Genomic DNA, 141,840 nt, shown 5'->3' on the forward strand with positions numbered 1-141,840 from the left:
TCTCAAAAAGAAAGCGGAGTGCTGCAACAGGATTTCAATACTGAGCTCGAGTCCCTCCTAGTGGTAGCTTATGTAACTGCAGGATTAGTTCTTGTAAGTCAGCTGCGTTCACGTCCCCTGGCATACACATCACAGCTGTCAGTCAGTCAGGTACCATGATAAGGTAGCCAGGAGCTAGATCTACATCACGGAGACAGTAGCAGGAGCAGGGCTGCATTAAGTTCACAGGGATATAAACGAACTAGAGTGCAAACCATGCCTTCTAGAAATTTATTTTTTTGAAAGAAAATGTTGAAAATGTCTATGTTATATAATATACTGTATCGATATTGCATGTTTGTAATAATAATCAATAGCGCCGGCGTCAGTGAGAGAATGTGATTTGGCTTGCTGTCAAGCAGCCTAATAAAATGGGGACTGTTATGAAACTGCATGCTTTTAATCGCCATGTTGGCTCTAGTTTGGGGCTGTGTGGTCCAGTGGTTAAAGAAAAGGGCTTATAACCAGGAGGTCCCCGGTTCAAATCCCACCTCAGCCACTGACTCATTGTGTGACCCTGAGCAAGTCACTTAACCTCCTTGTGCTCCGTCTTTCGGGTGAGACGTAATTGTAAGTGACTCTGCAGCTGATGCATAGTTCACACACCCTAGTCTCTGTAAGTCGCCTTGGATAAAGGCGTCTGCTAAACAAACACATAATAATAATAATAATAATAATAATAATAATAATAATAATAATAATAGTTGCGCTATAGTTTAACAATAGAGGCTCACTCTACACGAGAGCCACAATGGTGTCGGTTTCCTAGTCTTCTATTTTAATGACCTTGGCTTCAGCTGCAGTGCCGGTGAGCGGCCAGCAGGTGTCGCCGCGGCTGCTCCCTGCAAGCTGTCCAGCAGTAAACATGGCGGTGCGGAAGAAGGACGGCGGCCCAAACGTTAAATATTTCGAAGCCTCCGACACGACCGCGCAGTTCGACAATGTCCGTATCTGGCTGGGCAAGAATTACAAAAAGGTACAGGTCGTTTTGAACCCTTGGCAGCTGTTTGATTTGCACGGGTGTGTGAGTGTGAGCAGCGCGGAGAGGAGGGGGCGCACCTCCGCGCACAGACCCCGACACAATGAAGACGCAGCTCGAAGCAAAGACACAAAAAATACAAACAAATCAAATCCACGACCTCCCCAAATAACAACGGCAACGGAGCAGCTCCGGCTGGCCGTTATCTTTTCTTGCATGCTTGAATAAAATAGCAGCGTTTGTGGCAATTTAGTGCAGTTAAAACGGTTTAGTTGGTCACTTTCCTTTCTCAAGAGGAGTATGGTGATCCAGCTGACACTGTGTGTGTGTTGTGACAGTTATACAGTATTAAGGTCTTCACAAAACGTTTAAAATGTGCGTGTAAGGTATGCACACAGAATAAACACACCAATGACTGTCGTTTCCACGTTATTTTATCCATTTGAGGTTTTTTTTTTTTTTAATGCTGTCATCTACGATTGCAGCAGTTTTTCAGTACGAATGTGAGCGTTATTCAATATTGCAATTTTTATTATAACGTGATATAAGCGGTACTAATCGAGTTTTTGACGAAGTTGTCTACACGGGCTTTGCATGAGAAAGCATGGTGTTCAAAGACCGTTATTCACCCTAAGCATAGTGAACAGAAGTGATTTCCCCTCTGCCGTGTAGTTTTAATTGCGGCTTCAGTGCATGTGTATGTGTGTGTATAATGTATTTACTACAATGGACACTTCCTAATAAAAATATCTTGTTGCTCTTAGTCCAGTTTGTTCAATCACCATCCTTATTGTTGCTGCCTGAGCTGTAGCAGAATAACGCAGTGGCAGGCAAACAGGGTTTCAGGAGGTTTGGGAATTATGTAGAATAGATTCCAAAATGTGTTTTAAAAAGTCATGCATTACGAAGTATAAAAAGCTCATTTAACAGGATCTCTTTCAGTCTTGTATACATCTGTTTGAATGTTTGGTGAATTTTCAGCGCACACGTTTTTGTAAGTGAACCCAAGTGACAGGAATGGTGCCCCTGACTGTGATAGATAAAAGCTGCATCTCCCTGTTGCAAATCAGTTAACATCACGACGCGCCACACGTGACGCATTCTGAGCGACTGTGATAGAGGGGTGATACTTCGCCTCCCCAAATTGGTGATACTCGTTCTAGATTGTTCTTTTTGTATGTTCTAGATCAGAGTTTGTCAACGGGGGCGTTCTGAAGCCAAAGGGGACGTTGTGCTTCCTCCTTATAAGGAAACTTGTATTTCAAAAACTTGATGACTAAGCTCAGCTGATCCTTAGGGGGTGTTGTTATGAAAATGTTGAGAAAGACTGCTGTAGACGGTTCTTTCTCTCCCTCCCCAGTGTATCCAGGCCAAGCCTTTCATGAGTAAGTGCACATCTAGTGGTGCAGCTTGTTCAGTTCTCTGTTCTACTGTTCTGCACTCACTGTGTATTCTAGACTCTCCCAGTATAATAAGCCCCTCTCATTTGTTGTGATGCAGCGTTTTCAGTTCACAGTTCTAGACCATTCTACACTATAATTGAGTGTTCTAGACCACATTGGCAGACACCCTGTAGTTATTTATTTTTATGAAGTGTAGTAATATAATTGGTGATTTTGTTCTCCTTACAGTTGCCCCCTGTTGTACTGTTAGCGCAGGGATGAGCTGACCTCAGTGTTACATGCAGAATAACTCCAAGCCCCTCACAGCAGCGTTCGTGCAAATGGATTGATCTCCCGGTGTGGGGAGCATCGCTTTGTCAGGGTCATTTGGGAGAGAACAGTTTTTGCATGTGCTGCAGCCCACTGAAACCATCTTGTGTCCCTCAGTTTGGGAACCCCTGTTCTAGACTGATCTTAATGCGTTTTCTAGACTTATCTCCTGTATAACCAGGCCAAATTGCCCACTAATAAGTTTCCATCCAGTCTAATGGTGCAGCTTCTTAAGATATTTGTTCTAGAGCATTATTGGCGTTCTAGACTGTTCTCGAGTGTTCTAGACCATTCTCGTGTGTCCTCTCCTTTTCTTCAGTATATCCAGGCGGAGCCGCCCACTAACAAGTCTCTCTCCAGTCTGGTGGTGCAGCTGCTGCAGTTCCAGGAGGAGGTGTTTGGGAAGCACGTCAGCAACGCGCCACTCACCAAACTACCGGTGAGGCCCTGAGAGAGAGAGAGCACCACACAGGGGCGCCATTACAATTACATTTACAATTACAATGCTGAAATTGCAATTACAATTCAGTTACAGTTACAGTTATACTGCAGTAATTACAATTACACTTAAAAGTAACATCAGCCACTACACACATTAACACTATGCTAAATAAGCAAGCAATAATTACAGGTTCAAATACAGAAACATGTAACTCTTCTTTTTTTCAAACCAATGGGGTCACCACAAGTGATTGAAAATATCATCGATCAATGATAAGGTATAATTACAATTCCAATTACTCAGGTGTGCCACAGTTCAACTATAACTGCAGTTGCAATGACATTGTAATACACATTGTGTTGATCTGTATGGATATGGTAACGCTTTGAGATGCTGACTTCATACTCTGAGCCCATGTGGTCTCTGGGAGGGTGCAGCGGCTCTGAGCCCATGTGGTCTCGGGGAGGGTGCAGCGGCTCTGAGCCCATGTGGTCTCGGGGAGGGTGCAGCGGCTCTGAGCCCATGTGGTCTCGGGGAGGGTGCAATGACTCTGAGCCCATGTGGTCTCGGGGAGGGTCCAGCGACTCTGAGCCCATGTGGTCTCGGGGAGGGTGCAGCGACTCTGAGTCCATGTGGTCTCGGGGAGGGTGCAGCGACTCTGAGCCCATGTGGTCTCGGGGAGGGTGCAGCGACTCTGAGCCCATGTGGTCTCGGGGAGGGTGCAGCGACTCTGAGCCCATGTGGTCTCGGGGAGGGTGCAGTGACTCTGAGCCCATGTGGTCTCGGGGAGGGTGCAGCGACTCTGAGTCCATGTGGTCTCGGGGAGGGTGCAGCGACTCTGAGCCCATGTGGTCTCGGGGAGGGTGCAGCGACTCTGAGCCCATGTGGTCTCGGGGAGGGTGCAGCGACTCTGAGTCCATGTGGTCTCGGGGAGGGTGCAGCGACTCTGAGTCCATGTGGTCTCGGGGAGGGTGCAGCGACTCTGAGCCCATGTGGTCTCGGGGAGGGTGCAGCGACTCTGAGCCCATGTGGTCTCGGGGAGGGTGCAGCGACTCTGAGCCCATGTGGTCTCGGGGAGGGTGCAGTGACTCTGAGCCCATGTGGTCTCTGGGAGGGTGCAGCGACTCTGAGCCCATGTGGTCTAGGGGAGGGTGCAGTGACTCTGAGCCCATGTGGTCTCGGGGAGGGTGCAGCGACTCTGAGCCCATGTGGTCTCGGGGAGGGTCCAGCGACTCTGAGCCCATGTGGTCTCGGGGAGGGTCCAGCGACACTGAGCCCATGTGGTCTTGGGGAGGGTGCAGCGACTCTGAGCCCATGTGGTCTCGGGGAGGGTGCAGCGACTCTGAGTCCATGTGGTCTCGGGGAGGGTGCAGCGACTCTGAGCCCATGTGGTCTCGGGGAGGGTCCAGCGACACTGAGCCCATGTGGTCTTGGGGAGGGTGCAGCGACTCTGAGTCCATGTGGTCTCGGGGAGGGTGCAGCGACTCTGAGCCCATGTGGTCTCGGGGAGGGTGCAGCGACTCTGAGCCCATGTGGTCTCGGGGAGGGTCCAGCGACACTGAGCCCATGTGGTCTTGGGGAGGGCGCAGCGACTCTGAGCCCATGTGGTCTCGGGGAGGGTGCAGCGACTCTGAGTCCATGTGGTCTCGGGGAGGGTGCAGCGACTGAGCCCATGTGGTCTCGGGGAGGGTCCAGCGGCTCTGAGCCCATGTGGTCTCAGGGAGGGTGCAGCGACTCTGAGACCATGTGGTCTCGGGGAGGGTGCAGCGGCTCTGAGACCATGTGGTCTCGGGGAGGGTCCAGCGACTCTGAGCCCATGTGGTCTCAGGGAGGGTGTAGCGACTCTGAGACCATGTGGTCTCGGGGAGGGTCCAGCGGCTCTGAGCCCATGTGGTCTCGGGGAGGGTGCAGCGGCTCTGAGCCCATGTGGTCTCGGGGAGGGTGCAGCGACTCTGAGCCCATGTGGTCTCGGGGAGGACGCAGCGTTTAGTGACGGTACAGTGACTGCTTGTCTCTTCTCTCCACAGATAAAGTGTTTCCTGGATTTCAAGGCCGGTGGGTCGCTGTGTCATATCCTGGCAGCAGCATACAAGTTCAAGAGTGACCAGGGCTGGTGAGGGTCATACAGACCAGCGAAGGAGGGTGGGGTGTGGGAGGGGCTAGTGTAATACAGACCAGGGAGAGAGGGTGGGGTGTGGGAGGAGCTAGTATAATACAGACCAGGGAGAGAGGGTGGGGTGTGGGAGGAGCTAGTGTAATACAGATTTTAATATAGACATAACTCATTTCTGAGCAGTTCAGGGCTTGAAACTCACACTAGCCCTGCACCCAATCCAGGGTTTCAGAACTGCGTTCAGTTAAGTATCATTTAATGATCAGGAGCCTGTGATGTTCAATAATACCTCGTTTCCATGGGCACATACTGCCACCCATCCCGCTTTGGCCCGCTTTGGGAAAGGGTAAAAATCCGGGGCAGCTGGGATTGGCAGCCAGTGCGGGTCGGGCAAATGAACATGGAACGGAGGTGTCAGGGGCAGCAGGGTTTGAACCCGGGCTGAGTGCTGCATGGAAACGAGGTGTCAGGGGCAGCAGGGTTTGAACCCGGGCTGAGTGCTGCATGGAAACGAGGTGTCAGGGGCAGCAGGGTTTGAACCAGGGCTGAGTGCTGCATGGAAACGAGGTGTCAGGGGCAGCAGGGTTTGAACCCGGGCTGAGTGCTGCATGGAAACGAGGTGTCAGGGGCAGCAGGGTTTGAACCCGGGCTGAGTGCTGCATGGAAACGAGGTGTGAATTGTTCCTACTTTATAGCTGCATGAACAGCTCGTATTAGTAACCCGACAGACTCCCAGGTGAGACGTATTCATTAGAATAATACACCTGAACAAGGGGAGCTGGCAGCAGGGCTATTGTGAGCTTCAAGTATTGTTAGTTTTGCATTACCTTTTTAAAAAGTGGATAATTACATGCTTGTGTCTCTGCCTGTCTGCTACTCCAGAGTAAACGTTGATCAAAAGTAATTCCCTAGTTGCTATACCTGTGATGTGTGAATAAAAATCCCAAAGCAATCGGGACTATGTTGAAAGGAAATGCTGCGCTCTGGACAACGCGGGAAACAGCAAAGGTAGAGTAATGTGTTTCCTGTAAACACTGCAGGGGGTTCTGGGACACTTTCATCTCCCTCTCTCTGTCTCTGTCAGGAGGAGGTTTGATTTCCAGAACCCGTCTCGAATGGACCGCAATGTGGAAATGTTCATGACTATCGAGAAGTCACTGGTGCAGGTCTGTCTGCCTGCCTGTCCGTGTGTGTCTGTCTGTCTGTCTGTCTGTCTGTTTGTCTGTGTGTGGGCCTTCCTGCCTTCCTCCCTAGAGCTTGTATTTCAGTGCTGCTATATCAGTGCTGTTTCTAATTGAGGAGTGGAAGTGGAGGGTAAAGTTATGCCTGTGTGTTTCTGTCTCCTGCTTGGTTAATCCCATTGAAAGTATTCTTTTTATCTCCCTTTCTCTCCAGAACAACTGCCTGGCCCGGCCCAATATCTACCTGAGCTCAGACATCGAGCCCAAACTGCTGAGCAAGATGAAAGACATTATCAAGAGACACCAGGTAACTGTCTGCGTGTCAGTCTGTGTGTCTGTCTGAGAGTCTGTGTGTCTGTCAGTCTGCGTGTCTGTCTGTGTGTCTGGCTGCGTGTCTGTCTGTGTGTCTGGCTGCGTGTCCGTGTGTCTGTCTGCGAGTCTGTGTGTCTGTCTGCGAGTCTGTGTGTCTGTCTGTGCATCTGTCTTTGTGTGTGTCTGCATGTCTCTGTGTGTCTGTCTGTGAGTCTGTGTGTGTCTGTCTGAGAGTCTGCGTGTCTGTCTGCGTGTCAGTCTGTGACAGCACTGACGATGGGCTTCCTGGCTGCGTTGCAGGGCTCAGTGACAGACGACAAGAATAACAGCACCCACACTGTGGTGCCTGTGCCAGGGAGTCTGGAGGAAGGTGAGAGCGGGCAGGGAGCCAGCGGGGGGGGAGGGGAGGGAAGGGGAGGAGAGGGTTAGGATTAGGATTAAGGACTCATTGAGATCTATTCAAGTGAAAAATAAACAAAAGTTCCTGATTGAAAATGAATCGTACTGTGGGGTGTAGTGGAAGCTGAGGGATGTGAGCTTGATTACTGTGTGTGTTTGTGTCTCTGCAGAGGAATGGGTTCGTCCAGTCATGAGCAGAGACAAGCAGGTCCTGCTGCACTGGGGATACTACCCTGACAGGTACAGTACCGCTGCACTGAGGATACTACCCTGACAGGTGCAGTACCGCTGCACTGAGGATACTACCCTGACAGGTGCAGTACCGCTGCACTGAGGATACTACCCTGACAGGTACAGTACCGCTGCACTGAGGATACTACCCTGACAGGTACAGTACCGCTGCACTGAGGATACTACCCTGACAGGTACAGTACCGCTGCACTGAGGATACTACCCAGACAGGTGCAGCACCGCTGCACTGAGGATACTACCCTGACAGGTGCAGTACCACTGCACTGAGGATACTACCCTGACAGGTGCAGTACCGCTGCACTGAGGATACTACCCTGACAGGTGCAGTACTGCTGCACTGAGGATACTACCCTGACAGGTGCAGTACCGCTGCACTGAGGATACTACCCTGACAGGTGCAGTACCGCTGCACTGAGGATACTACCCTCATACTGTGTACAGATGTGATCCTATCATTAGGGCTCTTTGGTTTTGGTTTTTATTTTTGATCTAAAGATGTCCCTTTTTTTGAGCCGACTCTGATCAATTAATCTCTTGGTAAAGTGTTGATTGTGAAGAGCAGGTTCTTCACTTGATTGAGACTGTGATTCTGCTACATTATCAATGACACAGAATCCTGGTCTCCTTCCAGTTGTGTTTATAGTAGTTTCTTAGTCCAGTCTTCCATCTTATGATTTATAAGGAGTTAATCTGTCGTGTGGAGGGTGCCTCTTATTACAACAGAAATCATTTTGCACAGGTGAAGCAGTCCAAACTGCATGAGATGACACCTCTACAGCAATAAGAGGCACCTTGCCCCTGATGTATTAGCTTAGGTTCTTACAGTTTCAGCTCATTCGCAGTCCTGCATCGTGACTCCTCGCTGTGTTTCAGTTACGACACGTGGATCCCTGCCAGCGAGGTGGAGGCTGCTGTAGAGGAACCGCCCAGCGTGGAGAAACCCAGGAAGGTACCGAGTCCACCCCACACCCCAATAACACCCCATCAGCACCCCGTCAGCACCCCGTCAGCACCCCATCAGCACCCCTACATGAAATGCAATGTGCTGGGAGTTTTCTAAACAATTATTCTTATGATCATTGTTTAGTTTTGATGCATGTGAATTTATTGTGCATGAAAGGTGAGGGACAATGGAGCTACAATCAGGCAGCATGAGAGCTTCCCTTCACGGCTCTGAGAGAGAGAGAGGGAGGGAGAGGGAGGCCTGCGGTCAATTGCCATTACAAGAACAGCAGAACTGTTTGCTGAAAATTCAATTACAATTAAAATTACAATTACAATTACAATGCTATTGTGTTCAATTACAATCCATCCATCCATCCGTCCGTCATCGATCTGCTTCTCCTGGTGAGGGTTGTGGCTCAATTACAATTACGCTAAAAAGTAAAATAAACAACTAGACACATTAACATGCTTACTGGATTTATTATAAATGACCAGGCAGTACTCAGAGGTACAAATACAGAATCGGCAATTATTTAACAATCGGCAATTATTTTTTATTATTTTCTCCCAATTTAGAATATCCAATTATTATTTTTAGGCTCAGCTCACCGCTACCACCCCTGCGCTGACTCTGGAGCGGCAAAGACGAACACACGCTGTCTTCTTAAGCGTGTGCCTTCAGCCGCCCGCTTCTTTACACACTGCAGACTCACCATGCAGCCACCTTAGAGCTACAGAGTCGGAGGACAACGCAGCTCTCGGGAAGCTTACAGGCAAGCCCGCAGGCGCCCGGCCAGTCTACAGGGGTCGCTGGTGCGCGGTGAGCCGAGAACACCCTGGCTGACCTGAGCCCTCCCCCCCCGGGCGGCGCTTGGCCAATTGTGCGCCGCCCCCTGGGAGCTCCCGTCCACGGCCGGCAGTGTGGAATAGCCTGGACCCGAACCGGCGACCTCCAAGCTATAGTGCGCATCCTGCACTTCACGCGGAGCGCCTTTACTGGATGCGCCACTCGGGATCCCCCTTTTAATTGCAATTCATTGTGAATGGCACACTTACTGTTGAGCGCAGGCCTGCAGAGCGTGCCTCAATCCTGGCCGGAGATCTTAAGCAGAGACTGTTACAGACTCTAACTGATCTCAGCACATCTGTCCCAATGCTGCGTTCCTCTCAAGCACTAATGGGCTAATGTCAGACTACAAAACTGAGCAGCCAGATACAGACCCAGGGGTCCCGAGGTGAGAGTGTTCCGGCCCCCCTGGGTGTGCTGACGGTGCCCCCCTACCCCTCTCTCCCAGGTGCACACCAAGTGGATCCTGGATCTCGATGTCTTCAATGAGTGGATGACGGAGGAGGATTACGAGGTGAGCGAGGCCCCCCGGCGCAAGCGCATCTCTGCCAAGACCCTGACGGACGAGGTGAGCACCCCCGACCTGGAGCGCCGAGACAAGAGGCCCCCCGGAAACTCCAAGAAGAGGAAGCGCTCGCCCTCGCCCTCCCCCACCCCCACCCCCGAGAGCAAGAAGAAGAACACCAAGAAAGGGTGAGAGAGGCCTCTGGAGCCAGCACCCCACAAAGCTGAGCTATGGGAAATGCTTGAAATCAGCTGTCCTGTAGGAACATGTGCACTGCATAGCAAAACCCTTCTCAATGCAGTTTTAAGGTATACTAAGAACTGTTTTGTAAAGAATGTGGATTTCAAATTAAAAAGAAGAGAATTCATTTTAAAGAAGCCTTGGTTGTCACTGTTGACTGGCAGGGTTCAGTGTTTAATCTGTGTGCGTGTGTGTGTGTGTGTGTGTGTGTGCGTGTGCGTGTGTCCCTGCAGTCCCTCCACTCCTTACACCAAGTCGAAGCGCGGACATCGAGAGGAGGAGCAGGAGGATCTGACCAAGGACATGGACGAGCCCTCGCCGGTGCCCAACGTGGAGGAGGTGACCCTGCCCAAGACAGGTACGCACACAGACAGCCTGCTCTGCAGTGCTGTGCGTCTCATGAGGGTGTGACCGTTCACACCTGTAAAGAGACCACAGTGGAACATAAAAACGAGAGGATGCCATTCGGCCCATCCGTGCTCGTCCGGTTCCTAGTAGATTGATCTCAGAACTGTGTCAAGTCGGGTCTTAAAGGATCCCAGTGATTCAGCCTCAACAACATGACCAGGTACCCATTCCATCCCCTCACCACTCTCTGTGAAGAAGTGTCCTTCCCTCTGTCCTAACTCTGTCTCCACTTGATTTCCCACTGTGTCCTCTGGTCTTGATTTCTGTACGGTGCTTAAAGTATTGGCTCGGGTTAACTTTGTCAGAATGTCCAAACAGCCGTATAAGGATCAGTTGAAAACTGTCCATGGTCCTGATCTCACTCTGAGGTCTCTTATACAGGTATTGGATTCCCTCAGAGCCCTGTCTGTGTTTCCTGCAGCACTGCAGAAAGAGCACTCGCTGCAATATTGTGCAGTTTGAATCCCGCTCATCAAATATTACATTCGATTAGGTTGAAAACCAATCAGGATCATTTTTAATACACTAAATCAGCTGCAAACTGTATTTATGGTTTTAAATGCCCCACTGATATGACCCGGGTTTCATCCCTTCCTGCTGTCTATCAAAGCTACCGAGCCATGGAGCTCCGCCCGCTGCCCTCACCCTGACCAGCAGGGGTCGCTGTGGCTCTGTAAAATGAACCAACCCCAGCATTTCAGTTCACAGTGTGGGGGTGGGGTCCTAACTCTGTCACTCTCTCAACAGTGAACATGAAAAAGGATTCAGAGTCGGCTCCAGTGAAGGGAGGCACCATGACAGACCTGGGTGAGTGCTGAGCCACCATTCTGAGAGGAACAAATCCAGGGCATTGCACGGAACCAGCCAAGAAACACTTCAGTTGCTGTTTTTGAACAGTTAAAATTGTTTTATTCCTCTCAGAAAACGTGCAGCAGTCAGTAATAGCTTTAAATGTCATTTTCATGTGCGGATTCTGGAGGGAGCGTCACATTGGCTGTGGCGCTCCCGTGGGTTAGCAAGACCACAGGGACTGTTTCTCCGCACCGCGTTGCAGCATACCCTACCTGCCAGGCACCTAGTGAGCTCAGAGCGGACACCTGCAGGGCTGGCCTTTGTCCACCAGAGGGCGGTAGCTCGCTGACATCCGCTCTCGAGTTCCTGGGTGTAGAAGAGGAAGCTGGCTCAGTCGTGGGATCGGAGGACGCCCGCTGAACCTTCAGTTCTGCTGAGCTGTGTGGGGAATCGCTGCGGTGAGGGGAAAACTTAATTGGACATTCAAAATTGGGGAGAAAATCGGGTGTAAAATAATTGGATGCTTTTCATTCCCCTTCCTGTTTTATGGTGTTTCCAGACAATCTAAGTAGCCTAACTGCTAGAATCCTAACTGCCAGGCTCTGAACAGCCACCCTCATTCCATTGCAATCATGTGTCTTTCAGCCCCGCCTCCTCTCAGTATATAGAAATGTAGTCTTAGCCGAGATAAACACACTATGAACACAAACCTGGGGGTCCCAGTCATAGTTTCACTGATGCCGTCCTCAGTGTTATGCTTGTGCATGGAAAATCATTCAACCACCCTCTTTCCTGTTATTAACTAACCAGCTGCTCCTCCTAATGACTGACATGCTTTGACCCCGAAGAGGTGACCTAGGATCTAGAACAGACTTCCTGAAAGTAAGGCATGCAAATAGAGAGCTTTCTTTAACTCACTGTGGTATCAGATAGGATAGTACATGTTGGCTAGAATGTGTTCTTTCAAAACTGCACCAGTGACTGGAAATGTACTGCAAGTGACACCCTGTAAGAGCAGACATGAAACCCTTAGTCCCATCGCCCTTAAAGGATATGGCGCTAACGGAAAAGCTCCAGTAAATCTTACCTTGTTTTGCCATCACTTAGTAGGGCTCACATGTTCCTATTTGAATGCACAGAGAAATCCATTCCTATAATCCTCCTGTCAAGTGGCCATCTGAAATATGTACAAAGGCGCTGTGGCAATTTTTAAAAACTGAAGGAAAGTTACAAACAAGAGGAAGCCATTTGGCCTATCAGTGCTCATCCCTTTCCTAGCAGCTGGCTAATCTCAAAGCTTTGTCAGGTCTTGTGATTCAGCATCAACCACACGGCTAGGTAACCAATTCCATACCCTCGCTAATCTGTGTGTCCTCTGGGCCTGGTCTCTGCGCTTTAAGTATTGGTTAGAGTTTGTCAACTCATTTCAACATTTCAGAGACTTCAGTCCAGTCCCCTCTAATTCTGCTTTGTTTTTTACCATAACATGTGTGTCTTTCATGTAGGAAAACGCAGGCCCTGCTGTGCGTGGTGACATGTTAAGTGCCTGGAGTTCTTTTTTAAAAGCCTGCTTGGCTGACTTCCTCTCTCTGTTTGTTGTTCCCAGACGAGCAGGAGGATGACGCGACGGAGACTGCAGGCAAGGTGAGTCCGGCAGCCTTTGTGAGTGTGATTCCGTAACCCCCCCTTGCTCCTCTCTGTGATTCCCTAACCCCCCCTGGCTCCTCTCTCTGATTCCCTGCCCCCCCTTTGCTCCTCTCTGTGATTCCCTGACCCACCCCCTGGCTCCTCTCTCTGATTCCCTGCCCGCTCTCTGGCTCCTGACTGTGTTTTATCGTCCCAGGACGAGGAGGAGAGTTCTGCAGGTAATAAAGGAGAGCAGACCAAGAACCCCGACCTGCACGAAGACAACGTGACGGAGCAGACTCACCACATCATCATCCCCAGCTACGCAGCCTGGTTCGATTACAGCAGGTACAGCAGAGCCCAGCCACACACCCACTAACACACACCCTCTGTACAGCAGAGCCCAGCCACACACCCACTAACACACACCCTCTGTACAGCAGAGCCCAGCCACACACCCACTAACACACAGCCTCTGTACAGCAGAGCCCAGCCACACACCCACTAACACACAGCCTCTGTACAGCAGAGCCCAGCCACACACCCACTAACACACACCCTCTGTACAGCAGAGCCCAGCCACACACCCACTAACACACACCCTCTGTACAGCAGAGCCCAGCCACACACCCACTAACACACAGTCTCTGTACAGCAGAGCCCAGCCACACACCCACTAACACACACCCTCTGTACAGCAGAGCCCAGCCACACACCCACTAACACACACCCTCTGTACAGCAGAGCCCAGCCACACACCCACTAACACACAGTCTCTGTACAGCAGAGCCCAGCCACACACCCACTAACACACACCCTCTGTACAGCAGAGCCCAGCCACACACCCACTAACACACAGTCTCTGTACAGCAGAGCCCAGCCACACACCCACTAACACACACCCTCTGTACAGCAGAGCCCAGCCACACACCCACTAACACACACCCTCTGTACAGCAGAGCCCAGCCACACACCCACTAACACACAGTCTCTTCCTGTTTGTATTCCTGAGCACTCAGTGATGTTGAGTCTCTGTTTGTATTCCTGAGTGCTCAGTGATGTTGAGTCTCTGTTTGTATTCCTGAGTGCTCAGTGATGTTGAGTCTGTTTGTATTCCTGAGTGCTCAGTGATGTTGAGTCTCTGTTTGTATTCCTGAGTGCTCAGTGATGTTGAGTCTCTGTTTGTATTCCTGAGTGCTCAGTGATGTTGAGTCTCTGTTTGTATTCCTGAGTGCTCAGTGATGTTGAGTCTCTGTTTGTATTCCTGAGTGCTCAGTGATGTGGAGTCTCTGTTTGTATTCCTGAGTGCTCAGTGATGTTGAGTCTCTGTTTGTATTCCTGAGCGCTCAGTGATGTTGAGTCTCTGTTTGTATTCCTGAGCGCTCAGTGATGTTGAGTCTATGTTTGTATTCCTGAGTGCTCAGTGATGTTGAGTCTCTGTTTGTATTCCTGAGTGCTCAGTGATGTTGAGTCTCTGTTTGTATTCCTGAGTGCTCAGTGATGTTGAGTCTCTGTTTGTATTCCTGAGTGCTCAGTGATGTTGAGTCTCTGTTTGTATTCCTGAGTGCTCAGTGATGTTGAGTCTCTGTTTGTATTCCTGAGTGCTCAGTGATGTTGAGTCTCTTCCTGTTTGTATTCCTGAGTGCTCAGTGATGTTGAGTCTCTGTTTGTATTCCTGAGTGCTCAGTGATGTTGAGTCTGTTTGTATTCCTGAGCGCTCAGTGATGTTGAGTCTATGTTTGTATTCCTGAGTGCTCAGTGATGTTGAGTCTCTGTTTGTATTCCTGAGTGCTCAGTGATGTTGAGTCTCTGTTTGTATTCCTGAGTGCTCAGTGATGTTGAGTCTCTGTTTGTATTCCTGAGTGCTCAGTGATGTTGAGTCTCTGTTTGTATTCCTGAGTGCTCAGTGATGTTGAGTCTCTGTTTGTATTCCTGAGTGCTCAGTGATGTTGAGTCTCTTCCTGTTTGTATTCCTGAGTGCTCAGTGATGTTGAGTCTCTGTTTGTATTCATGAGTGCTCAGTGATGTTGAGTCTCTGTTTGTATTCCTGGGTGCTCAGTGATGTTGAGTCTCTGTTTGTATTCCTGAGTGCTCAGTGATGTTGAGTCTATGTTTGTATTCCTGAGTGCTCAGTGATGTTGAGTCTCTGTTTGTATTCCTGAGTGCTCAGTGATGTTGAGTCTCTGTTTGTATTCCTGAGTGCTCAGTGATGTTGAGTCTCTGTTTGTATTCCTGAGTGCTCAGTGATGTTGAGTCTCTGTTTGTATTCCTGAGTGCTCAGTGATGTTGAGTCTCTGTTTGTATTCATGAGTGCTCAGTGATGTTGAGTCTCTTCCTGTTTGTATTCCTGAGTGCTCAGTGATGTTGAGTCTCTGTTTGTATTCCTGAGTGCTCAGTGATGTTGAGTCTGTTTGTATTCCTGAGTGCTCAGTGATGTTGAGTCTCTGTTTGTATTCCTGAGTGCTCAGTGATGTTGAGTCTCTGTTTGTATTCCTGAGTGCTCAGTGATGTTGAGTCTCTGTTTGTATTCCTGAGTGCTCAGTGATGTTGAGTCTCTGTTTGTATTCCTGAGTGCTCAGTGATGTTGAGTCTCTCTTTGTATTCCTGAGTGCTCAGTGATGTTGAGTCTCTCTTTGTATTCCTGAGTGCTCAGTGATGTTGAGTCTCTCTTTGTATTCCTGAGTGCTCAGTGATGTTGAGTCTCTCTTTGTATTCCTGAGTGCTCAGTGATGTTGAGTCTCTGTTTGTATTCCTGAGTGCTCAGTGATGTTGAGTCCCTGTTTGTATTCCTGAGTGCTCAGTGATGTTGAGTCTCTGTTTGTATTCCTGAGTGCTCAGTGATGTTGAGTCTCTGTTTGTATTCCTGAGTGCTCAGTGATGTTGAGTCTCTGTTTGTATTCCTGAGTGCTCAGTGATGTTGAGTCTCTGTTTGTATTCCTGAGTGCTCAGTGATGTTGAGTCTCTGTTTGTATTCCTGAGTGCTCAGTGATGTTGAGTCTCTGTTTGTATTCCTGAGTGCTCAGTGATGTTGAGTCTCTGTTTGTATTCCTGAGTGCTCAGTGATGTTGAGTCTCTGTTTGTATTCCTGAGTGCTCAGTGATGTTGAGTCTCTGTTTGTATTCCTGAGTGCTCAGTGATGTTGAGTCTCTGTTTGTATTCCTGAGTGCTCAGTGATGTTGAGTCTCTGTTTGTATTCCTGAGTGCTCAGTGATGTTGAGTCTCTGTTTGTATTCCTGAGTGCTCAGTGATGTTGAGTCTCTGTTTGTATTCCTGAGTGCTCAGTGATGTTGAGTCTCTGTTTGTATTCCTGAGTGCTCAGTGATGTTGAGTCTCTTCCTGTTTGTATTCCTGAGTGCTCAGTGATGTTGAGTCTCTGTTTGTATTCCTGAGTGCTCAGTGATGTTGAGTCTCTTCCTGTTTGTATTCCTGAGTGCTCAGTGATGTTGAGTCTCTGTTTGTATTCCTGAGTGCTCAGTGATGTTGAGTCTCTGTTTGTATTCCTGAGTGCTCAGTGATGTTGAGTCTCTGTTTGTATTCCTGGGTGCTCAGTGATGTCGAGTCTCTGTTTGTATTCCTGAGTGCTCAGTGATGTTGAGTCTCTTCCTGTTTGTATTCCTGAGTGCTCAGTGATGTTGAGTCTCTGTTTGTATTCCTGAGTGCTCAGTGATGTGGAGTCTCTGTTTGTATTCCTGAGTGCTCAGTGATGTTGAGTCTCTGTTTGTATTCCTGAGTGCTCAGTGATGTTGAGTCTCTGTTTGTATTCCTGAGTGCTCAGTGATGTTGAGTCTCTGTTTGTATTCCTGAGTGCTCAGTGATGTTGAGTCTCTGTTTGTATTCCTGAGTGCTCAGTGATGTTGAGTCTCTGTTTGTATTCCTGAGTGCTCAGTGATGTTGAGTCTCTGTTTGTATTCCTGAGTGCTCAGTGATGTTGAGTCTGTTTGTTTGCCCGCAGTGTCCACGCCATCGAGCGCAGAGCCTTGCCGGAGTTCTTCAATGGCAAGAACAAGTCCAAGACTCCTGAGATGTAAGTGACGTTGTTTCTTGTCTGTAAATCACCTTGTAGTCACCAGCAGTATTGCATGCCTTGGCGAGAGTACTTCTATGTGTGTGTGCAGCTTGCAGACCGTCAAAGCGCTTTACTCTAAATCCTGAGTAGCGCAATGTGAGCGACAGCCACACACTGTGTGTGTTTCTGACCTGGTTATTTCCTGAGCTGTGTGTGTTTCTGCAGTGATTATTTCCTGAGCTGTGTGTGTTTCTGCCCTGGTTGTTTCCTGAGTTGTGTGTGTTTCTGCCCTGGTTATTTCCTGAGTTGTGTGTGTTTCTGCCCTGGTTGTTTCCTGAGCTGTGTGTGTTTCTGCCCTGGTTATTTCCTGAGCTGTGTGTGTTTCTGCCCTGGTTGTTTCCTGAGCTGTGTGTGTTTCTGCCCTGGTTATTTCCTGAGCTGTGTGTGTTTCTGCCCTGGTTGTTTCCTGAGCTGTGTGTGTTTCTGCAGTGATTATTTCCTGAGCTGTGTGTGTTTCTGCCCTGGTTATTTCCTGAGCTGTGTGTGTTTCTGCAGTGATTGTTTCCTGAGCTGTGTGTGTTTCTGCCCTGGTTGTTTCCTGAGCTGTGTGTGTTTCTGCAGTGATTGTTTCCTGAGCTGTGTGTGTTTCTGCCCTGGTTATTTCCTGAGCTGTGTGTGTTTCTGCCCTGGTTATTTCCTGAGCTGTGTGTGTTTCTGCCCTGGTTGTTTCCTGAGCTGTGTGTGTTTCTGCCCTGGTTATTTCCTGAGCTGTGTGTGTTTCTGCCCTGGTTGTTTCCTGAGCTGTGTGTGTTTCTGCAGTGATTATTTCCTGAGCTGTGTGTGTTTCTGCCCTGGTTGTTTCCTGAGCTGTGTGTGTTTCTGCCCTGGTTATTTCCTGAGCTGTGTGTGTTTCTGCAGTGATTATTTCCTGAGCTGTGTGTGTTTCTGCCCTGGTTGTTTCCTGAGCTGTGTGTGTTTCTGCCCTGGTTGTTTCCTGAGCTGTGTGTGTTTCTGCCCTGGTTGTTTCCTGAGCTGTGTGTGTTTCTGCCCTGGTTGTTTCCTGAGCTGTGTGTGTTTCTGCAGTGGTTATTTCCTGAGCTGTGTGTGTTTCTGCCCTGGTTGTTTCCTGAGCTGTGTGTGTTTCTGCCCTGGTTATTTCCTGAGCTGTGTGTGTTTCTGCCCTGGTTGTTTCCTGAGCTGTGTGTGTTTCTGCCCTGGTTGTTTCCTGAGCTGTGTGTGTTTCTGCCCTGGTTGTTTCCTGAGCTGTGTGTGTTTCTGCCCTGGTTATTTCCTGAGCTGTGTGTGTTTCTGCCCTGGTTATTTCCTGAGCTGTGTGTGTTTCTGCCCTGGTTATTTCCTGAGCTGTGTGTGTTTCTGCCCTGGTTGTTTCCTGAGCTGTGTGTGTTTCTGCCCTGGTTGTTTCCTGAGTTGTGTGTGTTTCTGCCCTGGTTGTTTCCTGAGCTGTGTGTGTTTCTGCCCTGGTTATTTCCTGAGCTGTGTGTGTTTCTGCAGTGATTGTTTCCTGAGCTGTGTGTGTTTCTGCCCTGGTTATTTCCTGAGCTGTGTGTGTTTCTGCCCTGGTTATTTCCTGAGCTGTGTGTGTTTCTGCCCTGGTTATTTCCTGAGCTGTGTGTGTTTCTGCCCTGGTTGTTTCCTGAGCTGTGTGTGTTTCTGCCCTGGTTATTTCCTGAGCTGTGTGTGTTTCTGCCCTGGTTATTTCCTGAGCTGTGTGTGTTTCTGCAGTGATTATTTCCTGAGCTGTGTGTGTTTCTGCCCTGGTTGTTTCCTGAGTTGTGTGTGTTTCTGCCCTGGTTATTTCCTGAGATGTGTGTGTTTCTGCCCTGGTTATTTCCTGAGCTGTGTGTGTTTCTGCCCTGGTTGTTTCCTGAGCTGTGTGTGTTTCTGCCCTGGTTATTTCCTGAGTTGTGTGTGTTTCTGCCCTGGTTGTTTCCTGAGCTGTGTGTGTTTCTGCCCTGGTTATTTCCTGAGCTGTGTGTGTTTCTGCCCTGGTTATTTCCTGAGCTGTGTGTGTTTCTGCCCTGGTTATTTCCTGAGCTGTGTGTGTTTCTGCCCTGGTTGTTTCCTGAGCTGTGTGTGTTTCTGCCCTGGTTATTTCCTGAGCTGTGTGTGTTTCTGCAGTGGTTATTTCCTGAGCTGTGTGTGTTTCTGCCCTGGTTATTTCCTGAGCTGTGTGTGTTTCTGCCCTGGTTATTTCCTGAGCTGTGTGTGTTTCTGCCCTGGTTGTTTCCTGAGCTGTGTGTGTTTCTGCCCTGGTTATTTCCTGAGCTGTGTGTGTTTCTGCCCTGGTTGTTTCCTGAGTTGTGTGTGTTTCTTTCGTTGCAGTTACCTGGCATATCGAAACTTCATGATCGACACGTACCGCCTCAACCCCCAGGAGTACCTCACCTCCACTGCCTGCCGACGCAACCTGGCCGGGGACGTGTGCGCCATCATGAGGTGAGAGCCGGCACTGCACCCACCTCTCATTTTTAACCAGGTAATTGTGATCATTTTTGGACAGTTAAACAATAACTGAAAATTGTGGTCCCACCCTGTTTCCCCTTGCAGGGTGCATGCGTTTCTGGAGCAGTGGGGTTTGATCAACTACCAGGTGGATGCTGAGAGCCGCCCCACCCCCATGGGCCCGCCCCCCACCTCGCACTTCCACGTGCTGGCAGACACCCCCTCCGGCCTGGTGCCCCTGCAGCCCAAAACACCACAGGTACCCGGGAGAGGAGCCTTGAAGGGCTAACCATGACCTCTTACCAGCCTTATTAACATTAGCACTGCCCTCACGTCACTAACATTAGCGCTGCCCTCACTTTACAAACACTTGTAAAAGATTAGCGCCGTTACCGTTTCAAATAGCTGTGTTTTACACTATTTCTTTTTCTGTTTTGGAGGAGCTAGCTATAAAAGTGCACTACTGCATAGTATTTATTTTATCCTAATCTATGACCGTTGTAGATTTTGCATTGTAGATCTTAATGAGAGTCAGTATAAAGTCCCCTTCGATCACACATTTTTAATCATATTTTTAGAAATTTTAAAACAGTTTATGTGAACTTCATGCAGTTCGAGAAGTTGCCCTGCCAAAACTTTGAAAAAACCATTCTGCATTGTAAAATAGATACATAGATAGGAAACTAACATGATAGAATTATACACACAGTGACTGAAGGGGATACTGGTAATCATGAGTGTGTGTGAACGAGATCTTGTCCTGCCTCACCCCTCTCCTCCTCTCCTCCTCTCCCCCTCTCCCCCTCTCCCTCCCCTCCCCCTTTCCCCCTCTTCTCTCTCTGCCTCTCCCTGTCTTCCTCACCCCTTCTCCCTCTCTCCCTCTCCATCTCCCCCTCCTCTCCTCCTCCCCCTCCTTTCACTCTCCCCTTTCTCCCCCTTCCCCACTCCCTCCACTCCCTCTCCCTCTCCCCCTCCCCTGCCCCCTCCTCCCTCTCCCTCTCCCTTCCTCTCCCCCCACCCCCTCCTCTCCCTCTCCCTCCCTCTCCCCCCCACCCCCTCCTCTCCCTCTCCCCCCACCCCCTCCTCTCCCTCTCCCTCCCTCTCCCCCTCCCCCACCCCCTCTTCTCCCTCTACCCTCCCTCCCCCACCCCCTCCTCTCCCTCTCCCTCCTTCTCCCCCTCCCACATTCCCTCTCTCTCTCCCCTGCCCCCTCCTCTCCCTCTCCCTCCATCTCCCCTTCCAACATTCCCTCTCCCTCTCTCTCCCCTGCCCCCTCCTCTCCCTCTCCCCCTCCCCCACCCCCTCCTCTCCCTCTTCCTCCCTCTCCCTCCCCCTCCCAGACCGCTGCCTCCCAGCAGGTGCTCAGCTTCCCTGACAAGGCCAAGGAGAAGCCGGTGGAGCTGCAGAACTTCGGCCTGCGCACCGACATGTACGCCAAGAAGAGTGTGCCCTCCAAGGTAGGGGAAACCAGGGCCAGGCTCTGAAGGTTCCCGTCGGGGAGGGGAATACCCAGCAACAGCCTGTGAAACAGAACTGGAGCAGAGAGAGAGCCTTGGGCCAGTCCATGCAAACCTAATAGCAGAGCTGGAGATCGAATGGCAGGCTTCTCATAAAGATTGAACCGTGTAGTGCAGGGCTGTCTGATCACGGACCTGGAGGGCTATTCCACTCCAGGTTTAACAGTTCAAAAGAGATCATGAAGGGTCTGGATGGAGGTTTAACAATTCAACAAGTTGAAACCGGGTTGGAACAAAGACCAGGAGTGGAAGGGCCAGCTTTGGACTGTTGTAATGTTTCTTGTCCCTTTTTCTAGTTCCTTTTATCTGTTAATAAAATCTTAATGATATTTGCTTACCCCAGTGTGATGAGACTTGCTTATGGTGTTCTGTAGCACCTATAGGACGAGGATCGGAATCTGGGGATATATGGAGGCACCATTCCATACATACACATGCATACATACAGTGCAGGTCAGGGTGGTGTCCTGTTCATGACAGTGACAGTATTTGACACACAGCCGTGGCAGAGGATATGCAGGTGCTAGTTCATGTCATGATGTGTTTTTGTTTCTCAGAGTAAAAGTGCGGCCAGCGCGACCCGGGATTGGACTGAGCAGGAAACTCTACTGCTGCTGGAGGTGAGAAGCGTCTCTGTCTGTGTGTCTGTCTGTGGGTCTGTCTGCAGCCAGGCTTGAATGCCTGCAGCATGGAGCACTTGTACAAATGGTGTAGGGTTAGGATGAGGTCATGAGACCGCCGCACTTATTACTGTGTTCAGTTCTGGTCACCACAAAACAAAAAGGATGTTGTGGCCTAGTAATAATACCTATGTCATATTATCAGTGCTAATCGTGATTCTGAGAGTCACTGCTACTTCCTCTTTTCTGCTGTAGAAAACTAAGAGGGGCTGCTAAATGCTATGCCATTAAAATGGGCATTAGATAAATACCTTCATTCAGTTCCACAGCTATTTTGGAAGAGAAGAGGGGAATATTATTTTTAAAAGCCAGTAAACAGACTGAGAAAACAGGAAAAGCATGTTGTAAGAGGAGAGAGCAGGGAGGACAATCAGTGAGGGGAGAGAGCAGGGAGGACACCTCAGTGAGAGCAGGGAGGGTGCCTCCGTGAGAGAAGAGAGCAGGGAGGGTGCCTCAGTGAGAGGAAAGAGCAGGGAGGATGCCTCAGTTAGAGGAACGAGCAGGGAGGACGCCTCAGTGAGAGGAGAGAGCAGGGAGGACGCATCAGTGATAGCAGGGAGGACGCCTCAGTGAGAGGAGAGAGCAGGGAGGACGCCTCAGTGAGAGGAGAGAGCAGGGAGGACGCCTCAGTGATAGCAGGGAGGACACCTCAGTGAGAGGAGAGAGCAGGGAGGACGCCTCAGTTAGAGGAGAGAGCAGGGAGGACACCTCAGTGAGAGGAGAGAGCAAGGAGGATGCCTCATTGAGAGTATGGAGGACGCCTCAGTGAGAGGAGAGGGCAGGGAGGACGCCTCAGAGGAGAGAGCAGGGAGGACACCTCAGTGAGAGGGGAGAGCAGGGAGGACGCCTCAGTGAGAGGAGAGGGCAGGGAGGACACCTCAGTGAGAGGAGAGAGCAGGGAGGACGCCTCAGTGAGAGGAGAGAGCAGGGAGGGTGCCTCAGTGAGAGGAAGCCTCCTGACTGCCCCCTTCCCCAGGCTCTGGAGATGTACAAGGACGACTGGAACAAGGTGTCGGAGCACGTGGGCAGCCGCACGCAGGACGAGTGCATCCTCAACTTCCTGCGGCTGCCCATCGAGGACCCCTACCTGGAGGACTCGGACGCCTCGCTGGGGCCCCTGGCCTTCCAGCCTGTCCCGTTCAGCCAGTCCGGGAACCCCGTCATGAGCACTGTGGCCTTCCTCGCCTCCGTCGTGGACCCCAGAGTGGCCTCCGCCGCGGCCAAGTCTGCACTGGGTAAGAAACAGGGACACCTGGGGGAGAGGAGGGAAACTGCACTGTGTCAGCACTAGAGATCAGCGACACCTAGGGGATAGGATGGGAACTGCACTGTGTCAGCACAAGAGATCAGTGACCCCTAGGGGGAGAGGAGGGGAACTGCACTGTGTCAGCACTAGAGATCAGTGACACCTAGGGGAGAGGTTGGGAACTGCAGTGTTCAGCACTGAGTTAATACTGGAGCTCAGGGCTGGGTACGAGCCGCAGAGGGGACCCCTAGTGGCCAGGCGTGTAACTGCAGCGTGTCTGTGTCTCAGAGGAGTTCTCTCGGATGAAGGAGGAGGTCCCGGCCGCACTGGTTGAGGCTCATGTGAAGAAGGTGGAGGACGCGGCGCGTGTCACTGGGAAACAAAACCCCCTCTTCGGACTGGAGAGCAGCGGCATCGCGGGGACCAGCCTGGACGAGCCTGAGAGGATGGGTGAGGAACCAGAAACCCCCCCTCCAAATCACACACTCCTACACACAACAACACCCCCCCAGAGTCAACCCCCACAAATCACACACTCCTACACACAGGAACACCCCCAGAATCAACCCCACCCCTCTCCTGAAATAGAAACTCACGCTCCACACCCCTCCTGAAATAGAAACTCACGCTCCACACCCCTCCTGAAATAGAAACTCACGCTCCACACCCCTCCTGAAATAGAAACTCACGCTCCACACCCCTCCTGAAATAGAAACTCACGCTCCACACCCCTCCTGAAATAGAAACTCACGCTCCACACCCCTCCTGAAATAGAAACTCACGCTCCACACCCCCCTGAAATAGAAACTCACACTCCACCCCCCTCCTGAAATAGAAACTCACGTTCCACACCCCTCCTGAAATAGAAACTCACGCTCCACACCCCTCCTGAAATAGAAACTCACGCTCCACACCCCTCCTGAAATAGAAACTCACGCTCCACACCCCTCCTGAAATAGAAACTCACGCTCCACACCCCTCCTGAAATCCAAACTCACACCCCACACCCCTCCTGAAATAGAAACTCACGCTCCACACCCCTCCTGAAATAGAAACTCACGCTCCACACCCCTCCTGAAATAGAAACTCACGTTCCACACCCCTCCTGAAATAGAAACTCATGCTCCACACTCCTCCTGAAATAGAAACTCACGCTCCACACCCCCTGAAATAGAAACTCACGCTCCACACCCCCCTGAAATAGAAACTCACACTCCACACCCCTCCTGAAATCCAAACTCACACCCCACCCCCCTCCTGAAATAGAAACTCATGCTCCACACCCCTCCTGAAATAGAAACTCACGCTCCACCCCCCTCCTGAAATAGAAACTCACACTCCACACCCCTCCTGAAATAGAAACTCACACTCCACACCCCTCCTGAAATAGAAACTCACGCTCCACACCCCTCCTGAAATAGAAACTCACGCTCCACACCCCTCCTGAAATCCAAACTCACACCCCACCCCCCTCCTGAAATAGAAACTCATGCTCCACACCCCTCCTGAAATAGAAACTCACGCTCCACACCCCTCCTGAAATCCAAACTCACACCCCACCCCCCTCCTGAAATAGAAACTCACGCTCCACACCCCTCCTGAAATCCAAACTCACACCCCACCCCCCTCCTGAAATAGAAACTCATGCTCCACACCCCTCCTGAAATAGAAACTCACGCTCCACACCCCTCCTGAAATAGAAACTCACACCCCACCCCCCTCCTGAAATAGAAACTCATGCTCCACACCCCTCCTGAAATCCAAACTCACGCTCCACACCCCTCCTGAAATCCAAACTCACGCTCCACACCCCTCCTGAAATCGTACACTGACGTCACACCCCCCTCAGCAATGCCGTCAGTTTGATTGTTAACCCTTTGTGTTCCAGACGAGACAACTGAGGAGGCTAAGAGTGAGATCCAGCCATCAGAGGAGAAGAGGGATCCCAAGGTAACTGGAGTGGTCTGCCTGTCTGTCTCTGTGTCTGTCTATATATTTAGGTAATAGACGGCTAGTTTCCTGGTCAGTTACTGGAACAGCGCAGAGCTGTTTCCCTGCTGTATGGAATCTGAAACTACCTACCCTTCTATGTACCTCATTGAATGTACTGTAATAATGCCTTCACCATTCAGAACGATGTGGTGGACTGCAAGTCGTTTGATTATTCTCCTCTCAGGAAAGTAAAGAGGGTGTGCCGGATGAAGAAGGGAAAGAGAAACCGGTGGAGGGCGATAAGAAGGATGAGGAGAGAGGGAAGGAGGGCGAGGCAGAGGAGGGAGAAAAAGCAGACTCGGAGATGGGTAAGAGAGAGAAGAGAGAGGTTTGCTTTTTAAAAACCCAGAAATACCAGTGTACTCATTTATACAGGGTGATTCATGATTCACACAACACTGCATCATGAAAAATAAGAAAAATGTCAACAGTGTGCCGATTATGAGTCACCCTGCATGTTACCCGTACGATTGGCTCTGCTTCGTTATTGTTTTTGGTTCCAGGTGATGGAGAGAAGGAGAAGGAGCAGAAGGAGGGTGTGGAGGAGGGGATGAGAGAGGGGGAGAGCGAGGGAGAGAAGAAGACCAAGACGGAGCGAGACGTGGGGGAGGGGAACCTCGCCACGGCCGCGGCCTCGGCACTGGCTTCTGCTGCAGTGAAGGCCAAGGTACCCAGACCCAGAGCACACTGCAGCACAGCCAGGGCAGTCTGACAGGACACCGCACAGCAGCACAGCCAGGGCAGTCTGACAGGGCACCGCACAGCAGCACAGCCAGGGCAGTCTGACAGGGCACCTCACAGCAGCACAGCCAGGGCAGTCTGACAGGGCACCGCACAGCAGCACAGCCAGGGCAGTCTGACAGGGCACCTCACAGCAGCACAGCCAGGGCAGTCTGACAGGGCACTGCACAGCAGCACAGCCAGGGCAGTCTGACAGGACATTGCACAGCAGCACAGCCAGGGCAGTCTGACAGGGCACTGCACAGCAGCACAGCCAGGGCAGTCTGACAGGACACCGCACAGCAGCACAGCCAGGGCAGTCTGACAGGGCACTGCACAGCAGCACTAGGGCATGCTCTTACTGAGGGGTGAGCAGTGCAGGATCTAGACACGGTTGTTGAAATCTGTGGTGTGTTTAGAGCCTGCACTGTTCACATCAATTGAACACCCTCAAGTATCTGTGACTGTCTGCAAGTCCCGGTGCTGTACCGGAGGTGGGCAGCAGAGGGCAGTAGTGGCCCGTCTTTCTTTCTATAAATCACATCGGAGAACTTGCTGTTGAACATCTGTCAAGATTCCAGTTCATCTTATCGGGTGTATAGCAGTCACCCCCTGCATAAAACATATAAACAAAATGTGTGTGGACGCTGTGTCAGTAGTATGCAGTGTGTGATGCTTGTCTCTGTGTTTGTATGGTACAGTGCTGTGTCAGTAGTATGCAGTGTATGATGCTTGTCTCTGTGTTTGTATGGTACAGTGCTGTGTCAGTAGTATGCAGTGTGTGATGCTTGTCTCTGTGTTTGTATGGTACAGCGCTGTGTCAGTAGTATGCAGTGTGTGATGCTTGTCTCTGTGTTTGTATGGTACAGTGCTGTGTCAGTAGTATGCAGTGTGTGATGCTTGTCTCTGTGTTTGTATGGTACAGCGCTGTGTCAGTAGTATGCAGTGTGTGATGCTTGTCTCTGTGTTTGTATGGTACAGTGCTGTGTCAGTAGTATGCAGTGTGTGATGCTTGTCTCTGTGTTTGTATGGTACAGCGCTGTGTCAGTAGTATGCAGTGTGTGATGCTTGTCTCTGTGTTTGTATGGTACAGTGCTGTGTCAGCAGTATGCAGTGTGTAATGGCTCATCTCCATGCCTGTCTCTGTATCCCAGCACCTGGCTGCAGTGGAGGAGAGGAAGATCAAGTCCCTGGTGGCTCTGCTGGTTGAGACTCAGATGAAGAAGCTGGAGATCAAGCTGAGGCACTTCGAGGAGCTGGAGACCATCATGGACCGCGAGCGTGAGGCGGTGAGGCTCTGATTCACTCACCTGCAGCCCACTGAGCTTAATCTAACATACAAGCAAACAACCAAGAGATCACTCACACAAAAACAGTGGCCATTCAGCCAGAGCTGATTGGAATGCAGATTTTTAAAGAAGCCATGGTTAGCACTCCTTTAAAGGGAAGGAAGTGGTAATATTGCAATTACTAAAAATTGATTTTAAAGTATTGATTAGCTCGGGGTAGTGATATAATATTTCTTGTACTAATAAGAGGAAAGTAAAATGGTTTTAAAGTCTTGGTGATTCCTGTTTTAAGGGGGCAGTGCTTCCTGTTCCAGTAAGAGTGCCTCGATAGCCTCTCTGTAACTGCTTGTCCTGTTAAGTAGTGTTTCTGAAGCCCGTCTCCTCTCCTCCTTCCTCCTCTCCTCTCCTCTCTTCTCCTCCTTTCTCTTCCTCTCTTCCTCTCCTCTCCTCCCCTCCCTTCTCCTCCTCTCTCCTCTCTTTTCCGCTCCTCCACTCTCCTCTCCTCTCCTCCTCTCCTCCTCCCCTCCCTTCTCCTCCTCTCTCCTCTCCTCTCCTCCTCTCTTCCTCTCTCCTCTCCGCTCCCAGCTCGAGTACCAGCGGCAGCAGCTGCTAGCAGACCGGCAGGCATTCCACATGGAGCAGCTGAAGTACGCAGAGATGAGAGCCCGGCAGCAGCACTTCCAACAGATCCAGCACCAGCAACAGAGCCAGCCTCCCAGCCAGCCCCCTCCCGCCAACCAGCCAGCCCCCCAGCCAGGGCCCCCGGCCCCCGGAGCACAGGGCCCCAGTGCGCCCCCGTCTGGCCCCCAGCCAGCCGAGCAGCAACCCACCACCCCTCCCCGGCGGACGCCCCCCCTGCCTCTCACCCCTGCAGGGGCACAGCCTTCCACACCCACCAGCCTGCCGCACGGTGAGTCTCTCAGATATAGACTGTGTCACTATGAGGAGTTCACACTCCAGACTGTAAAGCACAGTGAAAGTGTAGGCAAGCATTGTGAAGCACAGAGAGGTATGGTAATGTGTGTTAAAAAACAAACCATGGTAAACTAACCCTTATGAAAGTGTCCCATAGTAAAATCATAGCACAGTGTAGTAAAGCACAGTGAAAGCATGGGTAAGCACTGTAAAGAACAGCGAGGTAAGGTAAAGCATATTCAAGCCAAGGTAAGCGATGTAAATGCATCTCAGTGAAGTCATTGATAAAGACGTTTGTCGAAGTTTCTTGTTTCTTTTCTGCATTATCAGTTCTAGATGGTGGTTGTTGAACAGAAGCTTCAGTATCTCTTCGTTATCAGTCATTCTGAAGACAAATCTGATATCCATGTTTCTTAAAGCATGTTTTGAATTTGTAACAGGACAGTGAGAAAGCAGTCTTTTTTGGAAGGTTGTGGTATTGACCTGTAGCCCTCCACAGGTCTACCGCACCCTCAGTGTCTGTGTGTGTTGGTGATGTGGTTTGTGTTGGTGACAGTGGTTTGTGTTGACGTGGTTTGTGTTGGTGACGTGGTTTGTGTTGGTGACAGTGGTTTGTGTTGACGTGGTTTGTGTTGGTGACGTGGTTTGTGTTGGTGACGTGGTTTGTTTTGACGTGGTTTGTGTTGACGTGGTTTGTGTTGGTGACGTGGTTTGTGTTGGTGACGTGGTTTGTTTTGATGACGTGGTTTGTTTTGGTGACGTGGTTTGTGTTGGTGACGTGGTTTGTGTTGGTGACGTGGTTTGTTTTGACGTGGTTTGTTTTGATGATGTGGTTTGTTTTGGTGATGTGGTTTGTGTTGGTGACAGTGGTTTGTTTTGATGTGGTTTGTGTTGGTGACGTGGTTTGTGTTGGTGACAGTGGTTTGTTTTGGTGACGTGGTTTGTGTTGGTGACGTGGTTTGTGTTGGTGACAGTGGTTTGTTTTGACGTGGTTTGTTTTGGTGACGTGGTTTGTGTTGGTGATGTGGTTTGTTTTGACGTGGTTTGTTTTGGTGACGTGGTTTGTGTTGATGATGTGGTTTGTTTTGACGTGGTTTGTGTTGGTGACGTGGTTTGTGTTGACGTGGTTTGTGTTGGTGACGTGGTTTGTGTTGGTGACGTGGTTTGTTTTGATGACGTGGTTTGTTTTGGTGACGTGGTTTGTGTTGGTGACAGTGGTTTGTTTTGGTGACGTGGTTTGTGTTGGTGACAGTGGTTTGTTTTGACGTGGTTTGTGTTGGTGACGTGGTTTGTTTTGGTGACGTGGTTTGTGTTGGTGATGTGGTTTGTTTTGACGTTTGTTTTGATGATGTGGTTTGTTTTGATGTGGTTTGTGTTGGTGACGTGGTTTGTGTTGGTGACGTGGTTTGTGTTGGTGACGTGGTTTGTTTTGACGTGGTTTGTTTTGATGATGTGGTTTGTTTTGGTGATGTGGTTTGTGTTGGTGACAGTGGTTTGTTTTGATGTGGTTTGTGTTGGTGACGTGGTTTGTGTTGGTGACGTGGTTTGTGTTGGTGACAGTGGTTTGTTTTGACGTGGTTTGTTTTGGTGACGTGGTTTGTGTTGGTGATGTGGTTTGTTTTGACGTGGTTTGTTTTGGTGACGTGGTTTGTGTTGATGATGTGGTTTGTTTTGACGTGGTTTGTGTTGGTGACGTGGTTTGTGTTGACGTGGTTTGTGTTGGTGACGTGGTTTGTTTTGATGACGTGGTTTGTTTTGGTGATGTGGTTTGTGTTGGTGACAGTGGTTTGTTTTGGTGACGTGGTTTGTGTTGGTGACAGTGGTTTGTTTTGACGTGGTTTGTGTTGGTGACGTGGTTTGTTTTGGTGACGTGGTTTGTGTTGGTGATGTGGTTTGTTTTGGTGATGTGGTTTGTGTTGGTGACAGTGGTTTGTTTTGATGTGGTTTGTGTTGGTGACGTGGTTTGTGTTGGTGATGTGGTTTGTTTTGGTGATGTGGTTTGTGTTGGTGACAGTGGTTTGTTTTGATGTGGTTTGTGTTGGTGACGTGGTTTGTGTTGGTGACAGTGGTTTGTTTTGGTGACGTGGTTTGTGTTGGTGACGTGGTTTGTGTTGGTGACGTGGTTTGTTTTGGTGATGTGGTTTGTTTTGGTGACGTGGTTTGTTTTGGTGACGTGGTTTGTGTTGGTGACGTGGTTTGTGTTGGTGATGTGGTTTGTTTTGGTGACGTGGTTTGTGTTGGTGACGTGGTTTGTGTTGGTGATGTGGTTTGTTTTGGTGACGTGGTTTGTGTTGGTGACGTGGTTTGTGTTGGTGACGTGGTTTGTTTTGGTGACGTGGTTTGTGTTGGTGACGTGGTTTGTTTTGGTGACGTGGTTTGCTAACCTGCCTTGTTTCTTTCCCAGAGCCCAGTGTCTCCATGCCTCCAGACTCCCTGCCTCCAGCCCCAGCCTCGGCCACGCCTGTGCCTCCCCAGTGAGGCAGAGAGCGAGAGAGACTGAACCCCCTCTCCACTCCACACAGTGCGATCGCAGCTCCCACGATAACTAAATCCACCCCAATCATCGCTGACTCCAGAGTCACTTCAACCACACAGGATATACAGAACAAAAGTATGCAGCTTGGAGCAATGAGACGTGGCAGGTAGCACCAGCAGGGGGCGATGTCTCCAGAACAGAAAGCGACTGCATTCATCACGAAGTGCTTGCAGTGTCTGGGTTATAGATCCCTGGCTGGAAGGTCCTGTCGTTCTTAAAAAGGAAACAAAAAAACAAAATTAACAGTGTTACAAAACAATCAAGATGTATTGCTTTTTAAATATGAATATGTAGTTTTTTGTTTTAAGTACTTTCTTCAATTGTTGAGCTCCGGTAGACATGCTTTAGACAGTGACCTATACGCAAAACTAGGACAGATCAAGTCTCTTAATGTCTATTGAGCGCTTTCCTTTCAGAAACCAGGAGTAACTTAGACTGAAATTTCACCAGGTGAAGTATGAAGTTTCATTGCTTTACAGCACGTACCTTTACCCTGTATATCAGAGAAGTGCCTGAGTGAGTGAAAGAGACAGGCAGGCAGACAGACAGACAGACAGGCAGACAGACTCTTTCTGGGGAGGATTTTGGCAAATCTCCAGAAATCAGCCATAAAATGGTAGGATTGGGCATGCAGAAGAAATTGACAAAGAAAACCCTTTTTTATTATTATTATTATTATTATTATTATTATTATTATTATTATTATTATTATTATTATTGTTATAATTGTTATTAATGTTATTCTTCTAAATGTTTTTTCTATTATTATTTTAGCAGATAGGAAGGCCCTGTCTCTGTTTAAAAGAAAAAATCCTCAATGTTACAAATAAGAGGTATTGATTTTTCAATATGAATGCACGTGTGTTGCATGGCTGTCTTCCTGTGTTAAAAACACAAAAACAATTATGAAAAGAAAAAAAAAAACTTGAGCACTTGAATGCATCTTTTTTTATTTTACCCGTGCATTTTGCCAAAAAAGAAAAAAAAAAAAATTAACCCAGGCATTCTGTAATAAAGACCCTTCTGCTTTTGCAATATTGAGGGCGGCACTGGATTCTGGAGTTTTGATGAAGAACCGTTTTCACTCCTCCCTTCATCATGATGCAGTTGAATGTTTCATCCTGTAGATCTCAGTGTATTTGTGCAGAGACCATTGTGCTAACCAGGACTCTTCAGTGTGCTGTACAGCAGGACCTCAGAGTTACAAACACCTTGGGAACAGAGGCTTCATAAGTAACTCTGAAATGAGTCTTCAGCGGTTTTAATGAATGTGCCCACCTGCTCTCTACAGCCTCAATCTGGAGGATAATGCAAGGATACAGCACAGGAGTGCTGGGGAGGGGTGCTTAGTTTAAAACTGAAATGTTCCTTGCATCGTAGGCATGGCGGAGGGATTGCAGTTGAAAGTGAGGTGTTGGGTTGAGCGGTCACTTCATAAGTTTGGTGTTTGTAACTGTGAGGTTCTACTGTTTAGAGGGGATTCCCTGTATGTATATATATATCATGGAGAGGACAGCAAGACCAGGGGATGTACAGCTTGGGCCTAGAAATGACTAACATAATATCACATTCCCTTACTGTACCGCTGTGAGAGAAATCTGTTAAACTGAAAGCCAGGAGCAGTAGGAGGAATGTCATGTTTAAAGGTATTCAGAGCACTGTGTTGTGTGTCGTTTCCCTTTCTTTTCAGTGGGGCTGCGGCAGTGAAGCGTCGCACCCCCAGAATGTAACGGTCCCAAGGCTGGAGTGTTTCATTCTCGTGCAAACTCTCTAAATGAAGACAATAGAAAGTGAAAGAGATCGGCCCCTTCTCTCTCCTGTTACTGTAGTCATGTGTTCTGGGTCGTAGTTAAAGTAGAAATCGCTGTTTGCCATTTTCCTTCCTTCCTTTCCACTGCGGTCACAGACCGCTTCGTTAGCTGTTGCCTCTGTTGAGACCCCTCACTATTTCTAACAGTGTTTTTTAAAAGCTTACTTTGTCACCTTATGCTGAATGGGAAACGTCCGAGAATCGTTTCATGAATCTTACCTCTTGTGCACGTCCGTTTGTTATCTCACATGCTTTAGTAAGCATGATCCCTGGTACTACACTAGGTTAAAGAAATCTCTGTTTGCGAGCCTTGTTTTCAGATAGTGTTGCACTTCCCTTTGGTCACCTTCTTTCCTGTCATTAATCAGCCAACTTCCTCTATCAAGCTTTCAGCCAGGAAGGTGACCCTGAATACACTGCTGCGGTGACCTAGGAAGTGCAAGTCTAACAGATTTCCTGTGAGCAAGGCTTGCAAACTTTCTTCAGCCCGGTGTAGGGTCAGGTGTGTTGTAAGGAGAATCCATGTGTACTGGAACATGTGTTTCTTTCAAAACTGCACATTTGAGATCTGTGTAGCTCAGGGCAAAACTGGTAAGATTTATGGTACGGTTTGGTCAGCTATTTAAAATCTGGCTGAACTGCTGTTTGAGTGTTCTTTGTTTTTAACTAAGTTTATCTTTTATGTCTGCAATGACTTTAGCCCCAGTGGACATCAGTGTAATCCACATCAGAAAACAAAGTCCAGCACAGTTTTGGTTGCAGTTGGTGTAATTGCTCGTCTAAGTTCAGATACAGAGCCACGACTGAGCTGAATGCTCCTGTACTTCATGGAGTGTTGAGAACGGGGCATTTTGTTCATTTGAAGGCAAGCAGAGGGGTGGAAAGGGTGACTCCCTCCTCTTTAATATCTGTTACTAAATCAAAGAGATATAAATATATATATATATTAAAGTCGTGGTTTTTATTGTACATTTGCTTTTTTATATATTGCTTCTGTTTGTGTCGGAACTGCCCAGGTGAATCTGAACAGAGTGTACCATCACAGGCAAGATATAGGGGGTAGCTGAGGACACACAGATAAAGCTGTTAGTTTAATGATAAGTGTAGTGAAACGTCTTAGCATCCAGAAATAATTACAATCAACCCTCTCTTAACTTGTACAGCTCTCGGTAGAGTACTATACTGTAAAGATTTAGTGTACCATTAACAGGATGGGGTGACGTTACACACAGGAGGCCAGGGTTATTACAGGGTTAAAGAAGGGTTTTCATTCAACGGTGGACAGTCATTAAACTTAGACTGTGGTTAGCTACCAGGAGTCAGAAAACTAGCACAATGAGGTTTTGATTATAGAAAATTAAAAACCAAACCAGATTTCTGTACTTTGAGAAACAAGCAAACATTTGGGCTAGTGCCGCCTTCAGTGTACCAAGACACCTAGACACTGCAGACTTGGATGATTCGGTTTCTTACAGTTTCAGTTTTGAAGTTATGCAGGAGTCACAAAGGCATCAATATTAAAAGGACTGGCTTGCGTTGACAGAAACAAGCAAGTCTGTAGTAAGGGTTTCTTTCATCAGTTCTATCTGTGTGTCATACATCCTGAATAACGCTTCCCCTGTAATGTGTTGAGGTATCACAAAACAAACCTGTGGAACACACTGTGTTTGCAATCCAGTTCCATATGTAATGCGTTTCTCCAGCGTACAGTTCTGACAGTATAGAGACTCAAAGCCAAGCCCTGTTGTGAAGTCTGGTTAGTGTGGTTTGAGGCAGATTGTTGTATTGTATGTTTTAGAGAAAAAAAAAATGAAATAAAAAAAATAAGAAGAAACTGTTCGGTAGTGCATTCTCACGTAGTCCTGCATGGTCATGACTCCAACGAAACAAAAACAAAAAGATTAAAAAAAAAAAAAAAAACGCTTATTTAAAAAAAAAAATTCAAGGTGAAAAACATTTGCTGAATAAAATCTTTATAAAAGCTCCTCCTGCTGTGTGTGTTTCTGCAGTGTTGTGTTCATGGAAAGACGTTCCTGTGCTGCAGGGATCCTGTTCTTCTGTGTTCACAGCGTGTGTGTGTCACAGAGCTCAGTGTATTCACAGTGTGTGTGTGTGTCAGAGAGCTCAGTGTATTCACAGTGTGTGTGTGTGTGTGTGTCAGAGAGCTCAGTGTATTCACAGTGTGTGTGTGTCAGTGTCAGAGAGCTCAGTGTATTCACAGTGTGTGTGTGTGAAAGAGAGCTCAGTGTATTCACAGTGTGTGTGTGTGTGTGTGTCAGAGAGCTCAGTGTATTCACAGTGTGTGTGTGTGTGTGTGTCAGAGAGCTCAGTGTATTCACAGTGTGTGTGTGTCAGTGTCAGAGAGCTCAGTGTATTCACAGTGTGTGTGTCAGTGTCAGAGAGCTCAGTGTATTCAGTGTGTGTGTGTGTGTCGGAGAGCTCAGTGTATTCACAGTGTGTGTGTGTCAGTGTCGGAGAGCTCAGTGTATTCACAGTGTGTGTGTGTGTGTCAGTGTCAGAGAGCTCAGTGTATTCACAGTGTGTGTGTGTGTGTCAGTGTCAGAGAGCTCAGTGTATTCACAGTGTGTGTGTGTGTCAGAGAGCTCAGTGTATTCACAGTGTGTGTGTGTGTCAGAGAGCTCAGTGTATTCAGTGTGTGTGTGTGTCAGTGTCAGAGAGCTCAGTGTATTCACAGTGTGTGTGTCAGTGTCAGAGAGCTCAGTGTATTCAGTGTGTGTGTGTGTGTCGGAGAGCTCAGTGTATTCACAGTGTGTGTGTGTCAGTGTCGGAGAGCTCAGTGTATTCACAGTGTGTGTGTGTGTGTCAGTGTCAGAGAGCTCAGTGTATTCACAGTGTGTGTGTGTGTGTCAGTGTCAGAGAGCTCAGTGTATTCACAGTGTGTGTGTGTGTGTGTGTGTCAGAGAGCTCAGTGTATTCACAGTGTGTGTGTGTCAGTGTCAGAGAGCTCAGTGTATTCACAGTGTGTGTGTGTGTGTGTCAGAGAGCTCAGTGTATTCACAGTGTGTGTGTGTGTGTGTGAAAGAGCTCAGTGTATTCACAGTGTGTGTGTGTGTGTGTGTCAGAGAGCTCAGTGTATTCACAGTGTGTGTGTGTGTGTGTGTCAGAGAGCTCAGTGTATTCACAGTGTGTGTGTGTCAGTGTCAGAGAGCTCAGTGTATTCACAGTGTGTGTGTGTGTGTGTGTCAGAGAGCTCAGTGTATTCACAGTGTGTGTGTGTGTGTGTGTCAGAGAGCTCAGTGTATTCACAGTGTGTGTGTGTCAGTGTCAGAGAGCTCAGTGTATTCACAGTGTGTGTGTGTGTGTGTCAGAGAGCTCAGTGTATTCACAGTGTGTGTGTGTGTGTGTGAAAGAGCTCAGTGTATTCACAGTGTGTGTGTGTGTGTGTGTCAGAGAGCTCAGTGTATTCACAGTGTGTGTGTGTGTGTGTGTCAGAGAGCTCAGTGTATTCACAGTGTGTGTGTGTCAGTGTCAGAGAGCTCAGTGTATTCACAGTGTGTGTGTGTGTCAGAGAGCTCAGTGTATTCAGTGTGTGTGTGTGTCAGTGTCAGAGAGCTCAGTGTATTCACAGTGTGTGTGTCAGTGTCAGAGAGCTCAGTGTATTCAGTGTGTGTGTGTGTGTCGGAGAGCTCAGTGTATTCACAGTGTGTGTGTGTCAGTGTCGGAGAGCTCAGTGTATTCACAGTGTGTGTGTGTGTGTCAGTGTCAGAGAGCTCAGTGTATTCACAGTGTGTGTGTGTCAGTGTCAGAGAGCTCAGTGTATTCACAGTGTGTGTCAGAGAGCTCAGTGTATTCACAGTGTGTGTGTGTGTCAGAGAGCTCAGTGTATTCACAGTGTGTGTGTCAGTGTCAGAGAGCTCAGTGTATTCACAGTGTGTGTGTGTCAGTGTCAGAGAGCTCAGTGTATTCACAGTGTGTGTCAGAGAGCTCAGTGTATTCACAGTGTGTGTGTGTGTGTCAGAGAGCTCAGTGTATTCACAGTATGTGTGTGTGTGTGTCAGAGAGCTCAGTGTATTCACAGTGTGTGTGTGTCAGTGTCAGAGAGCTCAGTGTATTCACAGTGTGTGTGTGTCAGTGTCAGAGAGCTCAGTGTATTCACAGTGTGTGTCAGAGAGCTCAGTGTATTCACAGTGTGTGTGTGTCAGTGTCGGAGAGCTCAGTGTATTCACAGTGTGTGTGTGTGTGTCAGAGAGCTCAGTGTATTCATAGTGTGTGTGTGTCAGTGTCAGAGAGCTCAGTGTATTCACAGTGTGTGTGTCAGTGTCAGAGAGCTCAGTGTATTCACAGTGTGTGTGTGTGTGTCAGTGTCAGAGAGCTCAGTGTATTCACAGTGTGTGTGTCAGTGTCAGAGAGCTCAGTGTATTCACAGTGTGTGTGTCAGTGTCAGAGAGCTCAGTGTATTCACAGTGTGTGTGTGTGTGTGTGTCAGAGAGCTCAGTGTATTCACAGTGTGTGTGTGTGTGTGTGTCAGAGAGCTCAGTGTATTCACAGTGTGTGTGTGTGTCAGTGTCAGAGAGCTCAGTGTATTCACAGTGTGTGTGTGTCAGTGTCAGAGAGCTCAGTGTATTCACAGTGTGTGTGTGTGTCAGTGTCAGAGAGCTCAGTGTATTCACAGCGTGTGTGTGTGTCAGTGTCAGAGAGCTCAGTGTATTCACAGTGTGTGTGTCAGTGTCAGAGAGCTCAGTGTATTCACAGTGTGTATGTGTCAGTGTCAGAGAGCTCAGTGTATTCACAGTGTGTGTGTGTCAGTGTCAGAGAGCTCAGTGTATTCACAGTGTGTGTGTGTCAGTGTCAGAGAGCTCAGTGTATTCACAGTCTGTGTGTGTCAGTGTCAGATAGCTCAGTGTATTCACAGTGTGTGTGTGTGTGTCAGAGAGCTCAGTGTATTCACAGTGTGTGTGTGTGTGTGTCAGTGTCAGAGAGCTCAGTGTATTCACAGTGTGTGTGTCAGTGTCAGAGAGCTCAGTGTATTCACAGTGTGTGTGTGTCAGAGAGCTCAGTGTATTCACAGCGTGTGTGTGTGTCAGAGAGCTCAGTGTATTCACAGTGTGTGTGTGTGTCAGAGAGCTCAGTGTATTCACAGTCTGTGTGTGTGTGTGTGTCAGAGAGCTCAGTGTATTCACAGTGTGTGTGTCAATGCGACGAACACGGTGTATTTGCAGACTTGTCTGTTGCCACATTCTTATTGTTTCCATGTGTATTCAATCCTATGGAGGCTCACTTGTGTCATTTTTCTCATTTTAAGTTTCCTCTTTGAATCCCTCTTTTAATGTGAGTTGCATGCTTAAACAATCTCATCTTTTAACACTGATCACATGATGCTAAACACCTTACAGCAGAAGGGACTTAAAGACACACAGGAATGTGTCGATGGAGCAGTTCATTCCTGCTCCCCTCTCAGATCCATTACACCTGAAGCAAATTCCCATCTTACAGACCTGTGTGCTTTTAATTAAATCTCCTCTTAATGTCAGAAAAAATCATTCAGCTTTAATGTGCAGAGTGCTATATAGAACAATGTAGAGTAATTAACAGACACACATGAATTACATATCAGTATAAAATAATACTGTGATGTTTCCAGTGGAAAGCAAGGCTGGAACAGGGGGCAGTGCAGCCTGACGAAACTACTGGGAAGCTCATCCTAAAATGGATGAGAGGTTAAGGAATGCTGGTCTGCAGTACAGCGAGCTTTGATTAATCTCCCCCGTTTCCTTTCTCCTTATATGGAAGAGTCCTTCTCTGCATGTTAACTACTGCAGGGCTGGATTGGAATGTACCAAATAAAAAGTTCAGTACAGGGGGGGTTGGGGGGAATTCTGTGTTGCCTGAGGCTAACTCATTATTAGCTTGTGTAGTTAGATAATAGCTCTCTAAAACTGGATTGAGAAATATCTCACATCACAGTGTAACGCTACTGCCAATAAAATGACAAGACAGATATCTTTGTGCATTTATTGATGATGAATGAAGTAGATTGTATAAACGCTTGTTTCTCGGTGTGTTGATGCTGTGGAGCAGAGGAATGGGTTGGGGGGTGTGGGGTGAGGTGAGGGTCATTTTTTGGGACTGGGAGCCTCTGCTAATATGGTCCTGCTCGGCACCACTCATGGGCTGGAGAGACGCAGGAATCTGGAGCCAGGATTCAGGGAGCTGTCCTGCCTGTACGAGGAGAACCAGCTGGGGAATCCTTCAGTGGCATGGAAACACACCCTCAATGGAAACATTAACATGCAAGGTTCTAACATCAATGTTTTATTAGAGCCACATTGCCACTGCCCCCTCTCCTTTGAAAGTATTAACCAAGGCTTTCAGATCCATTCTCTTCTCTTTATTATTAGAGCAACATTATCACTGAAAGTCTGCATTATCAGAGGTTTTAAAATCAATCTTCATTATTATTTTAAACACATATGATCACTGCCCACTCCTTTCCAAGAGTTTAAAATCCATTCACTTTTCAATATTAGCAACATTATTAGACTGCTTACCATGGCTTTACAATCCATTCTCTTATATCTTTAAGAAATTACCAGGGCAGCAGTGTGGAGTAGTGGTTAGGGCTCTGGACTCTTGACCGGAGGGTCGTGGGTTCAATCCCAGGTGGGGGACACTGCTGTTGTACCCTTGAGCAAGGTACTTTACCTAGATTGCTCCAGTAAAAACCCAACTATAATGGGTAATCATGTGTGTTAAAAAAAAAAAAAATGGAATTGTATGTAAAAATAATGTAACAACTGTAAGTCACCCTGGATAAGGGTGTCTGCTAAAAAATAAAGGAGTGTTACCAAGCCCTTAATATTCATTTTCTTATCTTTTTATTATTAGCATTGCCTCCCTTCAGCAACAACACTAAACAGACAACTCTGACAACTAAGAGGTCATCAGCCCCCTGCACAGCTAACCAGACAGCAACGGAGTCACTGCAGGGAACGTCTTGTAAATGTCTATTTCTGTTAGGTGTACCAGCCAAGGCTTTATAACTGTGTGTCGTGTGGAGGGTGTAGAGGGGAGCGTGGGGTTCATCCTGCATGCAGATTCATGGAGATGATCCCCAGCATGATATTCTAAAGGGAAAGACATACTTTTATTATTATTTATTGAACAGACGCCTTTATCCAGCTTACCAGACTGAATGGTTTATAAATACGAAGTAAAATAAATTGATGCTACTGTCCTGAGAATCATATCAACAGTGCACCAATAGAAAAAAAAAGTGGTTTGTCACTGTCATTGATAGGGCCAAAGGTTAACAGTTGTTCCATGAAACTAAAAGACAGTCATCATGTCTATCTAGCACATGGGCTCATAGGAAATGAACTCCACTAAACTGAAAAGGGGGCGAGGTAAAGGTGAGGTCGTCCCGTCTCTCTGAACCACAGCCCAGGTTAATAACAGCCCAATGAAGAATGAAACCTGCTTCACTGAATAAACTGCATTCAATTCCTACTGCTTTCCACCCGGTACAAACTCCAAGGCTTTGCTGAACCTGTATGGTCACTCTCCGTGTGCGTGACTTCATCCAGCACCAACACCCTAATGATAATGAAAGCAGTACATGGAGACAGTTCACAGGATAAACAGCCGTGAACGAGGAAGCTGCAGATCTGCATCCGCTGAAGTGCTGCGGGACTCTCTAGGGATGAAACCCGCGCCTGTACAGAGCTGCACTCCACAGAGTTCTCCATGGATCTGGAAACCCGCTTATCCAGCCGTTATAAAACAGCATTTGTTATTTACCTGAAGTTACGGATATCTGATTCTGTAGATATGGGGGGCACCTGGCTGTCCGTACGTCACACTGACGTTTTTGTAAGTATCTGGGACCAGCAGTCAAATCTATAAGCACTAACATCACTCATAAGCCAAAGAGGTAACTGTGATCCAGACAGAGAACAGAACTGTGCGACTCTGCCAGTATTACTACACGATTCACAATGGCACTACGACCACAATAAAATGAAAGGAAAACGCAACTCTTGTGATTTTTGGAAATTTGAAGTTTTATTTTATGAATGCAATGGAATACAGAGTAATAATTTATTTCACTTCCATTTAGCAATGTGCGAGACGCCAAGACAAGGGTGGAAGGCGGGGCAGTCCCAGCGTAGCCAATCCCTTGTCAGGTCCGCTCTGTGAATCCACCAATCGCAGCTCGTCTCAGTGTACACCTTTCCCGCAAGACTCTAAATGGCCAGTTCTGGTTGTCTGAATGGCTTGTTCATGTGGGTCTCTTAATTGAGGGCCAGGGAGGTTTTCATTATCATACAGGAGAGGAGGGGAGAGGAGAGGAGAGGAGGGGACGGGAGGGAGGGGCAGGGTTATACACAGGCAGAAAAGGCACTTTATAAAATAAAAAGGAAAAAAAGTGGAAAAAAAAATATATATAATAAAAACATAAATCAGAACAGAAAAAACAAAACAAAACCCAGACAGTTCTTGAATTCTTTATCCGCTCATCACCATCCGGACGAGTTCTGTAGGGACAGTAAAGAGAAACACACACTTTAGTTCTTGGTCTTGTATCCAAAACGACAGAGCTGGGCTCCGATTACAGCTTTCCAAACCGGCCAAACTGAGAGGCTCTCTGTTCACGAGACCTCTCTCACGTGGGTATGAAAACACGATTTCCTTTTCAACAAAATCAAAACGCCGCAATGGCTGGATCTTAGCCTAGGATAGACAACTGCTTAGAGTATTCTCTCCTACTGGAATCCTTTCAAAAGTCAGTCAGACAAAGTTTCCAAGCATGACTAATATAATGCTAATCAATTTGAAGCCATTATCCAAATCAAAGGTTGGCCATGCATGAGTGATTATAAGAGTCAGGTGTTTGAGCTGTAATTGGAGCCCGTCTTGTCTGTCAGTCAGTCTGCAGAGCAGCAACAGCAGGGAGCTTGCAGTTCTCTACCCTACACAGCCAGAATGCTGGACAGAGTCTAGAGGAGTTTGCAGAAGACGCACTTGGCTTCTCTTCTCCTTACCAGAAGAGGGCGCTAGCTAGCTGGCTGGCTACAAACGGAGGCAGAGAGAGAGCGAGAGAGAGCGAGAGAGAGGGGGTAGAGGATGTCAGGCGACAGGGCTGAGCAGCACTGCACTGGGCCTGTCCTGCGACTAGCTGGATAAAGAACAAGTCTACACCACTGCAACTCTGTGTTAGGGTAGGAAGACTGTTCACAAGTTGGGCTTTCAATTCCATGCAAAAAGATTTCACCACAGCAACAAAAACACAAAAGTATAAAAACCGTTTCCTAATCAAGTTATAAACAAGAATATTGAAAACTGGTTTAGGGTCGAGAGGTTCAAACATCACTGCAAATCAATCTACACACATTCCACGTTCTTTCAAATTTTCTCCAGGAAAAAAAGCCTCATCTAGAGGGTTATAGAAATTCCCATTTCCAGGCACTGCAAGAATCAAGTCAAAACTGTGAGCCAGTTGAAGACATTTTCCAGGAGTGTTTGTAACAGACTTCACAAGTTTGTTCCAATGAGTGTGACGGTACTAAAGAGGACGCAGCACTGACAGAGGGGAGGTGGGACCCCAGGTTACGGGAGGTGGGACTGCCAGCCCCCGCGGTACGGGAGGTGGGACTGCCGGCCCCCGCGGTACGGGAGGTGGGACTGCCGGCCCAGGTTAGTTCAGCTCTAAGGAAACAATCTTCCTCATCTGCCGCTACAGGAACCCCTGCAGCGGAGCAGAGAAGGGCTGCCCTGGTCACGCAGCAGAGGGGTTAATCAGTAACAGCTACATGCAGACAGCATGCGAAGGAGAGGGGACTGGAGGAGGAAGCTGGGAAGAAAATCCATCAGGAAACGGAAACAAAGAAGAAAAATCAAGAACAAATAAAAACACACAGGATCTCGTACCCAATGACCCGTCACCCTGACATGATGTGTCGAACAAAAGCTGTTGAAAAGGAACACAAGTGATGAAAACCAAACGAAAATAAAACGCAGAGAAATTAAACCAAAAAAAAAAAAAAAAAAAAACACAAGTTAATAAAGCAGTCCCTTTTCTAAGAAGACCCAATTATTTAAATGGATTATGTCAATTTTCCTGTATAATGCCACTGTTGAGATTGTTAGCCATGCTCATCCTCATCCTCATCCTCAGGATATACCTATGTAAATTACATTGGACTTTCAGCAGCAATAGGATTCCTATAGAGAACACACTATATAGATCACTGTGATTGTTACTGTTAAATCAAGGTTGTAGCAGTATGTATATTAAATATAAACTAGAACCATAAAACTATGCTGTGCCTTTTTCTGGTCTAGTTTGTCCTTGTTTGTCAAATTGAAGTAAATGATTTCTGCTTCAGATGGACAGCGCAGTATTTGCCATTCGCTCCTGTACTAAATTAGAAAGCTCCTCTCTTCTGTAGGGTTTATGCACTTGTCCGTTTCTCTGGGAAGGCTTGCGTCCCATCTCTCCAGTCAGCCTCTTAGTGTGCATCGTTTGTTCACACAGGAAATGCTTAGGGTGAGTCCTGGGTGTAACCAACGAAATCCTTTACATAAATGTACAATAAAAAGCACTTTCTATTGTCAAGCACTCTTTAACCCAACAAATCAACCACTGGAAAAAAAAACTAAGACTAACAAACTTCCAGCCACCCGACACAGCCCTGGCTCACGCCTTAGGTAATGAGGCAGCGATCTCAACTCCAGGTCTCCATCTACACTGGTTTACCAGGCACCTCCCTGAATTTGACAGATTTGTTAAATAAACTGAACAGACTCCCACTCACTGTTTGATTTGAACCTTGGGTCCTGTTTTAATAATCTACACAGTGGCTGTTGAGATTGAACAGACCCCACAGTGACATCATCACTACACCCTGCAGCCCATTCGTGACTGTGACCCGGGAGCTCCTCCAGCACCAATGAACGCGCTCCATTGCTCTGTTGCTAGGCAGACCCCGTTTCTCTCCCGTACCTTCGTAGTTGATGCATCCGTTGGCGTCCTCGTGTCCTGCCAGGAGCGTCTCCACCTCCTCCTCTGTCATCTTCTCACCTGCAGAGCCCAGCACAAGACTGTCAGCATACACTGTGAAAACTGACACGGTTCAGACAGCTTACAACACACAGAGCGGACCTGTGAGGAGCCAAGGGGGTCTCCATCTGCAATTCATCCTCCCGACAGGTAGAGGGCGCCGAGCTAACTCAAGGATTATTTTACTAAGAGACTGTGGTATTGCTTTCCTTTAAAATGCAGATAAAGTGTCAAACAGAAAGAACCAGAAATAGGGAGAATGTTACAATTAAAATGGTGCGGTGCCTCTTGTATTTACCGAGCGTGGCCAGGACGTGGCGCAGCTCGGCGCCCATCACGGTGCCGTTGCCCTCCTTGTCGAAGACGCGCAGCCCCTCCACGAAGTCCTCGAAGCTGCCCTGGTCCTTGTTCTTGGCGATGGCCTGCAGCATGGGCAGGAACTGCTCAAAGTCCAGCGTCTTGTGGTTCATCTCTGCAGGGAGAGAGACAGTGACAGAGTCAGAGCACGGCATTACAAGCACTGCACAGGTACTCTATCACTGGCCCGGATACGCAGGAGGTTTGCTGGCTGTAAAGCGCTCCACCTTAAGACCGTTGTGCACTTCAGTCAATGATCTAAACTGTATCAACAATCATTTACTAAAAGTTTAAAACTGTAATTAAATTAGCCTCTTTAAACTGGAAGGTACTAATACTGTGCAAGGTGACACACTCCAAGCATTCAGTAAATTGAAAGCTGGTTTTAATGACGCCTCACTCTATCAGTTAGTGTCTAACACACAGCCAGGCCCAGCTCAGACCCAGGCTGGCAGGTGCTTGATAAGGGATCCATGTATAAATCACAGCAATTAGAGAGAAAAGCTTTTGAACTGGGCAAGCACAAACAGGAATTCCAGGCACTCTGTCATTACCAGGAAACTAGAGCTGCATATACACAGGTTTATTACCCCATTGATAAGCGCTGCCTGCTACAGGGGAATAAACCTTACATTTCAAATGAAGGGACTGAAACACGTCACAGCAATTGCTTTAGGCGCCACTTTATCAGTAAATCATTACAGTTGCACAGTATAGCTGATGCATGATTCATCATCGTGGTTTGTTTTTGCATTGACTTCCTGGATACTCGATTCCACTATGGAGGTTTAATTAACACTAGTAACCACCCAGGGAGAAGATCAGAGATCATGAGATGCTAAAGACTGTCCTGCTCCTCAAGAACTTCAAAACATGCCCAGTATAAAACACAAAGGTTATTGCTTGTATGAACAACAAAACACTAAAATGCCTCCCTTATTCCCAAAAAAGGGCATTCTGTTTTGCACAGGCTCTTCCGTTACCAATTCTCCAGCCGGGAAAGAACCCACCCCTTTTCTTTCATGCCTGCTACTCCCTGCAGTCACTTCATGTTGAACTCAGAACGCACAGAGTCTCAGGAGCTGGCAGAGTGACAACAGCACAACACAAGAGATCGGGTTTCAAAACAGCGTCACAAGGCTCTCATGCACAGCACTGCCTGCTGCTGAGTGTGGGACTCGGAGCATCATTTTCAGAAACCTTCAGAAATGAAAGCCCAAAGGAGCAGCACTCACATAACAGCTATAACTGGAGGATGCATTGAAATGTTGCTGCTATAAAAACCTCTGCGTCAGTCAACGTTTCTGATGCCATGCCTTCCACGGTTAAATAGCCAATTCTTTATAAACCATTTCCTTGCCTCAATCGCGTGTCATTGTCACTGATTCCTTATGCTGTAGCCTGTGCAGTTTAATCAGAAAAGCCACTGTACGATGCCCTCCATCACTATAAATGACTGCAGCCTTTAAACATTCAGCATTAAACTGGACGAGGAAGACAGTGAAGACATACCAGGCCTGAGCTCAATTATAATTACAGCAGAATGGTTTGAAATTGCAATTCAGCGTGGAAAGGTGTGTGATTGAACTGGAATTGATTAATACGATAATTACACTCGTGTGCCACAGTTCAACTACAATCAATTCCAGTTGCCCCGGTGTGAGACATACCCTCGCTCTTGGGGTTCCCCAGCACCTTCAGCACCTCAGCGTTGGTGGGGTTCTGCCCCAGCGCGCGCATCACGTCCCCACACTGGCTGTAGCTGATCTTGCCATCGCCGGTGCGATCGAACAGGAGGAAGGACTCCTTGAACTCTGAAAGAGAAAGAGACACACACATTAAAACCTCAGATCTGAATACTCAAAGCAGCATTGCATGAGGTGCATTCAAAACAGGCTCTGTGTTCTTGTGTTTCTATCGGGGTGAATGTGTAGAAGCATTGCATGGGGGGTATTGAAACAGGCTCTGTGTTCCTGTGTTTCTATCGGGGTGAATGTGTAGAAGCATTGCATGGGGGGTATTGAAACAGGCTCCGTGTTCTTGTTTCTATTGGGGTTAATGTCTAGAAGCATTGCACGGGGTGTATTGAAACAGGCTCTGTGTTCTTGTGTTTCTGTCGGAGTTAATGTGTAGAAGCATTGCATGGGGATGGGATGGGTCACCTAGACACCTGATGCTGAATCACTGGGATCCTTTAAAGCCCAACTTCGGGATCAACCAACTACTAGGAACCAGATGGGCACTGATGGGCCGAATGGCCTCCTATCGTGTGTACATTGTCTAATGTTAAACCAAGGTCTGGGGACATTAGAGGAACCACAGACTTCCTTCAAAGAGAGCAGGGGTTTTACTCATGGAAAAAAAAATTCTTCCAGACAGATTCTCAAAAACAAGGCTTCGATTCCATAGCTGTCATGTCTTACATTTCTTCTAATAAATAATTCAAAATTAATTTGTGGTCTTTCTTCACCGCCTGCCAGCCACGCCAGCTGCATCTGAAATAGTTTCACCCGGCCACGACCGCTCCAAACCACTGCGCCACACCTTACAAACAAACAGCTTCTAATCAGGCGAATGACACAGCCAGTGGTGTCCAGTTCCAGCTCTGCGTATTATACCCCCCCCCCAGTAACAATACAAGCTGTTCAGACAAAAGTTAATTTTGTGGGGTTCAGATGTAACGAGATACAGAGGTTATTCTTCTGCCCTTTTTCCATGTTAATAATTCATATTGTATCATGATTAATAAACTGGAGGCTCGGGACACACGTCAGAGAGGCTGTCAGTCAGAGACGGCTGGATAACAGAGGGACAGGGCATTGCAGTTCACTGCTGGATTGCATCTGGATCTCTGGGACATCACGTCCCCACACTGGGACTAACGTCTTCTATACACGGCTGAACGTGACAGCGTGGCCTGGTATGATAGAATTGAGATGACCAGTTCCCAAGATATAGCCTCTATTAGTGTCTAGGAATCCTAAGCAGGTCAACATGAGCATATAGTACCTCTCTATAAGCTTACCACGACCAGGTACAGAAACTTTGAGCAATCAATTTAGTGCCTCTAAGTTAAAGGCTGAGGGAATATCTGACTGACAAATACAGATGTGCCAGTTCCCTGGTAGTGTTGGGAGTCAGTGTAAGTGAATAGCACACATTAATGTAGAGGTAGGGGTAGTGCTGGGACAAAACCTGAATATTCGAACAAATATTTTTTGACATGTATTCAGATTTTAAAAAATCTGATGTTCGTATTCGCTAGAAATGACAAAAATACCGTGCGCTTATTTACCGCCTCACCAGAAGTTGCGAGACAGTTTAGATAAATGGCAAATGAAAGAGCTCTGTGTGATCCGAGACTTAATATATTAAAAAAAATAATTTAAAAAAAACACCAGAGGATCAACACAGCAGCTCTTGAGTCTATTTAAAAGTTTCAGACAGCAAAAAGTAAACAAACCAGATTATGTGTGCGCACCCTTAAGTGATCTCTATGAAAAGCCATCTGGGTCAAAAAAAGTGTTGTGCTGTTTACAGCGAGTCAGAATCTCATGGAACAGAAAAAAGGCAAGCCACTCCGAAACGCCTCGCTTAAACAGTGCCCAACTTACTGGAAATTTGTGTGTAGTGATTTTTATACAGATTGTATATATTATATATTTTTTGTTGCGACTTGTGGAATGTAATAAATGACAACCAAAAACGGTGAGTTTTTGCCCCTTTGTTTTACAACGCCATTTTTTATTTGAAGACTTTATTTGAAGACTTTAAAGTAAATTTCACTTTTCGTTTGCTTGTTCAGCTACAAAAAGGCACAAATAAACCTCATGTTATCACTTTATGAAAAATGTGTCTATGGCCGCTGTTTACTGTGAAGAAACAGCAAGAAATGTAAAAAAAAATAATTAAATAAGTAAAATGCGTTGTCAACTTTATATACTATTTATTTTGGGAACAACATTTTTTTTTTTTTTAAACTTGAAGTGCTACTTGGCATCCTTTGTTTTACTTTACCTCAGTGAATTAAGTCCTACACAACGTATTCTTTACTCCTGGGATATTACTTTACTTCAGCATCTCATATACTGTAACGTCTTGCTGTGAAATAAAAGCACACACAGAGGCCACGCCCCCCTGCTGCTATGCGGTCTCTGCCTGCGTTCCGAGCAACGTCATGGCTTTTATAATTTTTAAAATCCCGTGTTCATCTCAGCACTAGTTATGGGTGCAGCTGGCTGGCATCTACTGGAACTATTATTAGAGTCCCGACTGCTGCAGAGCAGGTCTATCTGTGTCATGCGTGAGGCGTGCAGCTAAGCAAGCCTGATGATAATTCACAAAGAGGACACTTTGAAAGGGTGGAGAACAGATGGTTTAAAAACCTGGCCCACATGACTCAGAGGAATCTGAATTTCCAACAGGGTTAAATGAGTGATAAGCAAGGCTTTACCAATCAAACACACCTCTTGTTAGCAATAGCAGCATGTCTGCTATGTCACTGGGCCAGTTTGCTTCAAGCTCTGACTTATTTCCTGCAGATATTTCAGAATATACTTATATAACTTCCAGTGCTATAGTCCAATTGCACTCCAATGATCTTGTTGAAGTCAGTTATATGACCTACAGCACAGGAAGTAATTCGGTACCAGGAAGCAGCCGTTTGCAGATAGTTTCTGTACAGCTCAAAATAAAGTCAATATTATTATTAGCTTTGGTTGAGACTCACTGAAGCCCTCTCTGGCAGCACAGTCTCCAGGTACACTGTGACCCTGGGGGAGAGGCTGGGAGACTAGCCCTGACTCGATTGCTAAACTGCACTCAAGCAGGATCCCAGCCTAGCGCAGCGAGACAGGGCAGATCACGGACGCTGCCCTGGGAGTTTGTACCGACCGTCCTGAAAGCTGCCCCACTAGGGGGGTCCAAACAAGGTCCTATATGAAATGCACCAAGTTACACACAAGAGCAAATATTGTCCTAGAAAAAAAAAATGCTAAAATAACTTCAAATATATCTTGCATGCTGTATCTGTACTATACAAACTAGCATTATATACACTTAGATGCTCAAGGAATTAATAGAATCCACATTGTAAAATACAAGCATTTCAGGTTAATGATTTTCACACTTCATCTCTCCAAATACATGTGCAGCAGAAACCATAACCAATTGTCAGTGTGTTAAAAGCACAGCACAGCTGAGTGGAGACAGGACCGAGGGAAGGACACACTTCACAAATGCCTCGCCATGTTGCTGAATCACTGGGATCTTTCAAAAACTCACTTGTCAAAGTTTTGAGATCATTTAGCTACAACAAACCAGACAAGCACTGAATCTTCCTGTTGTATAGCCATAATTTATTTTTTTAAATGCAAAACAAAAAACGCCATTACTAATAATCCTGGTTATGAATCCTTAACAGAAACATCCCCATGTCCTACGTGCCAGTGATCTTATACTGTGGCTAACGAAGTCATCAGCGAGTACCAACTTCAAAATGAAATGGATATTGCATTGAAATGCCTGGGCTACAGTGCTACACCTCTTAAAATGGAGATAGCACCCAACCTAGCAAAAGAGCAAACACTCTCTGTGGCTGGCACTAGAATGTAGAGTTTGTGTTTTGATGTGTTTAGATTTGCCTCTGCACAGAAGGTCTTCGTTGGAGCTTCCTGATGAAATGCCGGCTTGTGGAATGCGCTCCATCCCAGACTCTCCCCGAATCGATGGGATTTTATGACCATATATGGCAGCGAGCGTGCGGGCGAGGGAGACGAATCTGTCAACCATCTTGGCCTGACACAAACAAGAAACAACTCGCCAACTGTAACATCCCGGTCGCCTTTGTGTTACCAAAAAAGGGAAATTAGTATTTTCACACAGCTACCGAAAACATGGTATAGTTCACACGACCGCAACCGCTGGTTCCGTTAAATAAACTCTCTTTGTAAGCGCCTTGTTATCTCCTCTGAACAGCTCTGCTTCGTCCGGAAACAGATTTATTTCAAGACTATTTTTCCTTAACGCGTATTTGTAGTTTTTTTGGGGGGTTCAGAATTGTTCATAATACACGTATGGTAAAATGTTACTGTTTTGGGGGGTGAAATTTTATTACACAATATATTTGATTCATAGGAATTTCTATCGTTTCCTGGTCTCCTCACACATTCTCACCTAAAAAAACGCGATCGGATGCAAAATATGAAGTAACGCGCTAACTTTCAGGTGTCGGATACTTAATAGACTTTCGAAAAAAAAATATTACGAAGAAATTAACTTAAAAGGCGTTGCTGGAAACAGAAAAACGAAATGTTGCAATTCTCCGCGGCCCAACTGTAATATTATTCATCCGTGCAGACGCTTCCGGTTTCAGCCCTACTAATGAGACACGGTTCGTTCTGAAATTTTCACGCACTAGTGAATAAATACGCTTGATTTATATCGAATTTCTATTTAAAAAGCGCACAATAAATACAAAATCGGTACCAAATCTTTTCACTGTGCGATAACCATACAGTTTTCAATGGGTGGGTCTGTCAGTGTCAGCCATTACAGATTACTAACTCTGTCTTGAAAATTACTAGACTAGAGATTCAGTTTAAGAATTCAGGTTCATATGAACACTTAGATGACTATATATACATAGTTTAACTTAAAATATATGCGTCTTACAGTATAGGGTTAGTAACACGTCGTATACGATAGACAATGAGAAACCAATGACAGAAAATGTTAGCAAACTTCACATTTAAAATCGAAAAAAAACACATACAAGACACAGTGCAAGTTAAAAGTCAAGACAAAGTTAGACTAGGACATTCATAACGTGCCCTCTTGGTAAGTTAACACGGTCAATGCCTGAGCAACACAGACAAGCCCTTTTCTGCTCTAATGTCCGGGTCGTCTCTCTCACAAACACACACACACAAAATTGTTTTCCCCCTCACCGATAAAACTTACCAGAAATCTGATCCTGTTTAAATTCAATCTAGAAAAGGAAAGATTTCAAGGAAAAGGGGAAACGATAAGATTAAAGGACAGGTGAGAAGAATAAGCAAAAGGAAAGAAGAAATACAATAAAGAAAGCAATCGTCTCGTTTATAATGCGGATATGCTATAGGGCACCAAGCAGACAGAGACACCTGTACACTGTTCTGTCCAGGGGAGACCCGGCACCATGCAAGAGACACACGGACAACCCCTGACCGTACCCTCCTCGCAAGAAGCGCTTTAACTATTCAAGAAAAACACAGACTTACCAATAATTTGGTCTTCTGAGAAGTCAGACTGTTTAAAAAAAAAACAACACATAAACAAAATATTAACATTTAAACAGACAGAAGTTGCACCAAGGCAGAAGTCTAGAGAGGTCGTTTATAACCTGTGCTAATGTGTATGTGATATTTTACTGCACCTCTGAGTTATTGACGTTTCGCTGTTTCTACAGATTGAACCGTCACAATGATTTAATTTAAAGCCCGTACTTGTCTGATTAGCTGAATTACATTAAATCTAATATAATCATAATGCAATACTAGTATACACATTTCCTTAGACCAGTAGGCATTTTAGCCAGCAGAATTACAATACTCATCATTTGCGTCTGAACAATATGTAAGCTCTTTCACTGTATATACACTACCCAACGTTTTTCACATCGATTTCTGTAAAACACATATTAATAATGAAGGCCTACGTCCGCGTCCTCATTTTAAAATAGTACACTCCCTAACCCTCAGACAGTGAAGACCCTAGACGTACGACCCGTGCTGTATCATAACCCTACTGTTACCCGTCCCTGTCTTGTAATATAGAAATATCACTTTCCTCCCTCGATTATAATTCGCAGTGCAGTTCAAACCCACCATGTTGCTCGCTGCAGACCCGCTGTTCCAGGAATGTGACGCTCCAGTCCTGGGCAAGCGTACTATCTACTCACTCCCACGTCACTGTTTACTGAATGAAAGCGCCGCCAGCCAATCAAAGGCGTACTGTGCGGGCGCGGTCTCTTTCCTAGGCAAATGAGGGGGGCGGACTTGACCAGACCGCGAGCTTTTATAACAAGAGCGCCCCCGTGTGTTGATCTGCGTTTACTGTCCAGTAGGTAAAATTAATAACGAAAAGTAACTAACCCACAATTGACGGGACTACTGTAGCGTATCTGAAACGTTCTCTGGGAAAGGAAAAATAAACCGTTCCTACACAGCTTGTAACAACATAGGGTTAAATAAACGTGGGTCCATGATGTCGTAACATTATCGTTTAGATGTACACCAGAATAATCCCAGTGCATTTTACCCAGTATGCATTGCCACCACCTCGTAGATCTAACAAGTACTCATCCTGTTAACTCTGTGTTTGGTTTTTAATGTTAGTTTCTTCATAGCTATCAGTGAATACAACACAGGCGAATGCCTTTTGCACTCTTTCCAACACTGCAGCAGCTCCATGCTTCAGATACAATTCCATTACAAACCCCAAGTCACCATTGCTATAACGTGGGCCTGTTTCAAATAGATGTTCAGAGAACCACACATGCTGGGCTGTCTGTCCCTCGCTTTGCTGTGCAAATCCTGATCGCATTCTGCAATAGATCATTTTGTGGTGCTGACAACACTGTGCACTGTGTGTCGGATATGGATATGGTTATAGGGTATTGCAACCAGACCGTATGTACTGTATATAATGCACTGTGATACCACGTTACCCACAGCATTGTACCAGCCCTCAGAGCACTGTGTAGCTGCTCTGTGTGCTCCCACTGCCCCTCAGTGCAGCGTCATTATAGTGCAACTGCCAGTCAGTCTGCATTGCCATTTTAACTATTCTACCACTGTGATTCCAGTGCATAACTATTGCTGTTCTGCTGCCAGTGTGTTCCTGCATTGCCACTGAAGACCGCTTGTGAATTGGGGCATCTATGGGCACTATCTTGTGAATTGGGGCATCTATGGGCACTATCTTTGGTGCAACTTCTGGCTTTGACTTATTTTGTTAAACAGCCCGTTTTCTCAGAAGAGCAGCTGGAAAAAAAGAGAAATCAACAGCATAAACATTATTTCTGTATTATTGAAAGGTTGCTAGCTGAGGATAGCTTGGAGATACATACCAAACTCCAACAGGTCTATGGAAGCATTAATAGATGCAGAATGACTGAGGTATATGGTAAAGGCACAGCAAAGTGTTGCACAAGTATACTGAAAGCATGGTAAAGCACTTACAGCTAATCATACAGTATATGCACATGATAAAGCACAGGTATAGCTAATCATACAGTATATACACATGGTAAAGCACTTACAGCTAATCATACAGTATATACACATGGTAAAGCACAGGTATGTCTAATCATACAGTATATACACATGATAAAGCACAGGTATAGCTAATCATACAGTATATACACATGATAAAGCACAGGTATGTCTAATCATACAGTATATACACATGATAAAGCACAGGTATGTCTAATCATACAGTATATACACATGATAAAGCACAGGTATAGCTAATCATACAGTATATACACATGGTAAAGCACTTACAGCTAATCATACAGTATATACACATGATAAAGCACAGGTATGTCTAATCATACAGTATATACACATGATAAAGCACAGGTATAGCTAATCATACAGTATATACACATGATAAAGCACAGGTATGTCTAATCATACAGTATATACACATGGTAAAGCACAGGTATAGCTAATCATACAGTATATACACATGATAAAGCACAGGTACAGCTAATCATACAGTATATACACATGGTAAAGCACAGCACGAAATGCAGGGTCAATTCATAGTGCAGTAAAACCATGCTTTAAGGCCACTTTTTTGCATCTCTGGTTTTGCTCCTATTGACGGTGATGTAAAGTCAATGTTAGCAAAGATATTAAAGAGGAATTAGCTTCAAGTTTTTTTGTTTTGTTTTGTTTTCTGGGTCAACATTTTCCATTTTGTAAAAACATTTTGTGCTAAACTGTGATGATTGGAGTCCATCTAGTGGTGGGGCACTGTAACTGCAGTACAATATACTGCTATTAAGGCAGCCATAACAAGGGTGACCATATCTAGGTTGAAAAGTAGTTTGTTATGTTTTTTTTAACCCACTATGCAATGCATTCTGGTACTTGTAGTCCTACATGTCTTGAGACCTGAATTCAGTTATTATCAAAAGTCAGGGTATATACTTATGTTTTATAAACCTGCGAATCTAAGTGTAAACAAAAAAGAAGGGATTGTAGGCAATTGAATACACTGTGTAACAAATTATTTTTTTTTTTTTGTTCCTGGGCAGTAAGTGTTATTTCCTAATTGCTTATGCCTCAAAAGTATAGAAAATGGCTATTATTCCCCACAAACTTTGCTTTTGTGACCAGGACAGTGATATTTTGAAATTTACCTATTTTCCAGAACATTCCAGATAGATTCAGTGCTGAGTAAACTTGGAGTAACTTCTAGAACTTTCTAGAACTTTCCAGTAATATAAATAGTAGTATAAATACAGGGGCCTTAAGCCCACCAGTTCAGTTTAGTTCCAGCTGCCTAAGTGGATACATATCTGCACTTTTCTGAGATGGCATCAAGGTCATAGGAGACTTCAAAATGGTGGCATTCCTGATGGGTCTCCAAGGCGGTTTTACCAAGTTTCCCTGCTATCTTTGCCTTTGGGACAGCAGGTACACCAAGGCGCACTACCACAGGCGGGACTGGTCACAGCGGACCGAGTTCTCTGTGGGGAGGAACAACGTCAAGTGGGAGCCACTGGTGGACCCCCGGAAGGTGCTGATGCCACCACTGCACATCAAATTGGGCCTTATGAAACAATTTGTCAGGAGTTGGCAGCCTTCAAGTACCTTCAAGACTTCTTCCCTAAGCTGTCTGAGGCAAAGGTCAAAGCCGGTGTCTTCGTCGGACCACAGATAAAGAAGATCCTGGAGTACAATGAATTCCCCAAGAAGCTCACTAGTAAAGAGAAAGCGGCTTGGAACAGCTTTGTCGCAGTGGTTCGGGGCTTCCTGGGCAATCACAAGGCCGAAAACTATGTGGAGCTGGTTGAGACTCTGGTGAAGAACTACGGCACAATGGGCTGTAGGATGTCCCTCAAAGTCCATATCCTTGATGCTCATCTTGATAAATTCAAGGAGAACATGGGAGCGTACTCGGAGGAGCAAGGCGAATGCTTCCACAAGGATATACTGGACTTTGAACGCCGCTACCAAGGACAGTATAACGAGAGCATGATGGGAGACTACATTTGGGGGCTGATTCGTGAAAGTGATTTACAGTATAATCGTAAATCTCGAAAAACTACTCACTTCTAAATCTTTTGTAGTCATTTTTGTATTACTGTAGTATAAATACATGTTAATTTGGATTCATATGTTGTTTTTTTCTGACTTTATGTGAACGAAAAGACACAAATTCGCCTGTTTTCTCATTGGAAATAGGTAAATTTCAAAATATCACTGTCCTGGTCACAAAAGCAAAGTTTGTGGGGAATAATAGCCATTTTCTATACTTTTGAGGCATAAGCAATTAGGAAATAACACTTACTACCCAGGAACAAAAATTGTGTTACATAGTGATATCAATAATAACACTTGATAAGCCAATGCAAAGGTTTTGGGCAGTAGGGGGCGCTGTTCTTGCAAGATGATGAGATGTATCAGTGTCAGAACTGGGTCAGTATTTTTTTAATTGTCAATTGCAGCTGTATTATTAGAGCTGGTGACAGAACATGCCCTTATGAGGCAGAACAATTAAAATGATCTAATTGAATTAGCCCCTGGTATGACTAGAATGCCCTCAGTGCAGTGAATAGACTGGATCATCTATACATACCCTCAGGGACCTGCCCCACATTATCTAGTCTAGAATACCTTTCCAAAAGGGAACACCAAGTCCTGATATTCCTCTCCTGCTTCTGTGTCTCTTGTATAACCAGCTGTACCAACATTACCAAGCCAGTCAACGGCAGACAGAGGCTGGACAAAAAAACGAGAGCACCTCTGCATCATGTTTAAATTGTCCTGGAGCTACTGCAGTAAGCAGAGTTATACTGAGGGTGGAAATCGAACCAGTCCTCCCCAATGGCTCCATTCTGAAGCCTTAGCATTGCAAAGCCCAGAGAGGTACAGTAAAGTATATTAAAACACCTGGTAAACGCAGAGTATAAACAGGGGGAAGTATGGGAAAACTGTAAAAATACTGCAAACATTTACAGTGACAAACTCATCCCTGTTGAGACTCACTAGTAATATTGCAGTGATGCAGTATTCTGCGCCAAGTCTAACTAGACTAGAGCTTGATATAGTCTCGCATGCCTTTATCTGTTCTTGTGTCGTGCGTTTGAAGTTATGGGTGAAAGATTTTGATGTAGAGTTCCTATTTTTTAAGAACGTAAGGAACGTTCGGGGAACGAGAGGAGGCCGTTGGGCCCATCAAGGCTCGTCCCTTCTTCGCACCCCACTAAGCCCCACTTAGGGGCTGCATCGTTCAAGTGTCTTAGATGTTTCACCTGGTCGGCTAGTCCATGCATTTATTATAACTATGTGCCAAAGGCAAATCCTTACAACAGCTGTCACACACAGTAATGCAAGTCTAGTCTGATGCTGCAGGGGTTCCCAGACAGTGATCCACACTAGTACCATTCTACCAATGGCAGACGCGTGCCATTGTAGGGACTGCCACTGTAGTGAGGATCATTTGGTAATGGAATATATTAGAACATACCATAATAGTGTGTCTTACATGCAGAACATCGTTGCATGTTGCTGATCATGCAGTGTTTGCAATGCCAAGCTTCAGCAGATGTTTCACAGTCTAGTTCTGCTAATGGCAGAGACTGTACTTTAATTGCAACTTCCCTGAAGGAATGAGTGTGAGGCTGTGGCATTGTATCAGTGCCTGGCCGCCCATGGGGGCTATACACCTTATTGACAGTGTTATGGCAGGTTTTTCTACAGCTTTGTTTTATTAAATAACAAATTAACCTGTGAGTTTATATTATACAGAATCGATACCAATATTTTGGTGCCAGACAGCAATGCCTCAATGGCGTTCGTGGACACACTTTCATAATAACATCGACCTAACGCACAAGCAGCCTTAGAGCAGAGATTCCACTCCGAATTCAATCACAATGATGGCGGTGCCATAGCCAGTTTAAACTATCGCTATCGCGGCACCATATCCTGAATGGACAGTAGCATTTTACCATCCCCTTCGACGCTGCAATTCATGTACCGTGCGCTTTCCTGTGCTATGCTTTACAATGCGTTTTCAAAGGGCAGGGCTGCGTCGTGTACCCCACAGAGTTCACATACTGTTAAAAATATAAAATGCATTTCAAAATGGTGACCCAAGGGGGATATATCATATCTTACTATTCCATCAAACATGTACTGAAACAGCCAGGTTATAATAATGAAAGCAAAGCAGAGGTAATATCTACAAAAAATAGAGCGTGTCGCTTTGTAGATATCACGTCTGAAGCAACGAAGATGAGACGGACTGCAGACAGCATGGTTTCTGAATTTAGGTTGTAATCGATATAATCCCTTCGAAACAAAATAAAAACGCGAACAATTTTGTCCAAGGGTACTATCGCCCAGCCGTCTCGCTGGTTATTTAAGCAGTTCGAGGATGCATCATCGCACAACCTGAACCTCATACAGTATTTTTTTTAGCAGTACCCCCAGGAATGTAAGAAAACCAGCCCACAAAAACTACATTTGGCTTTCTACAATAAATAGAGAAAAAGCACAAAGAAAAGAACTAAAAACAGAAACCATTAAAAAAAGCACCGGGGTGTATTACGGGTGAACGGATGGAGCGCCTCGAAAGACCATGCAGCCGTGCGGATTCATTTCAACCATGTGAACTTACCACCACTTTGGCGATGTCAAACAGGGGCTCGACGAGTTTCGGCGGTTTGGGTGCTGGTACCGGTCGTGCTGGAGCCGGAGCCGGAGCAGGTGCCTTAGTCGGTGCGGGAACTGCCCTGGCAGGGAGAGCAGTCGGCTTTTTCACGGGGGTCTCCTTCTTGGGTGCCATTATCCGCTGAAATGACGTTTGCTGTGCGCTGGTGTCTGTCCTGCTGCTGTACGGTCTCGAGAAAGTGTGTCAGCTCCATTAGTACTCGGGGCGGCGGTTACGTCATGTACAAAATCCTTGGGGATCTGAAGAACTGGCTACCTATACAGCTAAATAAAGCCGCTGCTGATCGTGTCAGTGAAACAACTACAATCCACCACCGCTTCCAGCGCGCACAGAACAAAGCCCCGCTAGAGAGGGAGCCTGCATTGTCAAAACCCATCAGAAATTTGTGCCCCAGACAAACCCATGGAAGATGTACAATAAGTGTGCCATACAGGCAGAGACACAGACAACCCCCATATACACTCACCCATCACAGTTCCAGCACATTTGTATGAACAGTTATCTAGACAAATCTAAGTGTGACATACCGACAGACAACCTCTGCAAACCGCCAGACTCTAACATATTCAGTATCTCGTGATAAAGAATGTACTTTGCAAGTTTCTTCACAATTGGATCAGCAGTTATCTAGATATACGCCCTCTAAGCCATCACCGGAGATGTGCATCCCTAACGGAGTATTAATGGGTAGAGTCAGTACTCTGGCACACTCACCTTGAGATGGGTCCGCCCTAGAACAGGACTGAGTAACGATGCGGGATGCTGCCCTCTAGTGACAACCAAAGTGGCATGATCTGAAATGAAAGAATCACGGTAAAACTTTAACACGCGATTGTCACCGAGTTGTGCTCTGCAGTGAAGACTCATTTTCCAGTAGACCCGCTATTGCATTCCCCGTTGTGCCAAACGACGTGATATTGCTGTTTTAAAGACGTCTCATTCCAAAACTACACTTTAAACAAACCCATATTAACTAGTGCGGAGAGGTGACAGGATTCCGGTCAGGTGCGTTTCGAGGGCACACTGAGACGAGCTGGTGTGGGCATCGCCTTCTCTCGGTTCACCGGCTGGCCGGTTTTCGCATTGCCTTTTCGGCTGCCACTTTTATTTATGTTCATTCAGCTAAAACTTTCAGCAGTGTGATTACACCGATAAGCAACGGGCTTCAATTTAAGAGTCAGGACTAGTCTTAAAATAAGAGCCGTGAGGTGGTTTGGAAATGTTAAACCGTGAAGCCACACTCCAGCCAATCAAAACCGCCGGCTTTCCAGAACATTCCAGAACACCGCGCTGTGGTCTCGAGCACCGGAGTGTACCAACGGAAAAAACCATTCCGAGGACACGGAGAACGGCATTCACTTCAAGTAATGTGTGTTTAATTAAAACATATTTTACAATAAAATTCGTATTTGTAATTGACCTGGTCTCTTGACAGAAAATACCAGTGAAGACTACAACACGAAAAACTTTTAATAAGAAACTGAGAGAAAGTAAAACGGATACTGAATGCGAGGCCTGACAACACAGGTAAGACAATAGTACTGCTTTATTTGTTATAATACTGATTAGGTGCAATACAGTAGGTGTTTTTGTGTAAATTACATTTGCGTGTGCTGGGTAAATCTTTACAGTATGTATATTACAAAATGTGAACGCCCCAAACTGTGCCCCACTTCTACACACATCTACCGAGGTCGGGTGCTCAGAGGCGGCAGTCTTTGTGTCTCAGGCGGGAATCCGAGTCCAGTCTCCGGGCAGCAGTGCTTGGGTTCGGCTGTTGAAAAGACGCAGTTGCATTTAAAGTGTGAATAAAGTCTCCCATTGCTTTTCAGCTTCTGAACTGCGGGTGGAAATTTCAAGTTAGGTGAAAAATGTAAAAAAACAAACAAAAAAAAAACACTTCCACTCATGAGCCAGTGAAACTAAATCTTTATTAAATCATGCCAGTAACAGCAACAGCACCCCTCCCAATAATTACTGCAAAAGCACAACTGCTCACTGTGTTTTCTCAGCATGTTCACTTATTCTTGAAGTAACTTTGACTTCCCCTTAAACCCTTAGTACATGATCTACCGTGGCCCATGTAAATGATATAATGTTGATTGATTAGTAAGTTATTGTATTAACACATCTATCAGTTCCTTCACCCTCACATATTCACCCAGTCTCTTTCTGGCCAGAGCTCTGGAAAGAGGGCTGGTTAGACTCAGAAGAACTACAACTCCCAGAATTCCTTCATCAGTATTTTGAATAGTATACAGCAATTGGTCAGGAATTAAATTTATCAGTTTTTGTAAGGGTAAAACTTCAAAATATGTTATCAAAGGACATTTTTTGTCTATATTTGCTTTGAGTTTTGATATTACATTAAAACATTGTATTCGTGTGAGACATTAAACAGAAATATTATAAACATAATTGAGCAAATGTATAGGTATATTTGAGACTTATATCCAAATGTACAATTAAACATTCATCTTGCTAATATCAAGTGATTTGGCCACAGGTCATATTGAATGAATGCCAGCCTAATCAAAACTATAATATCTGAAACAGATACGATTTCACTTTATAAAGATGTAGATGATATATAGTTGCCTTTGAGGTGTTTTAGTTCAGTAATTATAGTGTGGTATTGATAACCATTGTAAAAACTAGGAGGGAGCATGTGAAATGCAGTTAGCATAGGAAAGGGATGGCAAAGAACTGTCCTACTGTGCAAACTACTACAGCAAAGTATACATATTCACCAGTAATCATTCATATTGGAATACCCTGAGTATTGTATTATGCATTGCATTTCAGTGTTAATGTAACTTCAATAAAAACTGACAGTATGCATTTGGCTGGTTGTATTAATAAGAGTTGACTGTATGTATGTGTGTGTGTATATATATGTGTATATATATATATTATATATATATATATATTATTTGTGCTCTGGTTCTTGGCTGGCAGGTTCTTGGCTCTTCATTCTATTCCTTTGTCCTTCAGCTCCTCCTTCACTCTCTTCAGGTAATCTGGATCAGGGTATCCAAACCTGGATCACACAAGCACACACTATTAAACTCCAGAGACACGCCACATGTTTATTCTTCAAGGCAAGTCAACCACACTAAAGATACAAAGACTTTAAAGGCGTCAGTACCATTATTAAAAAGTAGGTCACTGTGACCTATATGACCCAGTGGGTTCAAAGTCAGAAGCATCTATTTCAAATTAAAATGGCAATAACTCCCTCTGCTAAATTAGATCCAAACATACATATCCTCCCACTACAACAACAGCTGACTGTTCTGTATGTATTGGAAGATCATTTCACTTGGTTTGGGACCATCTCTTCATAACCAGTGTAACAGTCTCTCTGCTTGATTTGACCTGGAATTATTCAACAGCCAAAGCAATGGATTAGACTTACCCTTGCGGTCCGCCATGTATTCTTGTTTTATGGTGGATGTCGTTCCAAGTGACAGTATCTTCCGCTCCACTTGTGCGAGAGGTTCCCACAGTGAAAATCAATTTCTGATTAAAAGCTTTTTTAAGCAGTCTCAGCACCTCCTCTCCTTCTGCATTGTCTGGTAGGTAGGCTTGCCTGGCAGTTCCACTGAAGTGACGGCCAGGGTTAGGGTGCTTCTCCTAGGGTGACAATTGAACAGTTTTTCTGTGTCACCTGTACAACTTTAAATTATAAGAAATATTTGTTCTTAAGTTTCAATCAGAGCAGTATAATGGAGTTGATAATCATTTACTTCACATTTAAAATAAAACACAAATCTCAGACATATTACTATAATAACAATTACCCTACAGAAAAAAAAAAAACCTAAAGAACCATTAGCAGATAACATCTCAGCAATGGCAACACAATGGACTTGGAACCACACTGCTAATACTGTAAATTACAACAGAACCACTGTCTACAGGACCATTAAGGAAGGGCAGTTGAGTGTACCTTGTTACGCTACCTACTGCTTTTAGAATTCAGTTGCACATATCTCACTGCTTGCCTAATATATAAGAAGTTACTATTGCATAATCCATTTTAGTTTATATCTTTACCTTATCCCCAGAAAAACAAATAAATACAGTCATTCTAAAATAACAATAAAAAAGATTATTTATACAGAATGAACAAATCCTACAATGTATTTATGTCTTGCAGTAAATACAAAATCATGACTTACTGTTTGAATTCCACTTGGAATGTCATAGGATATTTCAATGGTCCCGCAGTGGAACCCAGGAAGACTGTTTCTGGTTTTATGCCATGTCATTTTCCCTGGTGGCTGGTTCCCTTCCACTTTTCCAAACACAGCTTTGCAGACGGGACACATGGGGTTTGTTGCCATGGCCTGATCCAGGCAGCCTTTACAGAAAGCGTGTTTGCACTTAAGCAGTGTTTTCTCTGTGAAGTCACTGAGGCAGATGGGACAATTCTCTTCCTCTGTGTCTGGTCCGCCTGTGGCACTAGTGAGGAATTTGAGCACCAGCTCCTCCCCTTTGAATACCTTCTTACCCATATTGGTTTCCATCTCCAGCACAGCTGGGGCCAAGTGATTGACAAAGCCAACAAGCTTTAAGCTCACATTTTGTTCGTCTTCCCAAACATTGGGGTGATTGGGGCATATTTCTTTAAATAACTTCTTGGCGTTCTGTGCCTCACTGGCGTCCTCCACTGACCTTGACATCAAGCCGGTTGCCACCTTCTGATAGAGTTCCAGGAACGCATGAAAGGCATGACTTTGCAGATTGAAGCTGCCCTTGTCTTGCTTGATCTCCAGCTTCACAGCCTCCTGAGAGCCACTGACTGGTTGTCCGTCAATCTTCACGCCAAACTTCTCCTGGATGCGCTGCAGCTGTTTACTATACAGTTGGTTTATGAATTTCCAGTGGACATGGTACATCTCAAGGTCTTTCTTCATTAACTGCTCCTCGTAATGAATTTCAATGAGTTCTGATCTTGCCTTCTTCGCTGTCCCACTCAATCTTGACATCAGCTCCTTCTGAACCCTTTGAAGATCCTGTTGGGGGCCGACAAGGTTGTACCCATCTTCAGTTTTGTTCAAGACAAACCTGAAGGAGCTACTCTGCATTTCTTTAAAATCGTCCTGCAGTCGTCCATGCTCCTCACTCGACAGTGGGATCTTCACAGAGCCCAGGCTGGTTGCAGCATTCTGATAGAGGTGTATGAAGTCCTCCCCAGCTTTTTGCACTCTGGCTTCTTCCTTTCCCTGAGCTGGACTGAAGGACACAATGACCTCAGAGTTCATCTCAACACCCGAGCTCTGCTTGATGTCTTCAATCTCCCTTCGGTAGGCTTTGGTTAAGTAATCATAGTGAAACTGTGACATTGGGATAGTCTGTCCTGCAGGCACTTGGTCTTCTCCATTCTTGCTCATATCCCTCTTAGGACTTGCCCCATTCTTCCCCTCAAATCCCTCTGCCTCTGTCTCCAGATTTGTTCTGGCTTCATGCTCCATCTCCTGCTGTTGCTCTTGATGAAGCCTTTTGGAATCAAGGTGAAACATCAAGATATCCTTGTGAAACTGATCCACTTCTTCGAATGAGCCCTGGACTGTGACTTTTCCATCTTCTGAGCAGAACTGCTTATACTTGACATGTATCGCTTCAGCAGCTTCTGGGTTCAATTTGTTGAGATCCAGCTGTGCTCCAACTTTCAATGGAATCTGAAGTCAAATTAAAAAGCAAATTAAAGTAATGAAGTGAAGGACAACATGTCTCTTTGTGTCACTATTTCATCTGTGACCAGGTGTCCTATATTCTTGCACACCAGTCCAGAAGACCTTAAAAAGCAAGTTGGTAGTGTTACAAAAATACAGCGTTATATTGACTTGCATGTTATTATTGATCTTTATATTGCATTTCAGGTTTTTTGTATTCACATTTTATACTTTCATGATTTAGCCACACATAGAAAAAAAATCCAGATTTACTGTGGCACTTCACCCTTGCTACTAATCTGTGACATTACAAAAAAATAATTTGTTGTAGAAGAACAAGATATTTTTCAATTTAAAGTCAAACGCCCAGCCCTAAATTATTAAAGTGATCGCTGTTTTAGGGTCATGATACTGAAATAAATGACAGAAACACAACTTAAAGAACCATAAAAACCCAGGAATAAACGCTGTGTTTTTGTAACCCCTATGAAACAAAGGGCGTTCAGGAAGGGTAGTCCTGGAATTACTTCTAAAGCAAACACATGATGTATTAAATAAATGTGTGTTGTGATAGTTGTTGAGGTAAAAGCAAGAAGTATTTTCATAATTTGTGACTGGCCCTTGATATTTTGGTATAGCGCCCGCTCCCAGATCAATGCTGTGACACATTGCCGCTTGTTGCTAGTGTTACCCGAATAGTTATTTCTGTATAAGTTGAAGAATCTGTTGCACCTTTAATAAATGGAGGGTAATGACATAATGTGTTGGCCATGCTTCTTAAAACATTCTAATTTAACAAAAGCTTATTGTTATCTCATTAGTGAAAAGAAATGTGTACTTTCAGTCAATTGTGTCTATTTCTCAATTGTCCCCACAATTGAATTGCAAAACCTACACCCAAACCTCGCTACTGTTTACAGTAGTAAAACAAACCTGACATTTTACTTAAGTACATTAGAGACACACACACAGTTAGATACCCTAGTTTCCACAGAGTTTGAATGATGGAGGTATTTAGATCACACTACTCTTCTGATCAGTTGAATATTCCCTAGTCTTTCATAAGCAGTGCTAACATTTCTAAAGAAACACTTCATTCTTAAGCTTGGTAACACAGACCTGAACTTTCTTTTTGTCTGTTGGAGGGTCTGAGTGGTCTGCTGGCGCCAGGCTTTTGTTTAAAAAGTGCACAGTGGCTTCACAAGACAAATCGTGGACCTTGAAAGGTTTCTGTTCCAGCAGTATCCCCACAGCTGAAATAAAACACACTCTGGTTATACTGTTTGCCTACCAATGCTGACAGTCATTCTTAAAAGCAGCACGAAATGCACCAACTTTGCATAGTCCTGTAGGACATATTCCCTGAATTTGATATTAATACATGAACGTGTATTGGAAATGTAACTGGATTAATTAATGAAACTGCTGTGTCTTGAGGAAGGGGCCTTTTTCTTGCAAACATACTGAACTGTGTGACCGGGGCTAGGTGACCGGGGCTAGATGACTGGGGCTAGGTGACCAGGGCTAGGTGACCGGGGTTAGGTGACGCCTGGACTGGATTAGGCTGAAAGGACAGTTGAGTTATGGACAGATAATTCACACTTACAACAACAAGCGTTTTGATGCAATAAAGACATAAACCAGCGAGGTCCCAGGGGAAAAGGACATTAAAACATCAAAGGACTGTGAGTTAAATGGACAAGATACACAAATCATCTTATGAAAGTGTCTACTTAGCAGAGTGAAAAGACTATAAATATTCAAGCAAAACTAAACATTTTGCACTTCACATCGAATGCTAAACAAGGCGCTGCCACTCCGGGACTCCGGGTCTAAAATGGACCCAAGAAGAGAAAGCAAGCTGTAAGTGAGTCAACGACCACAAGCGACGAGACTGAGGCTACCTGCTGTGCCCTGCTACCTGCATAGCTAAAGATTCAGAGAAGAGGACAGAGCGGATGTGCGCTGCTGTGGATCCTATACCGAGGACTGAAGACTTTGTTGCAGCTGCTTGTTGATTCTATCGAAAATTGAAAGCTTTGTTTGCCGAGTTTGATCCAATGTGGGATTGAAGACTTTGTTGCTGAGAGGAGAGCCTTTTGTACTGCCCACTTCAACAGATTGAGTTTCCAAACCAGTGCACCAAAAGTCTAAGCTTCAAGGAACCGTTGAGTATAATTCCAGTTGCATTTTCCTTTCATGGAACTAAATTAATTAATTGTAACACATAGAATTGAACTGTTAATTATTTAGTTTGCACACTTCGTGTGTGAAATAACTTTTAGTGAAACTTTATGAAGTAACTATAAGTAACCTACCTCATACATGAAGAACTTCTATAAAAAGTAAACGTGCAATATTCTGAATCTATATACCATTAACAGTCTTAATGTGATATATTCTAAGATTGTCTGCAACATTTTAGTTTAGTCTGTGTGTGTATGTGGGCGTGTATGTGTGAGCAAGCTACTAGCTATGTCACAGCCTGCTTGTGCTGCTGATAGCAGCTGCCTTGTGTGAGTGGTAGGCAGTGTCATATTTCACTGGCCCTGCTCACTGAATGAAAGGCAGTGATAGCTTTTGACTTGTGTTTTTACGCTTAGAGACTAAGAGATTTACTTTCTGACTTTTCTGATTTCTGGTTAATATTTGTGTACTTAAAATACTACTATTGATTAAACATTCCTTGTGTCTAACGTGGGTATGTGTGTTCATAGTAAATCCTCGATCTTGTAACATGGGGCAGCAGTGTGGAGTAGTGGTTAGGGCTTTGGACTCTTGACCGGAGGGTCGTGGGTTCAATCCCTGGTTGGGGACACTGCTGCTGTACCCTTGAGCAAGGTACTTTACCTAGATTGCTCCAGTAAAAACCCAACTGTATAAATGGGTAATTGTATGTGAAAATAATGTGATATCTTGTAAAAATTGTAAGTCGCCCTGGATAAGGGCGTCTGCTAAGAAATAAATAATAATAATAATAATGTCAATTAAATATTTTTAATAAGAGAACTAAATCAATCCAGATAAACTCTAAATGATCAATTATTGAATTGTTCTACAGTCCTTTTGAACCCCAACCATGATAACTGTACTGAACCAATCAAAATGACTGAAAAGGTAAGAAACAAACAAACAAACATTATAATTGTGTTGCTTCTTACCTGAGGAAGGTGTTACTTCTGCAGTGGCATAACGAGGATCCTGTTCATCAGGGTCTATTTTTAAAACTGATATGGCTCCCTTGCTTAGCTTGCTACAGAATGTCTGGAGCTTTTTTTCTAAAGTTGCCCATGGCTTTTTGTCCTTTAAATTCCAGTTAGTACTCTCCACTTTGATATGCACTTGAGCTTTGCCAGTATCAGTACTGCTATCATCCTGAGGTGTGTCAACATCCTGTAAAAAAAACAAATCGCACATCAGTGAGCTAAAGACTTTAATCAAATGTAATAACTTAATAACCAATTCATTAATAACTATTTAAAATAACCAAATACATTTCTGCCCAAAATGCTGGAATCATGGTTCTTTACGTACTGTAAGTTAGATTTTATTTTATATATGGAATAATAATAATATGCATGAGGCTAATGGAGCAGCCCCCCCCCCCCCCCCCCCCCGGGTTAAAAATTCAGCACATTTCTTGGCTTATTTTGTCCTAGATGAGCAATACCATAGCTTCTGTCTGATCATCGTTGCTGGAAGTTGCCATGGTTATCAAGAGTCTGCATACCACTTTCTGTGACACCAAGTCTGCTTGGTAGAGAAACAAACAGGGGAATTAGTGCCATCTGTAGTCAGCAAATCTGTAGTAAAAATGACCTTTAATACTAACGTACAGTGCCATTGTCATCTGTTAACATACTCTGATCTCCAGCACTCCATTCTCAGCTCTCCAGTGCTGTCGTTACCCCACACCTTAAAAATGAGCACTGCAGCTGTGGCCAAAAGTTTTGCATTACCTAGAATTTTAGGATATCGCAAAAGGCTAGAAGACATAGTAGCACAGTATTTCATGTTAGATTTCAAAATGTCAGTTTTTCGTTAAGTATATGAGAAAACTACGTAATGTAACATATGTAATTCAATATGTTAACATGACATTATTCAGCAGGTTTCATTCGACTTTATGAGGCAAAATTAGTTAATTCTGTAGTGTGATGCAAAAAATTTGGCCATGGCTGTAGTTTTAAACACTCCATTCTCAGCTCTGCAGCACTGTCACCTATAACCAGAGCTCCAGAAAAGCAGCGTACTGGGTGTTCTACACATTGAAAAAATATGAATTACGCATGACATTTAAATTGAGTAAAGATACGCATACAATTTTGGTGTACAGCCTGAGTTTGCATGTTATCAAGCTTCTTGTACTTCGTTGGTTCCCAGCGTCTCAATTGTCCATTGTGTGTAGACTTCACATGGTAGCTAGAGAATGAATCATAGAAATCCAGGGACAGCTACAGATAATTGTAGCCTGCCTAGGAATTGCCAGAAACACGTGACCAATAAGTCTGGGTTTTCAATAAATGTAAAAAAAAAAAAAAAATGAACATACGGTTGAATGCAGTCAAGTCCCCCTTGACCTAACCTACCAACTTGCCTATCTCTGCCAGCTGAATTCCTGAAAGGTAAATCTATACAATAAATACATCATTCTGTGTTTGGAGAGAGTCGGGATGCGTTATATTGCTTAGCAAGGCGATCAATCAGGAATACAATATTATTGTTTCTTTATAAATATATGTATGTGCATGCAGGTCTTTTGTCAAGTTTATTCCATTGGCAGATAAGTTCTGTTTCTGAGTTTATTTCCTTCACAGCCATATTGCTTGTGGTCAATAAATCAAATAAGAATATTTGTTGTTTTTATTGTAAGACAAAGTTTTTGTACAGCAGTTCATAGTAACATTATAGTTCAAATGTAAAGCTGTAATTAATGCATATCCCAGAAGTTCAAGGTAATGTTGCATTTTACTCAGCCAAAATACATTTCACTTACACAGTGTCTATTTGGAGAGTAATTTGCTCAATGCCCTAAACCCTTATGTGGAGTGCTGCCTGGTACCCTAATTATGCAATAAGGCACACCAAGCAGTGTAATTTATTGTGATTTTAAAACGACCCATCCAGAAGATAGCCCTGATTCAGTGTAAGAAAACAAAGGCTTTGTGTTGAGTCTACAGTGATCCTACAGGACCTGTGGAGTCATGGTCAGTCCATGAGAATGCTCTGTTCAACCATTTTATACTGGGTCATGAATAGGGCCTTGTGTTTTACACGACTTGTCTTTGAACCTGTAATTTAGTCCTACAGCCACAAGATGTCGATATAGCCTCCACAGTTAGCCATGTAATGAGAACCTATTAAACAATCATCCCATTATGTTACTTTAACAATTTAAATTGCTCATCCCATTGTCACAAAGTACATATCTGCAGATCAATAAACAGAACGCTGTAGGTGGCTACTGACATTTATATAACCCTTACCCCCTGTGAATACGTACAACAGTTATATTTTTCCACCATTAAGAAAATAGTATGTGAATATTTATCATATGCAATACATTGGGTCTTGGACATTTTTTTTGTTGTACAAGGTTGTGGTGGACTTCTCATTTTGTCTGGTTGGTTGAGATTTTTTTTTCTTTTTAGAGAATTGTTTGTTTTCAGTTTAAGTTTGCAAAACAATAGTGTATAACTAATGGTAAATGTAACTCTGTTTAACAATAGGAAAACACCCATCAGATCACAATTGATTGCACATGTATCAAAATCTGACAGTGTACCACTTTCAATGTGACAGGGTATCGGTTTCTGACATTACACGGGTCACGTTTTGGTACAAGTACCATTTTCTAACACTACACTGGCCTTCTTTCATGGATTGAAGTTGCTCTGTGAAAATGTGTCCATATGAAGAAACACTTCTTTCAGCATCCACGGAATTGATAACAACTGACAAATATATTCTGAGCCTTTCTTGCTAATTGGGAAATAGCTTTTCTGCATTACCCCAAAATTCGGTCAAAGAAATTCCAGTACGGTTTTCTTTTGAATAGCCCCCCGTTTCTGATTTACAGTCAGCATCAAACACTGGAATACAATCTAACGGGAGGGGTTCTTTATGCAAACTACAGACATGTGGTTCTAAAGTCCTTACTGCCTGGAGAAACTTGTGGGGTGATTACCTAATTATGAAACACTACAGAAATACCATGACATTACATTGCTGATGCTGTGCAGAAGACACGAAATTACCCACCTTTGTTTTTATATGTAGGCTGCTGTCTTTATAAATGATATATTGTCAAATTCAATACATTTACTTCAGTACTCGTATTTTAACTATAAAACCGATTCGTTTTTTCAGATAGACAACACACCTACTTTATTACTGGCAGATAAAGTATAACTTTCACTTTAAATAATCTGTATTTCCGCGTATGGAGCACTGTTCTACCAATACAGTCGGGGTTTGTACTGGCTTATATTTTATTAGTGTATCTAATAGAGTCTTTTAAATACAAATGTAATGGGATATGATTAGTTGAAAAGAGAAAATGTTGATATACGATAACGCGATTGGGTTTTATAGCTGTTGTTCCTCGCATACTGTAGGTGGTTTTCAAAGCTTGAATGGCTTGTCATCGCAGTTTTAACGTTCTTGAAAGTTTTTATAACAATAAATACGATTTCTATCTTTGGCAAAAACAAACTAACATCGTAATTTGAGTCTCTTACCTTAGATCTCTGCTTTGCCCACGTCCTTCCGCAGCTCGATCCTGTTCGGTTCACTTTCTGTTCTGTGTAGTAGTAGATCGACACTGTAAACGAAAGTGAAAGAAATCGCTGGTGTTGGCTGGCTTGACAGCGTGACAGGTTACAGTCCACGCCTGCAGAACTCGCTTCATAATCATTTATAAAACATCAGCTCGAATTTGTTTTATTTGATTAAAAAAAGAAACATACAAAAAATGTATCCGTGATGGTTAGATTGATTATCAGACTCCACAGATGTGCGTGCGTTTGATATACCTTAAATACATTTATTAATGAGGGTACAAAAGGTTTCTTAAAACACAATTAGAAAATGTTTTTGTGTTTGTTAGCAGAACTTCCTGGCGATTGTTAATGTTTCAGCTGATCACGTTGCTTGGCACGATAATAAATATTTGTTATATTGTTTCATTTCCCAGAAATATGTATAGTTTAAGGTTTGGTCCCATGGGCAGGGAAGAAATCCCTGTGAAGGGGATATAGCCCCTATATACGTGTATCACACTGCACTGATTTCTTCAGATATCTGTAAAACCGCATATCCACTTGTCATGAAACTTGGCATTAACATTATACTTTTTTTCCCATCACACTTATGGCTCAGATTTGGGATGTACAGCCGGTGCGGGCGATGTATGTTCCTGACATGCCTGTATGTTTATTTTGCTATGTGAGAATGTACTGCAGTAGGACTCTTGTATTGTCATTAAGGATGGCATTTGAATCCAGTTTGTCACTGTTAGATTGAGCAGTGCAAGTAAAGTACTTTATTTACAGTTGAGATCCAGCTTTATAGATACTGTAGTTATACACACAGCTTTATAGATACTGTTCTGTAGTAATACACACAGCTTTATAGATACTGTACTGTAGTTATACACACAGCTTTATACATACTGTTCTGTAGTTATACACACAGCTTTATACATACTGTACTGTAGTTATACACACAGCTTTATACATAGTGTACTGTAGTTATACACACAGCTTTATACATACTGTACTGTAGTTATACACACAGCTTTATACATACTGTTCTGAAGTTATACACATAGCTTTATAGATACTGTTCTGTAGTAATACACACAGCTTTATAGATACTGTTCTGTAGTTATACACACAGCTTTATACATACTGTTCTGTAGTTATACACACAGCTTTATACATACTGTACTGTAGTTATACACACAGCTTTATACATACTGTACTGTAGTTATACACACAGCTTTATACATACTGTTCTGAAGTTATACACACAGCTTTATACATACTGTACTGTAGTTATACACACAGCTTTATACATACTGTTCTGAAGTTATACACACAGCTTTATACATACTGTACTGTAGTTATACACACAGCTTTATACATACTATACTGTAGTAATACATACATGTTGTACAGGTCAGTGGTATCGATAAAAGGAGCTGCGTTACAGTCCCAGCAGCATCCAAAAGCATTACACTCAGCAAGCCTCGCAAAGAAGCATAAACTACCTTCTCAAAGCCACAGCCCACAGATTCAACACAGCTTGGGGGTCAAGTGGTTAAAGAAGAGGGCTTGATAGCAGGAGGTCCCCGGTTCTAATCCCCGCTCAGCCACTGACTCCCTGTGTGTGACCCTGAGCAAGTCACTTAACCTCCTTGTGTGCCGTCCTTCGGATGAGACGTAAAACAAACAAGGTCCTGTTGTGAGACTCTGCAGCAGTTGCCCCCTAGTATCTGTAAGTTACTTTGGATAAAAGCGTCTGCTAAATGTCTAGACTAATTAATAATAATGAATAGAAGCATGTATATACTCCAGCTGAATACTACTAACCTGCATTTTAAAGTGTGTTTTTTTTTTATAGATCTTAAATGTGCGCAGTGTTTAAGCCTTCTCTTGTTTGTATGAAAGTATGAATGGCATATTAAATTAGGTGCAAATGAAGAACAGTAAAACAGGTGAAAGAAAAAATGTAAAGACAAGATCATCATTTTTCTCCATAAAAAGATCTTTGGTCATTTATTTGGACAAGTGCTTGGTCCACAATAAAACAATACTTTAAAAAACAAACACAGTACTTATTTCCTAAAGGTGTATGTGAAGTTAACCCCCTCTCTTTAAAAAAAGCCCCCCTGGAGATCTCCCTCATGTTATACAGACCCCATTGCAATAACACTGTGACATGCATATCCATGAATACACTGACACTTAGCACAACATGTGGCAGTTCAGGGACAGTGTGTATGATATAGGCACAGAGTTTAAGGAGTGCTGCTATTGGAATAAGAACAACCTTGACTTCATAGGCATCATGAAATGCAAGCTACAGCTATTATTATTACTATATATATATACTATATAGTTATTTTATTACTATAGTTGCTGTTACAGAGTGATAGTCTTTGCAAATCTCAACAGGACAGGCATCACATTCAAAAGACACAAACACACAATAAATACTGCATTTGTTGGCTCAGTTCACTACTATGCTACAACTGTTTTGAAATGGATTACCAGGTGGAATGGTACCATTCTACCAATGGGAGCTGCCCTTGCGCACAAAGATCATTTGGTTAACGTCTAGTCTGGGATTTAAGGTGAAGGATGGGGTAATACAGCACTCCGGAATTGGCAATCTTCTATAGCACAGCATTTTAAAATAATAATAAATATAAAAAAAAACATGTAGATAATACAAATCCTTCAAGTGAAACTGAATAGAAACCTTCATTACGAACACAAGCACCAACCATGGAGTGTACAGGGCAAACACATCAGAAACACATCAGCAGCACACGCTTGTGTAAACGGCCCGGGCTTGCCTTCGTTTGTTATGCAACTTTAAACATGTGTTGTGTAATATATATAAAGCTGCCTCTTCAGTTTCAGTCACTATGGAAAAGCAGGTATGATGGATGGATGCACCCTGCTGACAGTGTTATGGCAGGTGTTCCTAATATTCGGTCCTTGTATGCATTTATTAATCTTTAGAAAATTGGCTTTTTATTTCCTGGCATCTCATTGGCTAGTACCCTCGACAGGTGGGGTACATTAACTTTCAATACCTGACCAGGAAATAAAAAAGTATCTGCATAATATCCTTTAGCCTCCTACTCAGGTAGGCTGTATTGTGAAGTACTGGACCTTCCAGGGGCTATAAATTCGCCCTTGGGCCCAACACTGCCCACCCTGTCAGGTCTTACTGCTTACTTATGGCCTTCCTAAGGACTCCACCGTTTGGCCAAATTAGTACCTGCTAATAACAGTAATAATAATTAAAAAAAAAAGTCGTTTACTTCTTCATTAAAAAAACAACTTAAAGGAGTGTACAATTCAGTGCACATAATACTAAGGCAAATATAGCCGTATATTGATATAAAAACTCAGTAAAATGGAATGGCAAGATTTTAAAAAAATGCACTATTTAAAGCAGAACAGTGTGATGAAGTAAAAACTTAATATCAAATAAAATACAAAATCTGATTATATAGTATATTCTCCGAAGCAGTTAAAAGGCGTTGCAGAGGTTGGGACGGGTGGTTTTCTGAATGCTTCTAAAGCTGTTATGCGGCTTCTTCCTGCAGATCATACCTGTGGGAAAAACAAACACCAGGTAACTGCTGCGACTTTCCATTGCAGTGTACAGGAGGGGGGCGGGGTAGACAGCAATGTGGAAGCAACTATGAGAGAGGAGAGAGAGAGAAGAGTGAGAGGAGAGAGCATGAGAGAGAGTGAGAGGAGAGAGAGCAAGAGAGAAAGAGGAGAGAGAGAGAGGAGAGAGCATGAGAGAGAGCGTGAGAGGAGAGAGAGAGAGAGGAGAGAGAGGAGAGAGTGAGAGGAGAGAGAGAGGAGAGAGAGAGAGGAGAGCATGAGAGAGAGCGTGAGAGGAGAGAGAGAGAGGAGAGAGAGAGGAGAGAGCATGAGAGAGAGCGTGAGAGGAGAGAGAGAGAAGAGAGTGAGAGAGAGGAGAGAGAGGAGAGAGTGAGAGGAGAGAGCATGAGAGAGAGCGTGAGAGGAGAGAGCATGAGAGAAAGAGAGAGGAGAGTGAGAGGAGAGAGCCCGTAGTGGGTGCTGTGCATTCCTAATTTACAGAAAGTTGCTGTAACTAGACAGTGCCTGGGTTGTATAAGAGAGAGCTCTTCGTATAATATAGTATTAACAGGATAGTAGTGTCCGGAACAAACATTGTATTCATTGTCTGGGAATGATTCTTAAGTGTGTAACTTTCAGCTTTACTTCTGGGAATCCCCCCTCCCCCTCCCCTCCCCTCCCCTCCCCTCCACACACACGCGCGCGCTCTTTGTACTGACCATTTACCGACCCCAGAGACCAAATCAACCTGCGACAGGTCAATCAGGACCTGAAAAAAACAAACAGGAGCTGCGGTCAGTATCACAAGACCAAGACACAAGCACGTGTCGATTGAACCAGAGATGAGCTGAATTGTCCACTAGCTCTTATTAAGCTGTGCTGGAAGTGCCCTATTCATTTGGACAGACAATAATAAAAATGTACATGTCACTTCAGAGGAAAAGGAAAAAGCTGTTATAACTCATTCATTAGAACAGCCATTTTTGACAAAATCAAGTGTTCATTAGCACTGCAGCACAGTGGAAAACACACACGCAGCCTTCCTTTACATTGAGGTGCTTATAGCAACCCTTTGTTATATAGATTTACTGTTCCATATCTTATACTTCTGCATTCAAAATATTTACTAAAAAACTTATTTGCAGAAATCTTTGAAAAATCTCACTGGCATCCTGTTAGCAATGCCAGCAAAGGCAAATGGGAATATTGCAGAGTTTGCCTTGACTACAGCACACTGTCTATCTGGTACTGAAATGGATTACCAGGCAGTGTGTTGGTTTGTTCATACCATTGGTCCAGTCTCATTTCTTTTACCAGCCCTTGTGTCACTATAGCCCCTCAGTACAGAACCTTTGCCAATGTAGTGCTGCTGCTGCATTGCCATTGAAGACGGCTGGGTTTCCCACACAGAGTAAGAGACTGTCAGCCTACCTTCCCGATGAGCTCCCTCTCTCGTGACATGAAGGAGACGCTGTTCTTCACAGAGACCTCCAGCCCCCTCTTCTGAACCTCCTCCAGCCCCATGTCGAACTCAAACCTGCCAGCAGCAGCCACACGCACACACACACGCACACACACACACACACGCACACACAGAACAACATGGGTTACTAACAGAGACCCACATCGCAGCCCAGCAGCGATACAGCCACTGTGTGCACATGTGCTCTACCATTGAACGTTTTGCATCAGCCTTTAGGATTAACACATTTTGCTTCATAAAAATCGAATGAAACTGCTGAACAATGTTACATTGACATATTGAATTCCATACTGCTTTGCAGTTTTCCCATATAAACGAAAAACTGACAAATTTAAAAATGTGACATTTCCGAAATCTAACATGACACTAAAAGAAACTTTGTAAATATTTTGGCTTGAAGCCTTTCTCCGTGTCTTTGACCTCCCCCTCTCCCCTGCCCCCCTCACTCACTTGTCATTGTAGTCTGGGTTCAGGGACCTCTTCTTGACCGCAGTCTTCCTCTTGGTCAGTCGGTTCTTGTCCGGCAGCAGGATCAGAGACACGTAGGGGTCAGAGCCATCTTTTGAGCAGGCCTTCAGCTTCCTGCAGACAGACACACGGACAGGCAGACCATCAACATTTTTGGGCTGCACTGAGGATAATGAATTAGCCTCCTGTCTGCGCTCCCTAGCCCCCAATTGACATTGCTTCCACTGAAAAGACTGCCCACCTGCAGGAGTGCACCGTCACCAGCAGCCTCTTCTCCTGGGACTGGTAGTAAAGGGTTAATCGCACCTGACCCAGAGGGGACGCCACCTGCTCACTCGCACTGGAAAAATAAATGAACAAGATTATGAAACAAAAACTACAGACTGTTAGTTTATATCAGATTGAAGCCACATTAAGATTAGCTATACTGTTTAATTACTGTTATTTAAACTATATATCACATTATTCAGCATATTTATATAAAATACTCTATGTGTTCAATGCAAAGCTTATCAGCACATCATATAGCCAAATAAACACAACAGGAGAGCGAAGTTCCAAGAACCACATTTGTGTGTGTTGGTGTGTCAGTGTGTGCAGTCACCTCTGTGCAGACACCTGTCTGTGCCTCAGGTCTTGACTGGTCCCAGACTCCTCCTTGCTAGAGATATTGACGGGGATGGGCTCCTCCTGCAGTTCCATGCTCTCTCCAGGGGTGGTGCTGTCTGCAACTAGTGCTGTCCTAAATTCAGGTCCCCCCTCTCGCACTGCGCAATCTGTTGACTTGGGCACCAGAATCTGAGCACAGCAAACAGACCAGCCTGGGTATTAATATTAGTAATTTTAAGAATAAAACTGTCTTACAAAATGAAGTCAATTCAATCTATTTAGAAATACTGCAATGCTAAAATGTAATTTGACATGGAGTAGTGCACAGAGACATATCTTCATATCCCCCACCCCCGGATTGCAATACAAAATCTGTGCTACTGAAGCCTTTTCAAGTTTCATCACAACTGGATAAGCAATTCTCCAAGTAGGCATTTTATAAATTGTGTGCGACATCTGGAAGGACAGAAAGGCAGACAAACCGGCTACCTCCATACACCCTGGATCTGAATAACAAGCGTCCTCATGACTGGAGAAGCGCTTCTCTAGATACAGTGTGGGGCATTTCTTTTGCCACGCTTTCAACGCTTTCCCATTCCTGTGGCCCCCTGTATCTCTGTTGCCCCTGTGGCTCACCCGGAGTGTGGCGCGCAGCAGGATTTGACTCTCGGGTCCGGCTCCGTCCAGCTGGAACCAGCGGTCAACAGTGAGGTCCGTTCCGGCCAGAACCTCCTTCATTGAGACGACCAAGGAGCCCAGAGGCAGACCCCAGGAGTGAGAGAGCTGGAGGGACAGGGCTGTGTTAGCTTCAAACCTCTGGCAGCACAGCACATAGAACACATTATCAATGAAAGGTAAAATCCATCTTGTTTAAGCATTAAAAAAAAAAAGTTTTTTGACATGCGTTAAGGCAGGCACACAGGTATCTGTTTCAATTCTCTTACATTCTGTCACTAGCAATAACTGGTGCTAAAGAATGTCCTAACCAAGTTTCAGTTGCGCAAGCAGTTTTATAGATATATTAGTTTATGTATCAGACCTCATTTATGTTATTACAGTAGTTTCTTTATTGTGATATCTTTTTGATAGTCATTTATAAATTCTGTTTTATGACTACGTGGTCATTTTTGCCTCTGAATATGTTTAAAGCAGGGTTTGTTTGATTATTTGCTATGTCAGGAGGAGAGGAGACAGTAATCAGAAGCCTCTGCCATGTCAGGAGAGGAGACAGTAATCTGTGTGACTGCGGCTCAGTGTCTCACCTTGACCAGCAGCATGTCCTCGTAGGGGTTCTTGACCAGGAAAGTGAAGGCCTCCTCCCACACGGGGGCAGTAGAGATCTCACACACCTGAGAAGAGGAGAGGGCGGTGAAGCAATACTCCAGACTGAAATCAAAGTCTTTATTTAATAACAACGTTCACTTCGACTCAGGTTAACCATTTGTATCGTGCTGCAACACTATAATACCAAACAATGAAAACAAATGTGATCATGTTTGTACACCTTCATTTTGATCACACAAAGCAGCTGATTCAATAATACTGTGTATTGGGGGAACAGCAAAGGGGATGCAAGTTTTGGTTAGAATATGCTGTTGATTGAATTAAGCAGTAATTGTATTAAGCAGTTTTCACTGCATTGCCACACTATAATCCCACGGTGCTGGCAGGACTGACCTTGGTTCTGTGAACTACCCCTCCCAGAGACAGCTCTGCTCCTGCCTTGGGCTCTTTCAGGTTTTTCTTCAACTGGGTAAAACAAGAAGAGAAGGTAGACTTAAAAACACACACACACACACAGGTTTGTATTACTATCTAAATATTGGAATATATATGGGACCTCCATTTAACACGTTTCTATGGCTCTTCTGATGATTGATTCATTTTCCAGTTCAACTGATTGGTCAAAAAAACCACGGTTACTGCTGTAGAACATGTCTTCTCTCTACAGCCGGTACACCGGAGTGTAACCATTGACCTGTCCCCCGTGCAACACGCTGCACCTATTATTTAAGCAGGAAGTAGCCTTATACTCACAGGAAGTGCATGAGCACGGTCCACATAGACAGACAGAATGGCAGCAGAGGGATGGACTTTGTTCTGGTAGGAAACCAGCATGTTTGTGTGCAGGACCTGGAAACAGAGAGAGAGAGAGAGAGAGAGAGAGAGAGAGAGAGAGAGAGACAGAGCTACTCAATCTTCAGTAGTGATGCAATCGTAGTGTTTTCTTGTTCAGTGATAAAGTATGTATTATCAACACAATACCATGGAGTGGACATAAACTACCCACTGCCCTGTTCGGTCATCATGGTCATTAGTAGAGTAAGCCAGAACCCCAATGCAGTGTCCTCTGCTTACCTGCTGCAGATTGCTAGGGTCAGCCACTCTTACCTGCTGTAGATTGCTAGGGCAGCCACTCTTACCTGCTGTAGATTGCTAGGGCAGCCACTCTTACCTGCTGTAGATTGCTAGGGTCAGCCACTCTTGGCAGCCACTCCAGAATCAGGTGAATTTGACCGGACTTCACATCAGACAGGGTGAACCACTGCAACACAACAACAAACAGGCTGGACTGAGAGAGCTGGACACTGAGGTACACATCCTCCACACACCCCCACATTCTCCTTGCTTCAGGAGAGTTTCCCCCCCCCCCAGTTTTGCTCCCTAACAGAGTTAGAGACAACGCTCCCTGTGGAATTCCCAGTGAAGACTGGCAACATGGCACAGCCAGGAACCTGCACTCCCCTGCCTCTGTTACTCCCCCTGCACACCACGCGGCCGTGCCTTCACCAGCGGAGACCCTCAGGGACCCCTGCGCTCCCCTGACTGTGTGACTCCCCCTGCACCACGTGGCCGTGCCTTCACCTGGGGAGACCCTCAGGGACTCCTGCGCTCTCCTGCCTGTGTGACTCCCCCTTCACCACACGGCCGTGCCTTCACCAGGGGAGACCCTCAGGGACCCCTGCGCTCCCCTGCCTGTGTGACTCCCCCTTCACCACACGGCCATGCCTTCACCAGGGGAGACCCTCAGGGACTCCTGCGCTCCCCTGTCTGTGTGACTCCCCCTTCACCACACGGCCGTGCCTTCACAAGGGGAGACCCACAGACAGTGCTGTTAAAACACCTCCCTGCCTCCCCACTCCTCATCTGACACAGCAGCAGCCTACCTCATCAGTGTACTGGTTGGTAATGATCTCTCTCAGGCCAATCTTTAACCTGAACATACAAAAAAAACACCAACAATTATTAACCAAAAGGGATCATTAATATCTACATTTTTAAAATATTTAATTCTTTGTCTGATTTATACCTTTTTTGTTTTTGATTCAGTTTTCTGTTTCTGCTTTGATAATTTTTTACCTTACCAACGTCCATCCACTGCTTCTGAAAAGACTCCCAATTAAAAAATGATTTTCTGGCGAATTGATTTTCTGAAATGACCACTAGAGGGTGTGCCACTGTAATTGTGCAACTGTGGCAACTGAGAGTCATTAATGTGTAACCTTGATATAAAATGACAGAGGTACAGAAATGAGAGCTGTTCAGTTAACAGGGTTGCACAGTGAGTGAGGTTACAAGTCAGTTACAGTTCAGTTTCACTCGCCTCCCCAGGAAGTCATCCGCATCCACATCCTTGTCAAACAGCTCAAACTCCACTTCCTGTCCCTGCACCTCTGTCATGATCACCTGTAAGGGAACCACCAATCAGAACCAGAAGACTCAATCCACTACTGGTTAGCTGTGTGTACTCCGTGTTTCAGTTTGTTTGTGTTTTAATGTTTGATATAATAGTATAAATAACTGTGCTGAGTTCAGGAGCTGCTCTTCAGTTTTCGGTGCCTGTAAACCTAGCCTAGATCACCCAAAATGACATCTCTCTAAATGAACAAGATACTATTTTGAGATATCTTAATTTATTTTAGATATATCTAAATGAACAGAAAGCCTAAAATGTATTACTGCTATCTTTAAATTAAGCAGAGATAATGTATTAAATATAATGTATTTTAACACATCTCTTAATGACAATTTGGCTTGCCTGATTAGAATAATTGACAAATTAGGGAGACCTCAAAATAATTTCAAGATATTTGTAAATTCATTTTAGATATCTTTACCTGATTTCAAAATTACCCATAGTTAGATCAAAGATATCTGCAATTCACTGAGATATATCTGTAAATGATTCAGAGATATCTTGAAATATTTAAAGATGTGTCTCAAATGACATTTACAGATCTCGAAATGACAATTTGGCTTGCCGTAGAAAGAAGAGCAGCTCCTGAACTTTGAGATTCGAAATGTAACAAGTGAGATTAGCTGTGTGCAGTGTTTTGCATGCAGTGTGCAGTGTTCTGCATGCAGTGTGCAGTGTTTTGCATGCAGTGTGCAGTGTTTTGTATACAGTGTGCTGTATGCAGTGTTTTGTATGCTGTGTTTTGTATTCAGTGTGCAGTGTACAGTGTTTTGTATACAGTGTGCTGTATGCAGTGTTTTGTATGCAGTATGCTGTGTTTTGTATGCTGTGTTTTGTATGCTGTGCTGTGTTTTGTATTCAGTGTGCAGTGTTTTGTATGCAGTGTGCAGTGTTTTGTATGCAGTATGCTGTGTGCAGTGTTTTGTATATTGTGTGCTGTGTTTTGTATATTGTGTGCTGTGTTTTGTATGCAGTGTGCTGTGTGCAGTGTTTTGTATGCAGTGTTTTGTATGCAGTGTGCAGTGTTTTGTATGCAGTGTGCAGTGTTTTGTATGCAGTGTGCAGTGTTTTGTATGCAGTGTGCAGTGTTTTGTATGCAGTGTGCAGGCTCTCTCCGCTCTCACTCTCTCACCTCGTACAGCTCACTCCAGCGAGGGTTGAGGTTCTCCTTGATCACATGACTACGGAAAGTCACACCACCGGCCCGGGTCACCACGTACGGGTCGCTCTTCCCTTTAACCATCCCCTTTAAGAAGTTATCCTTGGCAATGAGGTTCTGAGCTTCCAGCAGGTGGATATGCAGCACCCCCTAGAGGAGAGAGAGCAGTACTGCATGACTGGAGGACTGTGACCTTGACCATAGACAGGACTGTATAAAGGTAATGTATACGCTTCGGGTTCATGCATGTGCCAAGGGTTAGCTAGAAGCCCATTCGCTTTAAATGATCACAATATATCAAGATTGTCCTAAATAATGATTTAACTTCATTGCAACTTATCAGAGCTGGGATAGCAGAGGCATCTCCTCCGTATCCATGTTCAAATCTAAGATTAAAACCTTGTTATTTTATAGGGCTGTTCTAGGATGATGTAAAGCGCCCCTGAGACATACAAATCTATAGGGGGCGCTATATAAATCTAGGTTTGAATTTAACTTACTCCCCGGTTTACAGTTCTATAAGTGCATGGCATTGTAACTGGGATAGTAAAACGGATAAAGGACCATATTTATAATTGTGTTTAAAGCCTTGTGGGTGGATCTTGAGTAGTGGTGAACGACCTTAACAGTAACCATTATACATGCTGTTTACATTCACACACTCTTCACTGTAATATTGAGGACGCTGCATGGACTCTCATTATAGGATTCCTAACCACAGCATACTACTAAAAGGGGAAACTAAACTCTTTTGCACTTTTATTTTTTTCTTAATCAAAAGTGTCTCCTCACTTTGCTGGTGCACATACAATAAATGAGTGCCTGGACAAGCATGGGTTAGCATGTTCAAATATAATGCTAATTCAAAATGCAGCGCCCGGCCAATTGTGCGCCGCCCCCTGGGAGCTCCTGTCCACGGTCGGCTGTGGAATAGCCTGGACTCGCCCTATAGCCTGGCGACATCCAGGCTATAGAGCGCATCCTGCACTCCACGCGGAGTGCCTTTACCGGATGCGCCATTCGGGAGCCCCCTGGAAGTATAATTTATAACGGAACACATTACAAGAATCTCTCAGGTGTAAAATAACCCTGGTGCCTCATCGAATTGCGCAGTAGAATGTGTCAGATTTACTTCGGATGTCATTTATGCATTGGTTTCCATTGCATGATATCATTTCGATAGTCTGTTATACGAACATGCATGGTCATTTTTGCAGCCAAATACATTCCTATAGTGTTTGCTCCAATATTAAAGTAAATGTCCTAAGAGATACCCTCTCTCCCTCTCCCTCTCCTCACCTCTGTAGCGAAGCTGTCATCCGCAGAGCTGTATTCAGGGCGGGGCACGCGGGGAGGCGGGTCTACGCTGGTCCCCTCGGGGGCTCTCTCCTCTGTCACCACTCCCTCTCCCCCCTGTGGGAGCGGCACTGAGAGAGAGGAGTTCAGGGGAGACTTGGGGGGGACACCGTCCAGGAACAAGATCTGAGAGACAGAAATACAATGAACACCAGAGAAACAACTAAACAGGGTGATTCAGTTTGGATAGATGGAGTGCCACAGGCCACATTGCACCAATTCAAGTATTCAGTATTGAACTGAATAACCTGTCTAGCTAATGACAAGTTTCAGTATAGAGGTGAAATATCACAGTTACATTAAGTAATGTATTCTTGTTTAGATTCACTTGGTATATCATTTTCAGTCGTCACATCCTGGTGCTTTTTAAAAGTGTTAAGCAGTCCTGCGGCCTCTACAGAGCTCCCAAACGTTTCACCAGAGCGTAACCATTAACCTGCTCCCCTGCAACAGATTCATGATTACACTCCGGTGGAGCAGCTGTGGAGAGAAGACACGTTTGAGAGCTCTTTTGGGAGATGCTTTAAACTTCTAAAAAGTCACTAAAGATGTGAAACAAAAAATGACACACAAAGTGAATCTAAACAAGACTATGTACGGGTAGCAAAACTTTTCATTTTCAAATCATTTTGTTGCTCTGTTTCGGGTACTATTACAACGATCTCAATACAGCCCCATCCTCGGTATCTGAGCCCCTGTATCGATGTCAAAACTGCTCCTCACCCTCAGCACAGCCTTCATGTAGATGCGGCTGGCCAGCCCGGAGTTTTCCAGCTGGAACCACTGGTCCAGTGTGAGGTCCTGGCTGTTGAGCAGGCGGCCCAGGGGCAGGGACAGCGAGCCCAGGGAGAGCTGCCGGGAGTCGTCCTTCACCTGGATGTCCAGGTCCTGGGTATGGGGGTTCTGGATGAAGAAGTGGAAGGCATCCTCCCACACGGGGTTATTGGTGCCATAGCAGGTCTGAGGAGAGGAGCAGAGGGGAGGGGCATTAGCAGAAGATACAGCACTTCACAAGCATTGGCTGCACATTCAAAATCAGAGCCATCAGTAAGACGAAAGCGTTTATCTCCACGACCCATAGCCACTGTTTGCACGAACGTTTAACACAGGCAGAGGCTGTCCTCTTCCCCCGGATTGTAGTATTGTGAATAGCTTGCGGTATTTTGCAAAAGCAAGTCCTTGAATAACTGTTCCATGTATACATGTGTGATACAGTGCTCCCTCAATCTATCATGTGTGATACAGTGCTCCCTCAATCTATCATGTGTGATACAGTGCTCCCTCAATCTATCATGTGTGATACAGTGCTCCCTCAATCTATCATGTGTGATACAGCGCTCCCTCCATCTATCATGGATAATTTACTGAATTGGTTCATTCACAGCTAGCCAGGCATGTTGACAGTAGGTTGTACAAGTAGTAGTGTTTATTGTAGAAGGGCCCTTTAGTAATTCATGGTTTTCATGAAAGAAGCAGCTCTATCTATACAGACTATCTGTCCAGAGTCTGATACAATCAGCAACACAAACAATATCCTCAGCAAGATGGAAGTGTGACATTCATGGATATTTGTTCTGATGCAAAGCGCTCTGTGATGAAGGGCTTGATAAAGATGTCAGTGTGATTGTATCTGCACAGTCACAGTGCAGGCACGAGGGTTATAAGGCGCTAGAGTACATGGATCTAGTTTAAGCCCTTGTCATTTATTAGAGTGCGACTGAACGCCCCCGTGACACATGGAGGGCTGGATTGGCTCGTGAGCCCAGTCCCTTACCCGGCTCTCCCTGGTCGTGTCCTGCACTGACAGCAGCACCACGGGGCTGGGGTCCTTGTTCCCCTTCTTCATCTGAAACACAGGAAAGGACATCACTGAACACTGAAGAAAAGATGCTGAAGTTTTATTGAATTGACACATTGAATGTTTTTTTATTGAAAACGTACAAGCTTTCGTGAACACCTTCATCATGTAAAAGTGGATTTCAGATCAAAACACAATTCCCAATTCCAATTCCCTTTCAATCTATTCCAACACATTGCTGATCAAAACTGCAAACAGCAGTATTCTGTTAAAACAAGCTTCTCACAGTGGCAACAAATTACTTCAATTGAAGTCACTGTTTGTCAGTCAGTTAAATTGGCTTCAATTCAAATGAAAGCAGTTTGATTATTATGGCTCTGAAATATCAATTGGGAATTGGAACGGAACTGAGCCCAACCCTGAGTATGTTCTCTAGATATCTGTAACAGTGCAGGTGTGACAATAGACAGACAGACACCCTACACCGCACATTCTGACCCCCTCAATAACCTGTGATAAAGAAGAGCTGTAGCAAGTGTCATCCCAATCGGACGAGCGCTTCTCTAGATGCAAAACGCACAACAAAAACAGGCCCACCATCTGTTTAACAACTGAAATCGAGACAGGAAGTGCTAGACATAGACAGGAAGTAACATAAACAGACAGGAAGTGGTGCTGGCACTCACAGGAAGCTCCTGTGCTCGGTCCAGGTACACAGCCAGGATGGCTGCCGAGGGCGGCTCGCTGATCTTGGTGCTGAGGATACTGTTCTGCTGAAGCACCTGCAGAGACAAAACACACAGGAATCAGACTGCAACAGAGGCAAAACACACAGGAATCAGACCTCAACCCTGCTGTGAATCCCAGCACTGCTTTACACTGGAAAGAGCAGCTGTTGTACTGGTTTTTAACTGGTTGTGGTGGTTCAAGAGACTTTATTAAGACCTGTCATCAGCACGTTATTCAACCTCAACTGATTTGTACTCTGCAGTCTGACTATATACCCCAGCATTCAGTTTGCATTTTTAGTTGCTTCCCCACACTGGTTGCAGAGGAGTCTATCACAACACCAAGGTCTTTCTCTGGGTGGCCCTGTTCTACTTCTATACTAGGGATGGGAATTTTAAACATTTACACTCCAAAGAAGTGGTTAAACGTTGAATAATATGCTAGACGTAGAATCGGTCACGTGACAAATTTCACCAAACTCATATTTTTATTGTCTATTGATTTTTTAGTATTACATACAGGACATGCGCTATAAGACCGTTATATTAAAAAAATAATAATAACAATAATAACCTTTATTAAAAATGTGTATGGATGAATCTACCGGTTAATCAACTAATGCCCATAAATTAACTGATCAAAAATTTGAATCGAGTGACAGCCCTAATTTCAGTATATGCTTTGGTTGTACGTTTTTTTTTTTTTTACTTTGTAGTTAAGTCTTCACGGTGTTACATCCCTATTCTATACCAGTCACTTGGTATTTGATAAGTGTTGGGACTGGTGTGAAACACGTTTCATTTGTAAACGTTGAGTTTCATTTGCTGTGTTTCTGCCTAGTTCTGTATGTGGTCCAGTTCCTTTTGGATTTGCTGGGTGGCTGAAAACGAGTCGGCCCTTCCCCCAAGCTTTGTGTCGTCTGCATATTTTACTAATTTTACTAATAGCTTGCTAATTATCCCTCCAAGTCATTAACGTAGCTTGGAAACAGCAAGGACCCAAGCATGCATCCTGCTGCACCCACTGATTACACAGCCCCACCTAGAGGTCTGTCCTCTTATAAATGCTCTCTGCTTAACCAGTATCCATTGCATGTGTGTCCTTGTATCCAACCGGTTTCATGAGTAACTCCTCTACACTGCCTTGCAAGGATGCAAGGTGCTGTTGTTTCAGCAGGGGGCGCTGTCTGGCTCACCTGCTCCAGTTTGGAGGTGGTAGAGAGCAGAGAAAGCCACTCTAGGCGCAGGTGAACTCTCCCCTTCTCCACGTCCTTGAGCGGCATCCACTGTGAGAGAGGAAGAGAAGACGGATGCATCAAAACAAGAATATTTCATAGCCACGTTCTTAAAAATCATTTGTGGAACTGTTTTCATGTGCCCCATGCTTTGCCAGCTCCATGATTTCCTACACTGGGAGAATTCCATATTCCATTCGATAGCGTTATTCCTTGATCTACTTCCCTTCGCTTTCTAAGCTTTAGAGTTGATTTCACTGCCCCCCCTGATCACTGCAGAGTTGAACCTTTAGACAGAGTCTTACCTGATCAAGGACTCGTGCCTTTTTGACACACCCCAGGTCCATCTTCAGTCTGCGAGACAGGGGAGGAGTAAAGTGCAGTTTTCTCAATTAAAATGACAGTTATGGATTACAGATGTCACCCTGTCAAAGTTAAATAGATCGCACATTGATGTTTATTAGCAGTACAATCTTCATTTCTGTGACCTGTAATAAGCTAATATGTCATGTGTAAAGCGGCTCTTAGTAACTTCACAAACCTCTCCTCCAAACTGCTTGAGATTAAGGACCATATTTACTCCAGTCTTTAACTAACTGCTATGTGGTTTTGTTTCTCTCTTTGCAACATTAACAGGATTTTTTTCTCGTTTAAAAAAATTGGAGTTAATAAAGAAATGGAGAAAACGCTTTGAAAATATCGCCCTAAATCTCTTAAAGAACGAGTCTGTCAGTAACATCAATCCCATCAAAATCAGAGCCGTCAGTGAGGAAACGCTAATGACCATGACCTATATCAACAGCAAGTACAGAGCAGTACAGAATAAGAAACTGCGATTACTAGTTTAATGAAAATTGGTGGTATTTAAGACCTACATTTCTAGGTAAGCAAATGAGGTGTTAATATCGTGGTAAAGTAAATGATTTACAGAGTGTGGAATAACTTCTGAAGATACAAGTAACAATGGAAGCGAGACATACAGAGAGACAGAAAGACCCCTCCCTACAGCCCCACAACCAGATACTCCCAATAACTAGTGCTAGTAATGGTACTGCAGAGTCTCATCACAGTCGGATAAGCAGTGAGGATAACTGTGCAACTGAACATATACGAATCTCTGGACACGGCCCTGTTAGTGTTGCTGCAGTGCGTGGGGCTGCTCACCTGCCCAGGAAATCATCCTGGTCGGGGTCTTTATCAAACACCTCCAACTCCAGCTCCTGCCCCGGGACCTCATGGACAATGACCTGGGGAGAGAGAGGGGTCTGTGAGCCGGGCCTTCCAATGGGCTTCCTGTTACTAAAACCCTGGCATTGTTTCAATAGAGGGGACTTAACGAAAGAGGGGACTTAACTGGATTTTATACAATCCTGAATGTTCTGTATAAAGTTAAACCAAAGTACAAAGAAGTGCAGAGATGGCATTAACCCAAGTCACCACCTCTGAACATTTACTGTGAATGTTTCAAAACACTTTGCTGTTTGTTTGTTGTATTTGAAGACTGCTGGGCACTGTTACATGTTCATGGATTGCAGCCGAGCTTCCCACTGCCCGATCACGCTCGATTTGTCCACTCCCAGTTTGTGATGAGGTCACCTTTCTGTTAGACTCGTCGCCTATCCCCTCCCCCCCCAGTAAACACTGCAGGGTTCTGATTGGATGTGTGAGGGCTGGGACCCCCTTTCTCACCTCGTACATCTCGTTCCACTTGGGGTTCAGGTTGTCGTCCACAGTCTTGCTGGTGAAGGTTTGGGTGCCCACCCTCAGGATCACGTAGGGGTCGGACTTGCCCTTGATCGCCCCCCCCAGCAAGGTGTCCGTGGAGAGGAGGTTCTGAGCTTCCTTCAGGTGGATCCGGACGACACCCTGCCAGGATCGAGACCACATCCATAAGAACAGAACTGGGGTTTAAACAAAAAGGGAAATGGCTTGGTTGTGGGATCGGAGGACGCCCACTGAACCTTCAGATCTCCTGAGCTGTGTGGAGAATTGCTGTGGTGAGGGAACATAATTGGGCATTCTAAACTGGGGAGAAAAATCAGGGGTAAAATAATTGGACACTTTATATAAATAAAAAAAAATGTATTTTCATTAAAAAAATATCTGTGTACAATACTAAATGATCCAAAACACACATAAAAGCTATTTGGCATCGTAGTAGGTTAAAGGAGCGCAACCCATTTTCTTGTTAGCAGTATTAGCACTGGCCTCGCTTTGCTTGTGCTGCCTGCACTTCATTTTAGTACATGGAGTAAAGCTGTTTATCTACCGCGTTGTGTTTGAAATATTTCTTGAATTAATGCAAACTAGGAATGTCCTTTCTTCTGACGCGGGCGCCCCCAGTGGAAGCTAGTGGAACTGCACGTGGCTTACCCGGGGCAGTGGAGAGCGGAGCTGTGCAACGTGGAGGTCCGCCACTAGGGGCACTGTGAGCCGGTTGGGCAGCACCAGGAAAGAAGAGATGGTATCCATGATCATCGTGTCGGAGAAGGCGCTGAAACAACACAAGCGGGCGCCGTTTAGACAGAAACGTTACTCAAATACGAGGGGCTATTTCTGACTGTCAGCACATTGATTTGTTCTTTAAGGTCTGAGTGAACTTTTGGAAGCATGAAGCTGAGATGATCTAAGGTTAGAGTACAGAGGTAAGTAGCACCTCATCTTTAAAAGTATTTGCCAATGTGGTGAACTGCTTAAAAGGCAAAGTGAATGCTAGGTTGCCGAAAGTGTGGAAAGACTGTATAATACTCCAGTTACAATACTGTAATATAAACAAGACACTAGTGCACTCGAGAAGGTACAGAGAACTAGGCTGATCCCAGGACTCAGTGAGCCGCAAGGACAGTTTAAAGACCTCTTCAGACTAGAAAAGGGAACATTCAAAAGTCCTCTAAATTAGACCCCTTAGTCAGGGCACATGGTCCGTCGGGATGGGATGAGCCTTGACGGGCCAAACAGCCCCTTCTCATTCCCAAACTTAGTATACCAGCATTTCAATCTCATGAGAAGGAAGGTCGGGCCAGCCAGTCTGGGTCACAGTTACATACAGAGGAACCCGAGTTAGTTAGGAAGCTCAGTGCAGTGCGATACAGCAGACTAGGCACTGCAATCAGTAACCAGACACTCCACAGCAAGGCTGAGGCGGACACTCACTTGAGCCCGGGGATGTCCAGCAGGTTTGTGATGCCGGTCCAGTTGATATCCAGCCTCTAGAATAGACAAGAACACAGGAGCAACTGAAGAGACTGGAAGAGCAGCTTGAAATGGGTCAGGAACATCACAGTGACCAGAACTACCGTGGAATCTACCGCTCTCACAACCGTTACCATTGAAAATATATAATATATAAAACAGTCCAGTGCATTAACGTTAACCCACCCACACACAGACATCGGTACGGTACAGGCACACAGACAGACACACAGAGAGCAGGGTGTTACAGACAGACACACAGAAGGAGGGACTCACAGGTCGTTGAATGAAGAACATCGTGATGGCGCCCACTAGTGGTACGTCCCCAATCAGGGGCTCCAGAATGACACGCAGCATTCCGTGCAGCTGATGGACACAGTGCAACACGTTGAGACATCAATAATGAGGCGTGATACAGCACACAGCTACCGTGTAAAGAGTAGCTACTGGGTTTCAAATCAGTCAGACAATTCTGAAAGGACCTGGCCAGCATGGAATGGAAGTCAATGGGAACAAGCTCTTGATGAAGTCATTCTGTAACACTAGTGAATAGCAAAGACATGAGTCACACTGACTTCCACCCCTTTAATATCACTTTGGGAAACATTGCATCAGAAGAGACGGAGACAGCATTCTAATCAGTGGTTTAATAAAGTGCTGGGTTTTGTATTGGGTGAATACCAAAGTGATGGGCAATAGCAATTTACTATTACAACACGTGGCTGAGTTAAGCAGTGATTCTCTTCAGCAGGTTTCACTGCAGTATCTTACCTGGATACCCTTCACTCCGGCTTTGCAGAAATACTTCTTTATCTCCACGTTGATTTCAACATCCCCGACATAGCTGTGGAAAAAAAAATAATACAAGGAAAACTGTTACACATATCTGTTGCTAGGTGGCGCTAGTGGGTTCATGTTAATGTACTATTATATATATTTTTTCAATAATAAAGTTTTTGACAGTGCATCTCTACAATAAACATGAATAGATTCAGCAGACCCCTGCTTACCTGACATACAAGTCCAGCAGAACCTGCCTTTTGTCCATTTCAGTGTGAGCCTTCATCCCAATCACTCTGAGAGCCTGCCAAACAAACAGAGCACACTGCAGTGAGGAGAGCCACAGCACACCAGCCTGATTAACAAACACACCACACTGCACGGAGGAGAGCCACAGCACACACCAGCCTGATTAACAAACAGAGCACACTGCACTGAGGAGAGCCACAGCACACACCAGCCTGATCAACAAACACACCACACTGCAGTGAGGAGAGCCACAGCACACACCAGCCTGATTAACAAACACACCACACTGCAGTGAGGAGAGCCACAGCACACACCAGCCTGATCAACAAACACACCACACTGCACTGAGGAGAGCCACAGCACACACCAGCCTGATTAACAAAGACAGCGCTCTGCACTGAGAGCCACAGCACACACCAGCCTGATCAACAAACACACCACACTGCACTGAGAGCCACAGCACACACCAGCCTGATTAACAAAGACAGCGCTCTGCACTGAGAGCCACAGCACACACCAGCCTGATTAACAAACAGAGCACACTGCACTGAGGAGAGCCACAGCACACACCAGCCTGATTAACAAACAGACCACACTGCACTGAGGAGAGCCACAGCACACACCAGCCTGATTAACAAACAGAGCACACTGCAGTGAGGAGAGCCACAGCACACCAGCCTGATTAACAAACAGAGCACACTGCAGTGAGGAGAGCCACAGCACACACCAGCCTGATTAACAAACACACCACACTGCAGTGAGGAGAGCCACAGCACACACCAGCCTGATTAACAAAGACAGCGCTCTGCACTGACAGCCACAGCACACACCAGTCTGATTAACAAACAGAGCACACTGCACTGAGGAGAGCCACAGCACACACCAGCCTGATTAACAAACACACCACACTGCAGTGAGGAGAGCCACAGCACACACCAGCCTGATTAACAAACAGAGCACACTGCACTGAGGAGAGCCACAGCACACACCAGCCTGATTAACAAACAGAGCACACTGCACTGAGGAGAGCCACAGCACACACCAGCCTGATTAACAAACAGAGAACACTGCACTGAGAGCCACAGCACACACCAGCCTGATTAACAAAGACAGCGCTCTGCACTGAGAGCCACAGCACACACCAGCCTGATTAACAAACAGAGCACACTGCACTGAGGAGAGCCACAGCACACACCAGCCTGATTAACAAACAGAGAACACTGCACTGAGAGCCACAGCACACACCAGCCTGATTAACAAAGACAGCGCTCTGCACTGAGAGCCACAGCACACACCAGCCTGATTAACAAAGACAGCACTCTGCACTGAGATCCACAGCACACACCAGCCTGATTAACAAAGACAGCACTCTGCACTGACAGCCACAGCACACACCAGCCTGATTAACAAACAGAGCACACTGCACTGAGGAGAGCCACAGCAACCAGCCTGAATAACTTCCCAAGAGCAGCCTGCTTGCATCAATGTGCTTACACAATCATTAACTGCAGGAGATCCATACAGGATTTTAAAAAGTAATTTTGTTTAAAAAAAAAAAAAAAAAATCACACAGTATAACCTTGATTTGCTGGTTAATTAACCCACACACAATCAAGAAGGCTTGCAAGATCCCAAATACTGCATGCATTCATGCACCAGGCTGTGGTGAACCGCTGTAGCCTGCATGATTCAACAGTTTCCAATTTATTTATTTATTTATTTTTCTGTCCCCTTACATTTTCCTGCTGTTTGCAATCATTCCGAGTCATTCGTGTTGCAGTCACTCAAACACTGTGCTGTTTCTTGCCAGGTCTGTGTTAAGGTGCTTTCACTGTTAGTTCAGGAGCTGCTCTTCAGTGCTTCTCTGCTATAGATACATGCTGGCTAGATCAGCCAGTCTCTGTATACATGCTAGCCAAGACTGATTTAGCAACAATTGGAAGAGGTTGCCAAATCTACTGTGAATACCCAGGCTTCTTTGCATGATGTGCAATAAGATCATATGATTATTAATGATGGGCTATTTTGGTAAAATGACTGGAGTCTGAAACATCACAGTCATCTTAACTCATGCATTCTTGTTGTTGTTTAGAATCACTGTGTATCACATTAATTTCAGGCAGCACATCCTGGTGTCCCACGTACTTACAGTAACAACAGTATAAACTGCATGTATTGATCATTCAAGAACCATTTGGAGGATTACAAGTAGCAATGTTGTTTCCCCGTGCACGTCGTTCTGGGACCGTGTGTCCCCGTGCACGTCGTTCTGGGACCGTGTGTCCCCGTGCACGTCGTTCTGGGACCGTGTGTCCCCGTGCACGTCGTTCTGGGACCGTGTGTCCCCGTGCACGTCGTTCTGGGACCGTGCGTCCCCGTGCACGTCGTTCTGGGACCGTGCGTCCCCGTGCACGTCGTTCTGGGACCGTGCGTCCCCGTGCACGTCGTTCTGGGACCGTGCGTCCCCGTGCACGTCGTTCTTGGACCGTGCGTCCCCGTGCACGTCGTTCTGGGACCGTGCGTCCCCGTGCACGTCGTTCTGGGACTGTGCGTCCCCGTGCACGTCGTTCTGGGACCGTGTGTCCCCGTGCACGTCGTTCTGGGACTGTGTCCCCGTGCACGTCGTTCTGGGACTGTGCGTCCCCGTGCACGTCGTTCTGGGACTGTGCGTCCCCGTGCACGTCGTTCTGGGACTGTGCGTCCCCGTGCACGTCGTTCTGGGACTGTGTGTCCCCGTGCACGTCGTTCTGGGACTGTGTGTCCCCGTGCACGTCGTTCTGGGACTGTGTGTCCCCGTGCACGTCGTTCTGGGACTGTGTGTCCCCGTGCACGTCGTTCTGGGACTGTGTGTCCCCGTGCACGTCGTTCTGGGACTGTGTCCCTGGCTCCCACCTTGTCTCCTAGGTTGACCTTGGTGAATGTGAAGGTCTGCAGGTGTGGGTTGGAGTCCCGGATAGTGGGAGCGATCGACTCCACCAGCAGCTTCTCCAGATACTGCCCTACGAAGGGCCAGGCCTGCTGCAGAATCTGAGGACACACAAACACACATTATTACCGATTCATAATCATTCTTTAAATACCAGACGAGGCCAGCTTCCCTCCCTCCCAGTCCCTCAGCTCTAACCACTAGAGCCACAGTGCTTCCCTCCCTCCCAGTCCCTCAGCTCTAACCACTAGAGCCACACTGCTTCCCTCCCTCCCAGTCCCTCAGCCTCATCACAGCACACTTCACATTAGGGGCAGATTGATCTCTTAGTCTAATGGACAGCATGGCGCTCTGTCAGCCTTGAATATTGTTAACCTTTTAAGAGGAGAATCAAAGAAGCTTTTAACTAAATGACTGCAATTTGGCTAAGAGGCCCTGGGGCGGCTGATTGATTGAAATGACTTGTTTTTATGAGGAGATATTAAAATATTCACAAGCGAGGGAGCTGGAGGCCTGAATGCTGAGTCAGTAGTCACAAGATTTTCAGTTTTGTTTTTCTGGAGAGGAGCAGGGTATTTTAAAACACAAAGGGAGTAACAGAAAGGGATGCATGTGTATCACAATCACGTTAAGATTTGTTAGCAAATTCTCCACCCCTGTGCTGTTCTGCATCCTGCCTTGTGTCCCAAGCAGGCAGCAGCGACCAGCAAGCTGTCAGACTGTAGCACCCCCATAACTCAGTGTGAGCGATCACAGCGCTGCACTCAGCAGCAGCATGGCCATCGCAGTCCAGTCAGTCCTGACACTAGTACTGGAATTTCACAACCACAGACTGCATACCACAGTGTCACTATAACACGGAGGGGCTGGACAAAAAACTAGGAACAGCTGAACCCTGCCAATAGGGTGGAAGATGCAGCACGGATTCAGTGGACCTGCAAGGTGTTTAAATTGCTCTGTTAAATGTTTTGTACAGTAGTACGTCTGTAACACACATCTCACGAATGCAGTCTGATCTGCGGTTTGTAAATTAAGACATGACGTGATCGCGGATGACCCTCCTTGGACTGCGCTGGCTTGTGCTGAAGAATGGTTTCATCCCAATTCGACATGCAAGATAAATACAGCGCTCACCTTGTTCAGCCATTCCACTCTCTCCACATCAGGGAAGTTTACCTGCAGACAGACAGACAGGGCAAGCAGTGAGTGACGACTGTGTAATACAATCAGAACTACTTAAAAACACACTATATTATACTCCAATGCAGTTGGTATCTATTGGCTTCAGTGCGCAGCGCAACGCTAATATGCTTCCCCAACTCACTCTATATACCCTGCAGTCCCAAGATTGTGTACAGTATATAAACAATTGTGTAGGTGCAGCATGATGCAAGCTAATATCCAGCCCACTGAGGGATTGGGGTGAGAATCTGCTGGTATCTCACACAGCACCCTACAGTAAAAAAATATATACTAAACAGTTAATCTTAATGTTACGCCATTTCCACCCGACAAAAATTATCTGTTGCAAAGAAATATGAGATGGCTGTATCACATCAATACCAGGGTCTGCTGTGTACTGTCGATGGATTCTATCAGTCTGCATTAAGGTTAGCTATATTTCTTTGACTATATATTATACAGAACTATAGTATAGTGTTGGAGCCATGGAAATAATTCTAAAGGACCCAGCAGATGTCCTGTGGTAAAGGTGTACGAGGGTCTGCGTGAGAGACTGTGCTGGTGTGCTTGTGTTCATGTTTTGCTGGTTGCATGGCTCTGTTTACCCGTGATAAGAATCACATGCGCTAGTGAAACAGGAATTGCAGTGAGCATTTCCAAACCACAGATGCAGAGAGAAACCACTTAAGAATTAAACAGCCAGAGTGTTACTATAGACCCACATGCCTTAATCAACTGCAGCTTTAACATACTCAATTCTATAGATTACATGAAGGCTGGATTCAATTATTATAGCCGCTAGCAGGACCCACATTTCTAGCATACAGGTAGCCAATGTTAGCCAGTCCAAAATATAACCTTGAGACGCATTTGAAAAATGTCTACACAAAAGCATGTTGTAGGTTTATAATAGCATTAATGCCCTCCGCAGTGCTCATTACTAAAAGATACTTGACCTTTAAAGCACCAGGGATGGAATATGACTCCCATTGCATAGCAGTTTGATCCACTGCTGGTTTTACTATGACACATGACATAAGACACACCTGAGCTTGTTGCCTATATACACTGTGGCTAATCAAGCTCTTATTAAAATCTGGAATGGGTAAAACTGCTATGCAATAGGAATCACATTTCCATCCCTGTATAGCACACACATTTTCATTTTAAACGTGATATCTGGTACTGCTTTGGGTTACAGGAAACTCAGTTTCTATGCCCTTCTATTGGGTTGTCTGTGAGCACTTGTATTGCCTGAGTCATTTCATCTCAGCAGTGTCTTCTGGGTGAAAGTTACTGGCTGAAAGCATGTCAGTCAATAGGGAAGCTGATTGGTTATTGACAGGAAAGAAGCCATAACATGCGTTTCTTTCAAAACTGCACATTGAGACCTACGTAATGAATAAAGGCTAACGTGGATGAAAGAGGCGACAAAGCTAAGGTTTTCACAAAAATACTTTGCAATGCAGTTCTCTTTAAAATTAGCTTGAGGTTTTACTATCAGATTGCGTTTCCTGTGACGTATCAATATAAGAATCAACCCCCAATCTTGTGGCCAGTCCAGGCAGCGTGTGGTTTTCTGTGCTTCTGAACAAGTAGAATGTCTGAAGGGGTAAACTCAGAAACATTTAGTGAACTGAAGACCCAAAACATCTTGAACAGAAGAAAAGGGCAGCCGGGATACTATTGCCAGTGCTGAAGAGCATGTCAGCAACATACATCCTCACCACGGCTGTACGTTCAAAATCAGAGCGGTCAGCAAGTAATCTGATGACATGACGCAGATCAACAGCATGTGCAGAACAGGACAGAATAAGAAGCAGCAAGGAATGCTTTGAGAAGTGGAATTTAAGATCTAGATTAGCTGGTGAACTTCATCATAATGTGTGGAATAACTTCTTGTGTTCTCAATATGTAAACATGCAGGTGTGACAGACAGACAGACAGATATTCTAACAGTGTTTATTAGAAGTAAGCTGAAGTTTAACAAGAGGCTCCAGATCGACACAAAAATGAAATGATCAGAACCGGCAGGGGATAACGAGAGGTTTGGCAATGGATTTGAAGACCTGGGTTTGAACGCCCTAAATCTAGCCTTTAAAAAATGGGTTGTAAAGTACCACAGCCCATAACTTGATGCATATTAATGAACTGGATTCACCTCACTGCTGTCGAACTTCAAGACAAATCTTTTATTTGTGTTGGCTCCTTGTGATAACTTAAGCTGAGGGAACACGAAGACACTTTGTGACTTAGAACTTGGTTTCAGGAGACTAGGTTTTAAGCCAGGGGAGACTTGGGGTTTGATACAGCAAAGTTGCCTCAAACTAGATCTCCCGGTCTCCTGGAATCAGGTTTTAAGCCACTGTTCCTGAAAAAGTGGCTTTGTGTTCCCTCAGCTTAAATCTCCAGTGGTGTGAATACGAAGCTTGCTGTGAGTATCTCAGTGCTGTGCTACAGGAATGTCTTTATAGAGCAGCTGTCTGCAGTGACCACACAGTGCCCATGGACAGAGTCACAGTGTAAACCAGTTCAAACACATTCATCAGATAACAGCCCCTCCCTCCCTCGTATCTCTCTCCATCTCCCCTCTCGCTCCATCCCCCAATGCACTCGGAGAGCAGCTGCAGAATTGCAATACATCGCAAATCAGGGATAAGCATGTCAAACATTTCAATAGGTATTACTTATACTGATAAGATAAACGGTGCCTAAAACACAAAAGGATTGCATCGTTAAGTCCAGTTTTTTGTTTTTTTTAAATTCAGTAAATCTCGTCTGGTCTGTAGTTCGTGATTCTTTTTCAGTTGTCTTACAGAGGAGGTTATGAGTTTCTTTTTTAAAGCACAGTTTAACGTTTCAGTGGCTTTTGGTCAAAACATTTGCCTTTGAAAGTATTCAGTTCCTCTTAGTTTATCCCTAGTGCTCTGCTACACGTCACTATACTTGGATAAACATTTAGAAGGCTCCGCCTCTGTAGATCTCAGAGCCCCAACTCCACCCTGAATAGGAAACCAAGCTGTGGCCGGAACAGCGGAGTGACTAACATCAGCCCACGTGGCTGAGTGAGACAGTCAGGGTGCGACTAAGTGTGCTATTAGTTTCAGTGACAAAGCTAGAGCCTCCATCCGCTGTATGCACTGTACAGTTTAGTTGACGTACCGAAAGGAAACCTTGTGCTATTGAAGACACTAGTAGCAAATCAATAAAAAGTCTAGATATTTATAAGGGACTTGTACAGCAGTGCGCACATTTATTAGAAACCCTCAAGGTGTGTCATTTCTATCCTTTATATACCGACCTCTGGGGGTGAGACCAATTTGTGCTTTAATTAGCCATCTTAAACAACTTCTAAAAAGTTAAATTAGACAATCACTAATTTGCCTATTTTGACAAATTCAGTCCCAGTGGTTTGATTTCATATGCATAACAAATCAAAACTACAAAAGCAATGGGGTGTTCTGATACAGAAGCAATGGGGTGCTCTGATACAGAAGCAATGGGGCGTTCTGATACAGAAGCAATGGGGCGTTCGGATACAGAAGCAATGGGGTGTTCTGATACAGAAGCAATGGGGTGTTCTGATACAGAAGCAATGGGGTGCTCTGATACAGAAGCAATGGGGTGCTCTGATACAGAAGCAATGGGGTGCTCTGATACAGAAGCAATGGGGTGCTCTGATACAGAAGCAATGGGGTGCTCTGATACAGAAGCAATGGGGTGCTCTGATACAGAAGCAATGGGGTGTTCTGATACAGAAGCAATGGGGTGTTCTGATACAGAAGCAATGGGGTGCTCTGATACAGAAGCAATGGGGTGCTCTGATACAGAAGCAATGGGGTGCTCTGATACAGAAGCAATGGGGTGCTCTGATACAGAAGCAATGGGGTGCTCTGATACAGAAGCAATGGGGTGCTCATACAGAAGCAATGGGGTGTTCTGATACAGAAGCAATGGGGTGCTCTGATACAGAAGCAATGGGGTGCTCTGATACAGAAGCAATGGGGTGTTCTGATACAGAAGCAATGGGGTGCTCTGATACAGAAGCAATGGGGTGCTCTGATACAGAAGCAATGGGGTGCTCTGATACAGAAGCAATGGGGTGCTCTGATACAGAAGCAATGGGGTGCTCTGATACAGAAGCAATGGGGTGCTCATACAGAAGCAATGGGGTGTTCTGATACAGAAGCAATGGAATGTTCTGATACAGAAGCAATGGGGTGCTCTGATACAGAAGCAATGGGGTGCTCTGATACAGAAGCAATGGGGTGTTCTGATACAGAAGCAATGGGGTGCTCTGATACAGAAGCAATGGGGTATTCTGATACAGAAGCAATGGGGTGCTCTGATACAGAAGCAATGGGGTGTTCTGATACAGAAGCAATGGGGTGCTCTGATACAGAAGCAATGGGGTGTTCTGATACAGAAGCAATGGGGTGTTCCAATACAGAAGCAATGGGGTGTTCCAATACAGAAGCAATGGGGTGTTCTGATACAGAAGCAATGGGATGCTCTGATACAGAAGCAATGGGGTGTTCTGATACAGAAGCAATGGGGTGTTCTGATACAGAAGCAATGGGGTGTTCTGATACAGAAGCAATGGGGTGCTCTGATACAGAAGCAATGGGGTGTTCTGATACAGAAGCAATGGGGTGCTCTGATACAGAAGCAATGGGGTGTTCTGATACAGAAGCAATGGGATGTTCTAATACAGAAGCAATGGGGTGTTCTGATACAGAAGCAATGGGGTGTTCTAATACATTTGCACACTACTCCAAAATAATACATACTGCACCAAGAAGGACCGATTCTAGTGTACTAACCAACGCTTTAAAATCAATTTTCATACCTGTTATGAGCTTTGTTAGGACTATTGCTGGCTCGCCTTTTGGGAAATTCAAACATTTTAAATGCAGCACTGGAGATAAACTGTTGCTTCTTGTCTTTACTGCAGGTCTGGTTGAAGTGTGAGCAATACACCCTCCCTATACTCCATTAACGGCCATGTAGACAGTGGTTCTGTATGAACTGCAGCACAGGAGCAGGCTCTACGGGGGCACGATGTGGTAACATGTTCCTGGAAGCCACGGCTCTTTCATTTGGGATATACAATAGAACACAGTAGAACAAACGACGCCGAGTGACTTCCTGTGCTGTAGGTCACATGGTCTGATTGGAGTGAAATTTACCAACAGCACAGGATGTTATTAAGGATCAGTCCTGAATTAAAATATAAAAAAAACAGCAAGGGCCCAGCAGATCACAAGAAGAGGGGAACCAACAATAATGTCATCTTATGAAAGTTAAACTGCAGGAGGTTTTGATGCTCTGCAGTTTGTCATGGAAAAGCACTGATCATTTAAACAGACCTAACACAGTATGATGCTGCCCTGTCCCCTCACCCCCCCCCCTCTCTCTCTCTCTCTCTCTCTCTCTCTCTCTCTCTCTCTCAGGCCTGTGAATTTCAGCTCATTCTTGGGATATTCTGCAGTCTTTCCTGCTCTCAGCAGTGACTATATAAGGGAATGTCTGAGCTCAGCTCCCTGGGGAGCGAGTGTGTGAGTCGGGGCAGCCAGCAGCTCGTTCTCCTGCATGGCTCCACACTCTGCTATCACTCCGAGTTGCAGACAGACTGTCCCCTAACTCCAGTGTGTGGGAGGGGCTCAGAACTAAGTGGTGTGTGTGAGAGGGGCTTACAGCATACAGGAGGAACTTACATCCACTAGAGGTGATTGGAGGAGTAGTTTAGAACATGGGGGAGTGGTTTAAAAAATAGAGGGGCTTAGAACCAAAAGGTTTAACATAAGAGGGGCAGAGGACAGAGCACATGAAGGTCTGTTATGTGGGAGGGGCTTAGAACATGGGGAGGAGTTAGCACATGGGAGGGGCTTAGAACAGGTGAAGGGTTTGGTGGGTGGGAGGAGCTTAAAACACACAGAGTGGAGCTGTTACAACACTTGGGAGGGGTTTGGGTGTATGGGAGGGGCTTAACTTATAATGAAGAGTTTGTGGGTGCTGTAACCTGTTCCAGATTCCCTGGCAATACTGTCATCCAATAATGCTTCTGCTGTAGCATCTCTTCAGGGTAGTACACTGGGATTACAATAGCTTCCCAATCAGATTTATTTCAGTACATTTTAAAGCTACATTGTTAGGGATCAACCGATTCTACACAAGCACATTCAAACTGAAACGTACAGTAGTGTCAACAAGCAACCTAATTTAACGAAGGAGTGACGCACACAATCCACACAAAGCTCACTCTCTTTTCACTCGTCTCTCTCTTTGTGCTGGCGGATGTTTTCGGTTATTGAACGAGGCACAGCTAAAGATGCCTCACTTCCTGTGCAGGGTTCTGTGGCACAGTCAGAACAAAACCACAGCTTCACAAAGGTGGTTTCGTTCTCCTCTGCCCGATACAAAGTGACTGCTCACCTACACAGCACTGACCTTCATTGTCACGAATAGGCTGTGTGTGTGTGTGTATATATATACAGTACAATAAGAATGCTTTCAAAAATAGACATGTTAATAGTTTATATTTATCAATTAACAAAATGCAAAGTGAGTGAACAGAAGAAAAATCTACATCAAATCAATATTTGGTGTGACCACCCTTTGCCTTCAAAACAGCATCAATTCTTCTAGGTACACTTGCACACAGTTTTTGAAGGAACTCGGCAGGTAGGTTGGCCCAAACATCTTGGACAACTAACCACAGTTCTTCTGTGGATTTAGGCAGCCTCAGTTGCTTCTCTCTCTTCATGTAATCCCAGACAGACTCAATGATGTTGAGATCAGGGCTCTGTGGGGGCCATACCATCACTTCCAGGACTCCTTGTTCTTCTTTACGCTGAAGATAGTTCTTAATGACTTTCCCAGTATGTTTGGGGTCGTTGTCATGCTGCAGAATAAATTTGGGGCCAATCAGATGCCTCCCTGATGGTATTGCATGATGGATAAGTATCTGCCTGTACTTCTCAGCATTGAGGAGACCATTAATTCTGACCAAATCCCCAACTCCATTTGCAGAAATGCAGCCCCAAACTTGCAAGGAACCTCCACCATGCTTCACTGTTGCCTGCAGACACTCATTCGTGTACCGCTCTCCAGCCCTTCGGCGAACAAACTGCCTTCTGCTACAGCCAAATATTTCACATTAGTCCAGAGCACCTGCTGCCATTTTTCTGCACCCCAGTTCCTGTGTTTTCGTGCATAGTTGAGTCGCTTGGCCTTGTTTCCACATCGGTGGTATGGCTTTTTGGCCGCAAGTCTTCCATGAAGGCCAATTCTGACCAGACTTCTCCGGACAGTAGATGGGTGTACCAGGGTCCCACTGTTTTCTGCCAATTCTGAGCTGATGGCACTGCTGGACATCTTCCGATTGTGAAGGGAAGTAAGCATGATGTGTCTTTCATCTGCTGCAGTAAGTTTCCTTGGCCGACCACTGCGTCTACGGTCCTCAACGTTGCCCGTTTCTTTGTGCTTCTTCAAAAGAGCTTGGACAGCACATCTGGAAACCCCTGTCTGCCTTGAAATTTCTGCCTGGGAGAGACCTTGCTGATGCAGTATAACTACCTTGTGTCTTGTTGCTGTGCTCAGTCTTGCCATGGTGTATGTCTTTTGACAGTAAACTGTCTTCAGCAACCTCACCTTGTTAGCTGAGTTTGGCTGTTCCTCACCCAGTTTTATTCCTCCTACACAGCTGTTTCTGTTTCAGTTAATGATTGTGTTTCAACCTACATATTGAATTGATGATCATTAGCACCTGTTTGGTATAATTGTTTAATCATACACCTGACTATATGCCTACAAAATCCCTGACTTTGTGCAAGTGTACCTAGAAGAATTGATGCTGTTTTGAAGGCAAAGGGTGGTCACACCAAATATGGATTTGATTTAGATTTTTCTTCTGTTCACTCACTTTGCATTTAGTTAATTGATAAATATAATCTATTAACATGTCTATTTTTGAAAGCATTTTTTCACACCTGCCTAAAACTTTTGCACAGTACTGTATATATATATACACACACACCTATAGCTTTAGTAATTAATGTGTGTGTGTTTGTCTAAGGGACAGCTCCTAGTCAGTCCTGCTGCAGTGTAAACAGAGCCATGTGTTCTATTTTCACAGTGCTGAATTGTGTTGGGTCTTGTCAATGGACTGTGGTGTCATGTAAATAGAATTCAAAATCAAGATGCACTGGAATGTTTGGGATACGAGTGCTGTGATTGGTGGAGAGGGGCTTCACGATTTAGTCAGTATCAACTCTCTTTGATTACATAGTAAACAATCAACTGCCAATACACACAAACCATCAAGGCGGGGCGACTTACAAAACTAACATGCCTGGTGAAGTGGATTTGTTGAACAAACCAAGGTTTTAATACGCAATTCTTTGCTTCAGTCTTGGCCGTCATCATTGCAGAAACTCATTAGCATTCAAAACTACTATTTCCATGCAGGCTGCAGATGGTTTGCAATTCAAATGTAACAATTAAAAAACTCCCCTGTGGCCCCGTTTGCAGATCTCAGCATTACCAGCAATGGGGACACAGTGCAGTGGAGCACACTGTCTGGTACTGATGTGGTACTGTCTGCAATGCTATTGCAGCACACTGTCTGTCTGGTACTGATGTGGTACTGTGGTACTGTCTGCACAGAGTTCAGAAATACCTGTGAGTTCTCAATCGGGGCAATATTGTGCTATTCCCTTCTAATGTCAAGGGAAATACTGTATTTAACATGCTGCATTAATACTGTCAGTGGGGTTTAGACTTGGAAAGGGGTTTAGATTCGAGGGACATATAACCATTGCTCAAGACTGCCAGCCTGATTCCTTCAGCTGCAGTGGGGCTGGGGATCAGTGAAGTCTGTTCTCCAATGTGTCTCACTGATAGAACCATCTCTTTTGAGACAGCTCCTCATGATAGTAACTTGCACATTAGAAGCGCTTGCCAACCAAGCACCTGCCTGCAGCCCTCTATCAAAGTCTACATTCTGGGGAGGCGTTTCCTTCATTTGTGGCTGATGATGCATAAACCGCATCTGATTGAGAAGAGAGTTCCAGGGAAGGTGTTGCGGTGTGTGGGGGTCACCAGTTCACGCCCAGCCTCTGTCTACTGTGGTAAACTGCGCTCATCTTCTGCATGTATTTAAGGACGTGCTGCTTATCTGTTCAGGAATAGCACCACATTTAGTGAGAGGGATAAATACGGGGAACAAACGCTATGCGATGAGATGTGAATGCATTCATCTGATCTGCACTGCTGCAGGTAACTAGCATCAGTAAACCAGTCTGTACTGATCAGCTCTAGATTAATGTGTGCAGACAGTGGTTCAGCTACTGCTGTGAACTGAAGCAGCATTAGCTGCTGCAGCTGCATTCACATCTCATCGCACTGCAGCTGCAGCACAGGCACAGAAGATAATGCTGAAGGATATTTCCAAACGATTCCAGATACAGTAATGCAAGCGTGATCTACGTACAGGTTGTGCTGAAGAATGTCCTTACCAAGTTTCATCGCCACCGTATCAGTGGTTATAATAAATCATATTGATATACAGGGCGTCTCATAACTCGGGCATCTTAGAACTTGTAATATCGGTGGTCGGTTTCTTTCAGGGGTGAAATGTCTTTCAGCAAGAGGCACACATTCATGCTGCTGTGTGGTGCAGCTGGTCAGCAGGGTGTGGTCCTCTGTTATAACCATCCTGAATAACTGAATAGGAGACACTGCCTGCGATGCCTGATTCATGGGACACCCTGGATGCTTGCCTCCACTCTATCCCAGCTCCCAGACAGTACTGTACCGCCTGTCGCTTCATGATGACAGACTGCATGTGTGGGAAGGGTTCGGCAAATTCATCCAAGAACACAAAATGAGTTTACATCCGTGACGCAGCTGTCTGACTCCCCACCCCCACCACCACGAGTCCCGAGTGACTGCAGCTCAAGCTGCACAACACTGAAATATTTTGGCAAGCAGTCGAAATGCGGGAGACTGCATTTGGGAAAAAATACTGCAAGCCAGCATTAAGAAAGTCACCGTGTGTTACAAATTCGGATTATGACTGAGTTAACTATCTCCGCATACAGACACATGCTCTTACATGTACACTGCGGGGTACAGTTACGTTATAAGGCTTTAAGGTTTGTGTCTCGGTTTAATGTTGTACATGCTAGCTATGCATACGAATTCAATATCAAAGTACAATATGATCTTCCGCGAGTTTGGGACGCATTCTCTATACACTGTTGAACCGTCGGCGCTAAGACCCGGGACGTCCTTGGCATGAGTACACGACTAGTAGGCAGGGGCAGAGAAAAAAAACAAAGTCTAAAAAAAACATTTAACGTGTTTATTTATGCAACTAGACGATTCTTTGTGCAAATGAATGCAACTCTGCCACTTGTCGTTGTAATATATGCATTCACGTTTACAAAGCGTAAAAAGGCGTTCAAATCTATACTTTGTACAACAGCAATTAAAGAAATGCAGTTTGTGTGTGCGTTTCTCTTACCCAGGCGGGTAGGTCCCGTTTGCTCCTGAAAATCCTGCCGGTAGTGACGTCTTCTTCATTCTCCAGAAAGTACATGGCGGACCGCAGCCGGTTCTCTTTGCCTTCCCGAACAAACTTCCATCCCATGTACAGCATTAGCCCGAAAACCACGACGCCGATGCCAAGCCCCAAATACCCAGCCAGATACACGGGCAAAAGCGACCCCAAACACTTCCCAAAAGTCCAAAGCATGGACACGACATCTAGTCCTGAAGCGTCGGTACCGGGGGGAACTGAATCCGGCTCCCCGGTACCTGCTTCTGTTCCGCCGCCTGGGTTGGCATCGGTACCTCCGGTCTCTTTCGACTCACCCGCAGCATCTACCCCTGCTCCTCGGTTCATCTTTCCGGTCGTTATTTATTTATTTACACCTAAGGAAATGTTTTACATTCAATAAATTGAAATACACAGTTAAGACAACACTTGTTAATGCGTTTGCATACTGCAAACTGTCATTTCGTTTCAAAACAAAACCGCAACCAGCCCGCTGTTTGTTTCTGAAGCCTGAAAACTTAACACAGAAACACGCCCGAAAACTGCGGAGAGTGGGTGTGGTCACTGAGGCTGCTTCAGCTCAGTCCCGCTGCTCATCAGATCCGAGGAGACGCCGCTTCCCCTGTGCAGAGCTGACCTGTCCCGTTAGCAGAGTTTGAAAGCGATCGAAAGAAGGTCGGGTCTGTCCCAATGTGGGCGTTGCCCAGTGTGCAGACAGCTGAATGCGATTGGGTATAGACAGCTTTAATCAATCTATATACGTATTGAGCGGTGCAGTTTTAAAATGAGACAGTAAAAAAAAAAAAATTAAAAGTTATCATAGCCGCATAGCAATTTGCCATATATGGTAACTTAAAAAATGTTTCTGCTTATACAGTATTATCGTTCCAGGTTGCACATCTGTAACAATATATATATATATATATATATATATATATATATATATATATATATATATATATATATATATATATATATATACAGTACAGTACAGTACAGTACTGTGCAAAAGTTTTAGGCAGGTGTGAAAAAATGCTGTAAAGTAAGAATGCTTTCAAAAATAGACATGTTAATAGATTATATTTATCAATTAACTAAATGCAAAGTGAGTGAACAGAAGAAAAATCTAAATCAAATCCATATTTGGTGTGACCACCCTTTGCCTTCAAAACAGCATCAATTCTTCTAGGTACACTTGCACAAAGTCAGGGATTTTGTAGGCATATAGTCAGGTGTATGATTAAACAATTATACCAAACAGGTGCTAATGATCATCAATTCAATATGTAGGTTGAAACACAATCATTAACTGAAACAGAAACAGCTGTGTAGGAGGAATAAAACTGGGTGAGGAACAGCCAAACTCAGCTAACAAGGTGAGGTTGCTGAAGACAGTTTACTGTCAAAAGTCATACACCATGGCAAGACTGAGCACAGCAACAAGACACAAGGTAGTTATACTGCATCAGCAAGGTCTCTCCCAGGCAGAAATTTCAAGGCAGACAGGGGTTTCCAGATGTGCTGTCCAAGCTCTTTTGAAGAAGCAGAAAGAAACGGGCAACGTTGAGGACCGTAGACGCAGTGGTCGGCCAAGGAAACTTACTGCAGCAGATGAAAGACACATCGTGCTTACTTCCCTTCGCAATCGGAAGATGTCCAGCAGTGCCATCAGCTCAGAATTGGCAGAAAACAGTGGGACCCTGGTACACCCATCTACTGTCCGGAGAAGTCTGGTCAGAAGTGGCCTTCATGGAAGACTTGCGGCCAAAAAGCCATACCTCCGACGTGGAAACAAGGCCAAGCGACTCAACTATGCACGAAAACACAGGAACTGGGGTGCAGAAAAATGGCAGCAGGTGCTCTGGACTGATGAGTCAAAAATTGAAATATTTGGCTGTAGCAGAAGGCAGTTTGTTCGCCGAAGGGCTGGAGAGCGGTACACGAATGAGTGTCTGCAGGCAACAGTGAAGCATGGTGGAGGTTCCTTGCAAGTTTGGGGCTGCATTTCTGCAAATGGAGTTGGGGATTTGGTCAGAATTAATGGTCTCCTCAATGCTGAGAAGTACAGGCAGATACTTATCCATCATGCAATACCATCAGGGAGGCATCTGATTGGCCCCAAATTTATTCTGCAGCATGACAACGACCCCAAACATACAGCGAAAGTCATGAAGAACTATCTTCAGCGTAAAGAAGAACAAGGAGTCCTGGAAGTGATGGTATGGCCCCCACAGAGCCCTGATCTCAACATCATCGAGTCTGTCTGGGATTACATGAAGAGAGAGAAGCAACTGAGGCTGCCTAAATCCACAGAAGAACTGTGGTTAGTTGTCCAAGATGTTTGGGCCAACCTACCTGCCGAGTTCCTTCAAAAACTGTGTGCAAGTGTACCTAGAAGAATTGATGCTGTTTTGAAGGCAAAGGGTGGTCACACCAAATATTGATTTGATGTAGATTTTTCTTCTGTTCACTCACTTTGCATTTTGTTAATTGATAAATATAAACTATTAACATGTCTATTTTTGAAAGCATTCTTACTTTACAGCATTTTTTCACACCTGCCTAAAACTTTTGCACAGTACTGTATATATATATATATATATATATATATATATATATATATATATATATATATATATATATATATATATATATATATATATAATAAAAGGTAAAAGGTAGGAGGAATGACCGGCTGGCTGCCTAAGTTTGGACCCCACCTTATTGACATGCCAGTTTGTACACATTGCCCCCAAAGGAAGACCCCAACTTTAAAACCAATCTGTGAGTCAAACAAACACCCTCCTCTTTTTAATAGAGATGAGTGTAATCTACATTAAAGGCAGCCCTCGGTGCACAAGCTGGTTGGTCATTTCTAGCAAAGACAGCAAGCTGGGTTTGGAACAACCAATACACCTTGCAGGCCTTTATAATGCCAACTAGAGCAGAGCTGCAGCAGAGAATCCAGAATCACACCTCCTCTAGACCCTCCTGTTCATAATCCAGAATCACACCTCCTCAAGACACCCTGTTCAGAATCTAGAATCACATCTCCTCAAGCCCCCCCTGTTCAGAATCCAGATTCACGCCTCCTCAAGACCCCCTGTTCAGAATCCAGAATCACACCTCCTCAAGACCCCCCTGTTCAGAATCCAGAATCACACCTCCTCAAGACCCCCTGTTCAGAATCCAGAATCACACCTCCTCTAGACCCTCCTGTTCAGAATCCAGAATCACGCCTCCTCTAGACCCTCCTGTTCAGAATCCAGAATCACGCCTCCTCTAGACCCCCCTGTTCAGAATCCAGAATCACACCTCCTCTAGACCCTCCTGTTCAGAATCCAGAATCACGCCTCCTCAAGACCCCCCTGTTCAGAATCCAGAATCACACCTCCTCTAGACCCTCCTGTTCAGAATCCAGAATCACGCCTCCTCTAGACCCCTTGTTCAGAATCCAGAATCACATCTCCTCTAGACCCCTCTGTTCAGAATCCAGAATCACACCTCCTCTAGACCCTCCTGTTCAGAATCCAGAATCACACCTCCTCAAGACCCCCCTGTTCAGAATCCAGAATCACACCTCCTCTAGACCCTCCTGTTCAGAATCCAGAATCACACCTCCTCTAGACCCTCCTGTTCAGAATCCAGAATCATCATCATTACCTTTTAACGGGTACGGAACAATAATTAGGCCTCCTAGTCTTTTAGTTTGCATTCTGAATTTCTAAAGGCATGTGTTTATTTCTGGTGTGAAAGTCCTTTTGCAGTGGAAGTCGTTCAGTGCTGCTCCCAGCATGCTGCTATTGAAGCGAAGGGAAAGCACACTGAGCAGCCAATATGAGTTCAAGTCTCAGTAGCTCCCAATGTCAGTTGTATTGTTTTTGTTCCAATCCCCTGACTACTGCATGGTGTTCGCAATCATTCTGAGAGCTTCTGGGTTCTGTTTGTGAGCTGTTTCCATCTTATTCTCTAGAGCACACCCTACCCTAACCCTAACCCTACCCTAACCCAACCCTTTACCTGTCTGTAAGCTGTTTGATCTTATTCTGAAGAGTACACCCTACCCTAACCCAACCCTTTACCTGTCTGAGAGCTGTTTGATCTTATTCTGAAGAGCACACCCTACCTTAAGGGCACTGCCTTGCTTTATTTACTGAAGGAGCTCAGGTTCATACAGAACACACGCCTGTATTAATAAGTGTAAACCGTGCGTAAACAAAATTGCCTATCTATGAAAACAGAAGACCAGATCATTTCATTCTTATTAAAGTCCAGGGCAGGCTCCCTCACTCCCCTAAGAGAAAGGGTGCTCCTCCAGTCCAGGGCAGGCTTGAGGCATGTTAACAGGTAACATCAATCTATTCTTGTTTCCTACTCCCCCGCTCTCTTCCAGGGTGGTTGCTATGGTAACAGCAGTGCAGATGTCTCCTTTGCTCCAGTCTTTATGACAGAGATCGCAGTGTTGCCAGGTTACAAGCACTTAGTCAGCTCTTAAATGATTTTTTTGGGGATCGTGTTGCATTCATAAGGCAATGTTTAATGTCTGTCATTTACTATTGGTTAATGCAGACTTGCTTGTTCATGTGACCTGTATGCATTGGCTGTGTTTGTGTGTGTGTGTGTGTGTGTGTGTGTACAGTATGTCACTGTGTACTTGCTTTCCTATACTAAAGTCCCCACTGGTGTAAAAAGAATGATAAAATCTAATCTGAGGTTAGCACAATGTTTATGGCTCAAAAGTTGCAAGCTAACAAAATGCAAAACTATTCTATTTAGTTCAGCTTGCTATGAGCAAGTGGAGTTTGTAATAGACAAATCTAGACTTAATATGAGTCAACTAAATAGAAGAATATTCTTTAAATTCAAAATTAACAATGAATCAGTTATTTAACTATCCACAGGGTGCAGCACAGGGGAGCAGGGTAGAGCACAGGAGCGCAGGGTACAGCACACGGGAGCAGGATACAGCACAGGGGAGCAGGGTACAGCACAGGGGAGCAGGATACAGCACAGGGGAGCAGGGTACAGCACAGGGGAGCAAGGTGCAGCACAGGGGAGCAGGATACAGCACAGGGGAGCAGGGTACAGCACAGGGGAGCAAGGTGCAGCACAGGGGAGCAGGATACAGCACAGGGGAGCAGGGTACAGCACAGGGGAGCAAGGTGCAGCACAGGGGAGCAGGGTACAGCACAGGGGAGCAGGGTACAGCACAGGGAAGCAGGGTACAGCACAGGGGAGCAGGGTACAGCACAGGGAAGCAGGGTACAGCACAGGGGAGGAGGGTACAACACACGGGAGCAGGGTACAGCACAGGGGAGCAGGGTACAGCAGAGGGGAGCAGGATACAGCACAGGGGAGCAGGGTGCAGCACAGGGGAGTAGGGTACAGCACAGGGGAGCAGGGTACAGCACAGGGGAACAGGGTACAGCACAAGGGAGCAGGGTACAATACACTTCTTTAAGGGTTAACACTCCAATAATATGCAGTGCAGTAAAAGCAGAGCGTGCCGAATCACATGCCATCGACCTGTGAGCCTCTCAAAGCTGCTGAAACCTCCGGGGGATTAGAGGGAATCGAGTGTCTGTATCAGGAGGCTGAAGGACGGAGGAATGGAGAGGAGCAACAGCAAGAGATCGCACCGGACTGTATACACAGCACAGTCATTTCTGACCCCTCTGCAACTCGTAAATCTCTGTACAAAATCAGTTTTTTTGGTATATTTAGTGTGTCAGGTAAAAATGATCTAAGTAGAAACAGCAATCGATAATGACAGAGAACACGTGATAGGAAATTGAACACGTGAGAAATTCAAAATTAGGAAACCCTTGATGATATACACCGCTTGGCCATTTTATTAGGACTGGTCTGCCCGCTCGGATTTGCCCTGGCCCTGGTGTGGGGTGTGTTCTCCTGGTATACCCTGGTGTGGGGCATGTTCTCCTGGTATACCCTGGTGTGGGGCGTGTTCTCCTGGTATACCCTGGTGTGGGGCGTGTTCTCCTGGTATACCCTGGTGTGGGGCGTGTTCTCCTGGTATACCCTGGTGTGGGGCGTGTTCTCCTGGTACACCCTGGTGGGGGGCGTGTTCTCCTGGTACACCCTGGTGGGGGGCGTGTTCTCCTGGTACACCCTGGTGGGGGGTGTGTTCTCCTGGTATACCCTGGTGTGGGGCGTGTTCTCCTGGTATACCCTGGTGTGGGGCGTGTTCTCCTGGTATACCCTGGTGTGGGGCGTGTTCTCCTGGTATACCCTGGTGTGGGGCGTGTTCTCCTGGTACACCCTGGTGTGGGGCGTGTTCTCCTGGTACACCCTGGTGTGGGGCGTGTTCTCCTGGTACACCCTGGTGTGGGGCGTGTTCTCCTGGTATACCCTGGTGGGGGGCGTGTTCTCCTGGTATACCCTGGTGTGGGGCGTGTTCTCCTGGTATACCCTGGTGTGGGTCGTGCTCTCCTGGTATACCCTGGTGTGGGGCGTGCTCTCCTGGTATACCCTGGTGTGGGGCGTGCTCTCCTGGTATACCCTGGTGTGGGGCGTGCTCTCCTGGTATACCCTGGTGTGGGGCGTGCTCTCCTGGTATACCCTGGTGTGGGGCGTGCTCTTCTGGTAATCCCTGGTGTGGGGCGTGTTCTCCTGGTATACCCTGGTGTGGGGCGTGCTCTCCTGGTATACCCTGGTGTGGGGCGTGCTCTCCTGGTATACCCTGGTGTGGGGCGTGTTCTCCTGGTATACCCTGGTGTGGGGCGTGCTCTCCTGGTATACCCTGGTGTGGGGCGTGCTCTCCTGGTATACCCTGGTGTGGGGCGTGCTCTCCTGGTATACCCTGGTGTGGGGCGTGCTCTCCTGGTATACCCTGGTGTGGGGCGTGTTCTCCTGGTATACCCTGGTGTGGGGCGTGCTCTCCTGGTATACCCTGGTGTGGGGCGTGTTCTCCTGGTATACCCTGGTGTGGGGCGTGTTCTCCTGGTATACCCTGGTGTGGGGCGTGCTCTCCTGGTATACCCTGGTGGGGGTCGTGTTCTCCTGGTACACCCTGGTGTGGGGCGTGTTCTCCTGGTATATATACCCTGGTGTGGGGCGTGTTCTCCTGGTATACTGTCACTGGATCGCCCAGATTGCTTATGGGATTGACGGCGCTCTGCTACTACTGCTCTGATTCTGCACCTTCTAGCACCTTGTGGAGTCGATGCCACGTCAGGGCTGTGATCAGAGCAATCCGTGGCCTAATACTAGGCAGTCTATTTTTTATTTTATTTTAAATGCAAAACAGTTTCAGGTTTCTGTGTGCCTGCCTCCCCCAGTAACGCTCATGTGTTTTTCTGTTATAATGTTGCTCTCCAGTCAGCAACTAAATATGGAAAGCAAAGTTCATCAAAGCCTCATAAAACAGCTTCTCTTTGTTTAGCTGGAGAAAACAGCATGGTCTCTTAGAGACAGGTTTATTGACTCACTGAAGCTCTCCCCCAGAATAGAGAGAACCAGCCAGGCAAGAACAAAGACACATCCTGCTCTCACAGACTTAACCCCTTCACTCCTGATCTCGTGTAGAACTGTTCAGGGCTTGGTGTTCCACTGTGGGCAGACTGCCCCTGAAATACATTTACTATAGTGAAAGGCAGGGACCACACTGGGGAGTACCAGCTTTACCCCAGATATAAATAGGACAGCAGTGTGGAGTAGTGGTTAGGGCTCTGGACTCTTGACCATAGGGTTGTGGGTTCAATCCCCAGTGGGGGACACTGCTGCTGTACCCTTGAGCAAGGTACTTTACCTAGATTGCTCCAGTAAAAACCCAACTGTATAAATGGGTAATTATATGTAAAAAAAATAATGTAATTGTATGTAAAAATAATGTGATATCTTGTAAATTGTAAGTCGCCCTGGATAAGGGTGTCTGCTAAGAAATAAATAATAATAATAATAATAACTATACACGCTACTGTATCTAATATACTGGCATTGCAGGCAAAAAAATATAGAAATTACAAAGCAGGTGGTGTAACTAAATTCTGCAATTTAAAAAATTGTGACAGCGTGCAATAGCATCCCTGTCTCCAGATATCTGCATGTTACACTTTTTTGCAGCTATCTGGATAACCTTTTTGTATTAACATTACTCAGCCCAAGTTATTCAGATTCCAGAGATAGATGGAGGTGTGCGTCTGTCCGTCCGTCCGTCAGTCACACTCAGATGTTTGCGTGTATTTGGAGCGCCGCTGTGATGAAACACTGCGTTGCTAATTCTTATTCTTTACTATGGATATACTGCTGTGCTGCAGGTCATGGTCTCAGCTTCACACTGCTAGACCATGCCAGTGAGGCTGGCACTCAGTCCACCTAATGTAAGGTTTATTCACTCTAGTTTACTTGCATCACCGGTCACAGTGTGGATAGATGCAGCACGAAACAAACAACACAAATGTGGTTCTTAGATTACTGACTTTCCCAACCTTAGTTCCTTATTCTCACTATTGCAGTGGTGCTGAGAAGTTCACAACAGTACATCTACACTGGTTGTGACAGAAGCCACATGCTTTCCACAGGACATGTGCTAATTCTCTTTCCACTGGGTTTTTCTCTGTATACAATATGCATGGTTTGTGCTATACCATTAATTAAAGTACTGTAGTGTTTAATATCACTCCATGTCCCCTCTGCTTATTATCCCATGTTGAAATGTCCCACTCGTGACACAAAAGGAGCTGTTTTGATATACATGACGTCTGCATTGAGAGAGAAGGGTTTTTTCTGTCTCACAATGCAATCCACTAAGCAGTTGCCCGACAGAGTTGCTTTTTTCCAGCTCAGCAGCTGCTCAGTGAATCAGCAACATCTGGGCTCAATCAGCAGCTCTTTATTAAATATTAAAGCACAGCCCAGGCTTTCTGTTCCTCCGTTATCCTCCCCCTACCTGACTCTGTGTGTCGTCAGTCTCTTAACACAATCAAACATGATTACCAAGGCCTTGGGCTCTGTAAACAGGAAGCGCTGAGACGATAGATAACACTCAGTGTAGTTCAGCAGCAACTGCTGTGTGCTTTAATATTCAACAGGTCCCGACTCCTAGACTTCAGCTATCAGTATGATAAGCTAGCAACTCACTGTGAACTACATTCCTAGTACTTGTATGTTAATTGTGTGACAGATGAACTCTAGATTGCACACAGACGGAAATGCATCTCCTTATATCCCTAGATTCACAGAACCTCAATTACTCGAGTCAAAGAATGCCCTTACTGAGTTTCACCACAATTAAATAAGCTGTTCTCAACTGCCCGGCCACTTTATTAGGACCTAATATCAGGTTGGGCCATCGTTTGCCCCGATCCCAGGCTGCTGGAAGATGTCTCGAGGGATCTATTCAGTCATTAATAGTCCAGGCACGCGGTGCAGAGAGGTAAGATGAGGATTGGGATGATGAACACATCATTCAAGATCATCCCATACATGCTCAAACGGATTGAGATGCGTGGATTGTGGCGGCCGTGGAAGATGCCTGAAGTCTGTCTCCTCAAACCATTTGTGCAGAATTCTGGCGCAGGGGAAGGGTGTGTTATCGGCCTGAAATTAGCAATCCGCAGTGGTTTATTCAGCCTTCCAGAGTAATCAAGGGACCCAGGGTATAGCAGGAGAACACGTCCCAGACAAGAGGTAAGATCATGTATTTCAATCCCTGGTATTAAAATGGTATTCGAAGCAACTCTGTGAGTTATTTTCATTGCTGACTGCAATACCACATCGCCCTCTGCTGGAGACACGAGATTCTGAAGACCAAAGTGGTTTAAAAGATTCCACTCACACTGAGAAATGTTTGCAAAGTAGGAAAAATGACCCTGAACTGAGCCAAAATGCACGTGGGCCTACGTTAGATCTGATAAGCATAGAAAAAATTATAATGTGGCCACAGTGAAGTTCATTACTGCAAACGCCCTCTACGGGAGCTCCATTAACCCCTTAACGTACAAGGAACACGGGTCCCACAAATACAATGATGCAAACTTTCTTATTTTTGAGTCGCTCTCAAACGTGTTTCAAGAAGAAACGGTTTGAACAGCGAGCGCGCAGGTCCTTGTGCACCTTCAGGGGTTAAAGGTGAAACCACGGTAATACTTCATTTGTAAATGGACACTTAGATTTTCAAACACAAGTCAAACAACCACAGAAAGTTTAAAAAAATATATATTTACAGGTGTACAACAGCAACTTGAACAAACAAACGTTTAAAAAAAAAACTAACATAAAAAACAACACTCACCATTACTGTACATTTTAAACTGAAAAACAGACATTAAAACAAACCGTCTTTTATAGAAGAAAAAATGTACAGTATATATAGATTTTTTTACACTATTGGAAATCATTTAACCAATCTTTTTTTTTTTTTTTTTAAAGGCGTAGTAACAAACGAGACAAGAAGTTCACTCTGTCACAGGGAATACACAGATTAGTCAAAACAACAGAGAATGGGTTTTCTGATCCACTATAAGCTGTGTGAGAGTTGTGTGCAACTATTCAGCAACAAGCATGGCAGAGCAGAAGGATCTCAGTGACAATGTGTCGCTCAGGCAGCGCTTGCACAGGGAGAGGAGGGGGAGCAGGAGCAGGCTTGTATCAGTGGAAAGGTAGTTTTAGTGCGGGCGGGATAGGGGTTCAATATCCAGTAACACAGGAAGCAAGTCAATAAGGACAGGAAACATAGTTAGGGCTGTATTTTTTTCACTGTAAAAAAAAAAAAAGCTTTTTTCCCCACAGCATTTCATGGTCTAAAAATAGCAGTGGTGGGCAGCGATATGAAAATTTGACATCGATGTCATGCATGTGTTTTGATATCATTATCGAATTTTTCCCAAACACAACTGCAATATATTATATATATATATATATATACACACACACACACACACACACACAATACATTAACAGATATTTACCTATGAAAAGCAATAACTTACTTTAACTGTGTGATTCTTTGCTTCATAATATCCCTACGGTCGGCTAATAGTGCGAAACGTACTGCAAAATGCAAATAGCGTTTGGTACCATAATGCCAATCAATGAAATAAAAAGCTTCAATAATACTTGAGTGTGTGGCGTGTCTCTGCCTAGGAGGCTGTATCTATAGGGTTTATTGTATTGCAACATGAAATAAACTTGATTCACCTGTGTTAGTATTTCAGCAGCACTGGCAATAAAAAGCATGTATCTTTATGGAGAGCAGTGTGTGGTGTGGGATATTTCCAGTTTCGTCTTGCTGTTCTTCTATTTAAACATAAATCCATTACAGCACAGCAAATGAATCTTATTATTAAAACTGATGCTTAGCTTAGACACACCATGTTTATTTCACCAGCAGTGCTCAGGTTTCATCAGTTATTGATGAAGCACACAATTGTAGAATCCCACAAATTATAGCGTTGTGACAGAATGAACCAGCTTTACCTGAGCCACAATGAAAACAACCTGGAAACAAAGACAACTATGAGGGACATGGTGTGCTAGCTACAAGGAAATCGATAGAAAATGCCTTTCTGAAGCTTTGTATTGTTTAAGCATGTGTGTATTAAGATCATGCTCAGATCCCATCTACAACAGTACATTGCTTCAGAGGTTGTGTAAGACCACACGCTCTGCAGAGCTACTTCACTCGCCCTTGACTGGCGAGTAAATGTGATTTCTACAGAGTGTGTGCTTCCGCTAGCTCAGTGCATCTTAATGCACAGACAGCAGAGCCTCACATGTGCTATGTATCATATTATTATTTTAGTATTAACACCCCTATAATACACCCCGCTTGGACGCAGATCAAAGACTGAACGGGGAAGACTAGTGATATTCCGTTAACCTCACACAGCATTTTACTCAAGTCTTTCTTTGAAATACTGAAACAATGCAAACAAACAGACTTTGCTACCCTGTCAAGACGTGGATTTTCAGAGAACTTTTTTATGAACCTTTGTTGAATTGCATATTCAATTTCAGAAACAGCGTTGTCAAAGATTGCTTACGAGCAGATCAATTCAATCTCATGAGATATCTGCTAACAAGATCAAAACAGTAAAGGGCAGTTCATGTCCTGTGTGCCCAACACTGCTGCCACCTTTATTACAGCAATATAAGGCAAGGTTTCCAGTCCACTGGTATACTGGAAGACATCACGGAATGCTGTATGTGAACAAGACTATTCCCAAAATCATTGGCTATTCTCTCTTCCCTTTCCCCATCCCCAACTTCCATTCATGGGAATATTATTGGGTTGTGAAGTCCGAGAGCCACACTGCTTCCCTCCCTCCCTCCCAGTCCCTCAGCTCTAACCACTAGAGCCACACTGCTTCCCTCCCTCCCAGTCTCTCAGCTCTAACCACTAGAGCCACACTGCTTCCCTCCCTCCCAGTCCCTCAGCTCTAACCAATAGAGCCACACTGCTTCCCTCCCTCCCAGTCTCTCAGCTCTAACCACTAGAGCCACACTGCTTCCCTCCCTCCCAGTCCCTCAGCTCTAACCACTTGAGCCACACTGCTTCCCTCCCTCCCGTCTCTCAGTTTTCACCCCGGGGGTCACACTGCAGTAGGAGGGTAGCGCCCTGGGTCAGCCTCACAGCCACAGCAGCAGCACCCCCCGGTGGCCGGGGTCAATGGGGCATGGTGGTGATGCGCATGCTCTGCGAGGCGATGGGGTAGGAGACCATGGGCGTGGTGGCGTGGCTGATGGTGATCCCGGTGAGAGACTGCGCCATGGAAACTGCCACGGGGGCCACGGAAACGGCGACAGGTGCCATGGAAACAGGGGGCACCATGCTCTGAGCGATGGTCTGTGCCAGCGCTGCGGAGAGGGGCGTGATTTCAGAGTTGAGGTGTGGCAGGGGGGCGCTGGAGGGAGCTGCGTTGGCAGCGACAGGGGCAGGGGTCCCCAGGTCCTGCTGGATCACTGGGCGGGGCTGCATGGCCTGGCTGCTCAGCGTGGTGTGCGTCTGGGCGATGCCATGGTTGTAGGAGGTCACCGTGCCCACAGAGGGCAGGCTCTGCTCAGAGGGAGCGGGGGTGGAGGTCAGAGTCAGGACCTTGCCCTGGAGGCGGAACTGGGCGTTCTGTTCCAGCAGGACCTCGTTGGTAGCGATCAGGTTGTGGACCTGCAACAGAAGAGAGAGGAATGGCTGTAATCAGGCTGACTCAATATCTGCAGGAATCACATCATGTACTTTTCAATAATTGTTTTCAGAATCACTTTTCTGTTCAAATCAATCACTGCCCACCAATTAAATCATCTAAAGAATGGGACAAAATCATTGGGGTCAATTCCATTTCCCATTCCCTTTTAATCAATTCCAACCCAACACTGATCATGACTGCAAAAAGCAGTATTCTGTTCAGTGGCAACAAATTACGTCAATTGAAGTCCCTGTTTGTCAGTCAATTAAATCATCTTCAAACGAAAGCAGTTGAACAAACACAACAATCATTTTATCTGTAAAATATAAACTCCAGTTCCTTTGAAGGAACTGGATTTGGGAACGGATTTTAAAAAGGAATTGAAAAACAGGAATCGACCCTGACTCTGACCACTCTCTCTAACAGCGTGTGTGAGTTGCTTCAGTGTATTTTTGCCTTTATAAGTTAGTGGAGGTCTGCGGCGCTGTTCAGCTCAGTTGAGCAGCCTGGGTGTACTGAACCCTGCAAAGCGCACCTGTCTCTTGAGCTCCTCCACCCTCTTCCTGAGCAGGACGTTCTCCTCCTCCAGCAGCCTGTAATCCACGGGCCGGGGCGAGGGCTGGATCCCGAACTCAAAACTCTCCGCGAAGCGCATGCTGTCCATCCGGCGCCTCTTCAGCTGCAGGGCCGGGTCAAAATCCTCGAACCCGGGATCGAAAATCCCTTCCATCATGGGGTCGTACCCGGGGCCGCGTTCAAACCTCCGAGCCCCGACGGCCCCCGACACGCCCGAAACCCCCGGCTGCTCCCGCGGGGGGCGGCAATCTAAACTAACCCCTCCCACTACCCCTCCCACCAACCCTAACCCCGCCCCCCCTCCACGCAACACCTCAAACTCAAAATCCTTCTGCAAGTGCCTGAATTTGCACTTGTTGCCTCTTTGGCACTCTCCCTTCAGGAAGTCCCGGCAAATCGGCACCTCCCCGCGGCTGTGGGGTAAGTCGGTGGGCGACAGGCCCAGCCCGGCCGCTACCTTGCCCCGTAGCCGCGGTGGCAGCTCCCCGGTCTTCTTGTAGTAGTCCTCGTCCTCTTTGGAGCCGTGCACGAAGCGGCAGTTGGCGCGCACGCACTCCTTGTTCTGGTGGTCGTGGCAGAAGATGAACTCGTTCTTCTGCACCCCCAGGTCGGGGACCTCGTTGAAATCGGGGTGCCGGAAGCGGCAGCGCTTGCCACGCTTGCACACGTTGCGCAAGAAGTCCCGGCAGATATCATCTCCCGCCGCCGCGCCGGCCTCATCGCTGCCGCTGCTGCTGCTGTTCAGGTAGTTGTCCCGATCAGGCATGGTTCCAGTTCTGATTACTAAAGAGCTAACGGGTATCAGAAAAGGCCTGCGTGTTCAATCAGGGATATTTCACCTTTGATTCTCGACTCCAGCTGCAAGGAAAGAAGAGACAGAACATGGTTTTTATTTGTCTGCTAACAGTTTCAGGGGTAAACTCCTCGTTCTCAACTCATTTTGATTAATTCTACCGTCTAATCCTACTTCTACAATGCTCTTTGCATGCATGCTTGTTGTGGGGAGTTTGAACTGTTATCCTTGTGGAGGGTCCCTCACCGGTTCAATCGCTAGTCAATACATTTCATGCAACGTTGGTCTGAATATTCAGACATTTGTCCCAGCACTAGTTTGAAGGTTAAGAGGAAAGAAGCTATAAAGGTGCAACCGGCAACCAATTTTCTAACTGAATATCAGACAGGTAATAATCAGCAATAGCCAATGCATAGACAACACTGTCATTCCAAAGCAAGCAGCCAAGTAATGTGTAGACTCTGCACAAAAACCTTGGAACTGGACTCACGCCAGTACAGTAAAACCTATCTAATACTGTCCCGAAAAAACATAGGCATCCTTTATCCGAACACCTTGAAACTCTATTACAGGACATACAATAGGAGTACTGTCCAGGTATACCCTGTAGTTCAAGGATTGTAGTAATGTAGCTCCCGAGTGGCGCATCCAGTAAAGGCGCTCCTCGCAGGATGTGCCCTATAGCCTGGAGATCGCTGGTTCGAATCCAGGCTATGTCACAGCTGACCGTGACCGAGAGTTCCTAGGGGGCGGCGCACAATTGGCTGAGCGCTGCCCGGGTAGGGAGGGCTTAGGTCGGCAGGGGAATCCACGGCTCACAGCGCATCAGCGACCCCTGTGGCCGATAAGGCGCCTGTGGCTCTGCAGCGGAGCCGCCAGATCTGTGTTGTCCTCCGGCACTATAGGTCTGGTAGCATTGCTGTGGATCTGCAGTGCGAAAAATGACGGCTTGGAAGGAGCACGTTTCGGAGGACGCGTGTTTCAGCCTCCGTTTCCTGAGTCGGCGGGGGGGTTGCGAGCGGTGAGCCGGGGATACAGATAATAATTGGGCATGCTAAATTGGGGTGAAAACCGGGGTAAAAAATAATTGGCGACGACTAAATTATAAAAAAAAAAAAAAAAAAAAAAAGGATTGTAGTAATGTTATTTTTTACTTTCTCCATTATGTAAAGGATTTTACTGTAGATGCACCAAACACATGGGACATGCACATATATACTCAACATACTTGATTATAAACTTAAGCAACGGGAAAAAACTGAATAAAATGTCAATGAAAAATATATTTATTATGTGTCCAAAACTACTTTTTTCAGCTACATTTAAAAATATTTCATGCATGAAAGGGTTAACAGTTCCCTCTAAAGCCTTGGGAACTCAGAGCCACTCTGTGGCTTGGAACTTGGTTTCAAGAGACCAGGTTTCAGGTCACTGCACGGCACACCAGGGCAGACTTGGGGTTTGAAACAGCAAAGTTGCCTCAAACTCGGTCTCCTGGAACCAGGTTTCAAGCCACTGTTAAAAAGTGGCATTGTGTTCCCTCAGCTTAAGACCTTCTCAGAGTCACTGACCTGTGTGGCCCGCGTTGGCGTGACTTTGTCTCAGTTTCACTTCTCACCACTCAGGCTGGACCGTCTCCATCATATTGGCACAGATGCCAGTCTGAGAATTGCCTCGCTGCACTCCCTCAGGGCACCATCTCTACAGTGGGACAGAAACCAGCGAGTCAACCAGGTACCAAATTAGGGGTGCAACAATGAATCGATGCATCTACTATTGAGCATCTGTCCTTAAAGTTAAATTAATCAGGATCTGTGAGATTAATTCAAATGTTTTGCTTTTGGACATACATTAACAGTAATGATCAACCACAGTTCAGACAGAAATTACTTCTGTTCAAATACTATTTTTTATTATTATTACAATGTTAAAGGGGCATCTGATGCAGACGCATGCATATTCTTTTCAGTTGTTAAACTCAAGTCCTTTGTGTTTCTTTTTTTATAATCGTATGTGTTCTAATTTGAATATAAGTTGTGCCTTCTTGTTTAACTATTATGCACAGCAGTGTTTTTAGTTATTGGACCATCTGATAAAAAAAAAAAAACTGCTTGTTCTTTATTTTGAAAAATAAAACGTCAATGCATTGATTATCATTGAAAAATGTCTATACAATAATCGAATACAAAATGAGGGTTCCGATTGCACCACTAGGTAAAACACACGACACTCCAGCCTGCAGTGATTAGCTCCTGAACTGCTTGAGACACCTGTGTGTGTGCGTGTGAGCTCCTCTCCGAGCTTCACCCCTAAAGAAAGGTGGCTCACTCAACTCCTCTGTGCTGTAAAACATCCCAATAACATGCAGCTGTGGCAATATCTCAGTACAGGCTGATCAAACCAACCCCAAAGTCATGCAGACCAGGGTTTTGGCCAATGCATGCTTTATTATAATAATACTGAAGGCTGTTTGAAAGGGCGATTAACCATACACGGTTAGGATAAACCACAGCTAGGTTTTACAGCACAGGAAGATCTTCAATACCCCCATGCTGCGAATTGCTCTGTGGCTTAACCAGGTGGGGTACAGATTCATCCAATCAGCCCTTAGCTTCTTACCAGAATGTTATGATCATTTAAAGTAACAGATGTTATGAGGGTTTGAAGTTGAAATTACATTATTATTTATTATTATTAGTTTATTTAGCAGACGCCTTTATCCAAGGCGACTTACAGAGACTAGGGTGTGTGAACTATGCATCAGCTGCAGAGTCACTTACAACTACGTCTCACCCGAAAGACGGAGCACAAGAAGGTTAAGTGACTTGCTCAGGGTCACACAATGCGTCAGTGGCTGAGGTGGGATTTGAACCAGGGACCTCCTGGTTACAAGCCCTTTTCTTTAACCACTGGACCACACAGCCTCAGGCTAAGGTCAGGCATTCGGAAAAGCTTGGTTTCCTAATGTTATGTACTGTAAGAGGTGTGCTTTGCCACCACGCTTGAAAAGAGGCGGTAGACTTGAAAGCATTTGCACAGTTTACAGGCTTCCTGGCGGTAATCGAGGAATGTGTGCGTTAAAGAAGCCAGAGTCCCTTAATTAGATACACCGGGCTGGTCTGCTACGTGAACATGTCAAGGATGTCGGTAACGCGCCCCTCCACCACGGCTGGGATTTAAATCTAGAGCCATCAGTGTGATGAAAAAGTTTACAAATCGGATAAGTGGTGTTTAAGACCTTCGTTAGGTGAACAGATGAGGAGTTCGTATCATGGTCATAATGACTGCTTTACAGCACGTGGAGTAACTTCTTCTGTTCAAGGCACATGTAAAAATGCAAGTGTAACATACAGACAAGCCCATATACCCCCACAGTGTACCGTAAGCGGTGTAATACGTTTCTCGTTTTTACAGGGGCTCTGGACAATAAAATAGAAACTAGAAATACAGTTCTATATACAAGCACCTGCTCTTATTTCACTGTCAACGTACCCGCAAACCCGCACGACAATATGGACAAGGTATTTAATTATTAATACAGAAGTCATTTAATAGCAATTTGGGTTGAAATGGATGATAAATGATTTCATCAGACGGGTTTGGACATGCACTAAATAAATCCCATGACCGTGCTCGAGTGAATTCTGTATCCAGCAGTGACATACATAGCCAAAATAAGACGTGGTTTACCGCAACTAGCAGGACTCGCTATCAAGTCAAACCCTCGCTCAATCACCGGGACCCGCTAAGCCACAGGGGGCCCGGTTCTGTTTCCACACCGTCCCCAAAAACCTTACCTTTTCCTCGCTAAAAACAACAACACGAAGCCGACAACAGCGTCCGGACTGCGGCTCTCAGTCGCTTGCAAATGCGCATAAATGAGAAGGCCTCACCGCTAACCTCCTAGCTCTCTTTAAAAAAAATATCAGCCGCTATAATATTATTGTTATTATTATTATTAATAATAATTTTAATATACATGTAGGAAGACAAACCTAATACAAGCCAGTCCTCCAAACACAAGGATACCTCTGCTAAAGAAGAGCGTTCTTCTCCTAGCTCCCCGAGTCCTCAGAACACGCCACGCAGAGCGCCCCCTCCCGACGCACTCCGGGATTGTCAGTATTTTACTGCACCACTAAGGCGCTCTCAGAGCGACTTGTATGTTTACATGAATTTTGTATTATTTTATTTCAGTACGCAGTTGAATTGCCTAACCACTATAACTACCTTTAACCCATTAAGTACTAAATTACATTTCCTTTGAAAAAATGAGAGCACAAGTAATGTGACACATTCTAAATCAATATTTCTTCACAGAAAAAAAAAAAATGTTATCCTTCGTTTTGACTACAAACTGCTGCGTCCCCGTGTTTGTAATCATTCAGAGCAGTAAAATTTCACGACTGTTATGAAGCTCAACATGGAGCTTTATCATCACTGTGGGTAAAACACCAAGAAATGTATCATTTGGGCTTCAGTTTCTTATTTTATATTGAGGCGTCATAAAAGAATCTCAAGGGCTGTGTTTGCAGAATTAACAGATACATTTAGACTTCACTCTTGTGGTTGACAAAATTAGAGTCATAAAGTTATAGTTAAGAGGAAATTAAAATAACAGGTGGATGCCAGTTATAAATGCTCCACGAATTACAACGTACCCTGTCCTCAAATGAAGACAATGGCACTCAATGGGTTAAACCGCCATGTTTACACACGATCCTCTAACTGTCCAAATACATGAATCATCTCTTCAAATCTGTGCAATGTTTTTTATTATGAGCAAGCTGCTCTTACAGCCGGAGAACCCCATATAGTATTCAATCTTAATGTAACGATTTTAACCACTCGAAATATGTTACTAATGACAGAACACATAATCGTGGAATTACTTCTTCTGTTGAAGACACATGTACACATGTGATTGAGATATACAGAGAACTCCATCTACCCCACAATGTGGCTCCCAGTAACTTCTACATCTGTACAAATACTACAAAAAACGCAAGTTTAATGACAATCGCTTGGACTGGGGCTTTCTGATTTGTTTTTAACTGAAAGACTTCAAGTTGAAATGTTTGTCATTTGAAATGTTTGAGTATTTCGCTGTTATGGATGTTATTCTAAACATTAGTACCAAGTTTCATGACAATTAGATCATAGATTAGATTAAGGGCGTTGAGGGTAGGGAGAGATTCAAGAGATGTTAAAATGAACACACTGAAATAAGTCCCTCAGCTCAAACCATTAGAGCCACACTGCTTCCCTCCCTCCCAGTCCCTCAGCTCTGACCACTAGAGCCACACTGCTTCCCTCCCTCCCAGTCCCTCAGCTCTAACCACTAGAGCCACACTGCTTCCCTCCCTCCCAGTCCCTCAGCTCTAACCACTAGAGCCACACTGCTTCCCTCCCTCCCAGTCCCTCAGCTCTAACCACTAGAGCCACACTGCTTCCCTCCCTCCCAGTCCCTCAGCTCTGACCACTAGAGCCACACTGCTTCCCTCCCTCCCAGTCCCTCAGCTCTAACCACTAGAGCCACACTGCTTCCCTCCCTCCCAGTCCCTCAGCTCTAACCACTAGAGCCACACTGCTTCCCTCCCTCCCAGTCCCTCAGCTCTAACCACTAGAGCCACACTGCCTCCCTCCCTCCCATGTGGTCCACTGCAATCCACTGACCGTTCACACAAGTATTGTGTGGTATGGAGATAATGATCTTTATTTAGTTGATTTGTTTAAACACGAGAAACGGTCTGCAATTCATTGAAATCCTGGTCTGCCCATTGATCCACGTCCTATTGAGTTACCTTTAGATCCTCCAATGTATTAGCGAAGTAAGTGTTAGTAATTAAAAATATCTAAGTCTGCATGTGTTAATGTTGGTTCTGCCATTTGCTCATAAACTCTATTCCAAGGCTCCCTCCCCCGCTACATGTGATGAAAATTACTTTCAGCAACATTCAGACTGCATGCAGTTGTTGGGATTAAACTTAATTTGAACATTGAAGGTCCTTTACCAGAGAAACATCATACTGATCAATCAGGATGAAAATCAGGGATGCATTTTCTAATTTCCATTTAACTGCTTCTCATTTAGAAACTACACTGTTGCCACTCACTTTAAAACAATGATTCAACTTGTTGCAGCCAAACAACTCCTCCTAAACAGCAAGCCTTGAAATAAACTGAATTAAAGAGCACTTTGGGCAGGCTGCAGATCACCAGACCTGGTTGGCAGCTCTGGTCTGTATGGGTTCAATGCACGGCTGATGGGTTGTTTGAAATGCTCCCTTTTAAACACGTCCATGCCTTGCAACCTTCACACAGACATGAAGCACCAGCCCCTCAAGCATCCCATCTACAGATACGATGGGAAAGTTCGGAACAGAACACGCTTGGGGTGTTCTATTAGTGCGAGCATTCCATGCCAAGAGGCTGGATGGGAAATACAGTAAATAACTCATTGACAGCCTCTTAATTGCACCTTAAACCTACACCTCAAAGCAATGCGATTCAGCATATCAAACTCTGGGACTATTGGGAAGAGCTCACAGAAGCCAGGGTCACCTGCACACAAGCAAGCTCCCCAAGTACTGAAACACTTAAAAAAGGACCACCGATCATATGAAATTAATGAAGCACGATTAACAGGAAGTGATTTAAAACCAAAAAAAAGTTCTTTATTTTTGTACAAAGCTACTGCATCAGACTGGGAATGTACAGAGTCCACTGGGATCCACAGAGGAAGGCGGCTCTTTCTGCACCCCTCCAGATTGTCTCATGGGTCTCCGGCACGTAGGTGGCTGTAATGGGTGTCTCTGCCCGCGGCGGGGGTATCCTGTCCAGGCACAGCGGTCCTCGTGAGGGGGTCCTGCTCAGGGGTCTGAGCTCAGCAGTCACTGCTCAGTCACAGCCAGGCTGCAGTAGCTGTGGAGAAGCTCTCTATTTAGACCTCTGCCTCATCTTTCTCCTTTTGCGCTTCAGCCTGCAAGGAAAAGGGAGGGCAAAGGTAATTAGTTCAGCTGGACAGTACTGCACACCAAGGAGGAGAGACACACAACCCTGGGTGGAAGTGATCCGAATGGTCAGAAATGCAAGATGACCTTTTAAAAACTACAGCTGGTGAATCTAGTATCAAAAACGTCTTGTTTTACCACCAAGCTGGGCTGAACAGTTTTAAATTTCTTAAATGTAAAACCTAAGACAAATTGTGCATCTCATAAATCAAGACCATGCAAGCGGTGAGAACAGGGACGTTGTCAGAAGGAGATGGCACTTTGTAAAACCCTAAAACTACATTTAGCAAATGGTAAAAACAGGGCATTCCGTCTAAACGGATTAATCGAAAAGAAATGCTGCTTACCTGCGCATACGCTTCTTTCTCCACTGTAAGGGAAAAATTACATTAGAGTTAGAGGGGACTTCACAGCAAAATCACAACCAAACCCCGCGTCTCCATTACAAGGGAACAGGTGCTGCAGAATGTACCGTCATGCGCGTGGCCTGAAACGCACTAGAATCCACTCCACGCACACGCAAAACCCCAAAGCATGAAAACGCCCCTCACGATAATACGCAGATAGAAATGATACTCAACCGACATTGCTAGCTCTGGATGCAAAATACTGCATTGTGATCAGTAAGGTGCGACACCACGTTGTAGAAACACGAACCAACATTTAAGGCCAGGGCCTCGATGGGCTAAATGCACGTTTTAGAGACTGCAGCAATCGGGCGCACTGCGCAAAACAGAAGCAGTGTGTGCGACACACACACGGAGCCACAGCACTGCCGTGGAGCTAGCTAAGCGATCCATATCGACATGGTCTAAACACATGGCTGTGTTCGCCATGCACAAGTATGTGTAGAACATGAGCAAACACGTAACACTAGCTATTGGAATAGGCGACACGCACCATGCACCATTTGCAAGGCCGCCACACGCATTGAATTACTTCATATCACAATCGTGTGCAAATTAACCGGGGTAAACCACTTTTAAATACATGTACAGAGATTTCATTTGTATTACTATCGCTACAACATACGATAGTACAGTAATTGAGGACAATCATTTCCACCTCATTATTTCATTGCCTGACAGTTGACTACAATTCCTTTATTTAATTTAAATATCTTGCTTTGTAAATGCATCGTCTACTTAAAGACAGACGAGGTCAAACATCTCGGCCGCCACACACATTTCAGTAATAGGCAAGGCTACACACGAGAGGGTTTTTCAAAACAGATAAAACGATACAACACAGCCTCCCTTACCTTGGCTCGCATCCTGGGAAGATGTGTCTGTAAACAAAGTAAAGACAGCAGTTAGTGAATTCCGTGGATGGTCTCGTATTTAGCAGGATTCTTTCGGATTGTTGCATGAAAATATCAGAGAGCCGCACACAAACACAAACCTACCTTCCAAAGATGGCAGCAAATTCCAAGAGAACGTGACGACGTGAGAGGCGGGTATTTAAAGACTTACAGTGACGTCACCAAGCCGCCACCCCCCGTGAAGGATTATTAGAATTGTAGTTCTTGTAGTTCTATCATTAAATAATAGAGCGAGTTTTGCAAATATATATAGTTTGCATTTGTCAGTTCTTTATGCTTTGCAGTTATTAAAGTGTTTAATATTTAGAGTTTAATTCATGGCTGAAGTATTTCCAATGATATTAGTTTTTAGTAACGTGTGCATAGCCGTGCTGGTGCCCATTAAGCATTAAGGAGAACTGTGATACGCTGTGCTGCTGACCCAGTATATATATATATATATATATATATATATATATATATATATATATATATATATATATATATATATATATACACATACACATCGCGATTGATGATTAGTGGGATAATCTTCCATCGATTTCCAAACTGCTGCACGGATGATACGCACACTCTGTCCTTGCAGGAAATGAACCCGATCGCGCTCTGGTCGCACGCTAATATAATTGAGTATTCACCTTCCAAGTCCTTCTTCACTGAGGAATGTTTGTTTCCCTCAAATCAAAGCCGAACCATATACTCATTCAGATTTAGAAATGCACATCCACAAACTCGGTTTAGGCAAGCCTGCAGGTGGTTTTTCAGTAAATACAATGATAGATAGATAGATAGATAGATAGTTGTTTTTTTAACAGCCAACTGCCTATTGTGTTTCTTCCAGCAAGCACTGAGGTGTGCATTAGAACTGGGCAGCAGTGTGGAGTAGTGGTTAGGGCTCTTGACTCTTGACTGGAGGGTCGTGGGTTCAATCCCTGGTAGGGGACACTGCTGCTGTACCCTTGAGCAAGGTACTTTACCGAGATTGCTACAGTAAAAAAAAAAAACCCTCTATAAATGGGTAATTGTATGCAAAAAATAATGTGTAAAAAAGAATGTAATTGTATGTAAAATAATGTGATCTCTTGCAACAATTGTAAGTCACCCTGGATAAGGAGGTCTGCTAAGAAATAAATAATTGCAGGCGTGGTTTATTTTACATTGACATGTGTGTCTGTGGTTCCCGACTAAATAATCATCGTGTGTGCAGATCCCCTGTATAATACAGTCTGAACCTGCAGCTTGATTACTGTGTGATAGCACTGCACAAAGTACCACAAGATCCCCATTGCACTAGAACACGCAACACAAGATGCAGATATAAAATAATGAAGTCAAACTACATTTTTGTTCACGCAGAAAAACTTGTTTTGACTAAAATAACTAATTAACTTTCATCTATGGTCACATTCTTATTTTCTCAAGTGTATCAAATCCTGTGTAGACCCACTCGTGCAATTTTGCTTGTTTTATGTAATCTATTCCAATTTGTTAAATCCACATTGTTGTGTGCTCCACTGAACAGCTTCAGTCTTCACTATGTTGTCTGACATTATGGGAAGTGCTACATGTTAAAAGATGGCATGTTTCAAAGATGATGCAAAATAGACTACTGGTTTCTGCAGATACACACCATAATATTTCCATTAAAGGTGAAACACTTCCATTGTAAAATTTGAATTTGTGGATGCCACTTGTTGGCAAGGTTCCCATCTTACAGACCCTACAATTATAAACAGGGGGAGACAGTCCAAGGAAAACACAGCAGGATATAAACAAACAAAAGAACACTCAGACACGTCACGATAAGTTCATTATTCAGTTTATTTATAATCCCCATAATGACCCAAAACCAGATTCTGATGTTACAGGGCGCTCCTATCAAACACAATAATCACACAGAGCCTTCGAGAGCGGGAGTCCCCTCCCCCCAAAAAAACTAGGAAAAGGAAACAGGGACCCCCCCCCCTCCAAAATACTAACCCACCCAGGCAGCTCCCCCCCCTCCCTCCCCGAGGAGGAGGCGTGCAGCTACAACTAACCAGAGACACACTCCAGTACTAGCTAAAGCTTGCGTCTATATAAAACAGTGATGTTAAAAACCACCTTTGCAGCCAACCACAGAAGGGATTGAAGTAGTTTTAAGAAACAAAACACTAGTACAGAATATATTGTGTATCCTGAGTTTGATGGTTCATTGGGGGGGCGGGGATGTATTTTAGCTGTTTGGACTTAACAGTACATTTAAATGCCATTTCCTTCCCCTAAGAAGTTACTTATTTAAAGAACTGCTTATCACCTATTAAACTATGGATATGACCTTTCTCATTTTTAAAGCAAATCAGATCAGCCTGGTCTAAATCAGACAGGCTACTGCCTATACAGTGGGAAGTGCTGTTTGGGTGTCAATGTCGTCGATGCTTTACTGGGTTTTACAAAAAAATAACCTCTAATTGAAATTCTGTGTTACTACAAAACCACATGGCATGTAGAATGCAGCAGATAAAACGAAACGCAAGTAAAAGTTGCATTAAGATCAAAGTTAGCAATTCAGACGTTTCGGAACAAAAGTACAAAAGGTTCACAGCCACATCCGCCTACATTAGTTTCCCTTTGTAAACAATCTGCGCTACAAAAACTAGCTCACATTCAAGCATAATTCTGCACAAACTCATTAGTTTTGGTGATTATACACCATTGTCTAATTAAAGATAAAAAGCTCACACAACGAAAACTAAACCAAAAAAATGTATTGTGCAATAAATTTAAAAGCCTTTTTACCCTACAGAATATTTGCAAATATAAAAAATGCCACTGTAACGGGTAACTATCACTACTGGAGAGCAGTTAACTGCTACTAAAAGCAGAGTGGTGTTTGGAGCTGAAGTTAGATAGGTATTCGTTAGGTAGTCACCTCTTGCACCCAATTCCCAAGCAGGTAGCACAATGTATGCGAAAGGAAGGACTAGTTCGTCCCTTTTTCCCCAGATTTAGTTTGGGGGTGGAGTGGCTGTTTTTAGGATTTAGCTGGCACCGGTCGGCAGCTCAATGTTTTTCTGCGACTGGGTCACTTCTGATCACCTAGTAAAACACACGGCTGTTATATAAAAAAAGTACAAACAGTAGATCCTGATGGTTAGTACGCATTGCTGTTGTTATTAACTTCATAGTAATTACTGTTGCCCTGCTGCAGAGCAGGGCAGTCGGACAGGTCGATAGGAGCACGTGTTGTATGCCAACAGTCTGACACGCTGCTTTTTCTCTATTTAAAGAAAGGGAAAAGAGAGAAAGAAAAAAGCAGGTGGCAGTGGGGCTGTCGTTGTTCTCGTTTCAAGTCGGGGTTCGGTACAGACACTACGGAACGAGGGGGGCAGGCCGGCTCTCGGGGCGCAGACGTCAGGTCCTTCAGTCCGCGGACTCGCTCTCCTCTGCTCCCTCGCCGGTTGTAGCGTTCTCGGCGGTCTTGGAGGCCTGCAGAGACAATGTTGTCGGGTCAGTGATGTTAAACTAGACAGCCTTGTAGGTAGTGAGGCACGAACACATTGTTCACATTGAGCTCTCCACAGAAACCAGGCGCTGGCAATTGAGTGAGGGGCGTTGGTGTTGACTGGGCTCATTCGCTATTCAACTTGAAATCAGAAACATCTGCTTGAGGTTTGTTAATTTTCTTAGACTGTGGAGAACAGCGATCCACACAAACCCAAGCAGCTGTCTCTTCACTTGGAATGGTAAATTATCCCACTCAACACCAATGACCCTCACCTGTGGAGAGCCTGATCTGAATAATCGCTTCTTGCAGCTCTACCTGAATGTCAGGAGCTACTCACTGTTAGCAATCTGTCTAACAAAGAGACTTGGAAATATCTCAATAACACTGCAATGTTTATTATAACAGGAACCAACATATTTCAAATGGGACTAAACATTTGTGATCAGTGCATTTGCAGTCCATTTTTGGTCCCTTAATGCTTTATTTTGCCATCTATTGAGCTTTTCTGAGGGTCACTAAACACATTATGAATGTGCACAAAGCCCGAGACAGACAGGCGAGGCGCGGCACCGCTGGGCATTTTCACGCTGCAGTACCACTAGTCTGCACCCGGACTCACAGGAGCGGTATGCACTGTGCGGTACAGTGGTATCGCTAGTCTGCACCCGGACTCACAGGAGCGGTATGCACTGCGCGGTGCAGTAGTATCGCTAGTCTGCACCCGGACTCACAGGAGCGGTATGCACTGCGCGGTGCAGTGGTATCGCTAGTCTGCACCCGGACTCACAGGAGCGGTATGCACTGCACAGTGCAGTAGTATCGCTAGTCTGCACCCGGACTCACAGGAGCGGTATGCACTGCGCGGTGCAGTGGTATCGCTAGTCTGCACCCGGACACACAGGAGCGGTATGCACTGCGCGGTGCAGTGGTATCGCTAGTCTGCACCCGGACACACAGGAGCGGTATGCACTGCGCGGTGCAGTGGTATCGCTAGTCTGCACCCGGACTCACAGGAGCGGTATGCACTGCGCGGTGCAGTAGCTGTCAGTACCACACCGTAGGCTATGCACTCAAATATAATTTACAATATGGCCAAAAGTGCATCACCTAGTAGAGTATTAGGATACAGACAATTAAAAATAAATAAATAAATAAAAAAAAACAAACAAAAAAAAAAAAAACCTATATGAACATAATTGATATTTTATCATGCAATCTGAGACACTACAAAATGGTATCTGAAGTGTCTACCGGAAACTACCAATAGTAGTACAGTATTTCATGTTAGATTTTTCAGTTTTTGGAAAACTACAAAGCGATATGTAATTTCAATATATCAATGTAACATTATTAATTCTATAGGGCGTGATGCAAAACTGTTGGCCATAGCTGCAATGCCCCCATATAATCTACTAAATAAACAGACTGGTTTGTTTTTCAGCATTGTTTTTCTGTCATCTATATGCAGGTGTATGAAATGAGCGATCTGAGCTTACCAAAGAAACATACAATACGTTGCTGACAGCAACTAGCCTACTACTAAAGTGTTAGAAAATATATCCTTTTACAGCCAGTTATTTAATAAAAATACAAACAACCAGACACACACTCCAGTGAGCTACAACAATAAAAAAGGGCGGAATGCGACTTCTTTACCTTCTTTTTCTTCTTCTTCTGAGTCTTTCGGCTGGCTGAGGTCTGCAGCAGTGCCTGGGGAGAGAGGAGTCGTCACATCACTTCTGTATTGGAGCACAGCTGCGTCAGAGCTAATGATATGCTGGCAAACAACATGCAATCCAAGACTGCTAAGTTAAACACTAACTGAAGTTTAACACTGCAGAGGTGTATAGCAGGCATTTAGACTCCACCTGAGCCTCACAGTTGGGAATGTATATAATTGTAAAATAAGATACTTGAGAAGTTATGCTAATTAAGTTTATTTTATTAATTTTTTTATTAAAGCGTGAATGAATGAGCTTTGGTACTTATGATCATGTCTAAATGCAAGACGATGGACTCATGAAATGTATTAGTGACATGACTGCAGCAATGTGAGGTTAGCAGTCAAGGTGTTTATAAGCCTGTTAACATGCCTGTATCTCGCATGGTTTTGGATGTGCCAGGAGCTTACTACACCTCCAATTGGTTTAACTGAATCCTATTATCAAACAGGCCTTTGCAAACCCAACTCTCCCTACCTTGAGATCCGCATCCTGCACCTCGTGTTCTGACTTGTAGAACTCGGGTTCCAGCGGGCCGTTTGTGATTCTCATGGGCCCGTTTGCCATCAGAAGGACTGTGAATTTGAACTGAGCCACAAACTCTCCTGTAGAGAGGGAAAATACGACACGCAAGGAGTCAGGACCACACTTGAAGAACACCAAGACATTACTGAGACCAAAAAGGGGAAAGCAAGAGACAGAGAACATTAACAAGCACTTCTCTAATTCACAGATATTTATGCCAGCATTTGGGACTATTAAGTAGTGCTTGGACACACTTATCATATTAAATGACCGTGTACATATTAGTTAGCAAATAGGATTTCGAAAAATGACTACCACAAAGCTATGCAAAGGAAACCAATGTGTAAATGAGGTCTGAAATAAAGAACACGCGTTCTGTAGGTTTCTCGTTTCTTTAACAGGTCATTCGATGAGGTACCAGGTTTATTTATTTTTTTCCTGTACTACAGTACAAATTATACTTCCAGCAATTTTAAATAAAATATTTTTTTGAATATTCGTTTAAGTTTCAAAAGAACATTCAAAGACGAAAACCCCATGTTGGTCCAAGGCAGGACATGTATGGGAGGATACTGGGAGGCAGAGTGATGCAACTGGGTTCTATCGGAGACGAGGAAACTGTGCTGGGAACGGGGGCAGACAAGGACAGAGCCTCCTCACCCTCCTTCTCATACAGCACGGTGAAGGGCTGCAGCAGGTCGTGTTTGGCACACTCCACTACGCCCATCCGCGCCTTCTTCTCATCCTCAAACGCCCTGCCGGAGAAACAAGAGAATCACTTATCATCCAGACACTTCTAATGGATATCGGGATCAAGATTGTTCTGTAAAAGCTTGGTTTGGTGCAGTCTGGTGTCTTGGCTCGTAACAATGACATGATTAATAAAATAGAAAAAAGCCTTCAAGACTTTTGGCTGCTTTCACAGACACGATTAGCACTAAAACAAGATATCACCTTAAAAGGAGTAAAGACAAAAGCAAGTAACTTTCTGTATAGGATCGTCCATTTAATGTTGTATCCAATTTGGGCAAGTGTTGGCTGTGAGGTTTAAGATGTTCGGTTTTAACCAATAAAACACCCGATACAAAAAAAAAAAATGAAATCGGTTTATAGCCAATAAACACCAGAAAAACAGTGGCAATGGTTACTCAAAAAAAACTACATTTCCCAGTGCAGCGAGGCAATGTCCCTCCTTCCTGGCTTGTATCTATCACTGATTCGCTCTGAATACTTTAAACCAACCCCAACTACTGAGTGGCAGCACATTCCTACATTTCTATTGCAGACTACAATCAAGGGAGGCTTGTTCGTGGGATACAGTTAAGAGACGCAGGATTTGAGAGAACTGCAAATTGTGACAAAATATTAAAAAAATGCCTAGACACAAAAAACCCGTAAGAATGTGTTCGTGACCATAAGGATTTCGTTGTGGAAGACAGCAAAGGAAAGAAGGTACATCTTAAGTGTGCAAGTACTGTCGAGTTACTACTACACATATGGACAGAAAAAAAAACACTTTGGAAAGTAACTGAAAACAATAATTTCATACAGTATATAAAAAGAGAAAGCCCTGGAAAAAAAAACAAAATGATTTACACAAAACTTGAAAATAGCTCAAAATAAGCACGGAAAAATGGAATTAATAAAAACCAAACAGAAGCCCTATGTATCACGCACATCCACATTTGAATTGACGGGACGTGGTACCTGAGAGTGAAAGGCATGGCATCGAACCGCCTCTCCACTTCGCTGAAAAAGGCGCGAGACGTCTTCATTTTCAAACCGTACTGCTTCGAGGGGTCCCTCTTGTAGATTGTGGTTCTCTGGCCTGCATCCTTTGCCTGAAATTAAACAAACAAAAAATGAACACATTAAAAACTACAGAAACTTTCACAAACAAGTACGTAAATAGAAAAAACTGCAGACACTGGTACAGTGAAAAAGAAGACTGCCATGAAGAAATAAAACATGTGACTTACGGACATGCAGGTGCCTCCAAACATCATTAGAGTCTAACACTCTGAATAACTTGTGCTAAAATAACATATTTAACCCTTGAAGGTACAAGGGTCTAACATTCCCAATAAAATGATGCTAACTTTATTTTTGCAATGAGGGGCACGAAACAGGGTTTAAAAATGTACCGATAGGCTGGATCTGCTAATCCAAACTGCCAGTATCCTTCATGATACGAGTCACTCTCAAATGTATTAAGAAGAAACTGTTTGAACAGCCACTCATTTCCTTTGTGTGTCTAGAGGGGTTAACACAATCGGATAAGCAGTTCTCTACATGCGTCTCCCTAGGTGGTTCCCTATCTGCGCGCCTCCACAATGTGTACGAGAGTATAAGCAGTGATATGCATTTACCTTGCCCTCTCCGGTGCTGACAAGTACATCCACAGCATAAACCTCATGGACTGCAAACTCTGCCTTCTCGTGGTCCTTTCTGCAGACAATCACACAGAACAGACAGTCATACCAAAACCCGAGACAGACCCAGTGGGTTTCAGTACTGATGAAACACAAGGCGACTGAATCGTCTAAGTGACATGTCTGCAGCAATGCGAGACTGGGAGTCGAGGTGCAAGGCGTTTGTAACCCTGCAAACATGTCTGTGTCTCAGATGGCTTTGGAAATGCAGGGCGTGTGGGTGCTGCTCACCTCTGCTGGTCGGATGGGTTCTGGATAATGGTCTTCTCCCCATCGATGACGTGCTGTTTCAGCTGATGTGACAGCATGCCTGAAAAGAGTACATTATTATCTTTTTAATCCTGAATGTGAGAGCAGTCGCATCTCCACTTGATCGTACAAACCAAGTTACAAAAAAAAAAAAAAAAAAAAAAGCTACATTTGTGTGAGCAGCAGCTAGCACCTACCCTCGATAGCTGTGCACTTGAAAGACTGCGCAATCTTGTTCCAGGCCTCTGTAACCTGGGTGTTCTGAAGAGATGTGGGGAAAAAAAAACATCAGTTTCAAATTGTTTAAATAAATTAAAAAAATCTAAATTGCAATTATCGTCCCCACCCCAGCTGTTACTCCAGCACCCACGCCCCTCGTCTCATACCTGGTTGCCTGGCTTGACCAGCCGAAGCGCTGCCTCGACGCACAGGTGAGCTGCCTTGATCACGTCAGCTTTGCGGCCGGTCACCGGGTTGTCCTGGAAACCAGAGATAAAGCAAGACACAGCATCGTCAGCACTAGACACCCAAGAAAGTATTACTGAGCAGGGGTATTGGGAAGTGCAAAGATGGGCGTCAACTAATTCTTCACAAACAGATCGGATTGAGCTTCCCATAGAAATCAGGCACTGACAATGAGGAGAGGGTCATTGATACTCACTGGGCTAATTTACCATTTCAAGTGAAACAAGTGAAGAGACAGCTGCTTGGATTTGATTGGTTTTTCTTAGACTCTGTGGAGAACAGCGATCCACACAAACCCAAGCAGCTGTTTCTTCACTTGGAATGGTAAATTATCCTACTCAACACTAATGACCCTCACCTGTGGAGAGCCTGATCTGAATAATCGCTTCTTGCAGCTCTAGTGTCAATTGTGATTTTTTAAAAAAATTTTAGAACAGTAATGGGAACATACTTATTTTCTGTAGCATGAAATCAGCATTGCTCGAGTATACAGCTCTGGGTTTTCAACAATTACTCTTATTTCGTACCTTGGACGCACCCACGACGAAACTGTGAGCCACGTTGGAGATGAAGCCGTCAACGTGGACACCCAGGTCGCTGTAGAAGAGAGAAAACACTGTCAACTCAACTCAAGTGTAACTCTGGAACGCAGCCTAGTCCTCTCAGGGAATTAAACACAGGCAGAGGACAGGTTGAAAGACAGACACAGGCCCACGTGGACGTCTCATTCTGTTTAGTAAAAAATGCAGGGTTGTCAATTACAGCATTTATATTAGATATAACAACAATTACAGCCACAGTGCTCCCTCGAGTTGGGTTTTTCGATATGAGTATCTATGAAAACAAGGTGAACATGGCTTGTAAACGTTCTGGATGAGAGGGGTCGGTGCAGCTCATGGTAAATGAATTCAACTAATCTGTTCTTTGTATTTAAAAATGTAGCACTTTGATAATTATAATCATCTGAAGACATAGAAATACCACTATATGTTTGGACATAACCCTTTCAACATTGCAGCACTGTAAATTAATCTAATACACCAACATGCACACTCCATAACAGACAACACTGTACTGAGCAAGCAGCAAGGGCAGCTTCGGTGGTCAGTTTGTGTTGTGCCAGCTATGAATTGTTGCACTTGGATGAAGAAATAAATCTCCATTTACATTTCTGTTGACTAACATGACTCTTGCTGTTGATAGCATGCGGTTCTTTCTCCCCAGTTACAGGGATGCACTTACATCTTGACCAGGTCTCCCTCCTTCAAGGCGTAGTCAGGGTCACTCTTGAGCGGGGAGAAGTGGCACACACAGTTATTGACCGATACACTCGTGGGGAAAGCAATGCCTGCAAGAGGAAAAACTAATTAGTTTAATAAAACAAGTAACCCTTTAAAACACAATGAAGCATTTTCAAAATCAGATTCACACACAAAGGATTTGAGGCAACCTGAGCAATGCTTCAATTGCATTCTTTAAAAAAAAAACAAAAAAAAAAAAAACACGTTCTCCTATAAGAGGGAAAGCGTTCAAACTGTGGTCCGTGCCGCTAAAACACCCTGGAAACGTAACACTTTCAAAAGAAACAGGGGAGTTCTCAGGTGGCCCCTTGGGATGCCAGAACCCCTCACCTTTCTTCATCTCCTTCTCCTTCTTGAAGATCTTGCCTGTCTCCTCCATGATCATGGCGTCTCCCTTCTCGCACAGCACCACCACCAGCTCGCCCACCTTTGCTGCCTCCACCACCGCCTTCAGGACTCCTGCACCGAGAGAAACAGGAAAACAGAGTCACTGTCTGCAGGCATGGCCAGGGCAGCACCGGGTCCTCCTGAGATCAAGACACTGCCTTTGTCAACTGGCTTACATCTGTGATTTACTACAAGCAGTGGAATCAGTAACTTCCATATACTGCCATTGTGACAGAACTACAGAGTTTCACGACCCTTACTGAACCAGGCACCAGAGTATGATCACCTCACTTCAGAAAGACGTTGAGGGCTTTAGGCACCAGCATAACCAGGTCTAGAATTAAGACTCCAGTTGCACGGGTTTTACTCATGAGCTTAACTAGCCTCAGAGTATAAGTATAATTACAAACACATTAAACTACAGAGGCTGTCCAAAGGATCCCATCAGGGCTTTCTTATTTAGAAGTGGAGTATCCCATTCTAGACTACTAAGAGGTTAGAAAAGGCTGTAGGAGAATCCGTAGGCTTAGTCCAGTACAATGGCTCTTTTAGAGAAAACCTCACATATGGGGATGTGTTAAAATGGTACCAAAGCAAAGGGCAGAAAAAAGGATTTTAAAACTTTGAGGAATACGCCTTCATGTTGTTGGAAAGTGAAATCATGAATTTAATTAATTAGTCCGACTAAAGGTAGCCTTTAAATTGCCAGTCAAGCCAAAATCCAAAGCTTAGCTCAGCCACTTCATAAACTGGACAAATAGTCACCAGTGAGACATTTTTTATTTCAATCATTTACATTTCCTCCCTTAAAAATGCAATCCTGAATTAATTTAATTCACAAGTTTAACACAAAAACGAGGATTTTAAGTAGTAAATGCAGTAAAATCAGGTTTTCAGTTGTAGAACACACCAACATGTGTATGATTATAACAACTCTGTACTGCTCGGGTAAATTACAAGACCGACCAATGAAATTGCACTTTTACATTATAATCACATGCATATTACATAACATACTGAAAAAAAATGAATTTGGTTATATAAGTAAAAATAAACATTAAGACACTACATATTGGAATTTCTTTATTTTATTTTAAAATGTACACGCTCACTTTTTTCAAGATCTTTCGTCACACACGCAGAAATGCATTTGCTTTTAATAAAGTTTAACTCTTAAAACGTGCGGATCTACCCCCGTCCACGCAGACTGGTAACACACAGTACCACCAACCACAAAGACAGGACTTTAGGGCTCTACTGGGCAACTTCTCGACCCAATGGAGTTCACACAAACGGGTTTAAAATCTCACAATTTTAATAAAGAATCGTGACCGATGGGGATCGAGCAGTCAGCCGCGCACTCCATACAGCACATGTTAGCAAAGCAACCGGTCCCACCAAGAGCCTTGCCTGCAGACTGTTGGCACTTCACATGCTTTGTAATCACAGACCATTGTTTGGACAATTCTCTCAAGTATTACGCCACGATGTTTAAAACAAAACAAACTATAAAGCACACCATGATATTCAATAGAAAAGACCTTCAAGCCAGGTCGTGTATTTAAAGATATCCGATACTACACGACTACGTAGGGAAAGAAAAGCCACCGTCACGAAATGAAGGAAATGGCAGCACGCCAGTGTGGTTTCTTCGCCTCCCCAAAACTTTTCGTGTGTTTTAACTTGTGCGTGAGTGACATAAACCTGGCCCACGCACCGAGCTCGTTACAAACACGAATAAACCGTTTCAGAAAAGCGTTTTCCCCCGCTTATCTCGGTTTACGCAGAGGCGTGCAAGTCATCTCTCTCCCACATGTTTAGCGGACTATCTCAATCGACACATGTAAAACAAACAAACTAAAAGAAATGACCAGAGAAATACAAATCCCCATTTTAACTGGAATACAAACAACAAACAATTCTTTAAGAAACCATATCACGATAATAAATGCGACAGAGTGGGGAGATACGGGGGAGTTTTACGTCCTCAATAAAAAATAAAAAAGCAATATTTTCGATGCTAGAACTTTAATTTAAAGTGCGTACGCGTTGTAATGCATGTATTTGAAACACATGGAGTCGGCAGCGCGGACTGGAAGCCCGGCAAGTTAGTTACACTCCCCTGGTATCTGACGGCCACTCCAGCCGGCACATGGCAGCTTGTGCTGGGAGGCTGGAGGCTGGCGGCTCTGACAGGGCCCGTCTCCCCGCTACGAAACAAACCCCTTTTCCCCCCGCTATTATTACCGCTGCTAGGGCACTTACGGTTTGCAATGTCACCCCCCATTTTATACTTGGTGACGACCAAGTCCTCCGCGATGGTCTGCTCCTGTTGTTCATCGTCTCCCGACATGTTTTCCGCGTCTCTCTCTCTCTCTGTCTCTCGCTGCCTCTCACTCAGGCAGCACACTCAGTCTCGCGGCTCCCGTTAGTCCCCACTAGTCCGCTCGCTCCCTCGGCTCGCTCACTCACTCACGCGGCACACATAGCAGGCCGCAGCGGCTGGCGCATGGCATCATGGCAGGCGGTGTAGTCTTTTGTCTCCCTTCCTTGCCGTTGATATCAATGAAAAGAGTTATACCATAAAACTACAACTACCAGTTGCCGCAAGGGGCGCCCTGCGGTTTCACGCGTGCGTGGTTGAAAGGCAGCAAGTCTCATGCTGTCGACGTGGTCGCTAGAGGTTATGGGATTTGTAGTTTTATATTAAACGACGTATTGAACAGAATAGTTGTAAGTGATTTATGTCGTTTGCCTCGCAGGTTACTATGGGATTTATAGTACTGTTTTTTACCATTTGTGGCGAGAATTTACGATTGAGGTGAAATAGATTTTTTTTTTTAAATGTTTTTTTTCTGTTTGTCATTTTTCTGTTTTCCATTACACATTTTACTGGCAAGATTATATTTTTTTCTACAATGTACATTTAAATATGTTACATCAGTGGCATGTATGTGCTGGTTCCTCAGCTCTAAACACTAGACCTCCCTCCCTCAGCTCCTCAGCCCCTCAGCCCCTCAGCCCCTCAGCCCCTCAGCTCCTCAGCCCCTCAGCTTCTCAGCCCCTCAGCTCTTCATCCTTCAGCCCCTCAGCTCCTCAGCCCCTCAACCCCTCAGCCCTTCATGCTTCAGCCCCACAGCTCCTCAGCTCCTCAGCCCCTCAGCCCCTCAGCTCCTAAGCCCCTCAGCTCCTCAGCTCTAACCACTAGTGCAGAGGTGGCCAACTCTGGTCCTGGAGAGCCACAATTTAGCAGGGTTGCTAGATAACCCTTAATCATCAATTTCTAAAGACTTGGAACAATTTCATTTTGACTAGTTAAGCAGGTTTCTTCAATTAAGTAATTTAGAGATCATTTGGAACAAAAACCACCTGAACACCCTGCAGCTGTCCTGGATCAGAGCCGACCACTCCTGATTTAATTGAACAACTTACATTGTTCAGAAATGGATGATTAAGGGTTACCTATAAAACCTGCTGAAAAAACACTGTTTCCCTCCCAGCCCCTCAGCCCCTCTCAGCCCCCAAGCCCCTCAGCTCCTCAGCCAGTCTGCCCCTCAGATCCTCAGCACCTAAGCCCCTCACCTCCTCAGCCCCTGGCCTGAGCCCCTCAGTCCCTCAACTCTAACCACTAAGAGACACACTGCTTCCCTCCCAGCCTCTCAGCACCTCATCCCCT

At 45.1% G+C, this 141,840-nt stretch overlaps 6 protein-coding genes and 1 long non-coding RNA gene across 11 annotated transcripts; 1 reads left to right on the plus strand and 6 right to left on the minus strand.

Annotated features, from left to right (window-relative positions):
- The first annotated feature begins 857 nt into the window (after window positions 1-857).
- LOC117967040 (SWI/SNF complex subunit SMARCC2-like) lies at window positions 858-32,913 on the plus strand. Its single transcript, XM_059013213.1, has 26 exons — window positions 858-1,015; window positions 3,050-3,169; window positions 5,200-5,285; window positions 6,370-6,451; window positions 6,681-6,773; window positions 7,079-7,148; window positions 7,348-7,417; window positions 8,303-8,378; window positions 9,670-9,914; window positions 10,200-10,324; window positions 11,122-11,181; window positions 12,773-12,810; window positions 13,010-13,140; window positions 16,745-16,816; window positions 19,142-19,255; window positions 19,367-19,520; window positions 20,602-20,718; window positions 21,336-21,398; window positions 22,435-22,693; window positions 22,993-23,154; window positions 24,593-24,654; window positions 24,881-25,004; window positions 25,200-25,363; window positions 26,571-26,705; window positions 27,291-27,615; window positions 30,025-32,913. Exons 1-26 carry the CDS (start codon window positions 905-907, stop codon window positions 30,096-30,098), a joined length of 3,132 nt encoding a protein of 1,043 aa, XP_058869196.1. The 5' UTR covers window positions 858-904; the 3' UTR covers window positions 30,099-32,913.
- A 7,056-nt stretch (window positions 32,914-39,969) lies between these two features.
- LOC117401098 (myosin light polypeptide 6) lies at window positions 39,970-57,425 on the minus strand. Of its 4 annotated transcripts, none has more exons than XM_034001565.3 (7): window positions 57,243-57,425; window positions 50,304-50,331; window positions 45,014-45,157; window positions 43,285-43,458; window positions 42,930-43,007; window positions 41,855-41,894; window positions 39,970-40,461 (listed from the first exon to the last, which is right to left on the minus strand). In XM_034001565.3, the coding sequence occupies exons 1-6, from the start codon at window positions 57,408-57,410 to the stop codon at window positions 41,866-41,868; spliced, it is 621 nt and encodes a 206-aa protein (XP_033857456.3). In that variant the 5' UTR covers window positions 57,411-57,425; the 3' UTR covers window positions 39,970-40,461; window positions 41,855-41,865. The 4 variants fall into 4 exon arrangements, with proteins under 4 accessions (XP_033857456.3, XP_033857458.1, XP_033857455.3 ...); XM_034001567.3 differs by lacking the exons at window positions 50,304-50,331; window positions 57,243-57,425 and adding exons at window positions 50,603-50,630; window positions 51,209-51,318; XM_034001564.3 differs by lacking the exon at window positions 41,855-41,894.
- Window positions 57,426-59,209: 1,784 nt separating this feature from the next.
- Window positions 59,210-69,827, minus strand: LOC117966919 (E3 ubiquitin-protein ligase DTX3L-like). 2 transcript variants are annotated; one of them, XM_059013023.1, is made up of 7 exons: window positions 69,718-69,827; window positions 66,648-66,730; window positions 66,139-66,370; window positions 64,097-64,230; window positions 61,481-62,983; window positions 60,715-60,932; window positions 59,210-60,336 (listed from the first exon to the last, which is right to left on the minus strand). In XM_059013023.1, the coding sequence occupies exons 2-7, from the start codon at window positions 66,684-66,686 to the stop codon at window positions 60,267-60,269; spliced, it is 2,196 nt and encodes a 731-aa protein (XP_058869006.1). In that variant the 5' UTR covers window positions 66,687-66,730; window positions 69,718-69,827; the 3' UTR covers window positions 59,210-60,266. The 2 variants fall into 2 exon arrangements, with proteins under 2 accessions (XP_058869006.1, XP_058869005.1); XM_059013022.1 differs by having other exon boundaries at window positions 66,648-66,727; window positions 69,718-69,826.
- Window positions 69,828-70,492: 665 nt separating this feature from the next.
- Window positions 70,493-105,420, minus strand: LOC117401053 (extended synaptotagmin-1-like). The gene is made up of 30 exons (XM_059013241.1): window positions 104,720-105,420; window positions 94,144-94,185; window positions 92,976-93,110; window positions 90,065-90,138; window positions 89,826-89,898; window positions 89,331-89,420; window positions 89,016-89,071; window positions 88,236-88,356; window positions 87,552-87,728; window positions 87,027-87,109; window positions 86,168-86,216; window positions 85,824-85,913; window positions 84,586-84,681; window positions 83,876-83,947; window positions 82,825-83,061; window positions 82,045-82,227; window positions 80,719-80,895; window positions 79,494-79,576; window positions 79,057-79,105; window positions 78,345-78,434; window positions 77,927-78,022; window positions 77,567-77,638; window positions 77,152-77,238; window positions 76,526-76,672; window positions 75,885-76,078; window positions 75,522-75,620; window positions 75,263-75,394; window positions 74,761-74,866; window positions 74,049-74,098; window positions 70,493-73,329 (listed from the first exon to the last, which is right to left on the minus strand). The coding sequence occupies exons 1-30, from the start codon at window positions 105,098-105,100 to the stop codon at window positions 73,302-73,304; spliced, it is 3,369 nt and encodes a 1,122-aa protein (XP_058869224.1). The 5' UTR covers window positions 105,101-105,420; the 3' UTR covers window positions 70,493-73,301.
- Window positions 105,421-117,199: 11,779 nt separating this feature from the next.
- On the minus strand, window positions 117,200-123,252 carry LOC131720852 (zinc finger CCCH domain-containing protein 10-like). The gene is made up of 4 exons (XM_059013042.1): window positions 123,061-123,252; window positions 120,835-120,964; window positions 118,430-119,328; window positions 117,200-117,875 (listed from the first exon to the last, which is right to left on the minus strand). Exons 3-4 carry the CDS (start codon window positions 119,234-119,236, stop codon window positions 117,378-117,380), a joined length of 1,305 nt encoding a protein of 434 aa, XP_058869025.1. The 5' UTR covers window positions 119,237-119,328; window positions 120,835-120,964; window positions 123,061-123,252; the 3' UTR covers window positions 117,200-117,377.
- Window positions 123,253-125,915: 2,663 nt separating this feature from the next.
- On the minus strand, window positions 125,916-127,782 carry LOC117966945 (uncharacterized). Its single transcript, XR_004661826.2, has 4 exons — window positions 127,682-127,782; window positions 127,538-127,564; window positions 126,624-126,646; window positions 125,916-126,245 (listed from the first exon to the last, which is right to left on the minus strand). It is a non-coding gene; the product is annotated as an uncharacterized LOC117966945 (long non-coding RNA).
- A 1,617-nt stretch (window positions 127,783-129,399) lies between these two features.
- LOC131720885 (proliferation-associated protein 2G4) lies at window positions 129,400-140,688 on the minus strand. The gene is made up of 13 exons (XM_059013269.1): window positions 140,430-140,688; window positions 138,108-138,236; window positions 137,719-137,824; window positions 137,004-137,073; window positions 136,398-136,490; window positions 136,209-136,272; window positions 135,994-136,072; window positions 135,700-135,778; window positions 135,038-135,171; window positions 133,991-134,085; window positions 133,283-133,410; window positions 132,741-132,794; window positions 129,400-131,065 (listed from the first exon to the last, which is right to left on the minus strand). The coding sequence occupies exons 1-13, from the start codon at window positions 140,515-140,517 to the stop codon at window positions 131,000-131,002; spliced, it is 1,185 nt and encodes a 394-aa protein (XP_058869252.1). The 5' UTR covers window positions 140,518-140,688; the 3' UTR covers window positions 129,400-130,999.
- Window positions 140,689-141,840: the final 1,152 nt, after the last annotated feature.

The sequence above is a fragment of the Acipenser ruthenus genome, chromosome 45, assembly GCF_902713425.1.
Source record: "Acipenser ruthenus chromosome 45, fAciRut3.2 maternal haplotype, whole genome shotgun sequence".
NCBI lineage: Eukaryota > Metazoa > Chordata > Actinopteri > Acipenseriformes > Acipenseridae > Acipenser > Acipenser ruthenus.

What these genes read in the sequence shown, in the direction of transcription:
- LOC131720852 (XM_059013042.1), bottom strand. Translation starts at nt 119,236, where the DNA reads ATGCCTGATCGGGACAACTACCTGAACAGCAGCAGCAGCGGCAGCGAT. An exon ending in TGGAGGAGCTCAAGAGACAG is followed by an intron (nt 117,876 to 118,429) that starts GTGCGCTTTGCA and finishes CTTCTGTTGCAG; the next exon opens with GTCCACAACCTGATCGCTAC.
- LOC117401098 (XM_034001564.3), bottom strand. Translation starts at nt 57,410, where the DNA reads ATGGCACCCAAGAAGGAGACCCCCGTGAAAAAGCCGACTGCTCTCCCT. An exon ending in GGGGAACCCCAAGAGCGAGG is followed by an intron (nt 43,459 to 45,013) that starts GTATGTCTCACA and finishes CTCTCCCTGCAG; the next exon opens with AGATGAACCACAAGACGCTG. An exon ending in CCACGTCCTGGCCACGCTCG is followed by an intron (nt 43,008 to 43,284) that starts GTAAATACAAGA and finishes TGGGCTCTGCAG; the next exon opens with GTGAGAAGATGACAGAGGAG.
- LOC117401053 (XM_059013241.1), bottom strand. Translation starts at nt 105,100, where the DNA reads ATGAACCGAGGAGCAGGGGTAGATGCTGCGGGTGAGTCGAAAGAGACC. An exon ending in AGACAGGTGTCTGCACAGAG is followed by an intron (nt 75,621 to 75,884) that starts GTGACTGCACAC and finishes TTATTTTTCCAG; the next exon opens with TGCGAGTGAGCAGGTGGCGT. An exon ending in GTCTCTGGGGTCGGTAAATG is followed by an intron (nt 73,330 to 74,048) that starts GTCAGTACAAAG and finishes TTTTTCCCACAG; the next exon opens with GTATGATCTGCAGGAAGAAG.
- LOC117966919 (XM_059013023.1), bottom strand. Translation starts at nt 66,686, where the DNA reads ATGGCAACTTCCAGCAACGATGATCAGACAGAAGCTATG. An exon ending in TTCCAAGTGGAATTCAAACA is followed by an intron (nt 60,933 to 61,480) that starts GTAAGTCATGAT and finishes TTGTCACCCTAG; the next exon opens with GAGAAGCACCCTAACCCTGG. An exon ending in ATACATGGCGGACCGCAAGG is followed by an intron (nt 60,337 to 60,714) that starts GTAAGTCTAATC and finishes TGTGTGATCCAG; the next exon opens with GTTTGGATACCCTGATCCAG.
- LOC117967040 (XM_059013213.1), top strand. Translation starts at nt 905, where the DNA reads ATGGCGGTGCGGAAGAAGGACGGCGGCCCAAACGTTAAATATTTCGAA. An exon ending in GACGTGTGCGCCATCATGAG is followed by an intron (nt 19,256 to 19,366) that starts GTGAGAGCCGGC and finishes TTCCCCTTGCAG; the next exon opens with GGTGCATGCGTTTCTGGAGC. An exon ending in AAAAGCAGACTCGGAGATGG is followed by an intron (nt 25,005 to 25,199) that starts GTAAGAGAGAGA and finishes TTTTGGTTCCAG; the next exon opens with GTGATGGAGAGAAGGAGAAG.
- LOC131720885 (XM_059013269.1), bottom strand. Translation starts at nt 140,517, where the DNA reads ATGTCGGGAGACGATGAACAACAGGAGCAGACCATCGCGGAGGACTTG. An exon ending in GAGGGAGACCTGGTCAAGAT is followed by an intron (nt 137,074 to 137,718) that starts GTAAGTGCATCC and finishes TCTCTTCTACAG; the next exon opens with CGACCTGGGTGTCCACGTTG. An exon ending in AGAAGAAGAAGAAAAAGAAG is followed by an intron (nt 131,066 to 132,740) that starts GTAAAGAAGTCG and finishes TTGTCTCTGCAG; the next exon opens with GCCTCCAAGACCGCCGAGAA.